Here is a 104,081-nt window from a genome sequence, read left to right as displayed (position 1 = left end):
TAGGATAATATCTCAGCAACTATTTGGTGCATTGCATTGAGACTTTATGCAATAGTAATCAACCACCCAACTAAAAACTAGACTAAAAAATGCTGGTTCAAATGTTCCATGTAAATACATTTATGTTAATATCTCAGCACATCATGTATTGCATTGAAATCTAATCTAACAGTGATCCATGCATGTTACGCCAAAACCTTTCAATCCTTACACTGAAAAGCGGCGGAATAGTCGATCGCGCTGTCTCTGTGACAGCTCTTGTTTTTACAATTATGATATCAAAACGTAACGCATTCTATAAAATAATTGTTCTGAGATTCGTTACAGAAAAAAACTTTTTTGGGTGCAGATCTGGTGTACAGTCCGTTAAATACGTTGTGAAGATTTAAAAAATATACATATTATAATATTTGCTTTACTTTTTTAACTAATTCCAAGAATGAAAGTTCTTTTACTTTTAGACGATCGAAAACACAGTTAGTGAAAACCTGTATAATGTACTTTTAATAAGTGTGTCATATGTATAATATTTGAATTTCAGATGCCGGATGAGCCCATATTATTTTGATATCATTTGAAAGAATTGGATGTGTAGAGAACAAATGTTTACATTTACCGAAAAGACTGTTTGTACTTAAAAGAGTACACAAGTCTATTAATTTGTTGTATATTTTGGTCAATTATTGTATGTGCTATAAGGCACATTGACTTATGCATGAATACATATTACAATGATTAAATATGTACATTGCACAGCCTTGCTATATAACTGATGCATAGAACCATACTTCATTTGTTTAATTTAATAATGCTTTATTTCCTTTAACCCTCTCAAATTATTCACAAAAGAAAATGGGATCAAATGGCATCCGAATTTAGCATGATGGTAAACAAGGTTTGGATAACCTTTTGATAACAGATAAACAAATTGTTGTCGTTTTTCAGATCAACCCAACAAACCAAAATAATTCATGGTTGTTGTTAAAAAAAGCTGCATTGCCCCTAGCAGTCGCCGGGACCGGAGTTGTTGCCGCCCCACTAATTTTGTCCGCTGCAGGATTTGGCGCTAGCGGTATCGTTGCGGGATCCTTGGCCGCAAAAGGGATGTCCTTTATTGCAGCATGGAATGGCGTTGGCGTTGTTGCTGGAAGTAAGTATTCTAGAAAATCATCTTCTCTTATATAAACATTGTTTTCGCTTGACATAATATTCACAGACACCATCACATGTATATAGTCTTTTGTAATGACTGGATAATAATTGCTCGGTAGAAACTGACTTTTCATGCAAAGTGAATAATGCAATATAGCTGTTAATATACTTATATCGGCGTATTATGCCCTAACACAATATCAAATTTGTCAATTCATTAAATTACTGCTTAATTTTAAAATATGAGTTTGTTTAATTAGTGATCATTTTATTGCCATAACTAATTCAAAAGGTACATTCGCGGCATGCCAGTCAGCGGGAGTGGTTGGAATAGCCGGAAGTACACTTACGGGGATCGGTGTGACTGCTGGAACAGCCACAGCTGTTGTACAAGAAGGGATACAACGCATAGGAAAGAGTAATTGTTTGAAATCGTAATCCTGTATTAATGTAACAAGTGCCAAAAAGTTGACTGTTTTAGCTCGACTTTTCAAAGAATCTGGTGAGCTATACTGCTAAACCTAGGGTTCGTGTCACACCTTGGTTAAGGTCTTTCATTTAAGCTCCTTTAAGTCATTATCTCATGTATTGCATTTAAACTATCTAATAACGAAATTTAGGTAACACTATTTTTCATATAATTCAACTTAGTGCCCTTTCTTATTCAACTTAAAAACACTGGTTAAGGTTTCGCATGTAAGCATTCATATGTTAATATGTCAGCAATTACTTGATGCAGTATCGTATTGGGACTTTTAACAAAAGTACTCAATGATAAATCGTACTAAATTAAATAAGTAAGATAACATTTTGAAAATAATATACCTGTATTATTTGATTTAGAAATTGTTAAATGTTCGTGAGTAACTAATTTAAGTCAATATTTTAACAATGATTTCATTTATTGAATTTAAACTAAAGACTGGTGTTGCCAATTACCAACCATACTTAATTAATCAAGTAAGATAACTCTGTTTTGTATGTAATGTAATTATGACCCTGTATTTATCTGATTAATCTAAGCGTGGATATGTGAACATTCCATTAAGTGCTTGATATATTGCATTGAATCTTAAAATAAGTCCCACCATACAATCAATTTCATTAATGAATTTATATAGCGTTTACTTGCTTATATTTTAAAGTTAGGATCGTAATAAATATTATTTGAGTTAGAAATTCTTGTTAGGTTTTTGCATGTTAGCACATATAAGTCAATCCTTACAGTAACTTGATGTATCGCATTGAATGTTTATCAAATGGTTCTCAACCGTCCATCGTACTTTATTGGTCAAGTTAAATAACTCTGTTTTGCATGTAAAAGAAAGTTTTGCCGTTAATTTTTCGACTTAAAAATTCTGGTTAAAGCATGTAATCACTTATACGGTGATCCCTGCATGTTTCACCAATATTATGCAATCCTTAAACTTAAAAGCGGCAGAATAGTCGAGCGCTCTGGCCCTGTGACAGCTCTTCATGTCATAATTAACTCTTTGCTTTTAGTTTTAGTACTGAAGAAAGTTCAATCTTCAAAAATATAAACTAATATGCAAGATAACAAAAGAAAAGCATGTATATTGAAGACTGTGATCTTCCTTGTGACGGGTCCCTGTGCCAAATCAATTTATGTGCAAAATCGTTTGTTTCTTTATTACAATCCACTAAATGAATTCTCTATATCAATATTGATAGATGTTAAAAGGATAGAAGTAATAGATACAGTACGAGTTTTTCTTCAAAAGTGTCTTCTTATAGACCGTAAGACGTAAGAAGCAGTTTCGGTACGACGAACACCAATTTTGTCCGAGGCAAGATATAATTAAGTGAGCAAATAATTGCATTAATAAATGAATAAATACGTACAGATTTATCAATAGATTAATTCAATTATTTTTCCGAAAGATAAACATTAGATTATTAGCATGGCCTTTCTAAATACATCGGCTCGTGGGGTTACTCGAAATTCTCGTGCACGGCTCCCCTACAATATATATCACCAAATGTAGAGACAAGAGACGGATTTTATTAAGTCTACATTCTTTTCTTCTTATTTCAGAAAGCAAAAATGAGGAAAACATTGATGGCTCTGAAGAAGACGAGCAATCAGAAAATGAGGACGAGAAAGGAAGTGACGAATTACATATTTAAGATATGTAAATTACTAACTTATGTCAACATCTGGTGCATTTTATGGCGCATTCCAGTTATTATGGTGATCACATGACGTTGCTTTTTCAAGTGTGTTAAAACCATACAGTTTTTTGCCTATCAAACATTAATTAAATATATCTTAACGTCTATTTCATTTTGCTGTTCTAATGAAACCTCAATTATTTGACTGAAAAATTTAAATAATCTTCATTTTAAAGACGAATGAATCATTTGAAAAAAAATATCTGACATGAGTTGCTATTTTATACTAAAACTATGGATATTCATTAAGGCAAAATAATAAAGCGAGCCTTTGACCTCATGTAAAATTCTATATGTACAACATGTTGATAGCAAGATAACTTTGGATAGGTGTATGAATATGCTTGCGTAATTATAAAAAATATATATTTGACGTCATCTTTTCTCTGTTCGAATAAAAAGTAGACCTTACCGGTTAATTTGTTTTTTTCATACATGAATCCCATGCCAATTTAGTCAAGTGTAAGTTTGCTCGACTTCGTCCCGCCACAGTTCGGCTATTATTTGTAAACTGTTAATATCTTCAACAGCTATTTACCCCTATCACAGTCATTTAGTTCTTATTAAAGTATGCGAACTCTGGTTTATACTTGAAGTAAGATATGCTATTTAATTTGCATCCAGTGAAAAATACGTTTATAATGGGCTTAGGAAATGAGAAGTATCTTCATGAAATACGGGCTACATACGTAGTGAACAATGTAATGTTGTCAGTGTAATGTATATAACAGACCCAAAACGGGATGGTTTAATATAGCTTTATTACATTCATACTCATACGCACACGATCTTGAATCTAATCAATAACTGAACTATCGACATACATGCAACTGTTTGCCAGAGGCGGGCTTATCATACACAGAGGCGGGTTTACCAATAATGGGCTCTGATTGGCCACTACAAACAACAACCTGATAAAACCAAAGATCGAGGAAACAAACAAAGCTGTATAGTAGGAAATGATACTTCCTTCGTATTTGCTATGCTTTCAATGGCAATTAACCGAATTTCACCTGAGTTAGGCCTCTCTTTGTACAAATATTTACTCAAAGTAAGATGACATGTCTTTTTATGCTGAAGGTGATTGATACAAATATTTCTGAGCCGTTAGTAGTGTTTTCTTGTTATTTTCTGAACGTTCGACAGTAGCAGATAACCAAACAAAGGTTGGCACATATTCACAAAAGGAACATGATTATTCGGGTACACCATATCCAAGGTCAGCAGCCTAGGTTTATTGCTTCTCTAAAGACGCACACCTTGACTTGTTTCAATAATTCGAAGGTAATTCAAGGCCAAGTGGTATGCAAACTTTTTCCACACGGTATATTGTGTTCATATTAGACCATTATAGTTCAGTGGTAGGTTGCTGAATTTGACCAGACGATAACCCCTTTAGGTTGGTGGTCAATACTTCAAAGGAAAGGTTATAAGTGTTTTGTAATCTTCCTTCGCACAATAACAATAATGTATTTATTTAAGATCGTGTAATTCTAGAGTTATGTTGATTTTAAGCTGTAGCTGATTATTGTTATTGTGTAGGTCTGTACGATAAAGATCAATGTAAAATTCAGGGCATCATAGTTTTCTGAACCTTTGTCGAAACAAAAGCTTGTAAATGGTTTCACCTAAACCTGTAGTGGTCGATTCTACTCTTCTTGAGCATTTCTCCCATTGTTCTCAAGGTCAAAAGGCCTTCGGTATTATGCAAATTAGGTGTAATTTTTCCGACACTTCATACATCAATGAAACGCAAAAAATAATGTTCAATTCTTAGGTAAGCCACCTTCATATGATGTGCTTATGTTAAACAAGTGTTTGGAAAAATAAAGTATATATCACTTTACCGGATGCACGGATAAACTGAATACAACAGTTAACTAGTGGTGGGTATATAAGAAAAGCTCGCTTGTTTCAATTTTGGCATACGGGTTTGGTTTTCTGTACCGATTTTAAAGCTTACAGAAAAAACTCGTTTTAGTAAAACAATAAAAACTAGTTCATTATATAGTCCATTGAACAGACCATCTTTTCAAGGTTGAAATATCGAAAATGTCAGTATATTTCGGCCCAAATACAAAACATGGTACTGATTCTTGCACTACCTGAATCAAAACCTGACATTTATGGGGTTTTTATTTTCACACTAAATGTCGTTGGCTCAAGACGCCCAGCGTGTCAAGGCTTTTCAAGGCTGTCACTCAACTCATATCGTAGAATAAATACAATATTTCAGACATTTATGCATATAAACAATTAATTCATAATTCGTTTGAAATATTAGTATCACTAAAGTAAGGGATAAGAAGTAGAATATATACGGATTCACACATGCGTTAAGATCCCAATTGAATTCCACCCAACATAATAATAGATGGATGTTCGGGGTCAGGGGTTTACAGCGAAAACTTGTTAGCTTTCGTTAACGTTATTTTTATTATCAATCAGTTTAAACAATGAAATAGATAATAATAGCGAGTGCACACTTTAACACATATATATTTACAAATTCCTTGCCGCTAAAATGTCTCAAAAAACATCCCCGTAATGTAACCTTTTCTTTTTCCATTTATGAAATTGTAAATGGTTAACAAAGGCACTGAATGATTCTAAATGCGATGAGGCAAACCAAATCACAGTTAGGAAGTGGCTTCGCTGTTACGTTTACTACTGAGCCCATTCCAGTCCGTTACCTAATTCAAGGCAGACGTTTTGCTTGTACTCCAATATTTTCACGAATAATCTATGTTCTAAGGTGTGATGTGCAAGAGCGCCTCATGGGAATTGCCATATTCAACCTTCAAATAAATGTCAATCCTTAACTCTGTCACTGTATTGTTAGGAAAGTATAGTTTTTGTCTATTATTTTATTATAGTAAACGTATTTCTGTCGAGAAAAGGTGTGTTGATTGGATAGAACAGATGAAGGTTAATAAACGGTCAACACAAAGCTCCATTATCCATAAAAACTTGGCGAAAGCTGATGATTAAAGGCTGCCTTTTTTTATTAAAATACGAAAATTAATCCTATAAAAAAACATCAAAAAGTAATATCGAAAACCGCACAGCAGCTTTACAATTAATACTACATGTCTGTCCGGCCTACTTAAAACGCTTTCCAGACGAGTTCTGAAGTGAGTCGGATTAATATTTCGTGTAAGTAAGCACTATTTTATCTCTTTATTATTAAATTTCTTCGATGTGTATTTTAATAGAAATGTTCCCTTTTATAATAAACCCCTTTACCTCTTAAAACAACAAATTATTGAAAAGATGCTTAATTAAGAATAATTCCACCGTCTATGATTGGCATACTCATTTGTGTTGCTAATTTAATGTATAGCACGTGTAAATCCATGTCATCTATTAAAATGATTTGTATTGGTTTGTCTGTTTGTGGGTTGAGAGTCTGGCTGTTCGTTGACTGCAACTCCTTTAGAACCGGTTATATATTCAGCCAAACTTTGGTACACATATTGCACGATAAAGTATACACATGTCCAACAACAACATTTTTACTTCTACATTGTTTTATTTACGTTCAGTTTTCGACTTTGAAACAACATACGAGGGTTATCGTTCGATCTTGTTTAGTAAAATGATGCATAGGCGTACAATGCTTTGCATTTTATTTCAGAATGCGACAGAAGAAGTCCACACTTTCGCTCCATAGACCCAAACAAAAACGAACTGGAAGAAATACCACTAAACGAGGCATGCAAAATGATTTAAACCGTGAAACAAAAAAGCGGAAAACATTTTTCCCCAGCAAAATTGTTTTCTTCAACAAAATGCCATACACAAGTAATTCTCCAAGGAATGACACCAGTTCTACCTCCTTTGAAATCACCATTCCGTTCCCCTCTCTACAAGGTTTCGCCACCAAAATACAATTGAAATTGCCTGAACTGTAATAGTGAGAATTAGAATCAATGTATAATATGTTAGTTTGACAATTTTATTGAAGTTATCGTTGTCGCTGTGTTGTCACGTGTATGTAAGCCATTCGAAACCGTCAAATAGTTTACGCGTGATGTCTTCTTTTTTCACCACAAGCATAATAGTACATTGCTTTTTGATATATTCAGTTTGTGTTAACCGACGAATAGGTGAATAAAAAGAAACTATTATGTATTTATTTTGATTTTATTCATTACATACTATTTATCACTATTTTGTAAATTTATAGATGCACATTAACAGTTCATGGCACAACACTTTTCTAGTGGTGTTGTAAAGTGGGATCAAATAACTATGTGAACAATAAACTATATGCATAAATATGATCCTGTAAAATTATATGGCAAATATATGGCATTGCATGGCACCACATGAATAAACGTTAAATTTACTACATCTAGATTAATATGCTCTTTAAAGTGCAAACCAATGTCTCTGCATTTTGATTTGCTGGAGAACGGCTTTCCACAGCAATGGTATGGCGCCTTTTCATCATGGACGTGCTCGTGTTCGTTTAGCCACGATCTGCTTTGAAATACCTTCCCACAATGCCGGCACATCAATTCTTTTCTAGAATCCTGAAATTAATTTCAATTGGTTTATTAAACATTTGCATGTTTATGATAGATGGTGGCAATGAATTTAAAAACACACCAAAAATACGTTGGATTAACAAAAAATGATCAGGCTTAGGCGAACCCCTCTTGTCTCCTTTCGCATATTGTGTCGATATTGCATGTGTCGTATTCTTGCATACCTGACGTGTGTTTCCGGTCAAGTGACCAGTGCTGGAAAATCCCATCTTTCATACCTCATATAAAATAAGTAACGCGCAACAACGCGCAACTTCTTTTCCCATTTGTTGTATGGTTTATGAAAGATATATTACGCCATTCCAATAAAGCACAATCAAATAATTATATATGTTTGCTAGACTTCTAATTAAAATTGACATAAATAATCGTTAAAAAAGGCTAGATTAAGTTATTTAAAAGCACTCGCTCTGTGACGTCAGTAAACAATGTCGCACGCGCTTTTGTGTAACAGTACAAAAGTTCGTTTTCAACGTCATTTTCTCCACAAATTGATAAATTAACTTATATGCAAGAAAAAGATAAAATCATGTTTTTCCGGTCCAGATTAAAAAATCAGACCCTCGGACACTCGGCAAGCCTCGTTACCGGCTAACGCAGGTGCCCTCGGGTCGCATTTTTCTGTCCGTACCGGAAACGCATGATAGATACTTATAATATAAATATCTTTTAGGCGTTTCCAGTGTAAAAAAAACCGACCCGACCGGAAAAACACGATTGCTATTTTTTCTTGCGACATTGTTTACTGACGTCATAGAGCGCAATAATTTTGAATAACTAAAAAAAGCGTTTTTAACGATTATTTATGTTCAATTTTTATTAAAAGTCCTGCAAACATATATATTTGATTGCGCTTTATTGAAATGGCAAAATATAATTATATTTCATAAACCATACAATAAATGAAATAAGAAGTGGCGCGTTGTTGCGCGTGACTCATCCTACATGGGGTATGTAATGGGGTCTTTCTGATATAAACTTATCTTAAGAAATTAATTCCGACAATGAAAGCCTTTTTAATTTTTAGCCAGGCATACGTATACGATGACATGTATATTTGAAACATTTACGTACCATTGTGGTGAATGAATAGTGATCAGATCGTGAAATAATAAAGAACACATTTAAATCTGATTATCAAACTTATTTGTTTTAAAGAAATCATTTCATAATAAAGAAAAAGTAATGTAAATGTCACTTATAGGTTAATTAAAAAATCGTCCGGACAATGTACTCATATATATTTTGTACGGACAATGTACTCGCTTTGAAAATTGTCCTGAACTTTTGTTTAACACGGAACTATCACTTGAAACTTACAACGAAGTAAATATTTGCAAATTGAATCAATATTTTGTAAACTTTTGTTTCATATTCCTGCTTTTTGCCCTAAAACACACGGAAATCAGACTGATACGGACAATGTACTCACAGAAATAAAATCTGTATCGAGTTTCAGGCTTAAACTAAGCAAACCTTCGAAAAACAAATCACACGCGAGTGAACTGTGTTACAATGCGGGTACTCTGCGCCTATTCCAAAGATCTTACCTTAACATTTACCATCCGTAAACGCCGAATTTATGTGTTGATGCGGTCGAATTATTCGCCATCTTGTACGGCCAATGTACTATAGTGATCACGTGATACTCCCCTGTGTTTTGGCTACTGGGCTTGTTTCTGTAGTTTTTCACATAAGTATTGATACTATCTAAACAAAAGATCAATAATTTAAAAGCAAATTATTTTTAAATGTCATATTTTAAGCAAATAGTCTAGAAAAGGGATGGTGAATGGTTTGAAATAGATAAACATGACCATGGAAGGTTTTACGATTTAAAATATCCCCTCCCTTGTTTAAACAAAATATGTTCACGAAATATTTGTTATATATAAAACAAGTCAAAAAAATGCGTTTCTTGATGCACAGGGTGTGGGAGAGGGTGGATAATATATATTATTTTATAAAAACAAACTCATGTATTACATATTTGATATATAAATATCGTATGGTTATTCAATTCTTTAGGGGTTTTATGTTTAAAAACATAAGGATTACTTGATTAGTCAACATATATGATTAACGCGATGTATACAATTTTGAAAGTCCATTTTTCATTTTATGCTTGGCAAATTTAATGTACAGAAAGTGATGAATGTGCTTTCAGCTAACTAACCGGCGCAGGAATATAGAACATTGAACAGGCCATCTATTCAACCTTCAAATATTAAAAATGAAAATATTTTAAACCGTAAGACAAAACTTGGTGCTGATTCTTGCAATACCTGCATCAAAGCCTGACATATTATGGATTTCATATTCATACAATTTATCGGTGGTTCAAGACGCCCGGCGTTGTCAAGGCTGTCAGAGCTGTCAAGCTCAATACGTTGAATAAAACGAAACTTTTAGACATGTATGCATATAAACAATTGATTTATAAGTCGTTTGAGAAATAAGTTTTACTTATGTAAGAGATATGTAACAATATATAGACGGTTTAGCACCAGTGTTAATATACAACATGAATTCCAGCAAACAGATCAATAGATGGATGTTCGTTTCGGTCATATGTCGCCTCGATATAACAGTAAAAACTTGTCAGCTTTCGTTAACGCCATGTTTATTGTAAATACAATTACACAATGAAGTTAATAAGAATAGCGATTAATATTTACCACCGAATATACATGTTAACAAATCCTTTGCCGCTTTAATGACTCAAAACGCTTAACTGTAATATAGCTTATCTTTTTTAATTCATGAAAATGTAATCAATTCAGAAAAAAGGCACCTTATGATTTTGTTATGCGAAGAGGCAGTAAAATATAACATTAAGATCGTGGCTTGGCTGTTCCATTCAAAATAATGTGTGATGAAGATTTACAAAAAAATATTCATCACAGCATGTTAAGTCGTGCACCTGAAGTTTTGTGTGTAAAAGCCCAGAAGTCCTTGACGTAAATCAAAAAAGTATGCGATTGTGCGTTGCGACTATATGCAAAAATTATATTAGCTATGGTGATATCACTTTATATGCGTTTTAAACACGTGTGAAGTTATGCGTATTGGGTTTTGTATGGATGCATTCAGAAAAAAGTTATTTCTTTTACTAATTAGTAGCCTACAATAAACCTTAAGTCGTAGTATCTTCAAACGTATACGAGCAAGAGTCCGAATCTTTACAGAAATATTAACAAGCAGTTCCAATTGAGCCATTACGTTTAAGTGGGATGCCGTCTCTGGTAAATGGTCAACGGCATACAGAAAAGTTATAACCTTTGAACGAATGGCAATTTGACATACAGAGCATGTATACTAGTGGTTTTTGTATTTGAGTTAAAGTAAAAAGCCGTTACAAAGATATAAGTATGCAAGCCATGCAAACATCTTTTTTTGAAAGTTTGCTTATTGATCAAGGTCAATTTCAATGATACAAAATATAAAAATACTTTTTTACTTCATACCTGTAGTCCAAATTATTTTTAGTTATAAGATATTGTACGGATGTGGGCATGGCATTTTATGGCCATATAATACCATTGTTTGCAACAAAAACACAGGATAACAATTTACATATTTCAATACGTTAACATTAGCATTCTGATTACTAATCAGTTTGTTGAAGTGTTATTGCTAATACGCATTTCTTCTTAAGCAAAAATCGAAAAAGATAAATGTGATAAATAAAGTTGTTAATATAGCGAACAGATGGAGAGGACATAAGATTGTCAAATTCATTAAGATTCGGCCACGAATTGTAATAAGGTTAGAGATATTGCTGTCGGAGGTCTTTGTATTTATTAAACATGAGTAAGAAGTGATATTCAATTACCAGAGTGATATGTCCTAGCACCGTTAAGCGAGAAAAAGGCGTTGATTGCATAGTACAAACAGCTGTGGTTGAATTCATGCACTCTGATACAAAAAGTGTAAATAAAACACTTTTACAATAAATCGACATCATGAAGGCTTCATTCGCTACCGCCTTCGGAATTTATTATTAAAGTTTTCGAGTGTAGTGGTTCGCCTAACTTGATATTTTACGATTTCCTTCATTTCGCCAATTTAGATTACATTTTAATTTTTAATATATATACAAGGTAAAATCAGGGCGGCGTGCGGGGGGATATTAATCTCATTCAGTGAACGTTCAAGTGGTTTTTAAAAAAACTGATAGTGTTTTAATTGATAGGCACATTATATTAAAACAACAAGCAAACAAAACAGAATTAACACAATTTATTTACGATAGTTAAACATATTATAAAACATATTTTTGGCATAGTTCATAGACAAAAGTCACAATGTTCACGTATACGTTGACAATATGTTTCGCATCCTTTCTTTGTTCAGAAAATAGATCATTAATAGACGGAATACCTGTCTAACATTCGGATAGCACTATCACTTAATGAATATATAATATATCGGCTTCGCCGCTGTCGACCGTATTCTTTTCAGTTAATGAATTTACTATCATTTTATCAGTTATTTTATATTTGTTTTACTATTCTAAATGAAAAATATCTATTTATCATATTTTACAAAAATAATCAACAAATACAATATTTAAACATAAACACATAAAAACAATGAAACATATCAATGAGAAATTCTTAACTTAAACATAACGAAATGCAGTTGCATTATCATAGTTTCATGGAAATATCTACAATAGTTTCCACAGGTTGTCTTTTCTAATTGTCACCCTTTGGTCTTAAATGAATTAGGGATTTGTTCACGTTCTAAAATATCATGCATTGAAGACTCAATGAGCGCTCTGTTCTTTTTCACTGAAAAGCGTCAATCTGAATTCCTTTTCCATTTTCCATCAAAACAACCTCGGATGTTTATTGACAGTTTACAATACCAGAAGTATTTACATCTTACTCCGCAGCAAGTACATCGTGTACTTATTTAAATTCAGCAGGTAAACCTTAGGCCTTTTGTTTTCTTTGCGTTCAAATCGATTTATGATGGCAGACGGTCAGGGGGGGGGGGGGAGGGGGGCATCGATCTCAAAATAGTTGATTACCCTGCTAATCTGTCGTCCAGGTGCTGCAAAAGTGCAATTTTTTTAATGTCATTCCATATCCGTTTTAGGCATATAATAAAATAAAATAAATGTTTAAATCGCATATTTCACCGCGGGAGAGACTGTTGCCTTTTCCGCGGCACGGTGCGATTTGTAAACAACATTTTATTTTAGTCCTTTTACCTTCACTTTACCTCTAATTTAACTGATTTGTATGAGAATAACATCACAAAAACAACAGTAATCGCAAATCAAATACACTGTACCATGACAGGCGGACTTGTGGCAGCCAAATGGAAACCCGACTTATGTGGATGAGTATTCAGACGGAATGATTTCGGATGAAAAATCGACAAACCGACAAATAACCTTACAGATTTGTATAAATTTTCTTTTTCCATACTCGTGAAACATAGCTTTATGTGCTCACTTTGTGGAATTTATAACGATATTACACTATATATATATATATATATATATATATATATATTCCTACATGTTCGGACAACCGTTATTGAAAAAAATGTTCTCAAGGATTAAGTTTATACTCAACCTCGACAATAATTTTACCATTGCACAGCCACACACGAAAACGTCCCAAGCAAACACCACAAACAAAATATAAATGCACGAGCTTAACATGAACATGTATTCGATGTTTGGTTCTTTCTTGGAACGGTCAATGCAAACATAAGGAACATTCACCAGGTCATTTTAATCTCGCGATTGTCCAAACATTTACCAAAACTAGCACATTTTAACTGTGAATTAAGTGTGTATACCTTTAAATTGTTTTCGACAAGACATGCCATCCTAAATGTATCTTCATTACAGGCATTTGTCTGGAATTGTTCGACCTCCTCGAGTGACAAAAAGACGGAGAAGCTTGACCAAACTGATTTTTGAAATGAGTTTTTGAGCGACGAGCATTGTTCGACACCAAATAGGGGATTTCCCATACATACATAACAAAATACATTTTGTTATATTCTGTAATGAAAGTCTACAAAAGGCGAGAAATAGTTACTTTTGCACATTTTTTCCGCAACATCAAAAGTCATATTTGTTGATGCAAGTACGGATGTTGATAGTGTCCGGTATGACGAGCATAATGAAGAAATGACCATTTGCTCAAGACAAAGTTTACTTGAAATTCTGCTCCGAATAACTTCAGGAGCGTTTACTGTTATAGTGCACTCAGAGGTCCTATATTTAATGAACGATACTATATCATTAACAAACCTTCCTAATTCTAATTTAACAGGAAAGTGACAGTCAACTTAAAGTTTGAATTGGTATAACTTTTCAAATGTCCTGACCCCATTACACATGGCGCACAAATGATTTAAATATATTGTATTCGTTTGATCAGAATACACGGGATTCAGAGCCCCCCAGGGAGAACTTTCACGAAATTCTGCACAATCAAAATGATCTCCATCTATCATAGTATCGTTGGATCCCGGCCTGCATGTCGTCACCATGTAAAACGCCGGGGTGAGGAAGTTTGTTTCGAGTAGCGCCGTCTCTACGCACGTTTCGGACTCTGCTCCTCTCCACTCCCGGAAACAACAGTTATTGTTCGCCTCATTGTCCTCGCTACAGCTACAATCTGGTACCCAGCCATGGAATGTAATATAGGCATTTTTTTGTTGATATAAAAGGTTTTAAATGAAAGTCTGGCGCAGCCGAACTAATGACTTCTTTATATGATTGCTAACTTATGACTGAGTTGCCCTGATGTTTGTTTGCTGTCAAACTGAACCATGATTAATTACCATTGAAGGATTGATCACACTTTGTATGTTCATGCATTATGAACACAGGAGGGTACGTGGACGAATTGCATGAAACGTGAACAATTATTATGTTTACATCTAAAATAAATATTAATTACGATTAAAATAAATCAAGTAAATTTTCGGCAGCTGAGTACGATTTGCTTAAAAGGATCATATAATATCAAAGTCTTAATGAACGAATAGCCGATGATAATAATAACGTCGTAAAGCATTTGTTGAATGGCGTCGCACTAATTGAACCAGAGCAAAATATCGAAATTAACATCGACGCCATTAACCCGTGTAAAAGTGAGGTTCACTCTATACAAAACACTAAACGAATGTAAATATTGACACAAAGACGCCTATTGCTATATTCGTCAAATGTAAGGGCCGGCCACTATGCAAAAATGGGTGGGGAATGTCAAAAACTAAAACGTTTCAAAGGTTAATGTTTTATTTAGTTTTGAGGAACGATCTTTTTGGGGTGTGAAACATACAGTCTTGGTGACATGTTTTGGGGTAGTAGGGAGTTAAAAAGTTTTAAAAACGAAGATTTGATCAGATTTTGGATCAAAAAGCATTCACATATTTTGGAAAAGTCTGTCTACATTATTACTTTGTTTTTGTTTTAAAATGCCACAGATTACCTATTTAACAATGTCTTGAGAGTTCTTGATGATATATTGTCAATTAAGAAAGTTATTCAAGATAATAATGAAAAATAGTGGATGAAATTCATTTCCTGGTTTCAAAAAATAAAGAATCTTTTTTTTAAAATAGCTGCAATCGACACAAAGCCTCAATACATTGTTGATTGGGTATTTCCGATAACATATTCATTTTGTATTAAGACATTTCAGAGAAAACGTAAATGCATTTTGATTGGAAATCTTATAATATCTTCTTTCGTAAAAACTGTTCAACTCCTAATCTTTACAGCTTTAGATGTTGCAACGGATATATGAATTATGCTTGCTAAATATTGAACTTTAGAACTAATTAAAAAATGATTTTTTTTTTAATTTAAATTTTGGTTCTTCAATCGACGTTTGCATCGCGAGCGGTCCTTAAGACAAATAGGAAAATGAAGAAGAAAATAGAGACATAAATTGCAGTTACAAATAAAACAATACGAAAATAAATCGATTTCTCTACTGTCATTAAACTTAGTCAGCGTCCAAATATGATACATGTTACAGTTATTTCAAGTAACTCCCTGTTTTGTATATGAAGACGTGACAATAATTCTATCAATATGATCGATTCATTTTATGTAGTGATATGTACTTAAAAATATTCTTCGACATTTAAAATAAAAATTAAAAAGACAATCAAATATTAAACCAATGTGTATTGCTATAAATGTCGAATCATTCTAAAAAGAAATGGCAATTAAAGCAATCACAGGATGAGATAAGGGCCCCGAGTGATAGCATCTTTGACATTGTGAGCAATTTGAAGGCTTATCAGTCAGCATAACTATGCAAATATTGGGCATGCAGTAAAGAAGTTGCTATTAGGTAATAGCCATTTTCAACTAGATATTTCCATTTGTTTTGTATTTTATAAGTTCTCATTTACTATAGGCTTACCATAAGTATGTGAAAAATAATGAAAGCGCTTGCGTGAACTGCAAACATCCACGATTAAAAAAATAATAATTTTGCATTGCGTATTAGTTCACATTGCAATTGATTCCTAGCAAAAGTGACATCAATATATTTTTAAAACAAAATAAATATCAAAGGGTGTTACTTAACGAAATATGCAATTGAACAAATTTACGAAACATGATTTATTTCAATACAAATGTTGGAGTTACATACATTGCCACAAAAGAACGTATTGTTACAGTGAGAAAATTTCAAATGTTTTTGAAATTGGTATTTTTATTTTACCTAAACTGTTTTTGAAAGTTATTAGGAAAGCAAATAAAAACGGACGGTCTGATGGACGGGTGATTGCACTTTTTGATGAGGCCTACTGTTCATCTTTTATAATAAGCATTACTGGCCTTACTAAAAATGTATCTGTTCATCTTTGGCAGCGACCGATCCACATAACAAGAATAACATTGATTTTATCAATCAGGGTGACTTAACAATGCACATACATGTCCTAGCTACGGTACAAAGAGATGCATTTTACCTTGGACATACGTATCCTGCCTATCATAACTCCGTAGCATTGTTAGATCGATTTTAAATAAATTAATATGTGTGGTCACCAAGCCAGAGCTGTAGTTTTGAAATATGTAACTTCAGAAGAATTCATGCATATACTGTAGTGTGCATTGGAGACAAAACAACACCATGATATTACGTTCATTATTCTTTTTTTTCTTAGCAAAAACTAATATCACAACGTAATCAACATAATATACAGATGCCATTTTACATATTCAGGTCTGTCTAAAATAATGTGGCATACCTGCAACATTTCGTACAATAAAATAAAGCGAAAACATAAGTGTACTTTTGCAGCAAATATTTTGAGGCAACTGACATTCGGCATTGTCATTGGCATTGTCTTTTATATCCCGTTATCACTTTATTGATCCACACACGGAACCAGTAAAGATCTAATTTCTTGAAAAAGAATATAATTATCCTCTTTAAATAACGGTAAATAAGGTGATAATGGAAGCTGTTTGAAACCCAAACATGGTGGCATTAATCAAACACGAATGGCTATGTCTAACAGTGAATCAAGCTATAACGGAAGTCTTTCACGTATGCTAGTTCGGGGTTAAAAAGAGTTCACGTTTTAATGAAGTTGATGGAAAAGGGAGCAAGATTTCTTCAGATGGTACATATATACGTGGAGTGCAATAAATTAAATCTTAAAATATATCAACCTAAGGAGGTTGTTGTATTGTAGTTTTAAACTTATAGTTCGATCTCAGGACAATGACCTTAATACACCCCTTTTATATTTTGGGGTATAATCTGTTTATATCTAATTTGAGAGATCCAAAACTGTTGATAACAATATGCAGATACAAAGACCAAAAGGTACGGTGGCATAGAGGTGACATGTGTATGTTTTTATTTATCTCGTGCGCAAGACATACTAAGTCGTGTGCACGAGATATTAGGTCGTGCGCACGAGATACTAATCCGTGCGCACGAGATACTAAGTCGTGTGCACGAGATACTAAGTCGTGTGCACGAGATACTAAGTCATAAAAACATTAATTTTCGAACGGAAAAATGAAAATCTGCGATTTGATCTTCTGTCAGCAATCTTTTATGATTGGTTTACAGATATTTACGCAAACATTTGCACATTCCAAGACAAAAAGTTGTAAAAAAGTATATCTGTGGGAGTGCAGCTTTAAACGAAAGTTGTACATATAGTTACAATGGACAGTCAAATATCCAAATGATTAATGTAAAGAAAATAATCCGTATCGACCTAGACCAGAAAAACACAACAATTAATAAAAAAAATACACAGGGCATATCTTAGCGGTGTGCATGGTTTCTAAATAAAGGTCAACAAATCTATTTCATGGGTGGCATCTAATATGCAACTTAAGGTAACCTTAGGGTCATATATCATTGATTTCATTCACTCTGTTGGTCAGTTATTAATAACGAATAATCCGATTAGTTACATCGTTATTAGATCTAATTAAGACCAAAATTGAATACCAGCCCTTAATATGTTGAGTGATTGGCCTGTTCATCGCATATGTATGTATGTATGTATGTATGTATGTATGTATGTATGTATGCATGCATGCATGCATGCATGCATGCATGCATGCATGCATGCATGCATGCATGCATGCATGCATGTATGTATGTATGTATGTATGTATGTATGTATGTATGTATGTATGTATGTATGTATGTCTTTAGACCTTGCGGTCAAGGATAACCCGTGAAAGTGCAAGCATTTATTTCCAACGGGGTCCTTTGTTTTTGCTGAATGGACAGCACGCTGAAGAGACAGTGGTGGGATACAAGGAAGTCCGAGTGCGATACCCTAGCTCTTTTTCGAAGAGATCCCTTGGTTCTTTTACGTGCTCGGTGTAAAGCACCGATACACGGGTTACAACTTTCCTGGGTTAAACCATTACTGAGTACACCACTTTTCCAAGCACTACCCTTTAAATGCCGAGCCTGACCAGGCAAGGGAGCTACTTGTACCAATTTTTAACTTCTTTTGGTATGACGCGGCCAGGGATCAAACTCACGACCTCCCGCTCCGTAGGCGGACGCTTAACCACTAGGCCACGGAGACGGTTAACAATATACATGAAACATATTGATCTTGTTATTGTTTGTTTTGTGTCAGCAGGTCCCGTAAAATATAAATCAACATTTTAGAAAGAGTTAAGTTATTATATGTTAAATGTATTTTGCCAGAGTGTCAATTTTACGTGTAAAAGTGATTTCAAGCGGTTGATCTTTTCCCGTGTTATTGTGACGGCATTTGATAAAATGTTTCCGGTAACAGTCGGTTCGTTCTATTTACAGAATGGGTACGAAAATATTACTGGAGGTTTTCTTAAATGAAGTGAAGTATTTTTTAACAATTCTTGAATGAGATAATGAACTATTGGTGTCAATATAAGTAATGAATTGCGGGATTGATGTCACTATCCTTCGGACTCCACACACATTTACAAGCCCAATTGCGTTCATACCCGGATAATGACATCACTCCCGCAATTCATTCCTTAAAATACCACCGAGATAACGATGTATTTGTTGTATTTGGTAACAGTAATTTAAGCGTTGGCAAACGTACTTACTTCAAAACTGTTTAACATGACTATGAAATTTGACTCGCAACTCTGCTCGACACGTTCTCCCTTGCCAGGCAGCACGGCAATGACTAATAGGTTCTAAATCCGTTAAAGAAATATCCTGTTTTAACAGAACATAACAAACTATTTATTTTACATAAGAATATTAAGCGTATTCATCGTTATAAACTCAAAATAAATATTACATTCATGAAAAATATTTGAATATTTTTGTAATCAAATATTTACAAACATGTTTTATAACTTTATGAAAACTGAAGATAACACTCATGTATGTGAGGATTTTTAAAAGGTGAAAAGTATCTTATAATAATAGCCTTTTTACATATAATAACTTATCTTTTTAACAGGGCATTTTTATCAGAAGTAGGAAACGATATGAATTTTATTCTATCACAAGGATGTCTAGAAATATAAGTCGTACATAAAACACTGAACAAACTTAACCAGGTTCAAGGTCCAATATACCAAATGAAATCGTTTACATTATCGTTAAAATTACACAATGTTCATATCCATACATGTCTAGGGATATCACAATGTATACCTAGTTCAATATAGAAATATCATTGGATAATCTAAGTTTAGCTTAATGATTTCGATTGTTTTATATTTTCTAGTTAGACATTGTAAATTAAACACTTCTTTAACTTCCTTATTAAAGTACAAAAATATCCAGCATTAGAAGATACAACACCTATACTACGACCATCGTCTATGAATTATGATGTTATCTGTCTGTAAACAGAATTTACCAATATGACTTAAATAAGTCATATTTTCTTCAAATTATCTACAATTGACAACATTGTACATGCTATGAATGGGTGAAACATTTGGTACTATATATGTATCGCCCTAGTAAATACCATAGTCTGTTCTAATGAAATATAGAACAAACTTTAACCATACAAAGCAATCGATATATTTTAAAGGCTCTAGGAATGCAGACTTTTATTACCGTAAATTTGAATCTACAAGCGGCAGATCGACGAAACGTTTTTAGCATTTAAATAATAATGCGCCAACGGGCTTATCAACCCCAGCATTGTTAGAACTGCCGTGATCAGCAACCTAATTTACATTATCAGTCGGCGCTAAAAGCTACAAAGCTCCGTTATGCATGCATAACTGCTAAAAAACGCTTTAATTAATATCAGATAATTGTGTTATAATACAAATATCACTTTATAAAGCCAATATTATATATAAAGACAATTATCTTTTCCACCAGTGAGATTATCACGGCAAGGTAGGGCGACTATAGATCACGGCATAGTTGCCCAATGAAAATGTGCACCTGCTCCACTTGCGTCATTTTGAGGAAAATTTAAACGGGCGACGGAAGGTCACAAACAGTGAAAAGCAAGTCTTTTGGGTGTTTTTGTTTCTATTATTCTTTAGAGATATAAAAACTATTCCAGGGAAACGGGTAGGGTCATTCAAGCATAGATTCTTATGAAACTGTTCACCAAGATTGACCCTTTATAAGCCGTGCATACATCCAGATTGATATTAATTATTAATGACACAATTATCCGAAATCGACAATAAATGTTTGCAAGTTAAAATATTGATGTCTTAATGCGAAAACTTGAATAATTTCCTATTACTAAAGCTTACGTTATTCTCAACCAATTTCTTGTTTCACACTTTTTGTACTTTTCAGATTTCCTCCTAGTGCTAATCGATTCCAATCTACTCTAATATGTATGCATTTAATAAAAACAGTTTCAAAAAGGAAACATACATTTTATATAAGGTAAGATGGCGGTGACCCTAGTTTTTTTTTATTAAAATTGCCAAAAGAGAAAAAAAAATACCGTTTAGCAATACCCTTGTAATGAATCTATATGGGCTTGTCTCTGTAATTACCATTGGTAACGACACCAAAGTAACATATTAAATGAAATGAAAAACCATCAACAAATTGTAAACAATAACAAAATTTCATAACGGACAGTTTTATAAATGTAGTTCCAATAAGTAATGCGAAAATACCTAGAATAAATAAAAAATTCTCGACAGATCCATATTACAATATTCATAACTTAAAATCGTACTAATGGAAACACATAATTTACCAAAATAAAACTAGATCAATAAGTTATCATAAAAATGGTATTGAATACAGTGATCACGAAGCTTAAATTATTTGTATTACTTTATTCAGCCAATCTAGAGGCGATTATTTATGCCATGTTAAAAAAGTAACTACCTGTATTGATTAAGATAGTTGTAAGTCTATGAGGTCTTTCCGTTAAATGTGTTGCTATGTGCCTGTAGTACCCATCAGTTTGTTACATGTGTTGCTATGGGCATGTAGTTTCCATCAGTTTGTTAAATGTGTTGCTATGTGCCTGTAGTTGCCTGTAGTTTCCATCAGTTTGTTAAATGTGTTGCTATGTGCCTGTAGTGTCCGTCAGTTTGTTAAATGTGTTGCTATGTGCCTGTAGTTGTCTGTAGTTTCCATCAGTTTGTTAAATGTGTTGCTATGTGCCTGTAGTGTCCGTCAGTTTTTAAATGTGTTGCTATGTGCCTGTAGTTGTCTGTAGTTTCCATCAGTTTGTTAAATGTGTTGCTATGTGCCTGTAGTGTCCATCAGTTTGTTAAATGTGTTGCTATGTGCCTGTAGTTCGCATCAGTTTGTTAAATGTGTTGCTATGTGCCTGTAGTTTTCATCAGTTTGTTAAATGTGTTGCTATGTGCCTGTAGTGCCCATCGGTTTGTTAAGTTTGTTGACCACAATAACATCAAGACAATACCTCAACTGTATTTCTCCGAACAAATAAGCAGGAATTTCAACGAAGAGCTTACATTAACAATCGAATTGGCAGTTAACTAACCATAATCTTGTGTATTTTTGCCCGACAATCAAATGCCAAATACCAAACAAATATAAACGCTTGGCTCCTAGTATTGGTAAAAGCTTGTCAATGTAAAATATAAATGTATTAGAATAACGAAGCTAGCGATTGCAGGGGGTACAACGTGTTTGCCAAATTTTAAGTAAGGGAATTGTGTGAAGCGGAATAAAATGGCGGTGTTCGAAGATATTTTGTGGTTTGGGGAGGATATTTTCACCTGGCAAGTAAGTGTTTTCACTGCCCAAATACAAAACACGTTAGAACCCCTGGATTGTACATTGATAGTTAAACTAAATACGTTCTGATATCAAAATACATTTTAAGAAATTAGTCAAAGAATTGAGTGTCGACCGGTTCGAAAACTGTTAAAAGGTTGAGGTTAATAAACGGTCACAAATCTAACCACATGATGAATATTATAAACATACATATATCAAAAGACCTGCGCCAAGAACACATTAGTTTAGAGAAATATCAAAGGCTGTTTTTGTTTAACATATCACAGCATAAAGAACAAACGACGATAATTACTTTGATAAAAACAACATCAGCATGGCAGCTCCCAGTATAAGACTACTTGGCCATTTGACACCGGTAAACAACCTGATAATGGATGTTGTTTGAAATCAAATCATTGTCTAATTAGTCATATACGAGTCTTTAGTCAAAACTGTGTGAGAACGGACTCTTATTTAATTGCTTTTCTTGTTCGGAAGTTCGGGTTGAACAGACGTTCAATGAAATAAATGGTGTTGCTTGATGAAATTCATGATCGAAAAAGCAAGATACTACTGGTCAAGTGCTATTTCCGGACTCTTTTTGAGTTTTTACCCTATATAAACCATAACCCTTGTCAAAATGAATGCATAGCCTTTAGACAGAGTACGATTTTAGTTTTTATGAATCGATGAATGAATAAAAGAAAGTTCAATCGTTTCACCACAAATATTGACATAATCTTTAAGTGTAACCGTGTTCCAGACTTTAACTATTTATAACATATCACAACTCAAGAACACTGAGGCAATGACAAGGATTTTTGGCGTTCAGCAATTCCATTACTATAAATAGCGGTTGCTGAACCTGTTAATCTTTCACAGTCCCATGATCTTGATATACTGCATATTTGCTAAATCAGAAACAAAAAAATATCTACCTACCATGCCTAGTAATTTTGGGAATGTTTCCCAAACATTTCATTTTGTTAGGCATTACTCTCTCTCTAAGACAGTGGATGCATATCCGAATTTAAATGGCAATGTTATTCAAAGAACCAGCTACCAGGTCATTTCACTCAAGTTTTCCAGACTTTCCTTTCCGATTATAGAGGCGTTGCATAAAAAAGCATCCTGCCCCTGTGTTTATACAATACACAGATGCTTTCAAATTGATACTTGTGTAACGATTTCTGTTCAACTATGGAAGGAATCCTGAAGGTTCAGTAAAACATGTAACGATCACTGTTTTAATAATTAGATGTAAATTAAATTAATTAACTACAACAAAGTATATTAATCGTTCTTCAGAGCATTTCTTAAAATGTATAATCGAATTATCTATTGTTTTAAATATTTTCTGAGCGATCTTGTATTAAATACATCGCATGACATATATTTTGTACATACTATTATATCGGGTTTGTACTCAAACGAAGATATGTAGGCATGCTACTATTTGTCTTTGTTATTCGAACAAAAGCGCCTATTTAACATGTTTCAATATAAAATTGCCTTCAATTCTACTATAACCAGGGGGTCCAACGTGTTTTGTGTTTGCCGAATTTTAAGAGAGGGAAATGTGTGATGTGGAATATAATGGCGGTTTTCGAAGAGATTTTGGTGTCTTTAGAGGATATTTTCACCTGGTAAGTAAGTTTATTACTATGATAATTATATATTATATGTATTGATATAAATACGCCTACCCGGTGGCCACACGTATAAGCTTCTCTCAGTTTAAATGTATTTGTATATCGTCACACTTGGTTCATAACTAAGAATAAATGTCTATTATCATTATCCGAAGTCGAACTAATTAGAGTGCTGTTTCAAATTTGCAAAACGAAGCACACACCCTTTAACAGTTTCAAACATGAAAACGTTTTATTACTAATTCAGGTTACAATATATGCAACAACATGAAGAAGGATATATATATATAACGCATGTTAATTATTGGTAATCGGGTACAGGATTTCGAAGTGTTTCATGGTAAGTAAACAATAACCATCTATACATGAACGTGTACAAAAGCTTAGCAGGGCCTCTGTTGTTTTACCCCGTTTACAAATAAGAGCAGTACACACGGTATCTACTACATTATTCAGACAACGGTATAAAACACCAAGTACTCTGTTTGGTTATGTATTTTATTTTATAATAAATTGAGAACTGCTTTAATATTACTTTTATATAATATAAAAATAAATATATAATGAAAGTATATGGGGAAAATAATAATTTAACTCATAAATATAATTAAGTCAGAATTGTGTTGTATTGTATATATTTTTCCGTAAGGATGAAATGCCGAAAACGCGGTGCCGAGGTAGTTTTTTGGCGGACATAATGGACAGTTTGGGCCGAATTCAAAACAATCACTCTCACTCACACTCAATGAGTTATCCTCTGTCGAGATATTTTCGAGTAAAAGGTATGTCCGTATTCACAGGTGTGAGTGAGACTCAAGTGTTTTGCGTGAGTGGGACATTTGTGAGTGCTCGGCTAGGCCATTTGAACGACCCTCGAGGATAGGTTGTGAATACGAATTGAATAAGTGTGAGTGATAAAAGTACACGACAAGCAGAAAAACTGAAATATATCAGATATTTGGAACAAATAAGTGACATCCTCGTTCCCAGTTATTTTTTTAAGAGACCGGGGTAATCCATTGAAGTGCATAAACTTCAATAATGTGGCCATCTATATAAAAATAAAGTTTTCAAAAGGACGCGCCAATCATATATTTGTTTTGTTTCGTAATGATTTTAATGATAATTTAGTGTTTTTTATTTGTACATTAACATAGCGGCCTTAAATTGTTTTCTACTTCAAAGCATTTTTATACGATTTTTTTCTTAAACAATTCTAAAATAATTGTTTTCCTATGCAAAATTAATCAATCACGCTGGAACATTTTTTCAAAGAGTCGATCAAGCAGTCCAGCGGCCTAGGGGCGTGCAATTATACAGCAGCCCTGAAAAAGGGGAAAATGCTGATATTCGCAAAAGGATGTTGATGTATGAATAAAAACATTTAATCTATCATGTTTTACAAAAGAAAGCATATAAAATGCTTTGGAATATGAAACAATTTTAGGCCGCTAGTAACATGAGGCAGCTGTGCCGCCAGTCCGCTAACTTAACGTCGCTTGGACATTTCAGAGCATGGTCAGGGAATTGATATGTATTTTCCAGCCTACATTCAGTTGGATTTTTATTATTATCATCATTATTATCATTATTATTATTATTATTATTATTATTATTATTATTATTATTATTATTATTATTATTATTATTATTATTAACATCATCAACATCATCACCAGCACAACCACCATCATCATAAGCAGCAACAGCAGCAGCACCACCACCTACACCACCATATCATCATCATCATTTTTATCATTGTTTTTATTATTATTATAATTATTATAATTAATTTTATTTTTATTATTATCATTATTTATTTTTTATTATTTTTATTATTTTTATTATTATTATTATTATTATTATTATTATTATTATTATTATTATTATTATTATTATTATTATCATTATTTAAACGCCAGAGACCACTTCATGCAGAATTCAAAAGCAAGATTTTATATGAATACATATTTAAATCGGGTTATACAATGAAAAACTACAAATTAAACAACAACAACAAAACAACAACATGCATTCAAACGCATTTTGCAACAGTTATTTAACATCTAAAACGTTCATTTTTATTAATCACTTGTTTTAAAATGTGACCAAAAGGTCAGTTTCAGAATAAAGATATGTTTACAATGTATAACACCACCATAGTCAAACAGATAATCCGATATGATCATGTAAACATACATGTATATATATATATATATACTGTAATGGTCACTTGATGAAGTTGAGTGCTACCGAGGCGTGTGAATACGAGCAGATGGTTGGAGTGTGAGTGAGAGTGAATGTTCTGAATTCGGCCCTTTGAGGCGTTTCACTTACTTAAAACATGAAAACAACGAGGTCAAAATCATGACTTTCAGGGCGCTATTGTCAACTTTTTGTACACTGGCACATCAGTTGAAAACATACTAATCATGCAAATCTTAGAGGCAAAGCAAAACAATTGTGCTCTTATTTACGTGTACATATAAAGTGTAAATAGTATGTTGGTTATAATTTCAAATAATTATTTTTAGAATACATATATTTACAGCCAATGAAATTGCAGATAGGCAATCATTAAGTACAAGGCTTATGAGGCTTAACCATTAAGAATTTCAACTTTCGGCCCACTGTCACTCATTCGAAACACATTTCTGCATCAGATGTGTCAGCCTATGAGGTTCGGCCAGTCTTAATAATAAATATTTTAATGTCATCTAACTTTTACTTAAAATCCAACTTCTACGGATAAATAACAAGTGCAAACTATATTTTCATTGTGCATTATTCGCGTTATACGGAAACTTTTTAAGTTTAACATTTTTTTTGTTTTCTTCTCTTTAAGGGATATACAACTAATAAACATCTTCATTGGTCATTGAGGTGTTAAAACCTAAAAATCGGATTTTTATGAAAATCAACATTTCATTATTATTTATTATACCTAAAAAATAAGAGAGCTTTTAAAACATTTTTTCTTCAAATAAGTGCATATATAGTTTTCCACAATTCAAGTAAAACAAGTTTGTCAACACGCGTTATGATACCACCATACTACTATTTGTACCGAATGTTCATGATTAGAACAATGACTGTTCATTATTTGATCAATGACTGTCCGTTATTTGAACAATGACTGTCCATTTTTTTAACAATGAATGTCCATTGTTTGAACAATGACTGTCCATTATTTGAACAATCACTGTCCATTATTTGAACAATACCTGTCCATTACCAGAACAATGACTGTCCACTATTAGGACAATGACTGTCCATTATTTAAACAATGACTGTCCATTACCAGAACAATGACTGTCCATTATTTTAACAATGACTGCCCATTATTTGAACAATGACTGTCCATTATTAGAACAATGACTGCCCATTATTAGAAAAATGACTGTCCATTATTTGAACAATGACTGTCCATTATTAGAACAATGACTGTCCATTATTTGAATAGTGATTGTCCATTATTTGAACAATGACTGTCCATTATTAGAACAATGACTGTCCATTATTTGAACAATGATTCTCCATTATTAGATAAATGATTGCCCATTATTTGAACAGTGATTGTCCAATATTTGAACAATAACTGGTAATGATAAGAACAATAACTGTCCATTTTTTGAACAATGACTGTCCATTCTTAAAATATTGACAGTCCATTCTTATAAAATATCGGAAGTCCATTCTTAAAATATTGGACTGTCCATTCTTTAAATATTGGACAGTATATTGTAGGACATAAAGTACAGAACGCAATCCAATAACTCATATAGAGTACAAAAAGATCAACTGATGACGTCACAAACATGTCTTGAATAAATGAGAAAGCTTAACAAAATTCTTCCTTATTCCTTGTTTCTTTGAACATTATTGTTCAGTGAACCTATTAAGTTATTTACTTTGTTTAAAGCCAATTTCGATAAATTGGTTTAAAAATTAACCTGTGAAACCCGAGGCATATGAAGTTAACATTTGGGTTATAGTTTTACGGATTACCTCTATTAGCCGAGCTGAAAAAAGAACGACCTGAGTAATAGCGTATTTATTTTTATTTTTTATTATTCAAATTTATATTACAGTAATATGTTGTGCAGAAGAACATCAATATGTACATTTCTTGAAGAAAATGATAATTGATTAGGTTGATATTCGAAAACTTATTAGCTATACATTTATCAAAAAAGGGCATTTGAGCGTTTCACAATAAATTTTTCATAATCATGGATAACTAAAATATATGAAAAAATATGAAATATGTAGAACATAGTTTATCCTAGTTTATTCTATGGGTTTTTATATAAGAAAAGAGAATTATGAACACAAATCCATTTGGATTTGGGCAGGTGATGATTAAGACTGATTAATATTAGAACGGATGTAAAACCATTTATTATCATGCTGCTTCATTTTATCATTTATCAAGGTAATTTCTTTCTCTATATTATGTCTAATTATCATGTAGTTCCTGTATTGAGTGAATTGAGGCGTTGTTTGTCTATACTTTGAACCAAAGATGTAGAATTTCATCAGCACAATTAAGAAATTAGTAATCGCTGTGTGTTTTTCATTGCTGACTATTCAGAAGCTGATATTTTTTAATGTTGATATGATTATCGAATTGGTTAAGTGTACTCCATAGCGGTTGTATTTTCGGGCACTCCCAGAAGAGATGTTCCAGTGTTTCAATATTGGATTGACAAAAGTCACACACACTTGTTTCATTTATTTTGCATATATAAAGGAATTCATTACAAGGAACGATTCTGTGTAAATACTTATATTGAAAACTTCTTATGTTTGTGCCATTGGAACATCTGTACGTGTTCATATTTATATTTTCCCACTCTCTATCTGTTGTTGTTTTTTTTTCATCTAAATCTAGTTTTTTGTACCCACTTTTGTTTAATTAATATACATGTGTCAGTTGATGGGATAGTCTTTGCATATAGAAACTTATTAGGTATTTTACAACACTTTAATTTGTGCAATATTCATTTTGAGTCATTGGGAGGGATTTGATAAGGGACAGAATTGTTAGATAGTCGTGTTGATTTACTTGATATATTGATTGAAATGTTTCAAAATCATACCATGTTTTTGACCGAAAATCAAATAGATGCGATATAAATTTCATCCCTCTATCATACCAAGCTTCATAAAATAGGCTTTCGTTATTAAGTTTAATGGACTCGTTATTCCAGATTATGACACTTCTTTCTATAGACTCCTGATCAGTTTTTGTAATTTGCTTCCATGCATTTAATATATCGAATAAAAAGTGTTATTTTTTGAAATTCTTTTTATTAAAGTGTTGTCCAAGTTGCATTAAAAAATTAAACTCCCTCCATTTTTATGAACCTTTTTCTATAGAATTCTTTCCAAAGACTTGTGTTTGATTCGTCAATATAACGCCTTATCAACCAAGCTTTTAGTGAGTAGGACAAACTCTCTATGTTTGGAACTTTTATATCGCCTTTTATTATAGGTTGAATTAATGTATCTCTTTTGATTTTGTCTGTTTTTTTTTATCCCATATAAAATTAAATATTTCCTTTTTAATTTCTTGTAATATTTCATTTGGTGGATTTGGCAGAACAGATAAAGGCATAGTCAGTTTTGGTAGTGCAAATGTTTTATTACAGTCACTTTTCCTAGGAGTGTTAGTTTTCTATGTTCCCATTGCTTTAGACAGGTTTTTAAATGATTGTAACTTTTGTAGGAAATTGAGGTTAAACATATCTGTGTTGTAGTTAAAGAATACTGTTCCTAAAGTTTTTGCATTTGCAAATATCCATTGGAAACGAAGTTCGTCGCAGTATGTCAAAGTTGTGCTTTTTAGACTGCCAACTCTTAGAACAATGGATTTAGCAATATTAAGATAGACCTGATATTTCTGAAAAACGTATTAAAGAACTGACTAAATATGTAAATGATTCCTTTGACCCATTCTGTATGTATGTTGCGTCATCAGCAAACAGTGTCTGCTTTATCTCTTCGCCGTTGATTGTTAGTCCCTTGATGTCTGGATTATGATCAATATAGTTTGCTTATAATTGTATGCATACTATGAAGAGATACGACGATAAAGGACAGCCCTGTCTTACTCGTTGAATAATAACAGGTGGTGATAGGTAACCGTCGTTTAGTATCAAACTTGTTACATCAAAATAAAAAAGTTGTAACCCATTTTATAACAGCTGGACATTCAAGTGTTTTAAACAGTGTACCATGAACTCATGATTAATACTATCAAACGCCTTTTCGAAATCGGCAAAAAATAACAAGCCTAGGTTATTTTTTACGTTCAAGAAATTTATGACCTCATGGATAAGTCTGATATTTTCACCAATATATCTTCTTTTTTTAAAAACCGGATTGAGTGTTTGGTATTATGTTTGGGAGAACTATTTTAAGTCTGTTTGCAATTGCCTTTGTGGCTATTTTGTAATCAACGTTTAATAAACTTAAAGGTCTCCAGTTCGATAGACTTTCTATATCTTTACCTTGTTTTGGTATCAATGAAATTATTGTTCTTGAAGAGTTGTAATGTTTCCTGTTTCAAAAGAAAAATTAATACTTTAAGATAGTGTTCTTTCAGATCTTACCAAAATGCTTGTACAATTCTACCGTAAAGTCATCCGAACCAAGGCTTTTTTTATTTTTCATTTCATTTAAAGCTTGTTCACATTCAGAATGTATAAGCATGCCTTCACAAAACTGTTTTTTATGTTCGTCAATTTTATTATTGGTATGTTAAAAAACAAATTTTCACTTTCATTTTGTGTAGGTTTATCCTTAAAGAGATTACTAAAAAGCGATGCTTAATGATATCATAAATGTTAGTAACAATTCTGTTGTCAACTTTAAATCTTTTTATAGTTTTCATTTCTGTATGCCGTTTTTCTTAGTTTGAGAAAAAAATTGTATTTTTTTCGTTTTGATCGACAAGCAATGCTTCTGATCTCAATATTATTCCGTTAACTTTTTCACATGTGATAGATTCAAGTTTTTCTTTCATTTCATGTAATTCTCTTATTATTTGCTCGTCATTATCGTTTGAAAGCAGATTTTGAAGTTTTTCTATATTTTCATTTAGCATGCTTTCTTCCATATTCATATTTTTCTTTCTTTTCGTCGCATATTTTATTGTTAAATTTCGTAGGTTACCTTTTAAAACTTCCCAAAATGTGTTAGGGTTGCAATTAGTATTTTACACACGAGTAAATTGAATTGTGGACTTTATAAGATCAACATAATTTTCTTCTATTAAAAGCTTATTGTTGAATTTGAAATAGCCAGGTCCCTTTTGTTGTTTGTTAAAATGTCCGTACATCACAACTGCTGAATGGTCGGTTCTAAAACCAGAGGTAACTGTACATTTACTTACACTATTAACAATACTTTCTGAAATCAAATAATAGTCCAGCCTGCTACAAATTTTAGTTTTAGTATTTGAATACCATGTGAACTGTTTCTATGTTGAATTAAGTTGTCGCCAAATATCGTGGATGTTGCAGGTTTCAAGCATACTTATTATTTTGTTTCTTATGTTATTATGTGAATTAATTTTGCCATTGACCTTGTCTAGCTTTGGATTAACAATAGTATTGAAATCTCCTCCTATGATAGTATTTTTATCATTATTTTTTTAAGAGAATTGTTTCTAACTTTTCAAAGACTGAAATATTAGGTCCATAAATATTGAGTAAAAATAACTCTGTGTCATCAATAACTATTTTTATACCAATGAGAGACCCCTATACTATTTCTATCTGAGAAGAAATGGACGCATTGACCTCTGGATTAATTAATATTGCTACTCCCTTTGAATTTGTTGATTTTTCACTAAAAAAGCATTTACCACCCCATTCTATTTTCCACTTCTTGTATTCTTTTGACTGTAGATGGGTTTCTTGTAAAAAGTATATATCAAACTTTTTCATTTTAAGCCAATGAACAATTTCTAATCGTTTTAATTTGTTGCCTAGACCTCTTACATTTAGGGTGCATATTGTTCTATCCATAGTCAAAAACTAGTACTAAAATGAGTTTCATAACCAGCCCAAATATCTTGCATAAGAAAAAATAAGGTGGAGTTTTGCCAGAAAAAATATAGTTATTCCAGTGTAAGAAATACATAACCATAATGTAAAGTATAACTTTAACAAAGTTTATAAGAGAGAGAAAACAAACGACTTTGAAAAACATTATCATATGCAGAACTAAATTATCAAAAACATTTTTCCTAATAGTAAAAAACAACAAAAAAGCAACAAAAAATCAGCGAACAGAAACAATGATGGAGTCAAAAAAATTAACCTGATAGTCAACACTCTTGTTTATTTTTGACAAGTCTATCAATGATGATTTTTAACCATTTCTAACTAACATATGTGTAGTTTCAGCCATCATTAATGTTTATCGAAAAATGAAGCATTTCACATAATCTGTCTATATCATATAGTGTTGTAGTAGGAAAAATTATTTTGGAGAGCAGAAAAACAACAGCTTGCATTTATGCTTGGCATCAACAAAAAGTAAATTAACATTCAACAATAATCGATCCGATATAATTTCATAATGCAACTAATGAAAAAATTAATTGTATTACCTATTAATATAATTATTAATATTATTGCTTTAACTTGTAAAGATAAAAAAGCTCACTTATGCAAATGGACATTTTTAAAGTTTATAAACCAGGTTTTAGTGTTCCTTTTTATATATATAAAAAGAAAGATTTAAAACCTGCTCTATGACAACTATTACACTATGTTCGATATTTTAAAAACGAAACAAAAAGAGAGAAAATGCTACATTTGATAGCAATAAAGAAAATTTGAACCTGCTCCATAAAAGTATAACCGTTTGATAAATGCTTTATCAATTAACTTGCTATATAAAATGACTTTATGGCTATTAAGTAACAGCAGCTTGTTTAAAAACAATATAATACTGACAGTTAATTAGTACTACAGAAATTAAGCAGTATATAAGACTAAGTGTCATTGATGACCGATATAATTCAGTAGTGCTTTCACTAAACATGCATTGTGTTTTGTTAAGCTTTTATCAATTGATGTTTCTTGACTAGTAAAAACCAGATGTGTTCACTCATGCAAACCTGATTTGCAGGTCATACAGTTTACATTCAACAGTATAATTTACATAGCGTATTTATATAAGCCTTCACTGCTATTTATTTATATATCGCTCAAAGTGCATGACATGTATGACATGCTATCTCATTTTCAGAAAACGTGCGATGGAGAAGGCTTGTGATTCAATTAAATAAAAACAAGGATTAGGATACAAAGAGGTAAGCTGCACGTATCAAACTTGGGTATATCTATGTAAATGTTTTGTTTATACCAAGATAGATACATTGCAGTTTGAATTTACGTTTTAAATAAGCAAAATAGGTCGTTTTAAGTTCATGCTAAATCATCGGCTGAACTATCGATTTCATACTTTTCGGACTGTTGATATAACAACAGTGGCTGGAATTTGGGGAATTTAATATTAATATTGACAATAAATGTTATGTCTGATGTCACTGTTCATCATTCCATGCACACAAAGAAAATTCATAGTGATAAATTATGCAAAATAAAATGTGTACTGATACTAGAAGAGATACGGTTTTGCATGTAAGCACACAGAAGTCAATATCTCAGCAACTATTTGATGTATTATAGTGCATTAAAACTTTTTACAATCCAGCAACAGGGGCAAGGTGCGTTGTTATAACACACCCCTGTAACCACACTCCTGCCCCCACCCATTTTTTTGGCTTATTAATAATGATGGGGAACTGTAAATAGTGATAACTTAAAAAAAAAAATTCTTAATTCTTTTAAAAGGATGACGACTCGCCCCTGTATTTCCCTATATTTAGCGATATCACCATGTTCAAGAGGCCATAAATCTCAAATAAACTCGACTATGTTGTGCTTTCCTTTTAACGTTCCTATCAAACTCTTTAAGGAAAGCCAAAACGAAATCCCAAAGATTATAGAATAAAAAATAAAATATAAATAGTAAGTTACCACTAGTTACAGTTCCCCCATCATCATTTATAAGCTTCTATTTTTTTAATTGGGGAGGGGCGTGGTCATAGGGGTGTGTCACTAACAAGCTTTCTGCCCCTTTGAATCAGTCATGCTAACTTTTAAATAATGCATTGTATTGCCGTTTAATTTTCGACTTTTGGTTTAGGTTGTACATGTATATGTAAGTTCACATTGGTCAAATACTTTATACAAGGGTTCTTATAAAAATAGTATTTAACTAATCAAGTAAGATAATTATTTTGCATAGAATAAAATGCAAATTATGGCCGTTTATTATACGACTTAGAACTTCTGGTGAAGATTTTGAATGAAATCTAACTTGACAGTTGTACATGCATGCTTCATCGAAATTATGCAATCCTTAAACTTAAACTTGCACAATTAATATCTATTTTGTGGATTGAATGTTGAACGATGCCTTCAATCATTGTAAAAACACATTAATTGTCATAACTTACATTTCATTTTCAAAATTCAAGTTACTTTTACCGGAAGGGGTGGGTTCGTCGTTCTGTCAGACCCCTGTAGCAACGCCCCTCTCCTCTCACATTTAAATGTACCCATGTTCATAACAATTAAGAGGGCAATAACTATTACTTAATCAATATAAGTAATATAAAAACCAATTTAATAACAGTTTGCTCCTATGACAGGCTGCAGAACTACGTTGACAAGACCAACCTTTTGATCACTTCCCCCCCCCCCAAAAAACACCCATGTTTCAATAACTGTTTTGCCAAAATGGGGAGGGGCGTTTATAAGATTTTAGCGACTTAAAAATGAACAAGCAATCACTAACAAAGTCACTACACAACAGACACTCAATGAGTGACAAACAATGTTACAATACAACACACACACATGGAGAGACAAACAACGTCACAAAACAGCAGACACTCAAATAGGATAGAATAAAAGAATTCAGAGTTCAATTACGTGTAGTTAAGAAATGTGCGTTCGACGATGTGTCAAAGAAGTGTGTGTTCAACTACGTGTAATAAATAAGTTTGTGTTCAACAACTTGAATAAAGAAGTGTGTGATCAATTACTTGTTATAAATAAGTTTGTGTTTAACTACGTGTAATAAAGAAGTGTGGGTTCAACTACTTGTAATAAATAAGTTTGTGTTTAACTACGTGTAAAAAGAAGTGTTGGTTCAACTACTTGAAATGAATAAGTTTGTGTTCAAATACGTGTATTAAAGAAGTGTGTGTTCAACTACGTTTAGTAAAGAAGAGTGAGTTCAACTACAGCTGTAGTCATAGCCATTCATTTGAATTAAATGCTTAATTGGACGAGTTAAACATTCAAAAGAAAATTTAGGATGTAGAAAGGACTCGATTTAAGGTTTCTCATTGTAGTTTAATTGATATAAAATAAGTAGAGAGCAATGAATTGCCAATAAAGATAACCTATTTATGAAATGTCGTTAAAAAATGAAACAAAAAAGTAACAGAGAAGTGGATCGCTCGGACATATTAATTAAAGCAACACTGTTCAATTTAAAACTAATTAAAAATCATAGTTAGTATCATACAAATCTATGATCTATAAAGTTAAATTACAAGTGAATCCTAAGTTTCAGAGGGGTAATGAGACAGTCTATGGTACATCAGACAAACATACAGACAACACATATTCAACTTAAACATCTTATCCATAACATGTGGTGAGGGAGGCATAATAAGTCCTTGCTTTAAAATTGTGATCTCCTTTTAGTATGTGATGGTTAAATATATTGTTACTTATAAAGGTTTCATTATAAAGAAGCAAATTATATATCGTCACCCTAGGTGTGTGTATCAAGTCTACTTGACATTCTTACGTGTACCAAGTCTCGATGTCGTTAGTGCGGGAACCTTGTCCTTATTTGATTATTTTGTGTACCGTGTAGTATTGACCTTACTGCATCTGCCATGTCTTTTTGCCCTAAGTGTCCCAAGCATGTGTGTGCCTAAATGTCATGAACCATGTATGGCTTGTCCCTAGGGCGTTCCAATGTTTCGAAATTCCTTGTGTGTAAGCCATGTATTGATGTCCCAGATGCATGTACCTCGTATCGTTGTCCTAATAGCGTGTACCACGTCTAGTTGTCCTTTGGGCGAATGTCAGGTCTCGTTGTCCATATAGCATGTACCTCGTTCCGTTGCCCAAAGTGCAAACACCTTTGTTGTCCTAAGTGCGTGTACCTCGTCTCGTTGTGTTTATTGTGTCTTCCATGTTTCCTTGTCCATAGTGGGTGTACCATGTGTCCTTGTCAGTAGTGCATATCATATGTATCGCTTGTCCCTAGGGCGTTTACTGCTTGTCGTTGTCCCTTGAGCGAGTACCACGTCTGCTGGCCATTAGTGTGCAAAACACGTCTCGATGTCCCTAGGGCGTATACCATGACTAGGACGTATACCTTACTCGTTTTTGTTGATGATTGTGTTGGTGGCAACAGTTTCGGTGAGGCAAATTTCTTAGCCTGCCAACCTTTTCGGCCTTGACGGCCGCCACCAGGGCAAAACAAAAAATAGGAAATGACGTCGACGTCAAAATAATTAAGAAGCCATCAACAAGGTTAATATTTGACATCTAAATGATAATAGCAATACAATATATAATATTTATAATATGGGGACAATATTTGTCTAAAAAAATGGGGCATGATCACATTTTAAAGTGTCTGAGCTTTGTGCTTGAACAAGTGGTGTAATTAGTACTGGTTCAACCCAGGAAAGGTGTATCCCGTGTATCGGTGCTTTACACCGAGAACGTTAAAAGAACCAAGAGGTCTCTTCGCAAAGAGCTGCTAGGGTATCGCACCCGGATCTCTTTTATCTCACTCTGTGTCTTCAATTATTCAAATGTCTGGATTTGACTGCGAATTGCTGTCACTTCTATCTCATGTCACTTATGGCATTTAAAACACAATTTAAGTCGTGATGGCGATACGGCGGGGTCAGGCCATAATGCAGCCAATGGGCGCGGGCATACCTTGATCAACTCAAATAAACAAACAAGCAAAGTGCTCATAGATCCATTCCTCCTTCGACTCCCATTTCCAAACTCCCTCCACTTCCCTTTCGCTAGCTCCGATCCAGAGAGTACCAATTTTTCCATTTGTTCCATTAATATAAGTCGTCTTCCTCCTTACTTGTTATCGAAACAAGCGAAGCGTTGGACTATTCGCATGCACTCTTTGCATCGTCCCATATTGTGTTGATGCTGAACAGCAGATAACATGACGGTTCAAACATGGTCAAACCCATCTCACACTGTAAGTAACAAGAACATGTGTACCAGGTTTGTTTGAGATATCGCGAAACTTCATTATGACACGTATAGCCTATATTTCGTGTTTTATACATTAAACGAGTTTGTTTGGAAGAAGACACCGCAATGTACGTACGTTAGTTTTGATTTTAAAATATAACCAACTTAACCGCTTTTTTTCATGGAATAAAAAAACTGGGGGCGGGGGGGGGGGGTACATCAGTCAAACCCCCTCAAAACGTTTAGTTTGTTGAGTTGTTGAAATGACACATATATCAGCGTTTTTATTGTTGAACTTCATATCTCAATTTAACGTTAAAATTATGAGTTTGAGGGTACACTTACCGACCAGTTGGGGGTGGGGGAGGGTACGGACCCTTGTCGATTCCTAAGAACGTGACGTCCTACGTATTGAGCTACTTACTTGGTTGGCACCAAGAGACCATGGAATCAAACACTCTCTCGTACTCCCATTAGTGGCGATCTACCGGGGGCAAATAGGGCCCGTGCCCCCCAGCGGGCCGGCAAGTAATGTTTTGGTGGGCACATCTTTATTGATTTAACTGTACAAATTAGTTGTTTGTAACCATTAAAATTTTATGTCAGCATATGAGCAAATAAACAACCTGATTATCGAGTATAATATAGTATTCGAAAGTCATTTTACACAGACAGCTGATCAAAAGTAGACAAATATGGCTGCAGTTATACGCATAAATTTACTGTTTATAAAATATATCATATTCCAGAAATATAAGTTGTTTTAAACTGTTTACATGTGCACATTATATGTTTATATAATTCTGTGCCAACAAGATATGAATGTGCATGATGTGCATTAAACAAAAGTTTTATTTTTTAAAGGTTTATCTTAGTTAATCATATCCTTTCAATTCAATTGATCTGCCAAACATTATTGACAGTGAAGACAAATGTTCATTCCATGTCATTATATGATTAAAATAATGCAATAAAAAAAGTTTGATATGTTTATAATTAGTTGTGCTCCTCCATTTAGATAGAAAGTCCTGGATCCGCCGCTGCCCATGGTGACTTCTGTTATCCATGCATGTTACCAGCTTTAAAAAAAACACACATATAAGTACTGGTTGACGATACAAATCCAAACACTTTTTGAGGTGTTTCACAATTATCTTGGAGAGCTTTTGTTATAGTAAGTTAAAATTGCGTATGAAACATCTTTGGTTAATGTGACAACATCTGTCAAAGTACAGATTCACGATCTCATCAATTTTATGTCGATAATCGTTCATTTTATAGACAGTAAATCATCCTTAAATTTATGCTATGCAGGGCACAAATACCGAACACTTGAAAAGCGAAAATACATGGTCATACAATTATCATTAATAAGTATGCTATTTTAAATAAACACTTAGCTGCAAATTTATTTATTGTTTCCGATGTTTCAAAACAAGAAATTCAAATTTAAAGCGTGATTTATATTTATAAATATCTTAAATGTAGGTCAGCATAACTGCACAACCTAAACATGCTCGTGCTCCTTCTGACGTCAGTTCCCCCGTGTGCTACATTTTGATCTTCAAGCGTATAAACATTGAATGGCATTTTTTTAGAAAAATACTCAATAAAGCAAGATGAAACTTCGCAAGTGTGACCAAGGCAAGCCTTTGTATTGATTTAGATCATCGAATAATCGATCATGGTAAACAAAAAAAACGCGTGTTTTAGCTTGTGTTCGGGATTTGTACCCTGTTCGGAAATGTACCGTCAACCATATATGGAAAGAGGCTAAGAAAATGTTATGGAACTGCCATTTCGATTTAAATGCACAATCTGCTGATGTCGTGATACTGCATGACAAAATTTAATCAATGCAGCTGAATGAAAAATGAGCATGCCAATACATTCCTAACCTTAGACAAACACAAAAGACAACAAATGCAAATCAATACTTATCATCAGAACATCCGATTCCAAGTGAAACAATCATTTTTTCTAAAACAAGTAAAACCAATGTCTGTAGAATTCAACTGTGCACGACAATCAATCAAGCTTGAGATTTTGCGCTTCTTTTACAAAGACAAGGGAGAGAAATCTGATAAACTAGCTGCATTATCTGATTACAGAATTATCTCTCTTACACTGTAATTTCACTTGGCTACATAAACGGTACTTATTTTAAGAGTTTAGACAAATTTCCTGAGGACGTAACGCGGCCATTTGAAAAAAAGTGAAAGTTCGAAGGATTTGTTTTTATTTTTTGACTTTTGTTATATGCAGAACTGAGGAGAGTTTGTGAGTTCGAATTGGCGAACAACTAGTTGGCTAGATAGAACGGAAGTGTTTCCTGCTTCGCGATTATCCTCATGCTTCTTTGAATACCATGTTCCCGACTATTAACATGCTATTGGTGGCGTGATTAAAATCAAGTAATGTAATGTATCTAAAATTTGACTGATTTTAGCAGGTATTTCTGTTGCGTCGCGAAGGTAGATCCTAAAGATTACACATCGTACTAGAATGATACCGAATCAAATAATTAATATATGTATTTATTAAAAATGCACAGCAATATTTCATTTATATCAGAAGGTTTACAAACTGTACTTTATATTATACAAATGCAACATCACAATTTTTTTTCATTTAATTTCATTCATTCACCGACAAAAGCCACATCAATTTCATCATATACAGCACAGTCACGTTTTGAAGCCGACATGAGTGAATAGTGTTCTTTGTTTACAAAAAGAAGCATCTCTGTAAAGTTACAAGGGGCCAAGCAATTACGCGTTTTAGTCTAACCATTGAATTTCTCGCAATAAACCATTGGATTGCGATCACTGGGGTTGTATAAGAAATATTTTTGCAATCCTTCTTTGCATGGTCTTAACTTTATGTAAGTCACAATGATTATTTACACCACAAATATGGCAACAAAAGTCAACTAATATGAACTAAAGCGCTGCCTCTACGGGCTTGAACTATTTTTGCCGGACACGTAAAAGTTAAAGTTTTCTTAATAACTAAGTGAAACATACTAGGAGTGAAGGGAAAATGTTTTCCATATATATGCTAGTGAAATTTGGGAGTATTTCACCCAATTTTAAATATGATGCAATTCTGCTCTTGTTGGTAGTTTACTTAATATACAAAAATATCTACAACAATATTGTGTACAATATATATAATGCATTTATATACTATATATCAAAGTTGTCCTACTCATTCAACTTAAATAGAGCTTCTATGCATTTCAGATAAAGTACACAAACGCATTTGAAGAATATGTAACAGACAGAAAAAAAAATGATCACATAATAATGATTGCACAGCAGAATGTTACAATCAAGAGTAATTGTATTTTTTACTATAATTGAATGGGCAAAATCCTATTAAAAATGATGGTTAATCATGGCCAAACATTTACTCAATTACTGATAATAATAAAAACAAAAATCCCTAACTGTTAACATTGTAGAAATTGTTGATTGAAAATGAACTATCTGTAACCAAGCAACTCAAACACAACATCACTACATTTCAGTGAGATTACAGAAATGCTTATCTGTTTGTAATTTAAAAAAACAACAACATAACAACAAAAAAGTAAAATTTAAGTGAATTTTAAGAGCGAAAACAAATACTGCTTTCATAACAGAATAATCTCAACAATGATTGTTATAAACTTTTAAAATACCTTTAAGTGTTGGAAATGATCAATGAATTTGACAAACGCTATGTTTAATAATTAACTATTTACTTAACCAGCAATTTCAACTCATTTATATTTTAAACAACCTCAGTTCATGTTAAAAAATCAAGACTTTTAAAGGCAAACTATGTTTAAGTAATGTTAACTTTTAACCCCCTGGTATGATTTGTTATATCTATCGCATTAACAAATATGCAACACAACTAAAAGCATATTCTGAATTTAGCCCGGAAAAAGTTAAAACCAAATTTCGATATCACTTGAATTTCTTAAAGGCCCAGTAGAGTTTGAAGTTTTAACTTATCAACGCGTGTTTATGCACAAATGACGTCTCCTCACAAAATATTTTAACCAACAGGATGATAAACGAAATGATAAGATTATTAGAAATGTATTGCAATTACAATGAACATTCAACAGTTTGTGAGTGCTGAAAATTTCTAAATTTAGCACCTTTACATCATATACAAATAAGTAATCAAGTCAGTGATACTGTTGGACATGTATAGATGATAACATTTCTGTTTAATAAAAGCACTGTGTATACATTAGGTTCTATCCAACATTATCTGAAACTGTTTTATACGCATTTTTTGAAACCCGTTACGTATAAAATTTTAGTGTTATCAATATTTGAATATTCGTTCATTGTCGATGAAATACCCTGCTTGTTGGTTGTTGGGACATCAACACTGTGTTTATTTCATTATTTAACTTAATGTTAAGATGATAAATATTAATGATTGGCATAACATGAAATGAAATAGAAAACATACGATTAAATTTTAAGGGGATTATAATATTTAAACTATAACATATATAACTAAACTAGAACTGCAATTATGGTATGCGCTTTCTTTTTTCATAAATGATGAAGCAAAGCAAAATGTCCCTTATTAACTGTTTCTTTAAACGTTATTTTCAGTGACCTATTTAAAAGATAAACTGGATGAAATATTCATCTTGAATCTCTGATTACCTGTATAAACCTCACTGAAATTGAAATATCACAACCGTGCATGCGCCTTTACTATTGTTATTTGTAGTATCGCTTCAAAGCACTGCGTGTCGTAATATTTTACAGGCAACACACATTCTAAAAATAGCTCATTTTCAGAAACAAGCGACCTACATGAATGTACTATTTCTTAGAAACGCTGAAAAGATTCCTTTGCTTTCGTTTTATAAAATACGTTCGTGCTTAGGTCAACTCAAAACAAAAAAGGATACTTAACGGTAAGTTTTAATTTCGTCTGTATTTAATATCACTCTACATCTCTACTGAAGTATGCATGAGCGTAAATAGGTTGTTTATTAAAGTTGATGCTAATACACCGGATTAAGAACCGATTTCACTTAATTCGTACTGTTGTTGTGTTGATGTAACCACAGACTCGATTTTTGGAAATATAAGTGTTATTAGCATTGCAACATTACTTCTTTTTAATATTCTGGCATTCCAAAACCTATCATTTCTGTTAATATACATCTATTGTGAGTATAAACATGCAGGAATTATAAAAATATCTCATTTTAAAGTGAAGATACATGTATAGCAATTTATATGCACCCACCCTTCACCGCCATTAAAATGCACTAACTGAAATGTCACGAAATCCTGACCCAAGTATTTATTTTCATTGTAAGGCATGTAGAACTGCTCAAAAGGCCTTTTTTCTACACGCAAACATGATAACTGAATAAAACACAGCAAATAAACTGTACTTACAAGTCACAGCTGGGGGGGGGGGGTCCTGTCTAGTATCCCTTCGGCCGAGCAGTTTTTCGTACAAACTAATGGACAAACACCTTCAAGAAGATTTGACTCTAACGATACACAAAATATATTATTACAAAAAGCTTTAAACTACATCAAACGTCTATGCTGAAATTTTACAAGGTTAATATTTAGCACAACCACCAAAACATGACATTCTGTTAATAAATAAGTGTTGTGCAATTTAGTGACAATTGTCTTTTTGTGCAATTCACAATATAAAGATCCTGCTCTTGGACTTAAACCATCCAAAATATTCATTTATCATTTAAGTGTTAGTGAAATAAACATTCTTCTACTTAACAAAATATCGAAAAAGATGTTACAATTTTACTTACAGACGAAAATATGAACTTTAATTTGCCGTCAACCAGGACAGAAAATCTGAAATGACACCATACAATGCATAGTCAAAGCAAAAGTTGTAAAAATAACATATATAAAAGAAGTGCTTTTACATATGCTAAAGAGAACTTACTTATTTATCAATCTTATAACAAAGGTCATATTGGTATAAATGGGAAATATCTGATTAAAAACACTGACTTATAGGTATCAAAAGTACATACTTATATACAAACTGACACGAGTATTACGTTAATTACAATTACAGTTTTTATTTATTACACTGCTATTTAATAATGTGATATTGATCAAACCAATTATAATATTACTATTAGATTACACCAAAACAACGTTTTAGTTCAAAAACTACTGGTGTCACCTAAATCTAGCATTTTTCTCAGGCTTTATTTGATACAAACACGTCTTTATTACATAAATATATTTGGGAACGAAACGGTTAGAAACTGGGGATAAACACAAACTTTTGTGAAAAACATTGTTGTTTTTTTGCAAATATTTGAAGAATAAACATAAAATGTATTCACTCTTAATGTTTAGACCTATTTACACAAGGTGTTCTTCTAGTTAGAAGCTGTCAGCAACTGTTTCATGCATTAATCATCAATCATCTGACTAAGAGAAAACTGTAGTTTCACTTCGCGGCCGCCATTTTGGATTTTTGTTTGCATTTTGGCAAAGACTATAAATGGTCTAAGAACGTTGTGTTCGTATCAAAAGTGATAAAAGACTATGAGAGACCTCTCCCATAATTTAAAACAAACCAAATAATCCTTTGTACTTGTCTTAAAACATGAAAAAAAACGTTTAATCATGTTTCAACTTTCGTTTTTCTTTCAGAAAAACCACCTTTTCAGTGAACTCTGACTGGTTTCCAGAATATTTCATCATCTAATTAACTATAAATAGCCACATGGTACCCCGAAATGTTGATATTTATGATTAAAAGAGTGTATAAAACCGGTACAAACATTGGGTCGCCTTCCGTGATAATATTCATGAGATGCATAAGGGAAGATAACTTCAATCGCCTTTGCATCGCTAGGGTTATTATGTCATTTTTTTAAGAAATGTGTTGTGACCATGTTCCTAAATTATGCAATATAAAATCGTTTACCTGATACAGGTAGCTATGAACTGACTATCGAGCATACACACATTTTATGTTGCATCATTTGGCCTAATGCCATTAAGTTCTTTCCCCACGGTTCCGTCTGTGTCCCATATATTCTCATTTATTTATTAAACGGTACATGGACAACAGGCCATTCATTGTCAAAAGTATGCCACAAGGGTTATTATAATGGCAAAACATATATCACGATACACATAATTTCGAATACCTGGTGGCCTCATTAAAATTTGATAAAATTTGAAATGGCTGAAGCCTATTATAAACCAGTGTACATGAAATAATGATGCAAAATAAAATGTGTTTATACTCGACAGTCTGTTTCATAGCTACCTGTATAAGGTTAACGATTTTACATTACATATTTTAGGAGCATGATCACATCTTTTCTAGCATAACTTAAATTATTTTTTTTTTGTAAAAAGAAATACATATAAAAGCGCATGTTTGTACATTTCCCCAACAATGGTGATATTTACTGACTCCATGACGCGAAGTAATTTTTATTCACTGTATACTTCAAGAAATTCTTCAGTATCACGTCTTTAAAGGATTATTTTGTTTTGTTTTGAATGTATATTTTGTAAAGTTTATGTTTATGGAACTCATCTATTGAAATCTCCTAGTTGTGGTTACATAAAGTGTTTAATAAAAGAAATAAAAAAGTATACCGTCACAGCGCAGGCATGCCCATGGGGGGAATGGAATTTTCCAGCACGGCTGAATCACCGGAAATGCCTATCCGGTGTGCTTGAAATGCCACGTGTGCTAGAAATCACATTTTGGCAACACCGAAATATAAATTGTTATTTTGTATTACCTTAGTGTGATATCGATTGACTGCAATAATTATTGTGTGTAATTATAGCAGCCCAGCTAATGATGAGAACTATCAACAGGGGGTCTTTGAAAATAACTTATTGATGTATAATGATGAGTAAACATCGAACTTGAAAAAAAGTTTTCTATATGTTACCCATGCCCCGTCTCATAGCATTTACAAGGAAAGTTTTGGGGTTCAGATTCATACTTTATTTAGACTCCAAAGGTTTGACTTTGAATAAATCCTAAAATGTACAAAATAATCCAATAAGTTCTTAATACAAGTAAACGTAATACATTACACAATTCAAATAATATAAATGATTATCTAATACATCAAGCACAAGATAAATTTAAAATGCAATTACAACACATTTCCAATCATACAAAGTACAGTAAAACAAAAACTTTCCGGGCAGTGGAATAAAATATGAAAAACTGATATTTGCGATCACCTCCAAACCTGACTTGAAAGTGATTTGTACAAATAAGAGCGGGAAATATGCAATAAAAATATTATCTATTAATAAAAATAAATTAGTTGAAAACCCAGTTCTTGTACACACATAATGATCACCCATGAGGACAGTGGACAACGCAAAACATGTACAACACAACTGACCATTTAGTCACACTTGAGTTCACATGTTAAATAAACCTGCTCTTTTCCTTAAGGGATTAACTTAATATTAAAACATGACTACGAAACCTGGGTAACATTTACATTAATACTAACATCATTATACAATATGGTCAATTAATTACAATATGTTGCAAGTTGTAGACTGGCACATTTCAAACTATGGAGCTGTACAGACCACATGGCAAAGTAAGTTTGACTCCGATTTCATAAATCTTTTGCATGATTAGAAGGCCCATCAATATGTGCTCATTTTGCCTGAAAAACTACAGATGTTTTAAAGTGTGGACCAATGGGAAATATTATTAATTATTATTTATTATTGTTAATGGTAGAAGTAATATTATTATTATTATTATTATTATTATTATTATTATTATTATTATTATTATTATTATTATTATTATTATTATTAGCTCGACTATTCGAAGAGTATGAAGAGGTATACTACTCACCCAAGCGTCGGCGTGGGCGTCGGCGTCGGCGTCAGCGTCACCCTTTGGTTAAGGTTTTGCGTGCAAGTACACATAGGATAATATCTCAGCAACTACCTGAGGTATTGCATTGAGACTTTACACAATGGTACTCAACCATCCAACCTACTTAATTAACCAAGTTTGATAACTCTACTTTGCATTTATTGCAAATAATAGGCCTTTATTATTTGACTTAGAAATTCTGGTTAAGGTTTAGCGTGCAAGCACACATAGGTTAATATCTCAGCAACGAGTTGATGTATTTGCATTGAGACTTGATACAATGGTACTCAACCATCCAACCTACTTAATTAACCAAGTTAGATAACTCTACTTTGCATTTAATGCAAATAACAGGCCTTTATTATTCGACTTAGAAATTCTGGTTAAGGTTTTGCGTGCAAGCACACATAGGTTAATATATCAGCAAGTACTTGAGTTATTGCATTGAGATTTAACACATTGGTACTCAACCATCCAACCTACTTAATTAACCAAGTTAGATAACTCTAGTTTCATTTAATTCAAATAATAGGCCTTTATTATTCGACTTAGAAATTCTGGTTAAGGTTTTGTGTGCAAGCACACATAGGTTAATATCTCTGCAACTACTTGTGGTATTGCATTGAGACTTGATACAATGGTACTCAACCATCCAACCTACTTAATTAACCAAGTTAGATAATCTACTTTGCATTTAATGCAAATAATTGCCCTTTATTATTCGACTTAGAAATTCTGGTTAAGCTTTTGTGTGCAAGCACACATTATTTTATTATCAAAGCAACTACTTGATGTATTGCATTGAGACTCGATACAATGGTACTTAACCATCCAACCTACTTAATTAACCATGTAAGATAACTCTAGTTTCATTTAATGCAAATAATTGCCCTTTATTATTCGATATAGAAATTCTGGTTAAGGTTTTGCGTGTAAGCACACAATTGGTTAATTTCTAAGAAACTTCTCGATGTATTGAATTGAGACTTTATAGAATGGTATTCAACCACTCAACGTAATTGAATAACCAAGATATATAACTGTACTTTCCAAATAATTGCTCTTTATTATTAGACTTAAAAATCTGGTTGAAATTTTCCATGTAACCACATTTATGTTACTATCTCAGCACATCATGAATTGCATTGAAATCTAATCTAACAGTGATCCATGCATGTTTGGCCAAAACTTTTCAATCCTTACACTGAAAAGCGGCGGAATAGTCGAGCGCGCTGTCTCTGTGACAGCTCTTGTTACTATTATTAATATTATTATTACTATTATTATTATTGGTATACACATTGACATACGCACTATTTACATGTATAATTTTATAAATTATATTTCTATGAACGAATAAATTACACTGACTAGCTTATATAATATATATATATCAATACTTAATTTGTATTTATTCATATTTTATTTCTTTAAAACATCTGACAAAACATTTTAAAATCGAAATGACATCCGAATTAAACATGATTGTAAACATGGTTTCGAAAGCTTACTTCAGATAAACAAATTGTATTTCCAGAACCATTTAACAAACGATGATGCATGGTCGTGGTTAAAAAAAGCTGCCCTGCCGTTAGTAGTTGCTGGAGCCTCGGTTGTTGCTGCCCCTCTCGTTCTGTCGGCTGCAGGATTTGGTGCTGGGGGCATTGTAGCGGGATCCTTGGCAGCAAAAGGGATGTCCGCAATTGCAATGTCGAATGGCGTTGGCGTCGCTGCCGGAGGTAAGTTTTGTAACATTTCTCTCTTACATAGTTTGCCTCTCGTTTAATATGCACAAACACCATGTTTGGTACGAACGTTCTAATAGGTGTATAATAGTCTGGTCAAACTTTGACTATTGAATCATCGGCAGTAATGCCATCCGGAAAGAATATGCTAAAAGTCTCATTATATATTTTTATCTCCATACTATGCCCATATTTAATATCAAAGAAATGGTAAAGTGTTCATAAAAATAGTGCTCAATTAAGGTAATTTTGTTCAATATTCAAGATTTATATAATTTACGTCCATAACTGAAGTAATGGTTAATTTTCAAAGGTTTTTTTCGCGGCATGCCAGTCAGCGGGAGCGGTTGGAATAGCCGGAAGTACACTTGCGGGAATCGGGGTGGCAACTGGAACAGCCACATTTGCTGTACAGGAAGGAATCCTTCGCAATGAAAAGAGTATTTATTTATCATTTGTATTAATGTAAAAATGTGGATTTTTTATTTATTTTTATGTTCATTTTTGATTTTTGACTAAAGTCCGATCCGTACAAATTTGTAGCACAATAACAAAAATGTTTTCAAAATTTGGCAATATCTCTTAATATGCAAAATTGTGTGCCTTTTGTTTATGATCCAAATGAATTCCCAATATCAAATATTGTGAAAAAATGATATATAAAAAACTAGATGTTCACGATCCCCAGCACAAAATCATATGACGAAAAAGATATATATGTGTTCGAAATTAAAACTTTAATTTATATCAACAAACTTAGAGGTAAAAAATCAGGTCAAATGTAGAGGCAAAACGTTTTTTTCATAATAAAGAGCTAAATTTTATTATCAGTCCGCCATCTTTTTTTCACTTTTAGAGCTCAACACAATTCATGGAAACAATGGTGGCACAGATGATGACGAGGAATCAGAAAATGAGGACGAAAAAGGAAGTGACGCTTTCTATTTAATTAATAAGTAAACAAGAAAGATATTGAATAATGTCACAGGATCTGGCGCATATTTTGTTTATTTCGGTTATATACAACAATAACAGTTTTATCACATGACGTTGCCTGTTTCGAGTGTAATATTATCACTTTTCCCTACTAGTCACGCTTTGTTCTGAATGATTACTTTATCTTTGGCGACAAATATGCTATGTGATAAATATAATCTCACATGAGTTTAAAGCAAAATACATGTTAAAGAAACTTGTAACAGTAAAGATGTACAGCGAGCCTTAAGTGTCATGTAAGGTTCTATATGAGGACGTAAGCAATGTTGCTTTGTATCCGCGTGTAAACGTTTGGCTTCTCATTGTATTAAATGCCTTATATGTTAAAAGATTTATTTCTGTTACAATAAAATTAAACATTTCAATACGTTCGTTTTCATAAGTAACTTCTCTGTATCTTCAACATCAATTAACCCAGCAATGTCATTAAATCCAAGTTCCGGTAAAGACACTTTGGTCTAAACTTGTGGTAGAATAAGTTACTTTTTACGTATCCGGTGACGAGTAGGTTTTGAATTATATTGAGAAATTACCCAAATATGTTCGTGAAATAGGATATCATTGTTCATGCACATCACAACTGACCAGCACAGTACATTCATCCCACCCAACTTAACCTCACATGCCTTGATACAATAGATGGCAAGTCGCGTATGCTGAAGGTCAATCATTCAAACGTATATTACCACTTAGTAGCTGTGCTACTTGACTTGTGCCCCCTCTGAGCACCCAGCAGAAGCACGCAATCAAATAAAAATAGCACATCTATTTAGAATAAAAACTTCATCATTCGGGTACATTGTGTCCAAGGTCAAAAACCTACGTAGACAAAATTATTTTGATTAGATGTGTTAATTATTTTCATTTTTGTTTTACTTTTTAAACGGTGAAATGACCCACTTTGAACAAATGGCGTATTTTAAGCTTATAAAGGTCGGACGGTCAGTTGGACCTCAGATCGTGAGATGTCATTTGTATGTTTCAAAAGTTCATTCCAAGTGTTCTGAAAATCTCGTTCACACAATATCACAATATTTCATGAACTTTTTTACACTGGACCATTTTAATTAAGGTGGTAGGTTGTTGTATTCAACCAGAAGATGACCCAGATTCTTTTGATGTCAGTAGGTCAATGGAACAGTCGATAGTGGTTTGAAAACCTTCTCTGCACAATAACAAGAGTGTTTAGTTCGTAGAGGTATTTTGTGTCTAGCTCTACTAGCTCGTGATGTACGGTTTGTAATATTCACCACGTAAATTATTTATTATCGAGATTTTTAAATATGAACATTATTGACTTAGATAGGACAAACTCAATAAAGAAGCGAATGTAAAGATTTTTTAGTATATATCATGTGTTTCCGGTACGGATAGAAAAATCCGACCCGCGTATGCCGGACCGGAAAATCATGATTGATATTTTTTCTTGTATACCCAAAATTATGAATTTGTGGAAAAATTGACGTACAAAACGCACTTTTGTACATTTCATCAAAAAGCGCGTGCGACGTTGCGTAATGTCATAAAGCGCAGTAAATTTAAATCACTATCAACGTCAAAATAGTTCCTTTAAATACCGCGCTTTTACGATTATTTATTTCAAATTTAAATAAATTATTGCTTTATTGAAATTGCATATTATACTTTTCACAAACCATACAATAAAAGAAATAAGAAGTGGGGCGTTGTTGCGCGTGACTCATTTTACATGGGGGTGTAAGAGTAGTTTTTCCAGCACCGGTCACATGACCGGAAACACACGTCCGGTATGCAAGAATGAATCAGGCGAGTTAGCTAATTTATTTGTAATGCTGCAACTTTTGTACGTACTGTACTTAACTTTAGGCACATCAGGAAAATTTAAAAAAAATAAGTATAATTATGCAACACTAAGCAAAAACTAATTATATTAAGTATTCAGTGTGTTTTTCGGAACAAAATTCGGCCCATTCCCCTCCTGGAAAAGAATATATTTTTCCCTACCCAGGTAAAAAAAGTTCCCATATTTTAGGAGCATTGACCTCTTCACAAGTGTTCCGCCTGGATTTATTTAAGGGCATTCAGAACTCCTCGGCCATATTTGTCGGTTTACAATGTCAGAACTTGACACTTTAACAACGCTGCAAGTAGTTCGCGTAGTAATATCAATTAAGCGGTTAAACGTAATGATTTCACCCTTAGGTTTATAATATTTATGCAATAATACACCCTAATAATAATCAATGAAGACATTGTAATACACAATACACGTTAAAACATTTCAATTAATTATTTAAACTTTTACGAACTACTTCTACAGATGTACCGGCATACATCCTAGGTTATTTTCCGGGGAGTTCCGAATGATTTAAGGGATATTGGACTCAACGGGGTGGACTAGGGAGTTTAGTCCCCTCCTTCATTAGTATTTCATTCACCGATGATGCAGTTGGACGTTTATAATAAGATAGTTTAAGGTACCAAATGTTAATCGCAATCAACGTGATACGAAAAAAGAATGATTGCAAAGTAAGTACAATTTAATGTCTTTAATTTATAGTACTATAGTTGCTTTATTCGTACATAATAATAATTTATTATTGTAAACATATCCAGGTGAAACAAAGTCAATATATTAATAAAGACATGTCATGGTTACACAGAAAGTCGCCGACTCTTGCCCAAAGCGTCGCCGTAGCACGTCATACATGTAGTCGTATTGCTCCACGTGAGCACCTTCCAAAGAAGCAAATAAGGAGAAAGTTCAGGGTGTCGTTACCAAGCCGACTCCACTGGCTTGTCTTCAACCGCTTCAACGTCGAGAAGCCGCGCCCTCCATTCCCACCTTGAGCGGACCAAAGACTCCTAAACACCTGTCACTGTTAGTCTCCTCAAGGTTTTGTCGTTCACCACGATGTCCTTGAAGAGCGTGTACTGGTCCAACACTGCTTTGAATTAAAAAAACAACTTCTGATTCCAGCTGTCGTCTGTCCCAGTTCTCCGTTGCAAGGATAAAGTCACCGGAAATGTTTGGACCGACGTACGTTTGAGGTTGCTGACTTCCGTTCATATTTTCTTTAAGTAATACGAACCTAAAGGACTCGAGTCCATTGCATTTGTTTCGACATTTTAAAGACGAATAGCCAGTCTTTGCAAATCGAACGTTGCTCATTTTTTTTGCTGTTTTATTTATCAAAATGTTCTTTAAATAGTTAAAATATATATAAACGCTATTTCGTTCATTGTAATGATATGTATGTTGTACAAGTACCCGTTCATTTACTGTCGACAAAATACTCTGCTACTTGGTTGTTGAAACATCTACACTGTGTTTATATGATCATTTAACTTAGGTTTAAGATAATAAATATAAATGTTTGGCATCAACTGAAATAGAAAACATAAGATTAAATTCTATGGGGATTATAATATTTAAACTATGACATATTTAACTAAAATCTGACTGTAATTATGGTATGCGCTTTCTTTTTCATAAATAATGAAGCAAAGCAAATTGTCCCTTATTAACTGTTTCTTTAAACCTTATTGTCAGTGAACCTAAGGGCCGAATTCAGAACAATCACTCTCACTCACACTCAATGAGTTAATCCTCTGTAATCATATAACGGTCGAGACATTTTCGAGTGAAAGGTTGTCCGTATTCACAGGTGTGAGTGAGACTCAAGTGTTCGTGAGTGGGACATTTGTGAGTGCTCGGCTAGGCCACTTGAACCGCCCTCGAGGATTGCTTGCGAGTACGAATTGAATGAGTGTGAGTGAAAATAGTACATGACAAGTAGAAAAGATGAAATATATGAAATATTTGGAACAAATAATGCACATCCTCGATCCCAGACAATATTTAAGAGACCGGGATAATCCATTGAAATACAAATCCATTCAATAACGTGGCGATATATTTTTCTTCAAAAACAATTGTCGCGTAATGCCAACGCTCACTTAACTTTCGTGATAGTTCGTTCAGTAAACAACCAACAACTGTTTAAGTGTTCTAAGTCTTTATTTTGTTATGTACCTTCTTAAGTATCATACGGGCTATATGTCCAGTTCATGCCCAAAACCTAACCCTAACTGAGTAACATGCTTTCATATATAATGCTGATTTCGTCTAGTTTGTGACAGGTATGCATATCTAATTTCTTGTTATATACAAAAAGATGTATTCTACAGTCATGAACTGTCACGCTAATTGGTCTAATAGCCAGCGGCTATCACGAACTGTCAGCATCTAAGTGAATCTACATTTGATCACCATGATGAAGTATTTACTTTTTGATACAAATAAACTTTGAATTCTATTATTGATTTTTGTTATTACTTTAAAGTGTTTCATACGTAACTTTTATGTTACGTGACACTTTAAAGTTTATACGTAACGACGTTACGTGACATTCGTCCGATTTTTCTTAAAAGAAATATTTCATCATGGGAATTATTTCATCTTACTTAATATATTTTAATTTCATTTCATTTCGATATCTGAAACCAGAGAAAAAAAATAATGTTTTGTTTTGCCACCAATAACCCTTGCGTTATACCTTTTATCCCCATAATTTTTTTCCAATATTTTTTTATCAATTTAACAAGCGCCAATTTAAATCTAACAAGCGTTGAAGTTCAACGCGTTTCCGCCGAATCCTTCTTATGTTTTTTGACGTTAAGTGGTGGAGCTGAAACAGCCTCAATATTCATTGCTTCATTGTCGCTAGACTCAGGGGTTATCAAATTATCAGAAACAATATGATTTGTATCGGCGGGTGGGTTATTTTGATTGATGCCGCTCATAAGAGATTCAGAATCAGAACTGCTTAGAGTATCATTCGTCACCTCTGTTGGCATCTTTGTGACTTTAGATTTATTTCGTAGAATCTTTTGGAGTTCTGCGAGGGGTATTTCATTTTCACTATCAGACTCGGTGCCAAGTTCTTGCTTAACTCTTTTTGTTATAGGAGGTAAATTAACTTGATGGGGTTCTGAATCAATGGGCTCAGAATCATTTGAATCAGAACTTGATAAATCACTTGGTGGGACAACATAGTTTGCTCTTCGTATAGGTCGTTTATTAGATGTTTTGGGAATTGGCCATTCGTCAATTTTTGCATGTCGTATTTGTTCAGCGTGCACTTTAACAATAGAGTAATCAAGTTGGTTTTTTATTAGGTAGGTTAGTGGTGATTTCTGTTCGATTATCCGATAATACGGTTTCCATTTAGCATCCAATTTATTATGTCTTTGAAAGTTCTTATAATAGACAGGGTCATTTAAATTGAAGCGTATGTCTTTGGCATTCCTATTTGCATACTCTACTCGTTTTCGTTTAGATTTTTTAAGCTGTCTGCGGACTTCTACAAATGCTTTATGTTGTGCATTAAGCATAATTTGATAGTACTGTTCGCCATGGTATTTCATTCTGGGCTTAAGTAAATTATCGATTGGAAGAACCGGGTCTCGATTAAAAAGAAGGAAATAGGGTGAATATTTAGAGCTCTCTGATGTTGAAAATCTCATTGCGGCCAAGGTCATGTTAAGATGTACATCCCATTGTCGGACATTACCCTCTACTAGTTGTGATAAAATGTTATTGATAGTTGCATGAGATCTTTCATTTTGACCGTTGGCCTGAGGATGATAGGTGGAAGTTTTTACATGATCTATGTTTAATTCTTTCAGAACGGCCTGGAAAGCACCGCTAGTTACTTCGCTACCATTGTCGGAGATTAAACGAAGGGGAGTTGAGTATCTACAACAGATTTCTTCTACCAGTAAGTGTATTAAGGTATCTGAACTTTTGTCAGGTGCTGGAAAAGCCTCTACGAAGCCTGAATACATATCTAAGAAGCAAATAATATAACAATTCCTGGAACTGGTTAGGGGTAGAGGCCTCTGGACATCCACAGACACTACTGAGAATGGGTATGGTGCCATGTTCAGGCGGTCTTGCATGGGAGCTTTTATTTTGGTTAAATTCCGACTTTGACAGGTAACGCATTTTTCAACATATGCGTGTAATTCTTAAAACAGTCCAGGCCAAAAATATTTTTGTTTAATGGTTGAAAATAACCTTTGACTACCCGGGTGCCCATTATTATCATGATATTGCGTAATGACTAAAGGTGTTAAATGGCTGGGAATTACTAATCTTAAATTTGGCTCCTCATCGGCGTTTGACAAATAATACAGAATGCGGTCTATTTCAATATATTTATTCTGTTCCGTTTTGCTAGGCTGACCATGTCGCAGTTTTATCTTTAATTGTAAAAGATTGGCATCAAGATCTTGTTCATTAGCCATTGACATACTTTCAAATTGTTTTACCGGTTCTACGAAAGAATCTTGTTCTTCATATTCTTTATCAACAACCTGTTTTTTATTTAGATAATGGGAATTAATGGCGTTGACTTGCTTAATATTCTCTGGAACATAATTTTCGGAAATTTGAGGTGTTATCACTTATATCCGGTTCGTAATCAGTGGGTGGGTCAATTTGGATAGTATCGGACGATGGGGGGCGACTCAAGAAATCTGCTATGATATTAGTTTTTCCGGGTATTTATTCGATTTTACAATTATAACCAGCTATGCCTAACGCCCAAAGTTGAATTTTCTTGTTTTGCATGGGAGACTCTAAAAGATATTTTAAGGGTTTATGATCGGTCCTAATAACAAACTCAGCATTGTGCAAATAATGGTCTAATTTTTGTAATGCTTAATGTATGGCAAATGCTCCCTTTTCCACGGTACTCCACCGAGTTTGTGTATCGGACAATTTATGTGAAAGCAGAAAAATTGGTTTTTCATTAGCATAATCCCCAATCTCATTTTCTTCACATTTTTGTGTGAGGCATGCTCCGATATTTTTATCTGAAGCGTCTGTATATAAAATGTAAGGCTTGTTTAGGTCCGGATAAGATAAATAGGGAATTTTCGTCAGATTGTCTTTAAGTAGTTGAAAACTTCGTTCACAGTCTGGTGACCAAAAGAATTTGACTGTTTTCCTAGTTAAGTTAATCAATGGCTCAACCATTTCGGAATACTTTGGACAAAATCGGCGGTAGAAGCCGGCAGCTCCCAAGACTGACCGTACATCTCTTACACATTTAGGAGTTGGAATTTGTCTAATTGCTTCTACTTTCTTAGGGTCTGGTCTGATTCCTAATTTATCAATAACAAAACCTAAGTACTGTGTTTCTTCTGGCATGAATTGACATTTTTTCAGTTTTAATTTGAGTTTATGTTTTTCAAGTTGTTTGAATACTTTTTGGAGATGTACCAAATGTTCTTCCTTTGTTTTTGAAAATATTAAGATATCGTCTAAATACGCAATGGCAAAACTTTCACAGCCTTCTAATACTTGGTTAAGTAATTCTTGGAACCGTCCAGGAGTTCCACAGAGGCCGAACGGAGAAGTATTAAACTCATAAAGACCTCGGAATCCGGTCGTAAAAGCAGTCTTTTCTTTATCTTGTTCTGCAAGTTTCATTTGGAAATATCCTGATTTAAGATCAAGCGAACTAAACCATGAACTTTTACCTAAAATAGCCAATATGTCATCTATGAGAGGTAAAGGATAAGATGTGGGTTTTGTAATTTTGTTTAATTGTCTGAAATATACGCAAAATCGTTTAGTGCCATCTTTTTTATCTACTATTACAATGGGAAAACTCCAAGGACTATGTGACTTCCTAATTACATTTGCCTCAAGCATTTCGTCAATTGCATTGTCAATAATTTTCCTATTATTCAAAGGTGTGCGGTGTGGTCGTAATTTAATTGGGGGGGGGGGTGATCTCCTGTCTCGATTGTCATGGTAACGGTGTCAGTTTGAGTAAGATCGGAGTCATTTTTAGCGAAAAGTTTTCGATTTTGCATTATAATTGGTAAGATCGTTTCAGCATGATCTTTGGGTACTCGTAAGTCTGTCAAAATTTCATCATCAGTCATTGGATTACCTTTAACCGAAGTATTTTGAACAGAAGCAATCTCTTGAGCCTCTAATTTTTCAATTTTGCCTATAGCACTGCCTTTCCTTAACTTAATTGTTTTATGAGTGTTATTTATAATTGCAATTGGGAATGTACGTTTGCTTTGAAATTTAACCACGGAATTAACAATTACAAGGCCTGGTTCAGAATCTAAAAATGAATTGTTTATGTTTTTAATCTCATAACATTTTTTTGTATCTATATTGGGATTTGATTTTACCTTACCATTTAATAAGTACTTTGTTTGTGGTTTCAAGACAGTACATTTTTGAAGTCTCACAATTGATGCAATATGTAAATCTTCTTCCAAAGGTACATAACTATCATCGATGCGCATACATTCTAAATCAAAATAGAGTCTTACCCCATTTTTTGATAAAAAATCCCTGCCTAAAATGATATTTCTATTTATATTTGGGACAACATAGAATTCGTGTACTTTGTGAACTCGGCCGATTTTAAATTTTAATTGTACTGAGCCATCAACTTGTAGCGAATTACCGTTAACTGATTGTAAATGAGCGCGTTTATTTGAGAGTTTAGGTTTGTTTTGCAATAACCTAAGAGCCTTTCGACTAATTAAACTAACTTCAGCACCTGTGTCTACTAAACTTCTAAAAGAAATGTTTCCTATTTTTATCAGACATGAATTTGGATTCCCACAAATTGCTATAGTGAATGTTGACATATGTTTTCTCCTATCACCGACTTCTTTATGATAAGAGACGCCTAGTTTTTTTTGATTACGTGAGGGGTAATATGGTCTCCTGCCATTTCGACATTCCCTTTGAAAATGACCCATTTTTCCACAATTCCAACATTCAATCTTTGATTTCCAATCGTTATTTGGCTTATCACTAATTTGGTTATTTTGAACTTGAAATTCTTTACCTACGGCATTTATTTCGCGTTTTCTTGATTTACAATCTTTTATGTTATGACCGGGCCGTCTACAGTATATGCAGTATTTATTTGGTCTTAAATGATCAATTTCCATAGGTTCATGCCTATCATTGATGCTAATATCATGCCTGCTATTTTGACTCGGCGCATTACCTATTCGAAGATTAAATCTAGTTCTAAGATTTTGTTCATTTGTTGCACTACGCACCGCGGCTTGAAGAGTATCTGGATTTTCTCGCATTACTTTCATTTTTAGGAAATCATGGGCCAAACCATCAATAAAGAACCCTATTAGTTGCCTTTCAATAACTATTAGGTCGCCGTTATGACCTACGAAAGCTTCTTCCGCCATAGTTAAAAGTCGTTCTGCATATATTTGAACATTTTCCCCTGGTGTCTGTTTTATTGCCCTTAATAGACAGAAAGCATGTTGTGGATCTTGTACTTTCGAAAATCTTGATTTTAATTCCCCTTTTAGTGTATCCCAGTTATCATCAGGGTTACTTTTTAGATACCTTTGTATAAAATCACTAACTGCATTTTTGCTAGATTGATAAGCTACCATTTTTAATCTTTCGCTATCTAGACCCGTAAGAACGCCGTATTTTTCAATATTTTTTATCCAATATTTGAATTGTTTGGTATCCCCGTCAAAATATGGTACTACTTGTGATATACTCTGAGTGCCTACTACAGCCGATACATTTTGTAATTGTTCCCCTAAATTTTGAAAAATTCTACTAATATCTGGTTCTGCCATTTCTCTATGTTATCCAATAAAACCGAAATTGTCACTCACCCCTTTTTCGTTTCAGGTGGTCGTTAGTACTTCGCCGTTGTGTTCCACGTCAACCTTGCTCTTATCCTTGGTCAGCAGGCGCCAAACTTTTACGTGTCGCGTAATGCCAACGCTCACTTAACTTTCGTGATAGTTCGTTCAGTAAACAACCAACAACTGTTTAAGTGTTCTAAGTCTTTATTTTGCTATGTACCTTCTTAAGTATCATACGGGCTATATGTCCAGTTCATGCCCAAAACCTAACCCTAGCTAACTGAGTAACATGCTTTCATATACACTGCTGATTTCGTCTAGTTTGTGACAGGTATGCATATCTAATTTCTTGTTATATACAAAAAGATGTATTCTACAGTCATGAACTGTCACGCTAATTGGTCTAATAGCCAGCGGCTATCACGAACTGTCAGCATCTAAGTGAATCTACATTTGATCACCATGATGAAGTATTTACTTTTTGATACAAATAAACTTTGAATTCTATTATTGATTTTTGTTATTACTTTAAAGTGTTTCATACGTAACTTTCATGTTACGTGACACTTTAAAGTTTATACGTAACGACGTTACGTGACACAATGCTAAGGCCTAAAGAAATATATTTGGTTCGGGTTACCCGACCCTACCTACGGAATAGGCGCCGACCCTAACGTTTTTATAGTCAGTTTGAAAAAAAAAATGAAAAACTAAAAAAAAAAAAATATTTTTATTTTTTTTTGCTTTTCAATATGTAGTTTAAAACCTAAAAAAAAAAAAAGCCTACCTACCCTACCTATTTTTGAAAAGGATGTAACCCTAACCAAACAATTTTTTTTAGGCCTAAAATATAATCTAATTTATTTCCTATGCAAAATTCATCACGCTGGAGCGATTTCCGCGGCCTAGCGGAGTGAACTTAGCGGCCTGGTGGCCTAGCGGCCTAGAATCCCCAAAACTCAATCCAACAGCCCAGGAAAAGGGTGAAATGCTGATATTCGCTAAAGGATGTTGATTAATGAACATAAAAATTTAATTTATCATTCTTTTAGAAAAGAACGCATATAAAATGCTTTGAAATAGGAAACAATTTTAGGCCGCTAGTCACATTAGGCAGCTAGGCCTTGAGGCCGCTAACTTTAGGCCATTTCAGATAGTGGTTAGGGAATTAAAATGTATTTTTCCGCTTACATTCAGCTGGATTATTATTATTTTTATTATCATTATTATTATAATATTATTATTATTATTAGTATTATTATTATTATTATTATTATTATTATTATTATTATTATTATTATTATTATTATCATTATTTTAATCGTCATCTTCATCCATTTTCCCTTACATTTCTTGAGTTGTTTTTCACTCCGAGGTGTAATTTCCCCTATAAGAAGTAGATTTATTTGCTAATTCTATCCATCTGCTATTTTTTATTTAGCGTTTTCAACTTTCATTTTTATTTTCGAACGCCAAAGACCACTTTATGCAAAACACAAAAGCAAGATTATATATAATACATATTTAAAGCACGTGATACAACGGAAAACGGCTACATATTTAAAACAGCAACAACAACAAAAGAACATGCATATAAATGCATTTTGCAACATTTATTTACAACCCAAAACGCTTATTTTTATAAATCAGTTGTTTTAAATTGTAAATTTCAGTTTCAGAATAACAATTATTATCTTCTGTTTGTCGCCATAACTAACACTAGTATACTCAAATCTCAAGTAACATATGTTTAAAATGTATAATGTAAACATCACAATAGTCCAACAGATAATCAGATATGATCAAGTAAACATACATGTATATATACTGTATTTCTCACTTGTTGAAGTGGAGTGTTAGCGAGGCGTGTGAATACGAACAAATCACTTGAGTGTCACTCCCCTTATTTCACTCAAGTGACCACATCAGTGTCCCTTACGGGATTGTGGTTGGAGTGTGAGTGAGAGTGGATGTTCTGAATTCGGCCCTAAGTAAGACCACGCTCACTCTAAATCAATCAATTGCCATTCGCCTTTTCATTACTCCATTTCACATATACACGTTGTATTATCAGAAGTATATATACAACTCCTAAAACACGATTTCCTCGAGGCAACATTTGATAAAACAGTTAAGCATGAAACTGTATTCATAGACCTAAAAAAAATAAACAACAGTTAATAATACTAAAAACACGTAACATGTTTTCACACAAACTTTAAGTGCATTTTCGGTAAGATTTATTCAAACATCTGAATATCTTTGAAAGCGTGAATGAAATAAACAAAAATGTTTCATCGATGGCTACAAAGACAGGCAGCTAAATGTACGCGAAGTTAGCAGCCTAGCGGAGTGAAGTTGGCGGACTAGCGGTCTAAATTTGTGATCAAGTGATCACTTGTGTGTCCCTTACGGGAATGTGGTTGGAGTGTGAGTGGATGTTCTGAATTTGGCCCCATGCCCTTTAAGTATACGACTTGAGTAAGGGTTTAGATAACTATACTTGTGTGATAATACTTTTCATATTCAACTTTTAGACGGAATTCACTTCGATCAATATAATCAATTTGCAATTGGCGCTGGATCATTTTTTCATTGATCTTTATCTTATAAACCCGCTTTACAGTATTAAGGTTTCATTGAGACGAAACAAATACCTACAACCACAACATGCGTTTAAATTATATTCAATGATTATTAAACGATGAAAGACGTTTTAAAATAGGTGCCTGATAAATTACAGATTATTTTTCTTGGCCTATGAAAACAGTTTCATGCTTAACTGTACATCAAATGTGATCCATTTTGCCTCGAGGAAGTACAGTTTATATGCATGAGCGAAAATAGGTTGTTTATGAAAGTTGTATGCTAATACACCGGATTAATATAATATACGAACCGCTTTCACAGAATTCGGACTGTTGTAGTGTTGATCTTACCACAGAGTCTCGATTTTTGGAAATGTAAGTGTTATTTATGTCATTACTTAAAATAAGTGTTGTGATCATCCTCCTAAATTATGCAATATAAAATCGTTTACCTGATACAGGAACCTATGAAACAGTCTATCGAGCATACACACATTTTATATTGTATCATTAGGCCTAATGCCATTAAGGTCATTCCAACGATTATGTATGTGTCCCATATGTTTTCATTTATTTATTCAACGGTCCATGGACAACGGCCATTAATTTGACAAATATAACACAAACTAAAAGAATGAGCTTACCTTTTTTAGTTCGTTTGATATTTGACACATTAATATCCTTTTGTCCATGGTCCATAGATAAATGAAAATATGTGGGACACAGACATTTTTGTACATTGCACCAAAAAGCGTGTGAGATGATGTTAATGCACAAGTCAATTGTAACCACGCCCCCCCCCTCCCCCGGTCCGGGGAATAGCGGGGACTTTGACTTTTGGTCCAGCCAAATCCCCGCCAAATGACCCGTACCCCAGGGAGCCTAGGTCAGGCCCATTGGCCGCTATATGTTGCACGGAGACAAAACCACTGCATTTACCCCGCACTGCGGAGCCACCTGAAAGATTTCCACCGGTATACCCCCGGATCTTGGGGGGGGGGGATTACAATTGACGTCATGACGCGCATTAACTTTTATTCACTGCTTACGTAAAGAAATTCCTTCAGTACCACGTCTTTTGGGGATTATTTTGTTTTGTTTTAAAGGTATATTTTTGTGAAGTTGATTTTTATGGAACTCATCTATTGAAATCTCCTAATTATGGTTATATACATTGTATATTAAAAGAAACAAAAAGACTTACGTCACAGCGCATGGGGGTGCCAGAATTTTCCAGCGCGACTGAATTAAACGGAAATGCCTATCTGGTGAACTAGAAATGACCTTTTGACAGCACAGAAATATATTCTTGTTTTGTATTCATCTTATTTAGATATCGGATGACTGCAATTGTGTGTAATTAAAACAGACCACGGTGATATCAGCCCAGCTACTGATGAGAAATATTAACGGGGTATTTGAAAATAAAATATTGTTGTATAATGTTGAGTAAACGTCGAACTTGGAAAGTAGTTTTCTTTACATTAATACTAACATCATTATATATTATGGTCAATTAATTACAATGTGTTGCTTGTTGTAGACTATCACATTTCAAACTAAGGAGATGTACAGAGCACATGGCAAAGTAAGTTTGACTCCGGTTATATAATCTTTACATGATATTATTTTCTTTTATTTTTTTCTGGAAATACCTTTTCATATTAAGAACCAGTCAGTCATATGCCCGCATATTTTTTGAAGAAAGAAGTCGAAGTAAATTGAGCAATTGCGTCGTTGTTTGCTTCGTTGTCCCGCAAAACTTGAAACCTTGGCCATAAATAATAAAACTGTTCAAGACCCGAAACGCACACGTTCTAGAAGACCAATAACTCTATGCCCATTATGCAGTATTTAAAGTGTGTACCGATGAGAAATAGTATAAATTATTATTCATAATTGTTCACGGTAGGTCTATAACAAAGTAAATAGAATTGGGAAGTGGACATTATGAAGTTACGTTGTCATTGTAAAAAAGAACACTTGGTTATTGACTATATTATTAATTTTTCTGTACAAGTTAGTTTTTCACAAATTAAAGTTTATATCATTATTTGAGCAAGTAAACAATTGGACCTGATTCTCGTGTTCCAGTATTTATGGTATGCCAATCTCAAAGTATAATACTGTATAGTATACGAAACGTAAAAGTCTTTTGAAAATGACATCGGGGCCAAACATTCGATAATGATAAAATGGCGCCGCATTTTACACAGACAGGTGATCAAAAGTAAACAAATATGGCTGCAGTTATACGGGTTATTTACTGTTTTCAGAATATATCCTATACCAGAAATATATGTTGTTTTAAACTGTTAACATGTGCACAGTTTATGTTCGTCATTGCTTTTAATAATGTCATTGTGTGTCAACAAGGTATGTGTGTGCATGACGTACATTTAACAAAAGTTTAAATTCAAAACGTTGCCGCCTTGAAACGTTCCATTTCGGCCTTTATTAACATCCAGTTCTTGGAATCATGCCTTTGTAAAATAATACAGAATAATTTATTTGAAACTCTTTCTTGAATTTGTTGTCAAGTTGTTTTTACTTCAGTTAATTCAAATGACAACGACATCCGAAGTACAGTATCGTTGAGTGCAATCAATATATACTTAACTGTAGGTTTATATAGTATTTATTATATTTCACACATGTTTATCTCGGGTGGCCGAGAGGTTAACGACTTAAATTTGGTTTCCGGCGACCCCGGTTCGATTCTTCTCATCATCATGATATTATTTATGTATTGTGAAAGGTTTATCTTATATCAGTTAATGCTATCGTTTTCATTCAATTGAACTACCAAACATCATTGACAGCGACAACAAATGTTAATGCCATGTCATTATATGATTAAAATAATGCATTCCAAAAACGTTTTATATGTTAATAATTAGTTGTGCCCCCCCTCTTAGAAAGTCTTTGAGCCGCCACTGCATATATTATGCCCTGTTCAATTTAAATGTACGTTCGTGCATTATTGCATAAAATGTGTTTTCGGTCCGTTATCACGGTGTGTAAAAACGCAAAAATCCAGGCGTTATCGGTAGAAAACGTGCATTATTCAGTAAAAGATTCACGTGCCGTAAATGACCAGCTTTTTGTTTTACATAAGCGCTTTCAGGGCTCGCATCATAACAGTGGCAGCTGAGCGACCTGGTTTCTGACCGAAAGTGGGTCAACGATGCCAACTTTTGCATAAAAACAAATTTCAGCATGTAATATAAATGTATACAAATATCAACAACTTAAATAAACCGCATCTAACTTACATATTTTCTTCTGAGTTGTATTTTCCTGTCAAGCTGATGTGTGTTTACTTTCTGCAGTGGTCTTGACTATTTGTTTGCTTTAAAAGCACTAAATTAAGTCTAAAACGTTCAACTCCTCCGAACTTTAGTTATTTCTGTCGATTTTATTCAGAACAAACGACTTATATGGACATGATTCCGTTACGTCGTATGCAATGAACAAAGAAATTTCAAATATTGTTTTCTCTGATGCTGAAAATGCTGTACTATACAAAAGTCAAAACAGTACATTTTATCAAGAACATGTTAACAAAATCTTCAGGCTTAAATTACTTGTCGAAACAAATAATGGTTAAAGTAGGACTATATCGGTAATACATCGATTACCCAATGGGTATTGTGTGTAAATAATCCCAGTAATCCAGTCAATTTCCAAAACAAAAACACTTTCCAAACGAATGAACACTGCAAAAAAATGGAGTCGAAACAAAAATGCAACTGCCGAGTTTTGTTGCGGCCCGAATCGAGCTTAATGTAAAACTTTTTCAATGACATCACTCATGACGTCACACAAGCACATGTTATGGAGTTTATTCTTAACTAACTGTTTTTGCATTTTCGTTACATTTAACAGCCTTTTTAACACAAACGTTTCTCAATGGTGCAGTGGCGGTTCAAGGACTTTCTAAATGGGTGAAATTAAATACGATCATACACTGAAATCAACAAATTGCCTCTATATAGTCCTGTTCAATAACTGTTGTTATCTCCCTTGAAATATTACCTCCCCTGAACGCTCTTCCGTGTGGAGAACTTATCTTGACTTCCGGTGGAGAGCAAAGTAAACTTGTGCGAAAATGAGCGAATCTACACCAAAATCGACAGTTCAAAAGCGTTTGCAGTAACTACAGAGGGAAAGTTGTGAATGAACTTTGTGTAACGTTGCACAGATTCCCAACGGACGATAAGCTCAGAAAACTCTGGATTAAACGTCTGAAAGCTGTCAGTCCAAACTTTGTGTCAAGTTTGAAAAACGATCGCCTTTGTTCTGTTCACTTCGCCAACGGCAAATACACAAAGGAAAACCCCGTTCCGTGTGTGTTTATCATAAACAACAAGGAAAAGATATTTAAATTATCAAAGGTAAGCTGAGTTTGTCGTTGTGAAACTAGTTTCATCTTGTTTATCATTCTTTGTGAATCACTAGCTACTTATTTTAAATATATTGAACAACATCATGAACATGTTTATCTAAATTTTATATGAATGTATTTCACTGTTTACCAACACTATTGGAAATTGTCAAACAAAAGATTTGGTTCTGTTATGTTACATGTTTATAGTTTGCTAAAACAAGGGGGACTTTTTACCTGCATAATCAGTAAACGTACAATATATTGTTCTGGATCTGGATGGTATGTTGCAGGGCCTTTCAGCATATAAGCAACGTAGCATCATGAATATCATATCAAGGATTTTTATTCGTTTCTGTGAAATATTGAAAATAATACTCACAAAATAAGAACCATAAGAAATACTAAAATTCCTGTTTATTTATGTATTTTCAGGTGGAAAGTTCAGAACCGGCATACAAATGTAATGACGAAGACCAAGAGGCGGAGAATGAAGAGTATGATGGGCCAGACTGTACGTTAACTACAAGCAGTGTATCCGAGTATGCTTCAATCAAGTTCCCTGACTATGCTGGCCAGATTGAATTTACTGTACAGAAAACGCTGAATAAAGACACACAGGCTGACAAAGTAGGAGTGTCCTTTTCTTCTCAGATGAAAGGGACTAGTTCAGTTTCAGTTACTAAGTGTAGTGTTTCAACACAAACAGACTTTGAAACTCCATTATGTAAATGTATGTCAAAAACAACTTCTAAAGTTGGAGTACAAGTTAACAAACCTGACCTGACTGTGGAAGACATTAAAAGTAATAAGATGTGTATGTTTTACACAGGTCTACCTAATGTGGAAACTTTTCATTTACTTTTTGATGAAATGGATGATGTAGAGAGTCACACAAATAGATGCGGAAATGGAGAAAACAAGGGCCGGCCAAGAGCGCTACGACTTATTGATGAATTTTTTTTAGTGTTGATGCGTTTAAGATTAGGGCTTCTTCTTGAGGACTTAGCAAGGAGATTCCATGTGTCGAAATCAACATGTTCAAACATAACAAACCAGTGGATTTCATACATGAGTGTGAAACTGTCAACATTAGTTGCTTGGCCATCCAGAAAGACATTAAAAGTTACAATTCCACAGAAGTTCAAACGGAAATACCCGAACTGCCGCATAATAATTGACTGCACTGAGTTCTACACAGAAACACCACAATCACTTGCTAACAAATCAATGATGTACTCACACTACAAGTCACATATGACTTGGAAGGCACTTTTAGGAATAAGTCCATCTGGAATTATAACTTTCGTTTCGGACCTATGGAGTGGAAGCATTAGCGATAAACAGTTGACAATTAAGTCAGGACTCCTTGATTTGTGTGAAGCTGGTGATGGGATAATGGCTGATAAGGGTTTTCTAATATCGGATTTGACAACACCACGCGGCATGCATCTGATTATTCCACCATTGAAATTACAAAAGTTTAACCGCCGACAAGTTGAAGAAACAAGGAGAATCGCAAACTTGCGAATTGACGTAGAACGTGCTATGGAAAGAGTGAAAAACTTCAGGATTTTGCAAGGTGTAATGCCTATAACATTGTCTAAGCAAGCATCAAAAATCCTGAAAATTTGTGTTGCTCTGTCAAATTTGTTGCCACCATTAGTACATGATGATGAAGATTGAATATGATCATTATTAAAAGACAGTACTGGGGAATATACTTTTATTAACATTGCTTCAGGCTCCTTTCTTGATATGTTCTTAAACTTGTTTAATAAAAGTTTACATTTTATGACATGAAAGATCATAAACATACTATTTAAAGCTGCGCTCTCACAGATTTACCATTTTTACAACTTTCTTGCCAATTGATGTTGCCTAGTTAAGAGCACAATTGCATGTTGTTTGCTTTGGTTTAATCACCAATATAATTGTAACTTTACTTCTGAAAATAAACTGTTACACACTTAATGTACTTTTTTATGATTTGTTGTTCAGTCTCCTTTGAGCTGGAATTGGCATTGCAGAGTTTAGTGCTCTGGCTTGATTAAACTGATTGAATCTAACCTCCACCGACTTACACTCATTATTCATTAAGACAAAACAACCACTCTCGTTAAAGACTTTATCATAGCATTTGTCATTCCAGTTAAATGAAGTTATGTAATACCAGTTAACAATCAAAGAACTGGTTCAACACTCTAAAAACCATAGCCGGCAAGTGACATCTGTACATTTAGATTTACTTGGTTACCCACTTGACTCTTGCGTCTGAACACAAACACTGTTTTTCAATAAAAGAAGAAAAAGAAACTAATTATTTTCATTCCAAGCATTTTATTCAATTCAAGTATTGTTGTCAATGAAAAAGAGCAGTTCATGATGATACATTTAATAACATCATAAAAACATAGGTATAAATCAAAGAATTAATCAACGACACAAAAATGTTCATGTGATATATAGTATCGGTGGCCGTGTGGACTAGCTGGTTGTTTTCAATTTTTTTATATACTTGAGAAGTGTGGGTCTGAATCCAAAATCCACAAAATCAAAATACTTTTTATGCTATAAACTGTATTTTTTGTGCAATTTATATATCATACAGTAAACTAATGATCAATAAGTGCTTTCAGTTGCTTTACTGGGAAAACTGTTTTTGTTCAAAACATAAGCGAGTCATTTTAAGTATGAGTTTAAGACTCGCACTAAAAAAACTGAATCTTTAAAGCAAACTATTAAACGTAACAACAACATGCGAGCACCAATTCTGTTTAACAAACTCTTGTTTTGTCTATTTACACATAATGAACAAGAACTGTTTGATTTTTCTATTTACACTTTAAACACATTAAGTTTCTTTACATTAGTTCTTTACCCCGTTTGACACGCTCTGTGAACAATTCTGGTATAACAGCCTTTACATAAAAACTGTTCAGTTTACCTAGCATGTCAACCCAAAAATCATTATCAAAGGGTATTCTCTCCACACTATGACCCTTCAAAGTCCACACAAAAAAATCACACCATTTTCTTTCTGTTAAGGCCATTTGACCTTGAACTTGGAAATAGTAGCTGTGTTTTTTTTTCAAGGTTACTTTGCCATTCACTATTGAACAACAAAATGTTTTGTCTACAAAGGCCTCTTCTGGTGAACAGTTTCTAAATTTATATGGGCATTTTATCTCTAAGACCCCCTTGGTGTGAGCACATTTCTTACAACAGTCTACTATTCCATCTGGGCTTGATCCCAAGTGTGGTAGACTTGGCTTTACCACAAGGCCAGATGAAAAGAGTTTCAGCCCGGGGTGAGTTATTTGAATACGCCTTTGGTACACACGCTTGGCAGCTGGTTCATGACTTCTGCCCCATCTAGAAGCTGCAGTATCAAATTCGTCATTGTACCCCATAATGGATCGCAACAATATATCAGGTTTTGTTTCAGGTTTTTTCTGACAAATAGTTCCAAAACTGGAACTTGTTAACCTGCCAACCCTTGCATTTTCCAATGGTAACTTTTATGTTGTCCTTTTGTTGAGTTTTCAATAAGAAAAAAGTCATCCTGCTTACAGTTCAATGATTTAAAATATGTTTCGAAATTATTTTCACACATTGAACTTTTTATGTCAACACTGTCTTTGTAAAAGAAATCCACAGAATGAAGTTTGTGAAGCACTGGTATTGGCTCTTCTGTTGCAACAAGTTCAGAATCACTCAACAAAAAAAGCAGCATGTGGAGCACATTTTTTAAGTTTTTCCCCAAATGCTAATGAATTCAGAGGTTTAACATTGTGCAGGTTGTCAACTTTACATTTAGTAGATGGGCTAACTTTCTGTAAAGTGTCATTTTCAAATTTCAGCTTTTTGAATACAAGATGCTGATACCTTTGAGGGCTTATTTTTCTTTTCCTCGGCTGCTTCCATTTACATTTTGTTGAAGTTGGCGCATTCAAACCATCCTTCTGTTTGGAACCGATATCAACAAGGGCGTACAGCAACGCAGCAACATGGTTGCAGGATTCCCCCTCCCTGAAACATGAAAAGAAAAGTTGTACGAGTATGATAAAAAATTCTGCATTATTCATTGCAATTTAAAATTATTCAGAAACCTGTAATCTGACAAAACAGTGAACGGACGCACAACAGGGAGCTAGGAACACTTTTGGATAACAATGATTTAAATAAATTTATTGACCAACACCTCCTTCAAACAACTAGGCACGTAGCTACTGCTACTTTGGGATGACGCTGATTGAAATGAGTTCATTGAACGACACCCCCTTCCCCTCCTTCGGTTTGCATTTAAAATTCAGGGTATTTTCAAACAACCAGGCACGTAGCTAGGGCTATTTTGGAATGACGCAGATCCAAGTTATTTTTTGATGGACTCCTCCTAGCCCCTTCGTTTTGTATTTCAAGTTCAGGCTTTTTTTATTACAAAAACTTTGACCAGTCTAAATGGCATTGCACAGCTGCGTAGTCAACTATGCCCCTGTCAATTTTTTTTTATAATCACTGGCAATTTTGGTGCATCTTAAGCTTTTATTAGAACACCAACATTATTGCCAGATGGGGTATCATTATAATGATGCATCATAAAATAACGAGTATGTCAACACCCTGCATCAAAAGGAGATGTTATTATCTAAAAGTGCATGTATACATCTTATTCTAAATGTGAATAGTAAATTTACCCAGCAGCACAGTTGCATCCAGCAGCATGAACCTTTCCCGATACTTTAGACAGACAGGCCCATGGTTCATAATCCTTTTTTTGAACATCAGACCCTGGTAAGGACGGAATGACCTTTGCTCTTACGTAGCAGTGGGAACATTAATGTGATATCTGATTGTATTTCACACTATGGACATGTCCATCTTCGTAGAACACTTTGGCTTTTAATTGTTTTCTTGCATTCATGTTCTGATTGTCAAACGTGCGTGAACGGTTTAACACAAGGTAATTGTATAAATCCTGCGTCCTGAAGAAGGGAATTTTTAACACATCGTCCTCCCAACAACCCTTTAAACTGCCTGGCTCTGGCAATTTTTCACCTAGCGGCGTGGTAAATAATTCCTCCTGTCGTTCAAGTTTGTTGTTATTGTCCTGAATATTAATATCTTTCAATGTCCGTTTTCCGATTTGTACAAGGCCTCGGGCACGTTTTATTAACTCCGGTCTATTTCCTGACACATGTGCTCCTCTATCTCGTAAATATATCTTAAGTTCACGCACTGATAATTTGTCAAATTGACACGGATCACCGACCTCTTTATTCGACGCCATTATCCTGTCAATTGTTACTCACCGGAAGTTGAGGTCAACTACGAACGATAATTTGCTAAGGGAGGTAACAACGGTTATTGAACAGGACTATAGTTAACATCATGGACACAAAAAGTATGTAGGGTATATATTTCACTTGTAGTTAGTACGCATTTTATAGTTTTTTGGTGCTCTTGAAATCGGTGAAATATATTGTAATCTAACACTGAAACAGACAATAATCCTCTATATGTTGGCATACAGTTTGTTACATAAACATAGTCTTCATTGTTTAGATGTTAGTACATTCGGGTAGGGGTTTGAGCGTGGATATGGGGTGTGGCATAACCACGCTCCCTGTCCCTATGATGTTTACATGTTTGTATACAGCATATACATTGTTGAAATTGATACCACATGTAACGTTTACTTACCTTCTATTTAAATAACTGAAAAACGATATGTCATTTCGGTATTTGTAAAATTTAGGTTTATATTTAGATTTATTATACCTCACTTTTGTCTACAATGGTAAAAACCCATTACCCGAAAAAGAGATATTTTTGACTACCAGAAACGTTTTCAACCTTTTTGGCACGTAACCAAGCGAAAATTCATTGTCAGATCATTTGACCGCAGTGATATTTTGATTGTCATAGAAGGGCAAATAACTGCTTCAATAGTTTAGCTAAATCATGACGTGATTGCCTCCCTTATACACATACAGCAGTGACGTCACTATTCAATGAGTACACACAAAAAATAGACGACACGAACTGTCAGTAAGCTGCTTTGGCAGATGAAATAGATAGCTTATGTATTAGTAAGCAGTATACTGTTGATGTTGTTAATCATTTGACAAATAGTGTTTCTAATATTTTAACTAATGCTGCTGATTAATCTCAATTGTTGTTAGAAAAGAAAATTGTTAATAAAACACCTGTTCGTAAACACTTTAGAAAGAATGGTATGATAATGATTGTAAAGTTGCTAGAGCTAATTATATTAAAAGTAAAAATAAGCACAGATTTAATAGAACAAATGAAAATTTTGCTTCCTTAGCTAAGAAAAGTAAGTCTTATAAGAAATTAATGAATAAGAAAATTAATACTTTCAAAGGGAATGTAAATAAAAAGTTAAAAAATCTTCGTAATTCTGATCCCAAAGCTTTTTGGGGATTATTAAATAAATAATTGCGATGAAAAGAAGAAAACCTTGTCTAGCATTTCTAAAGATGTATTTTATGAACACTTTGTCAAGTTAAATCAAACTTCGTCAACCAATGATGTGGATATGTATTCAGAAATTGATTTTGATTCTATCCCGGGCAATAATGAGGAATTAAATATGGTATTTAGTATTGATGAAATTAGAAAAACGGTAATCAGCTTGAAAAACAATAAATGTCCACCTTCATTTGATAATATTTTAAACGAATATCTTAAGTATAATGGAAGTGAGTCTTTCTTATTACTTGTTTGCAAACTATTTAATTTCATTTTTGATTCTGGAGTTTTTCCAGAGGTTTGGAGTAGAGGCATCATTTTCCCAATTTATAAAAACAAGGGTAGCATCAATGACCCGGATAATTATAGAGGCATTACAATTTTAAGTTGCATGGGAAAATTATTTACGACTGTCCTAAATAACAGATTTAACTCTTTCCTGATTAACCACAATTTACTATGTGAGGAGCAAGCTGGCTTTAGGAAAAACTATAGTACCATTGATTATGTTTTTTCTTTGAAAATCTTGATTGATTTTTATTTAATGAAAGGTAGTAAACTTTACTGTGCCTTTATTAATTATAAGAAAGCATTTGATAGTGTTAATAGAAAAGCTTTGTGGCATAAACTCTTAGAAAATAATATAGATGTTTAATGTATTAAGATAATTAATAGTATGTATGATATTGATAAGTCATGTGTTAAAGTTGGTAATTCATTATCAGAGTTTTTTAGTAGTCAAGCTGGTGTTAGGCAAGGTGAGAACCTTTCCCCGATACTATTTTCTCTGTTTCTTAATGATTTGACTCAGTTTATGTCAAGTAGGTTTGAAGGGCTTGAAACCTTTTCTAAAAGTACCTTTGAATGTTTAAGTGATGATGATGTAGATGTTTACCTACGTCTTTATATATTACTTTATGCTGATGACACAGTTATTCTCGCCGAATCTCACGCCGACTTGCAAGCGGCATTGAATGCCATGCTAGAATATTGTAATATGTGGGATTTAAAAGTTAATCCTAGTAAATCTAAAGTTATTGTTTTTTGTAAGTCTAAAAGAACATTACTGAAATAACAGGATTTTTACTATGATGGCGCTAAAGTAGATATTGTTGATGAGTTTGTGTATCTTGGTGTTATGTTTAGCTACAATGGTAAATTTACTAAAACTAAAAAACTTTTGATAGATCAAGCTCGTAAAGCATATTTGCACTTATAAAGAAATCTCGTAAACTTAACTTAGCTTACTCTTTACAATTGTATTTGTTTAATTCAATGATTGTACCAATATTATTATATGGTTCAGAGGTATGGGCTATGGAGGATCTTAAGATATTAGACCAATTTCAGTTAAAATATTGTAAACTCATTTTAAATTTAAAACAGTGTACCCCTAATTGTATGATTTATGGTGAACTTGGTTTAAAACCAATTTCTATACAAGCTAAAACTAGGCTTTTGACCTTTTGGAGTAAAATAGTGAATTCTGCTGATGTGAGCAGCAGCAAAATTAGTCACTTATTGTATAATACTGCATATTCTTTGCACAATGATGTTACCTCTGGCTTGAAGTTCCCATGGATTTCCTTTGTTAAGAATTCTTTAAATGATTTAGGATTAAGTATGTACTTTGATTTACAACAGGTTAATAGTGTTATTGTTTTTAAAAATATGGTTAAAAACAGATTATCTGACCAATTTATTCAAAATTGGTATAGTACGGTTTCAAATTCACCAAAATGTCAAATGTATAAAGTATACAAAAAAGATTTTGGGTTTGAAAGCTATATTGATATACTACCCAAGAATCTTTTATTGCATTTGCTTAATTTTAGAATTATGAATCACAAATTTCCTATTGAAGTAGGGCGTGGTCAAAATGTTGAGAGATTTCGTAGAACATGTCATTTGTGTAGTAGTAATAGTTAAGGTGATGAATTTCATTATTTGTTTGAATGTCAACATTTTTCAGACGATGGAAAGAAAAATATTAAATTGTACTTTTGTCGTAACTGTAATTGTATTAAGTTAGATCAATTAATGAACAGTAAAAACAAAAAAGAACTTATTAAACTGGCTATATTTTGTAAATCCCTTTTATCTAATGTCAAATAGTCATTCTCCTTTAAAAACAATACGACTTATTTGTCTTAGTATTTCCTATTATAGGAAACTGTATGTAATATATGTCAACTTTGTTTATATATGTTTAATTATTTGTTTGTTAAAGCGTTATTGTTCTGATCACATGGTTGTAATAACCCATGATCTAAATAAATCTTGAAATCTTTAAATCTTGAGTAAACATGTCTCGTTTACCTTGTAAATTTTAAAGTAGAACTGAACTGATATTTGACATTTAATTATTAGACTGACTTCATATAAAACACTTCGTATCGCTATTCAAACCAACTTCGTAGATTTTATAGATATAATTCTTATTTCAATATGTTGGCGATATCAGAAACCCAGAAATATCTAACATTTTCCGGGAAATTAAAGCAATGCATTGTGGTAAATGGTGCAGTGCATTGTGGTACTCGCTGGGCATGCGCACTTAAAACAAAGGGAGACAACACAGTATCCACTCATTTCAAGGGCATTAATTCATCTAGCAACCATAGAATGGGCAGAACAGAGGCCGGATTCCGTGGTAACGGTAGACCTTAGAAGCAAAATTTACGCTTTGAATATTAAATTGTAGCGCGTTTAATAGAAAGAATGAATAAAATTAAGAAGTAGAAATTACAGTTCAGTTCACCTTTAAATGTTTAATTAAATGAACTAAAACAATTTACAAACTTTATGTACTTTATATTTTGTTCGGTATAATAAAATAAATATCATATGGCAGCATGTGTGACTTTGATATTGTCAACCCTCGCTAACGTTTCGGGTGACATTTTGCTCTCGGGTTGACACTATCAATGTCACATATATATGCTGCTATATGAAATTTATATATTAGCTGTTGAACGACATTACGTCAATATTTATGAACTGCCTTTCGGCAACTGCCTTCATCAATCGATGAACGCAACATCTTTGGATATGTTCGAATCGCAATTCATCGCATACCAATATAGATGAAAGCTACTGATCTTGTTATTGTTTGTTTTGTGCCCGTAAAATATCAATTTAAACGTTTTGTTGTCAAATGTGTTTCAATTTTACGTTTAAACGTGATTTCGAGTGATTGATCTTTCCCCGCGTTATTGTGACGTCATTTGAAAAAAAAAATGTTTCCGGTAACAGTCAGGTCAACCTATTTACAGAATGGGTAAAAAGGATTACTGAAAGGTAATCCGAAATGAAATGAAGTATTTTTTAACGTTTCTTGAATAAAATAATGAACTATTGGTGTAAATGGTGTTATGTAAATTATTTAAGAAATGAATTGCGGGGATGATGTCATTATCGGTGATATGAACTCAATTGGGCTGGTCAAAGTACGCGTGGAGTCCTTCGGACTCCACACACTTAGACCAGCCCAATTGCGTTCATACCCCGATAATGACATCAACCCCGCAATTCATTCCTTAAATAATTTACGGCGCGAAGAGTTACGTCGCCGCCATTTATGTTTGACGTCAATTTTGTGTCGTTATTGTATTGCCGCATAAGATTTGAACATCATTACGAATTAACAAACAATCACCACAGATTTACAAAGGCTGTATGGCATTTGACAACGCGAACTCGGTAAGCCTTGTAAGCCTTGTTTTGTATTCTATTTTCATACCGGTGTTGAAGTGCCCGGGCTGATATCGACCGAGAGGAACAATACCAGCCCGAGACTTTTAAAACAGCTGATATATCGTTTTGTATACGTTTAGTAAACGTCGAGACTTGAAAGTATATTTCTGACATTGATACTAAAAAATTTCCAGACCTATAGTAGGCACAATTAATTACAGTATATAACATGTTGTAGAGCGGCACAGATCACGCTATGGAGCTGTACAGAACACATTCGAACCAAAGTAAGTTTGTTTTCGGTTTAACGACGAATATTACACGGTAATTTGTCACAACTTTATTTCATGATATTTTGTTGCTGGAAATACCTTGAGAGGTATTATATTGATATTTTAAAACCAGTAAATATTAAGCTCGTCCGTTTTTCAAAGAAAAAGTCGAGTTATTGTTAGCATTGGCGTCGTTGTCGGTTGCTTTAATATTATAAGTATCTATCATTTGTTTCCGGTTCGGTTAGAAAATCCTACCCGAGGGCACGTGCGTAAGCCGGTAATGAGGCTTGCCGAGTTACCGGCCACGCAGCGTGCCCGAGGTTCGGATTTTCTATCCGTACCGGAAACACATGATTGATATTTTTTCTTGCATACCTTAATTTATCGTTTGTGGAAAAAAATGACGTAGAAAACGAACTTTTGTACAATGACACCATAAAGCGCGTGCGACGTTGTTTACTGACGTCATAGAGCGCAGTAATTTTAAATAACTATAAATAGCGTTTTTTTTACGATTATTTATTTTCATTTTAATTAAAAGTCTTACAAACATATATATTTGATTGCGCTTTATTGAAATGGCATACTATATTTTTTATAAACCATTAAAAAAAAGAAATAAGAAGTGGCGCGTTGTTGCGCGTGACTCATCTTACATGAGGTTTGTAAGATGGGTTTTTCCAGCACTGGTCACATGACCGGAAACACACGTCCGGTATGCAAGAATATCATTTCCGGCGAATTCAGCCGTGCAGGGAAAATTCCATCTGGCACCGCCCCCCCCCCCCCCGGTAATAATTTTAACAATAATTAAACATCTGCCAATACCATTCCAAATGTTCCACAAAAGAATATGGGATCACATGGCATACCAATTAAGCATGATGGTAAATGGTTCGAGTAAGGACAAGCTTCAGATATCTTAATACAGATAAACATATTGTGTTTCCAGAAAGATCAGATGAAAAAAAACGCATGGTCGGTCTATAAAAAGGTCGCCCCGCCCTTAGCAGCCGCTGGAGCCGCGGTTGTCGCCGCCCCCCTCGTTCTGTCCGCAGCAGGATTTGGCCCTGAGGGTATCAAACGGGAATCCTTTGCGGCGAATATAATGTCCGCAACTGCACGGAGTAATGGCAAAGGCGTCCCAGCTGGAAGTAAGTAGACATTGGTTGCCTATTATACAATATTCACAAGCACCATAAACTGCTTCGTAAGAAAGTTCTGATAGGGACATATGAATCTGGTCAATCTTTGACTAATCCAGTGTGAATTGTTCCATAAAGCCTGCATATTTTCATATCCGTATAATGCCTCTTAATATCACCCAAAATGGTATAATAATATTTATGAAAACATATTATCCATTTACATAGTGGAAAAGAGTAATATGGTCAATTCATGTTCAAATAAGAGCCATAACTTCAATTTCCAAAGGTTTTTTCTCGGCATGCCAGTCAGCAGGGGTGGTTGGAATAAGCAAAAGTATACTTGTGGGGATCGGGTTGGTAGCTGGAATATTCACAGCTCTTGTACAGAAAGGTATGAGTCGCAAAACAAAGAGAATTCACTCTCACAGATATACCATTTTTACAACTTTTTTTATTTTTTGTCTTCGAAGTAGCAATTTTTGCGTAAATATCTGTAAACCACTGATAAAAGATTGCTGACAAAAGATCAGATCGCAGATTTTCATATTTCTGTTCGAAAATTAACGTTTTATGGACTAACGGTTTAAGAAAAATGCATATAAACATCATTTTTGTTCTTAAATATAAAAATCACCGATCTATTTCTTTGTCAGCAGTCTTATATAACTGGCTTCCATATATTTTCACAAAAAATGGCTCGTTCCAAGACAAATTATTTTTTTAAATGTCATAACGTTCAATCTGTGAGAGTGCAGCTTTATATATATTTATCAAAAAATGTTAAAATGTTAAAAGCTTTTAGGTCGACTATTCGAAGATTATGGAGATCTTTACTACCCTGTCTGTCGTGGGCGTCACACCTTGGTTAAGATTTTGCATGTAAGCACCCATTATTTCAGCAAATACATCACGCATTGCTTTAAAACTTTAGGTGTGTGTTCTCAAATATTCAACTTAACTTAAATGATAAAGTAAAATAACACTATCTATTTTGAAGCTAATACATATAAAGCTTTTATTATTCGACTTGGAAATTCTGGTAAAAGTTTTGCAAATTAGCGAATATTTAATGTATTGAATTTAAACTTTATACATCGCGTACTTAGTATTTTATATTTTCGGCGATATGCAAAATACAAAGAACAAATTTGATTTGCCAAGAAGTAATAAGGATATCGGGCATAATAAATATGTCAAGGTTTTGGCCGAGCTGTGTTGCATGTTTGGGGCACACATCTTTAATGACTTTTCGACGATTCATTGGGGATTATAACTTGTATCGGCGGGGAAGGAGCATCCTTGGTTGACTAAAATATTGGATCGACAAAGCTTTTTTACTATCTTTGTAGAAAGGTACGAATCTGACCATTTCCTGGTTCATTGTACATTTATTTATTACATTTGTATTTCCATGTGCTCATAACGTAGTTAATAATGTTGATTTGAGTGAACATAGGGCATCAAATATGTTCTCGGTGCCCGAAAAGTTCGCGTAGGATAGTACTTAAGCGGAAAGATATTTTGCAAAATTTCTTTGTGCTCATTACATAACAAGTATTATTGATTGTTAAGCTATAAATAACATTACAAAGGGGAAAAAGAATTGAGCTTATTAAAAACCGAATAAGCCTCAGGAGTTTTGGTTAATACTGAAATGCTCTACATAGCGCAATATAACGATAAAATGTCTCCTGGTGCTTGGTTTGAGCACTTTTCACAACTTTTGGGCGTTGTAAAATGAAAAGTTAACGATAGTGAGATAGAAAAGGAGTTGGGAAATCGGGAGAAGTTTGAATATATTATACATTAAATACATCGTTTACCGAAGAATTTCTTCCATCTATTAATGTCTTTGCCGTAGACAAAGCTCCATGGCCAGATGGAATACTTGCCCAGTATATCACAATTACTAAGCATTTGACATTATATAAATACCATATGGTAGCATGTGTGGCATTGATATTGTCAACCGGAGAGAAGAATGTCACCCGAGGCGTCAGCCGGTGGGACGTTGTAGAGCAAAGCTCTAGAGCAAAGAACTGTTTAAGGTTTTGCATGTAATCTAATTTACAGTGATCCATGCATGTTTCACCAAAACTTTACGATCCCTAAACTTAAAAGCGACAAAATTGTCGAGCACACTGTTACTAAGACAGCTCTTGTAATTTTATACACTTTGTTTTCAATTTTGATACTCAGTCATGGTTAATCTGCACAAATATGTAGCAAACTAACGAAAATATGGCATTTTTAAAGACTGTTACCTTAACCAAGACGGTTCCCTGGACAATATCACTTAAAATATATGCAAAACCGTTTGCTCTACCAAATGAATTGTCATTTTCATTCCCATACACGGCGAAAAAGATGTATGTCTGTACTAAATTAAGACATTTATTTGAATAACCAAATTTAGAAAAGAAAAATAGAAAAAAACGTGCAGCAGCGAAACGTTTGTTCATATCGCATGCCTCAATTTTATCATCAGTCTGTTTTCACTTTTAGTATTCAATGATGACACAGATGAAGACGACGAATCAGGAAATGGGGCTTAAAACGGAATTACGCATACAAATACTTTACTAAGCATACTCTAGTGCATTTTTGTTTTATTTCAGTTATTTAGTTCTATAGTTTCGAGTGTCATATTAGCACTATGTCCAATTAATCAAACATAAATTTAAATAAAATCTTCATCTTTGTGGACGAATGTGTGTGTTATTTGAAAAAAGGATCTTACATAAAATTCTATTTTTGAACAAAAATAACGAAACTTGTTACAGAAGGGGTCATATACAGGTCAGAGGCAGCCCCAAGTCAAGTATGAGGGCCATGGGTGAAGGCATTGTTGTGTTATCAACCTTGAACAACCTTTTATCATTCAAGGTCACTGTGACCTTGACCTTTGGCACAATGACCCATAAAATCAATAGGGGTCATCCTCTGGTCAGGCCCCACCTCCAAGTCAAGTTTGAGGGCCATGGATGCAGGTATTGTCGAGGAATCACTAGGACAAACTTTAACCAATCAAGGTCACTGTGACCTTGACCTTTGGCCTGATGACCCCCCCCCCCCAAAAAAAAGGGGTCATCTACTGGTCAGGTCTAACTTCCATATCTAGTTTGCTGACCATAGGTCTAGGCATTGTTGAGTAATCACTCGGACAAGCTTTAAAATTCTTTTATCTTTAAAGGTCACTGTGACCTTGACTTTTGACCCGATGAGCCCTAAAATCATCGTTATAACGCAAAATATAACTATAAGTAACGGGTCGGATTTTTTTATCCGTAACGGAAACACATGATCGATGGTTATATGAAAGGGACTTGTAATGTTTTTGGACCGAAAATAGTTTTCACGGTAATGCATCTGAAAACACTTATTTAATCATTATTTTACTCAATGGTACCGAAATTGCAGAAAAAAATACAAATTATAAAAAAAAATATTTTGGTTTTTAATAGTGGGGTGTGAACACATGCTGGTTAAGTCTAGAAAAAAAATGAAAACCGACGCCTTAACCACTAGGTCACAAGCACATATACAACAGTCGATGGATAATTTGAACTTTTAATAATAAAATGATAACATCACGTGATGATGTCAATCAACCAATCATGCTACATGGAATCGTTGAAGCTCAAAAATAAGAAAATAGGTCAAAAGGTCATAATCAAGGTCATCCATGCTCAACATTGATATTTGTTATCAGAACTGTACACATGATCCAAAAATAAGAAAGTATGTCAAAGGTCACAGTCAATGTCATCCGAGGACAACATTGTTACTTGTTTGCAAAACTGTACAAATGGTCCGAATTTAATTGCTATAGCTTCAAAATTAAGAAAGTAGGTCAAAAGGTCACAGTCAATGTCATCCAAGTACAACATTATTATTTGTTTTCAAAACTGTAAACATGGTCCAAATTTCATTTCTGTAGCTTCAAAATAAGAGAGTATTTCTTAAGGTCACAGTCAGGTATTTAGTATTACACATTTCACAGGTCTTGGGAAATTCATGCCACATGTTAAATAATGTATTACACATTTATAATACTGATACTGTTATATAATGTATTACACATGTAATAATACTGATACTGTGAAATAATGCATTACACATTTGATAGTACTGATACTTTTACATCATGTATACACATTGGATAATACTGATACTGTCACATAATGTATACACATTGGATAATACTGATACTGTCACATAATGTATTACACATTGGATAATACTGATACTGTCACATAATGTATACACATTGGATAATACTGATACTGTCACATAATGTATACACATTGGATAATACTGATACTGTCACATAAAGTATACACATTCCATAATACTGATACTGTCACATAAAGTATTACACATTCCATAATACTGATACTGTCACATAATGTATACACATTCGATAATACTGATACTGTCACATAATGTATTACACATTGGATAATACTGATACTGTCACATAATGTATACACATTGGATAATACTGATACTGTCACATAAAGTATTACACATTTGATAATACTGATACTGTCACATAATGTATTACACATTGGATAATACTGACACTGTCACATAATGTATACACATTGGATAATACTGATACTGTCACATAAAGTATTACACATTTGCTAATACTGATACTGTCACATAATGTATACACATTGGATAATACTGATACTGTCACATAAAGTATTACACATTGGATAATACTGATACTGTCACATAATGCATTACACATTTGATAATACTGATACTGTCGCATAAAGTATTACACATTGGATAATACTGATACTGTCACATAATGTATACACATTGGATAATACTGATACTGTCACATAAAGTATTACACATTGGATAATACTGATACTGTCACATAATGTATACACATTGGATAATACTGATACTGTCACATAAAGTATTACACATTGGATAATACTGATACTGTCACATAATGTATACACATTTGATAATACTGATATTATTACATAATGTATACACATTCGATAATACTGATACTGTCACATAAAGTATTACACATTTGATAATACTGATACTGTCACATAATGTATACACATTGGATAATACTGATACTGTCACATAAAGTATTACACATTGGATAATACTGATACTGTCACATAATGTATACACATTTGATAATACTGATACTGTCACATAAAGTATTACACATTTGATAATACTGATACTGTCACATAATGTATACACATTGGATAATACTGATACTGTCACATTAAGTATTACACATTGGATAATACTGATACTGTCACATTAAGTATTACACATTTGATAATACTGATACTGTCACATTAAGTATTACACATTTGATAATACTGATACTGTCACATTAAGTATTACACATTGGATAATACTGATACTGTCACATTAAGTATTACACATTGGATAATACTGATACTGTCACATTATGTTTTACACATTGGATAATTCAAGGCAAACACTACTTTTTATAGCTATTAAAGTTTTCTGCATGTTACCATGATCTCTGCGTATTACCATGAGCGCTAGGTAGTAAGCGCCAACGCTTGTCTTTTTTCTTTGGTTGAACAAGATGCATGACCGAACAATTAATGGAGCCAGAGTTATGGTCCTTGTCAGACATGTTTGTACTAACTGTCTCTGGAAATGCATGTATCCATTAAGGTCATGGTCAACGTTTCAAGCTGCACTCTTAAAGATTTACCATTATTAAAACTCTTTATTTTTTAGAGAGGGCAAATTTTTCTGTATCTGCAAACCAATGAAATAAGACTGCTGACAAAAAATTAGATCGTAGAATTTCATATTTCTGTATGAAAATTAATCTTTTATGGCTTACATAAACATTATTTTTTGTACTTAAATATAAAAACCTGCTATCTGATTTTTTGTCAGCAGTCTTGTATAACTGGTTTCTAAGGATTTTCAAAAAAATTGGCTCGTTCCAATACAAAAAAAGTTGTCAAAACGTTCAATCTGTGAGAGTGCAGTTTTAAGTTTCGGTATTACGACAATGATACTAAGGCTTTCGCAACATGACAAAAACTGACTTGCCAAAAATTATCATTAAAAAAAATTCTGCCAATAAAACAAAGCCCAAGTTGTTCCTCAAAATCCAATTTGAAGCATGTTTATTCAAAAAAATTAACATTTTAACAAGAAAGTATTTATACAAACATTTACAAGTAACATTAAAAACATGCAGACAAGAAAGACATTATATTTTTCATCATAAAAAGATTACAAAAAAACATAAAAGCAATAAAAGAATTATTATGTAGCACACACAAAGCACTGAAAGAGCACATTTGTATATATATAAAATACTTTGAAAAGAACCCACCATGATAAAGTAAAGTTACACAAGTATGATTTTCCTGCAATATCCAATAATGGGTATTAAGGTTTCAAATATAAAAATGGTTTTCTATTAATTTAAGTATCTATCATGTGTTTCCGGTCAATAGAAAATCCAGCAAGCCTTTTTAGCGGGCACACAGCGTACCCGAGGGTCAGATTTTTCAATCTGGACCGGACAAACATGATTGATATTTTTTCTTGCATATCTAAAATTATCAATTTGTGAGAAAATTGACGTAAAAACCACACTTTTGTACATTTCACCAAAATGCGTGTGCGACGTTGTTTACTGACATCATAAGGCGTTTTTTTTCCCAACAATGCCAGCGCACTGGTCACATGATCAGGAACACTTCCGGAATGCAAGAAAATCCTATGTCACAGTTTAAAGATATGCACATTTCTTTTTTAATACAGGAAATTCTTTTTCATTTCTATTTCAATATCAAATATATATGTAAAGATTATACTAATTATGTTTAAGCTGATGCAGTATTAAAATCACGCATAATTCAAATTTTGTGAGTTGATTTTTACATTATATGTTATGATCCATAAAACTGGAGTTGATAAATCTTAGATGTTTTGTAAGCAAAGGAGGAACTTTCATGTGAGTAGGGCCAGCACCCTTATGATTGTTAAAATAGAAAAAAACACTAAAATTGTGAAATTTACAGATGCTAGTGCCTGTGATTTAGAAACCAAAATAACTGGCATTATCTGATTAAATCCAACTTTGTCCCTGGAATAAAACTTTATTTAGCAAACAGTTGATTTAACTATGTCAATAATATACACTCTACCTACATTTTAAAAATAAGCGTTGATTCTTAAAAATATAGACTACACAGTATATAATAAGGAACATTAAATTGAAACAAAAACTTCGAACAAAATTGAAATTTATACAAAAAAGTTTCAAAATTCTACAAAATGATATTCATGATGAATAAAATAATAACAAAATGCAGTTTATTCTCAAAATATGTCCAACATTCTTTTTTTAATTTAAAAAAAAAACTTGAAAAAAGGAATTTGAGAAATAAAGGTAACTTTGAGGCTTGATAATTCTTATGTGTATCATGGACTAGACATTTCACCAAATTCAAAAAAATACACTTCATGCTAAAAATCACAAAAAAGCAACAAATAGCCCACAAGGCCCATAAAACATTATCACCATTTTTATAATCACAAACGCTAACCACATTATTGGCTGTTAGTTCAACTTAAAACATAATTTTATCTAATGTTTAATGAAGAACAAGTTTTATTTCAGTTCTGAAAAACTAATGAAGTACAATCTCAAGTTCAGAACAAAATGGCTGCACAGGGAACACCAACACTCATCTGTGTTGTTTTTTTCTCTCTCAGTCAAACAAGGGGTATAACTCAATAAGTATTACAGCAAGAGTTACAAGCCTTGCTGTAAGTATGTGTATTGTCTCTGGCAACATGAGTTACAATTTTTATTTTAACACTAAAGCAGTTGTTGAGTAAAGGTCAAGATTACTCAAATTGCACTCCAACGTAGTCAATGCTGACAAAAAAACCAAAGACACAGAGGCTAAAACAATACCCTGACTTTTATTTTTTGAAAAATAAAACAGACAAGCTAACAATTTCTTTCAATATCTATCTCAAGTTATAAAAAAGTTCTATTTCATATTTACAAAACTTCTATCTCAAATTTATTACATAAAAAAATCATCTGTCTCCAGTTTTTTTCACAAGCTTTTAAAAGTTCTGAAAACTTTTCTTCCACAAGTTTTTCTCTCTCAGTAATTCAAGCTTGAAACTGTTCTGTAAGTTCTGAGCACATTTATACACCATTTATCTTGAATTTGAGACACTGGCTCAGAAAAGAAACTTTTGTTAATGTTACAAATATATTATATACAGTAAATGTTGACAAAAAAAATGTGTAAATACTTATTAAACATGTCATCTGTAACATGAAGCAATGTTTATAACTGTTCCTCACCAAATACCAATTTAAGATTTGCAACTTTGAGTCTTGAGTTAAAAATTGATTTTAAGATCTGAAAATCTTTAAATTCTATGTAAAGTTCTTAAAAATCTTCAAATTCTATCTCAATTTCCTTAAACTATACTCATTCTATCTCAACTTCTTAAAACTCTTCAAATTCTATCAACTATTCTTTTCAAGACTATCCCAGGTTCTTACAAATTCTATCTCAAGTTCTTAAAACTATTCTGATTGTTTCAAAAGTTCTTAAACTCTTCTATCCCTTCATTGTTTCGTACCTCCTTGTGAGACACTTTGTAATCTCCTCGGACAAAACCTTCCACTTCTGCCCTTCTAACTTCTCATCAATGCTATCTGGATGGTAATGAACAACTGCTTTTTGAAGCGTCTTTTTTATTTTTGTGAGCCTATCACTTTCCGTCTGTTTCGGAAGAACCAGTTTTTTGGATTTGTCCTTTGGTGGGAATTTATTGTACACAAACTTCAGGAATTCGTCATGACTTACATCCACCTTTGAGTCCAGTAGTTTTATTTCTTTCTCCAGAGTTTTCAGGACCTCTTTCTTTTCAGCAGCTTTTCTTTCTTCTTCAGCTTGAACCGTTTCAGACTGGTACTCAGCAAGGCTAGTGGTGGCCTCTTGGAACCAGTCTGAAAAAAAACAAATGTAAGTAAAAAACATATCAGGAGAACAAGTTTTGATCAGCAGGAGCACCTCAAGAGCAAATAATAAGGCTTTGCCTTCTGAGGTTTTTTTTACATTTGACAAAGGGCATAATGTGCCACTATTTAAGACATACTTAAGGGCCTTGCTGTGCATGAGCATATTTTCTTGTATACCGGACGAGCGTTTCCGGTCATGTGACCAGTGCTGGAAAAACCTGTCTTACATACCCCATGTTAGATGAGTCACGCACAACAATGCGCCACTTCTTATTTCTTTTATTGTAAGGTTTATGAAAAGTATATTATGCCATTTCAATAAAACGCAATCAAATATATATGTATGCAAGACTTTTAAATTGAAAATAAATAATCGTAAAAAATGTGATTTCAGTAAACAACGTCGCACTCATGTTTTGGTGAAATGTATCAAAGTGCGTTTTCTACGTCATTTTTTCCACAATTTGATACTTTTAGATATGCAAGAAAAAATATCAATCAGGTTTTTCCGGTCCTGATCGATAAATCCGACCCTCAGGCAAGCTGCAAAGCCGGTTACTCGGCAAGCCTCTTTACCAGCTTATGCACGCGCCCAAGGGTCGGATTTTTCTATCCGTACCGGATACATACACATGATAGATACTTATACTCTTTGAAAACATTTGTTCAGAGTTTTATTTATTTTAAATATGTTGCCTGTATAGTAATGGCCAATATTTATGCAAAAAGCTACAGAAACAAGCTCAGTAGAATTTTTTTTTAAATAAACCCAGTTTAGTGGCACTGGGTAAACGCCAAAGACATAGAACATAAAATCACAAACAAGAAACATAACAGAACAGCACAAAACTCCACAAACAGCACAATGCATACATACTATATATAAAAAATAGGTATGTTTATCAAGAATTGTTAGGTACCACCTTGTAGATTAAGGTTTTTCCACAATGCCGCAGACAATAACGACAGTTAAGCTTTAGGTTGACAATACCTCCAATTTATTATAACAAGAGGGCCATAATGGCCCTAAATCCGATGGCCCTAAATCCCTCAACTGAGTGAAAGTTTTTAACCCTGGTTTTTTTATGAGAATGAATTACATAATATGGTTCCAGTTGGATGGCAAATACTGTATTTGTCAGTCTTCTTTTTATTTATATTATTCTTTGTTTGAAGAACTCAAAAACTACATGAGGGAATTGAATTAAACTTGGAACATTATTACAAAGATCTTCAGACACAAGATGTGAAGTTGTGCATCTGCCAGAATTATAATTCTGGGGCACTTAAATGCAGAGTTGTTCATTTTTCATAATGCTAATGCAATAGCAGTTCATGTCCCTGAAGTGAATTAAACAATATAATATCATAAATGATGTTCTGTTTTCTAAAATTGACAAAAATCTTGGTAAATAGTACTTGAATTACCACCTTTGCAATATACTAACATTGTGAGGGAGCATAGAAATTACATGACCAAAAATGTGAAGAACCACAGAAATTGACGCAACAAAACACATGTGTTTGATTCTTTCTCTCTTAACATTCAAATTAAAAAGAGTATTATAAGAATATTTTTCTCTTAATCTGGGTACAAGTCACCGACATAACCCTGTCCCCCATTTTATCATTTTTACCTACTACCACAAAATTGCGGGTTAAATTGAATGATCCTACCTTCTGCTACAACAAAAGTGTTTGGTACATGGAATGATCCTACCTTCTGCTACAACAAAAGTGTGGGGTACATGGGACCTTCTACTACAAAATGCAGGGGTACATGGAATGATCCTACCTTCTACTACAAATATGTGGGGGTACATGAAATGAGCCTACCTTCTACTACAAAAGTAAGGGGGTACATGGAATGATCACACCTTCTACTACAAATATGCGGGGGTACATGGAATGATCCTACCTTCTACTACAAAAGTAAGGGGGTACATGGAATGATCCTACATTCTACTACAAAAGTAAGGGGGTACATGGAATGATCCTACTTTCTACTACAAATATGTGGGGGTACATGGAATGAGCCTACCTTCTACTACAAAAGTAAGGGGGTACATGGAATGATCCTACTTTCTACTACAAAAGTAAGGGGGTAAATGGAATGATCACACCTTCTACTACAAATATGTGGGGGTACATGGAATGAGCCTACCTTCTACTACAAAAGTAAGGGGGTACATGGAATGATCACACCTTCTACTACAAATATGTGGGGGTACATGGAATGATCCTACTTTCTACTACAAAAGTAAGGGGGGTACATGGAATGATCCTACTTTCTACTACAAATATGTGGGAGTACATGGAATGAGCCTACCTTCTACTACAAAAGTAAGGGGGTACATGGAATGATCACACCTTCTACTACAAATATGTGGGGGTACATGGAATGATCCTACTTTCTACTACAAAAGTAAGGGGGTACATGGAATGATCCTACTTTCTACTACAAATATGTGGGGGTACATGGAATGAGCCTACCTTCTACTACAAAAGTAAGGGGGTACATGGAATGATCCTACTTTCTACTACAAAAGGATGAGGGTACAAGGAATGAGCCTACCTTCTACCAGCGCCGTAGCCACACTGAGGCACACCAAGCTGCCTAGGTTAAAATTTTCAGAGCAAAAATAAAAAAAAATACATAAAAAGGCAATGAAAAATATTAAAATTTGCATCTGAATTCGAGACACCACTACAATATAACAGAACTATGTACAAATAATTATGCAAAATGTTGTAGCTGAGGCAAGTTGAGGCACCATCCTCGCTATTGTTCAATAGATTCCGCATGAAATTTAGCCTACAATGGTAGACATTGCTACGTACAGGGCAAGAATTGGTTGTTTCTCAATCGCTTCTGGGTTTTTTTTATTGACCTGGACACATTTTTAGTGGTATGCTTCTCTTCATTGCGAAGATTGACGGTCGATGTACGTAAGGGCTACAAAATCATTACATTATGACTTACATTGTGAAGAACTGTATTAAACTAGTACTACCTATAAATAAAACGTCTTTATTATAAAAACTATTTGTTGTGATGCAAAATTAGAAAGCAGACAGCAGCGATATTTATCACTTCATGTCGTAACTACTTTGCATGCTCCAGTGTTTTATTCCATACTCTTTACAGGTGTTTGTCTGGATTAAGCAATTTTGGTTTAATTGTTCTAACTGTTCTAAAACACATTGATGCGGTAACCGCTGATGTGATGTTTATAAACAGTTTGTACAGGAAAAACGGAATAAAAAAATGTGTCGTTGAGCACAGATTATTCCGATAAAATAATCGAAATCAAACATGTTCTTATGGCCATAATTGAAGTTATAAAACTTTCATCACGAGGATTTCCTCTTAGGGCTATTCCAGTAAAACATAACCCACGGGGGGGAAGGCAATTATTTAAATAGTATATGGGTGGGTGTCTTTTTCCGCAAATTTGGATCCCTAAAGAGTAAATTTGCTTCTGTAGGGGGGTGGTATATTTTAAAAGTGCCTTACCCCCGGGGTCATATGTTTAAATGGAATAGCCCTTAGAGAACGGTGGTTAAAAGATCAAAAATGTGAGGATAGCAATTTTAACTTCTTTATGGACTGGATTAAAGCACATATGATGAAAAACTTCCCAACCAAATAAATATTGTAGTGCCAGGGAAACCACGGATTGTTGGTAGATGAAACCACAGGACAAATTCCGGTAAAAAAATCAGTGTTGGACCATTATAAGCATAATCACTTCTATCTAATTTTATACCACGTAATTCAACACCTTACTTCTGGTTTTCCTGAACAGTTGGATGACGTTTAATATGGAAACCATGACCACCTTACATGTAGCATTGAAGACAAAAGCAAACAAACAATTTCAAATGATCTTCCTATGACAAGCAAATTTGCAAGTAAATTTATTAGATGCGAACACTCAAATGAAAACATTAAAAAAAACCTGTGTCTTAACATCAATGCAATTTTTCAGTTAATTTTACCTGTGGGTTCCTGTTTGAACGCAGTTTCAGTACTTTAAGAAGACTCATATAATGGACACGATCAACCATGAAAGACACTTGACTAGATGGGTTGGCTTTAATGTTTATTCATAAAAACATTCCAATAGACCGCACAGATATTTTGTGATTGTGGGATTCTCCCTAACATAGAAGTATTTTCAAAGTGCCAATAAAATTATTTGGTTTTTAGCCGAAAGTGTCGCCCAGGACCACGGGCCTATTAACCATAAGTCCTTGCCAGGACGCACTATACAGCATACCTATCAAGACTGGCTACAGCACTGTCAAACATACAATATTCATACAATATAATAACATTTTGGTAAATTAATTGACTGAAACTGAACAGAAAACATCCCAGAGCACACCACAGATGATCTAGTAACCAACACATTTTTGGACCTAACTACCCCTAGTGTTAGGGGTACATGGTATGCGCCTACCTTCTACCACAAAAGTGTAGGGGTACCTGAATTGAGCCTACCTTTTTCTACAAAAGAGTGGGGGTACATGGAATGAGCCTACCTTCTTCTACACAAGTGTGAGGGTAAATGGAGAGAGCCTACCTTCTACTACAAAAGTGCAGGGGTACATGGAATGAGCCTACCTTCTACTACAAAAGTGCAGGGGTACATGAAATGAGCCTACCTTCTACTACAAAAGTGCAGGAGAACATGGAATGAGCCTACCTTCTACTACAAAAGTGCAGGGGTAAATGGAATGAGCCTACCTTCTACTACAAAAGTGCAGGGGTACATGGAATGAGCATACCTTCTACTACAAAAGTGCTGGGGTACATGTTATGAGCCTACCTTCTACTACAAAAGTGCAGGAAAACATGGAATGAGCCTACCTTCTACTACAAAAGTGTGGGGTACATGGAATGAGCCTACCTTATACTACAAAAGTGCAGGAGTACATGGAATGAGCCTAACTTCTACTACAAAAGTGCAGGAGGACATGGAATGAGCCTACCTTCTACTACAAAAGTGCAGGGTTACATGGAATGAGCCTACCTACTGCTTAAAAGAGTGGGGTAAATGGAATGAGCCTACCTTCTTCTATAAAAGTGTGAGGGTAACTGGAATGAGGGAAACATCTAATGAGCTTACCTTCTAGAACAAAAGTGCGGGGGTACATGGAATGAGCCAGTTGAATGGCAAGCTTGTAGTACTCCTTGGCTTTGTACTTCAGCTTAAGGACGCGGCCATACACGCGGCCTAGACGGCTTAGGCTTATTGCCTCCAGTTCAACCTCTGTGATGTCCCTGGAGAATGATAAATAATACAGAAATTTATATCATAAATAAAATAATGAAATAACGCCATTATATATGTTTGATATATAACTATTTAAATACTAATAACTAAAAAGTTTGATGTTACATAGAGGATATTTGTTTATTTCAGTGTAAGATCGTATTTTATTTCACGAGTGTCATAGAAAAACATATTTTCACGAGTGGCGAAGCCTGGAGTGAAAATGTAGTTTTTTTATGATCACTAGTGAAATTAAATATGATCTTACACTGAAATAAACAAATTTTCTGTTTCTTTTATGCTTATTTTCGGAGTTTTATTTGTTTTTTTATTTATTTCTGAATTACCCCCTTTTTTGAAAAGGGTGGGCTTTACGCCGCTACCCGTGGGGCGCCCCTCATGCATAATTATAGCTGTCAACTTTTTTACTTTTACTTACTAATGTTCCAAAAAATAATGAAAACACTTTTTATTTTAACCAAATTACTACGCCGCTATTTATAGAATGAAAATTTGGAAGGTCAAATGTGTTAGCAAAACAAATGTGGATACTCATTGGATTTTAACCATTCTTCTTAGTTTAAGACTGCATATACGCGTGTTTTTATAGTAAGTTAATATACAGTCATCTTACTGTCAGAGACCAGTCTGTTTCACTTTAAAATGTTTGTTTTCCAGAAGAGTAAATGCCACGCTAGTTTGTTGACACATTTTGAGATGTGGGTGGGGTAAAAAATATCGGATCTATCTGTAAATTGTTGTGTGAATTCTCCAGGAAGCTCATTTTACGTACTACAACGGTTAACAGTTCAAAATACATTTGATCGATGCTATAAAATTTTATTTATGTTCGAACAGTTGTTTTTGTCTGTAATTTGTTTGGAATGAAAGCAAATGTTCGAACATTCAGCTTCAAAGATCAGTAAAATGTTTGATAAACGGGATAACCGGTAATAAACGGTAAGTTGTTAATTTCCAATTATATATTTATTTAAATTTATAAAATATTTATTTATTTTTTTTTAACCTTTTTTAACATAATTTACTGAAGTCCAGTGTTCTGTTTTGACCAAGGCAAGTACATGTAACAACAAAGGATTTTAAAAGTAGTTCTGAAAATTGATATTTTCACTCCTTATTTTGCAGTGAAAATATCAAATTGATATTTTCACTGTTGTTATTTCACTGTTAAAACCCCATATTTCATCGTAAAGCATGAAAGAAACAATTATCTTCATGCACATGTCTATCTTTCTGACCCTTTATCTACCAGAAGTATTGAGTTTTTGACTCAAATGGTATTCCATTGTCTACCTTGGTCTGTATTACAGAAGCACCTTTTGAAACTTTTTTTTATTTTTTTGTCTCGGTTACAGCCAATTTTAGTGTTATTATCTAAACACTGGTGATATAAAACTGCTGACAAAAAAGCAGATCACAGTTTTCATATTTACATTCAAAAATTAATGGTTAATGACTATTGTTTCAGGTTCTGGGTTCTAAAAAGTTGTCACCACTTTTTCACCAGGGTTTAAGGGGGTCGGGAAAGGGCCCCTTACAAGTCCAGGGCAGTGCCCCTGTGGAAGCGCATGGGGTATTAGCACTTCAAGAGCCTTAGATTGGCATTTAATTAACACATTGTCGTGCAAAAAACATAATATTTTATTGTACATGAAGTTATTAGCAAATTTTTATTCCATTGACAAAATATATGGGCAAGTATAAATAAAAAAACATGGAAATATTGCAAAAAAATGGACATACATCAATATTTGATTTCTGTCTCATGCCTGCATACAAAAGTGCCATAAAATTAAAAAATACTATTATGAAATTATGAGATAAACTTAAAATAAATGGAAAATCAAAATAATATACAATGTCAAACGTAGGCCATACTATCCTAATAGAAATTGTCTACTGTACTCTACTCCAGCCATCTTATCAGACCCCTTATTAAATGGGATGTTATTTTATTTATTTGTAATCATATCCAAATGACTTCTGTTAATCGTTTTGATACTTTTTAACCCCTTAGAATGCTGCATTTATAGCAATTACAAATTGCAACAAAACCGAAAGCAAATCTATTTTAGCGCAAACGTCATTACGAAATTTGCATAACATGTGACTTTCCGACCTTAGAGGTAGGGACATGGGTCTTGCACGCGACACTTCGTCTTGGTATGTCGACCACATGTGGCAAGTTATTCTAAAATCTGTCCATACAAGATAAAGTTACAGCCTGGACATGACAAGCTATAGTCTATGTACTCATTGTACTTATATGCAGCATTCCATTGTGAATAAACACTAAATATGACCTTGCCATGGGTCTTGCATGCGACACTTCGTAATGGTATGTTGAACCAATGTGGCCAGTTGTTTTAAAATCAGTCCATACACGAGAAAGTTACAGCCCCGACACGATTTAATGAGTCAGACGCACGGACAGATGGTGCAATTTTAATATGCCCACCTCCGGGGGCATTAAAGTTATCAAAACAGTGAATCTGTGAGAGTGCAGCTTTAAGATGATTCTGTAATATTGCCCCTGGTAATCCATAGTTTACCTGGTCCTGATACAGGCCTGTTTGTACCAATCAATAACTTCCCACACCATGTCAATGTTAAGAGATTCCTCGTCCCTCAGGACCTTCTCAAATAGGGCGTCACCTGAAATGAGAACCATGGAAGGAGTAAGGAATGTTTTGCTGTGACAGAAAAGGAGGGTGAATATATATATATATGTACACGTCCTAGACACACTTTCGTTTTCGACCAGTGGCTAGGTCTGCCCCTACATGGTTAGGTATGTTAATAGACTTGGACTTTTAATGTATAAACATATGCAACCAATATCTATTTATAAATCATTTAATTGTTATAATTCTAAGCATGCAAGCATCATAATATCTTATTCCATTACGTAAACATCTTTTAAATGGTTTTGTTATCAATTCAAGTCTGACTTATTCTATAATAATACAACTGTATACAGTTATTGCAATGTTAGATAACTTTCTATTACAAGTATCATTATTTATTTCAGAGTATTGTTTAAACAATTATAGTGTGCCTTGTCCTTATCATGTATGTGTATGTACGATTGTAAATATTTGTTAATAGTGTTTGTCCTCATAAGCCGTATGGCTTATTGGATGTGTAATAAATCTTCTTCTTCTGTAGATGAATGTACATGTGTATATAAAATAATATACTGAAAAACAAAATACTGAAATTACACAAAGGGACATTTGGTCATAGGGCTGTGTGACTAGCTAGGTTACTCGTCAAAATCCTGCCTGTTTTAAGCCAACCCCTCCATATGTCCCTGCAGTTGTTTTTTTCCACTTTTTAGAGAATGGTGGCAGGGCCTGGGAATATTAGTGCTTTAGCCAAAAAAATGGGGGGAAAATACTAACATGATTCATATATAACTTCATATTCATGAATGGCACTTTATTGCTAAATGTTTATAGAACAATGCTGACCTCCAAAAAGGAAGATGAAAAAAATCACCTCATTTGGGGGAAAATATATACTTTTTCAAGAGGGAAATGGGGGCCAAATTTCAATCTCTACAACAGGCGGAAAAAAAACCCTGCCATCCTGACCTCAGGATAAAATATTAGAAAATGCATTTACTTAATAGTGATTTGATTGATTACCAGCCTAAAACTAAATCAAGACATTAAGTCAACCAAAAATCAATTATAATGTATACTTAGTCCAGCTAACACAACATATGTAATCCAGTCAATGCAGAGAATTTTCAAAAGGCATGAAAAGACAAAAATTAAAATGCGATATCACCTATATCTCTGGCCTGCATTGACTCAGCCATGCACGTGTGCATTAGGACATCCTGCTCAAGGACTCGAACCTCTGTTTGAATCTGCTCTTCTGGGCTGATCCTCCCTGCCTCATTGATCGGCATATAGCACTCCCTCATGGCATTCAGGCATTTCTTGTAATCCTTGTCCTAGAAGAATATGGTAAGGTGGTACTCTTGTTGTTAATAATGTGTAGAATAACTAATATCCCACTGTTCTTTAAACACAAAATAACATTTGAATAAAAACAAAACGTGGTAAGTCAGTTTTAAAAATTTAAATTCTGCAGTCCTAATCAAACATCAGTGCACACACGGCTGGGCAAAAATATAAATGCTGTCATTTCCTTTTTAATTTAACATGACTTTATAACAATAGATTTTGGAAAAAAATATTTTTGTTCAGTACTATTTTATGTCATTTTAAATGAATTTTTCAGCAAAAGATCAATTACATATCGTCTTGTGATTCCTTAAAGATGCACTTTTACTCCCAGATAAGATTTACCACAATTAATAATGTTTTACTATTCCAAAAAAGATGAATAAATGTCGAAAACAATGTTTCTTATGAAAGATACAGAGTTTAACTTGAAAGAAATGAGCATAAACAACAGTACTTCTACCTTATGAGACTATAGTAGACCACAATAAATCTTTTAGCATTCACCAATCATTTAATATTTTTGCGCTTTCTGCTATAAAAATACACGGTTACAATCTTGTTATCAGTAATTAATATTTTCCATAAATGCATTATTTAGGAAGTAGTTAAAGGTTTATCAGTCAATAACGATGTTTGTTATACATGTGTATGTATTGATTTTGAATAAGAGTGCAACTTTAAAAAGTTGTTTTTTTAAATAATGTTATGTCGCAAATAGATATAGTATAAACTCTGAAATGAATATTTTATTCCTGAAAAGTGAAAGTGTCATACAATACCTAAATTACCTGTATTGCCACGATTCCTCTGTGGAATTGGCACTCTGCCAGTTTTAGGAAGGCTTCACTCTTGACCTCCTTCACCTCTATAGCCATGGCAATGTCATATATCGCCTGGCAACGCAGCTCTATGTCAAAAACATCAAGAACATTGGTCGCCACATCTTCCCAGCATGCTCTACAGGATGTGAGAACACCTTAAAATATATAAGGAAACACATGTGAGTGCCTTTTCACCTGTATTGTTATGCAATAATGGTCTACATTAAGCATTTGCCATTTTAACAAAAAATAAATCTTGAGTTGGAATCTTGCAGAAAACATGGAAGGAAGGTAGGCTTCTTTTACTTTTATTTTTTTATGAGGCTTTTTGTAAGAACATTATTGTCATCATTAAAGAATTGTGTAAAAGTAATCTTAATAAAGCCTTCAAGGTTTTAAACTACATATTAAACACACACTTTACTTTTTTCTTTTTTTTTAACTGAGTACTATATAAAATGGTAGGGTCAATGCCTATTTCGTAGGTTTAGTCGGATAACCGGAACAGAATGTTGTTGCTTTTAGGCCTAAGAGGGCATATTTCACAATTATTTAAGCCAGAGTTATAGGCATTGGTGTACCTGTACCAACATATGTCTGACTACAAGTGTAACTAAAACTGTCTTAGTTGTGATAAATATGCCCCCTCGATGAAACTCTTTCTTTGAAAAGGGCAATAACATTGGCCAAACATTATAACCAACGTCAAACTTGACCAGTTTTTCATACTTCTTAACTTGTGTACAAAAAAACTGTTTAAATTCATTTTATCTGTTGACCCTTTCATGAGAAACCATCCATAAACCTTGGTTTAAAAAAAACAAGACTAACAGACAAACATGCTTACTCCTATATTATATCATTAAATTATCTTGGAGCTAGTTTTTGAGTCACGGCCAAGCTTCTAGTTTTTACAAGAAAACGCCAAAAATGACAACAACACCAAGGATAGACAATATTTGACTATTTTCTTTGAACTACAGACAAGCTAAAAACAGGACAAGGAACTGTCTGATTGTTAAACAGATAAAATAACTAATACATGCCTTTTTGATTTGAGGGATACATGAGGTTTCACATTGAAGCCATTTCAGGAGGCAGATTAGAAAGAAATGACTAACCTGTGACCCAAGAGAGGGGTTTTACATTGAAGCCGTGCTGGTAGGCAAAGGAGAAGAACTTGAAAGCTTCTTTGATGTGATAGAACAGGGTGTATCTGTACTGTGGAGAGTAACAGTCACTCTCTGAATGAACTTTCATCAGTCGCCAACTTGCCATACCTTAAATTAATTCATAATAATATTACTCTGGTAAGCAACTTAAACAAGACCCATTGTACCCCATGAGTGCCACTTTGTCAGAAACATAAAGCCATTACTAATGGCTACACATTTTTTTTATAAAAGTGCAGAAAAATGTTAATAAATTTGAACTGTAGATAATTTGTCCATGAGACTGTTAACTGTGACCTTGACCACAGAACTTTATTGTTGAACTATCCTAGGTCAAACTGTTCAGAATTATTGTAACTACTGTCTGTTTTTGTAAGTCTGTTGATCCTGATCTGAATTGACCTAGGCTACTGACCTCAAAATGATCAGTCTGTTAAATGATTTTTTGTAAGCTGGGGCAAATGTCAGTCGCAATAGTAAAATTTCACTCGCACCTTACAAGTATGGGAGTTATATTTGATGCTCTGTATAATTACAACACATAACAAACCTTACAGATATATTTTTTCAAGCATTAAATGATGATTTTCAGGTAAGGAGAACAAGAAACACCGAGAAGTACCAATGTTTTTCGCTGCTGATGTTTTATCATCTTCCGTCTTTCCCATATCAAAGGCCCGATTGTAACATTGAATGGCTTGCTTGTACCTTTCTGTCTTCACTGTGGGAGCAAGGCCTTCCTTTACACTTACATATAGCTCATTTCCCTTTTTTCGCCAATGTTCGGACGATGCCATGTTGACTATTGACTGAAATAACACAATTTTTAGTTTTAATAATGATTGCAAGATTATCAGATAATAATTAAAGAAACAAGCAAATTCGTTGAATTGATATCCCCCGCCTGATTTGGCTAAGTCAAGTCATGAAAATCAATTGTTGATTAAATATCTGGGGCCCTGGGGGGGGGGGGGGGGGGGGGGGGGGGCTGTGGTTACAATTGACTGTAGTCTAACATAATAGACATGTTTTACGGGAATCTTCCAATCACGAACTGCTAAGAGGGTTTGGGCAAAAACTGGGTGGGTTTGAAAAATATTGAAATTGTTTTTAGTGAAGTACTTAATGTTTGAAATGGATAAAAAAGGTTTATATTCAAATTTTTACATGTTAATACAAAACTATATGCACAAAAGAAGCATAAATAAAACGAAACTTGACTGACACAGACAACAATTATGCCGAGCGGAACAACTCGACCCAATTGTCATAACTGGGCCACCTCGGACAAGCTTCATGATAGACCTCATAAATACAATCGTAACAACTCGGCCATGGCCGAAATGTTTCGATTGTTGAAAACTGTGAACTGCAGCCTATTGTTATGTTTTGACAGAATGAAATGAAGAAAACCCCATCAAACTCATAATTATTCGTTGGATATTTATTTTTTGTGTACGGAACTAAATTATAAAATAACATTATTTAGTAATATTTCTTGTTTTTATGATATTTTATCAGGGCTTTTTCTATAGTACCCACGGGTCCGACTATCGGACCCATTCCCAAAGCAAAATATAAGATATTTTTCCCAATCTTCAGGAAAAAATCCCAATCAATTCTTTTTACCTGTACTGGTTCATTTTCAACATCCTAATAAATTATGTGATTGTAAGGTTTTTTTTGGTAATTGAACTCAGAAATCATTGATTTTCATTACATTTAGACATATGAACTATTATATGTCATGATTTATTGCAATAGATATTTACACCCCAAGGATTGATATTTCAGCCATTGTGGGTCTTTTAAAGGGAAAATAAACTAATATTAAATCATTTCCTTATTCACAGGAGACTAGACAGCTTTTTCTTTTCACTGTAAATTTCCCAATTTCCGCATTTTCACGACGCAAAATTTCCCAAAATGTCTAGGGTCTTTTTCCCAAAATGGGCAGAAAAAGCCCTGTTTATACATGCAATATGCTTTAACCCTGAATCCCTCCATATCAGAACAACAACCCACTTTAGGTACAAAACAATTTGTACATAAAGGATTTGCCATATCAAAAATCGTAAAAAAATCCGTCAACGTACAATTATTTGGACTACAATTGACTGGTGCATAGTGTGTGGGGGTTAGAACCAGCCTCCCGGTTAGCTCAGTCGGTTAAAGCCCTGTGCTAGTGTTCTAGCAGTCATGGGTTTGTGCTCTGTGATAGCTACAATAATGAGCGATCAGGGATACTTTTTTTATCATTTTGTCATTTCTTATGTATCCCTGTAACGCTACAACTCTCTACCATTTAACAACGGGCGAAATGATATACTGTAATAATATGCATTGATGTTGAATAATAATGACAAAGTTTTTCAATTTTTATCCGACAGTGATCTGAACTGGATTTAATTTGTCATTAGAGTTGTTATTTTCACATTAATATATTATGGGTCACGAATACTGTTATACATGTACACAACCAGTCAGATTTGTCCCAGATTTACCGATATCGAGATACTTGATAAATGATCAACACTTGTGTTTTATGATAACATAACATGTTTTTGGGGCATACTGACATAACTTAATATGTGTTTAATAGTAGGCAATAATATTTGCGTAGAAATTTGAATTTATAACGAATAATTTCAAAATTGTGGCCGCGAGGATTCTCTGCGCAAGGACTGCTTGCTACTTTTTGCTAGGATGGTGACGTCACAAGTCTGCCATATTAAAAAAAATCGTCAAAAGACTAGTTGACGGCCATTTAGGTGGACTACACTCTGTGAGCACTTATCATCCTAAGTTGTCAACATATCAATAAAACCAGAAATTAATTTTAACCTGACGTTCAAACAATAAAAATATAACCCTGATGTCGATACATCATAACATAAACTAGCCACAATTATGGGCGTATAGGGAACTTTTTTTGGCGTAGAGTCGCCTACACAAAAATCGTCGAAGACTTTGAGCGGCTGTTTACATGGACTAAACATATGTATAATATCATATTGAATTTTCGGAAATCTTCCTAAACCTGTAAAAACGGCTGGACACAGCTCCGTTATCAGTAACTCAATATATACCAAACAAATGCCAAGTTCTAATTATCTATTATGGTGTTGACAAATGGCGGGAAATAATGACCAATTTTCACGACGTATTATTTTATCAACCTATGATAAAAAATGACCGAGGAGTTCCGAATGTTATTTTGCGGTTGCATTAAATTATAAAGCAATTGTTTGTTTCGTGTAGCAGTTACTTCCCTTTAAATCGACGACCCTACTGAAACTATGAAATGGTTTGTGAACGTTGTAATCTCCAGCAGCCAAAATTATTGTAAACACTTAGATAAATTGTCCAATGCCAATGGTTATCTTTTGACTAGTTTGCACATTCAAATGATTTGATTGACTAGTAGTAATTTATAAGATAAAATTGACCAATCAATAAACATTATGGCTAACGAACCAAACAAAGAATTAACAATAGAGTTTTAAACATGTGACTGCAGAGAACCATACTAAACATAATTGACAGATTCAACTAGAACCCCACGAATTGAGTAAGTAAAGCAAAAATAAAGCGTGTGTTTATTATAGTGTCACCTCTCTAAATTAAATGCCGCCAATACGCTGGAATTGATTGATAAATACCTTTACTTCCGATGTATATTCTATATACAGGGCACCTGACAGGAAGGTGTGTAAGCTTATTTATACTCGCACTCGGGCAAGGCCCGTTCAGCAAGTGTTCCGATAACATTGTTAGTCACTTTATGTTTTTTGTAGGAAATTGCACAGACAGAATGTACTACAGCTACTCTGGTTCTTTAACGTGCACCAGTGTTAAGCACTGTCGCAAGGGACCCCAATTTAACGCCCTCTCAGATTATATTTTTAGTGGTGCGGCAAAGAATCGATCGTGTGACCCCTCGATTGACATTCAATAATGATACCACGGATCATAAAAGAGTAAGACCCTTCATAATGCTATAACTCGGGTGGTTGGACTCTATCATACACTTAAGTGACAATATTTAAAATGAACTTTCCCGTCGTGTGAAAGTCACGACGACCAACCCCGATACAGAATGTTCATTTAACTAATTTAACCTACAAGATGTTTAATTATCCAACGAAAAAGCTAGAATATAATACTAAAAAAGCAATATACACCGTGTACGAATGTTTTATATAAATGACATATTGATTCGAATGTTCAGAGCCTTTTTAACGTCATCGTTGTAAACTTTTAAATCTTTACTGATGTGGAACTAAAATGGACATACTTGTGAACTGCAGTATTGCTAACAACATGCAAGACACCTGTTTCAGCTGTATGACACCTGTTTTAGCTGTATGTGTTTAATCTTTTTATATGGACATGTTACGAAGCTGCACTCCAAAGATTTACCGTTTTGACGACTTTTTTGTCTTGGAATGAGCGTTTTGTGTAAATATATGCAAACCAGTGATAAAAGACCCCTGAAAAAATCAGATCGCAAATTTTCGTATTTAAGTTCAAACATTGATGTTTTATGCATTTTTCTTAAACCGTTAGTAACCTTTTTAGCCATAAAACATTAATTTTCGAACGGAAATATGAAAAACTGCCATCTAATCTTTTGTCAGCAGTCTGATCAATATCACTGGTTTGCAGATAGTTACACAAAAAATGCTCATTCCAAGACAAAAATAAATAATTGTCAAAACATTAAATCTGTGAGAGTGCAGCTTAAACAAAGTTGTTAGCTTTCGCGAAATTCTGAACAGTCGGCATATTGATTTCGGCTTTTATGGCGCTTTTTGTGTCTGAAACGTACCTTTTACATCAAATGAGGATGTAAATTAACCAGAAATTGTGAAATATAATGCCGCCGGGATGTTCAGCATCATTTAAAACATTATTTGTATACGTTATATGTTATATCTATGCTGTGTTTTTATCAGTATTATCATGTACTTCAAACTTGTACATTATAATAAGTCAGTTATTGTAAAAACGAAACACTCTTACCTCCATTCACAAATCAAACATCAATCGATCGAATTATAAACACAATGGAAAAGGTATGTACACGTACTCGCGTATAGCGGAATTAATGTGTAATAGCTATTTATAGATCGATATTTCGAAATCCGTTTGCAGAAAATTTCGCCTGATAATTTAGTCTGACATTCTATTTCATAATTGTAACCGTCAAAAAACGAAAAAGAACTATTATGTGCATCTAGTTCGAAACGAATGTTAACATTTAATAAAATGCTTACTATTTGGTCAATTAACTGCAGATTTTATACAAATGTTAACTTGTTCAAATACTGCGTAAACAAAGAGGCATACTCATATCAGCATACACATATACACTGGTTGGATTCGTCAACAAAACCATTTCAACGACAGAAATACAGCATAACACTCTAGAGCATCTTTCAGAGGCACAATACAGGTTTCAGCATCGGCGGCAGTTACGTTGACAGGACGCATCTTATTGAACGCCCCACCCCCACCACCCGCCAAAAAAAAAACAGCAATAAAAACAATAAAACTAAACATTCTCAAGACAAAAACTGATTGGAACATAATACTTAATCACCAAAAACTAAATACCAACCAAAAATCAACGAAAGAAATAGTCCACATATATATACACTATTATTTCTTTTAGTAATAACAGTATATATATTGGAGGAGAAATCGTGGAAGTTTTGGTTGATATTTAGATATTTTTGGGGGGTTTATGCTTTGAATTTATCGTTAGCATCATGAACTACAAGCTTGCAGCTTTTAAATTATTAATTCAGTTATTGGTAAAATGAAACAACCTTACCTCCATTCCTTAATCAAACACCAAAAGATTAAATTGTTAACATACCGATACGAGTGTGTCATGTATTAGGTACGATTAAACCAAAACTAAAGCGCATGTGAGTTTGGAATGCGATCACCAAGCCGGACATGCGGGTTTTCTCCGGGTTGTCCGGGTCCCACCACAACACAAGACCACACTCTCGCGTAAAATGGTGCCAACGAGAGTGATTTATATAATGGTGTAATAACTTGTTGCACAATCGTTGTAATTTAAAAATAAATATGTTTTAACTAAACCGAAACTACATGAAATAACTATTTATAGATCGCTTTTTCGAAATCCGTTTGCAGAAAATCAAGGAACCGATAATTTTGTTCGACATGCTGTTCCATGATATTATGTTGAGTTAAAAACCTACACGATTGAACTAAAATCCTTGGTTGTCCACGGTGTAAAAATAT

General features: G+C 33.7%; 5 protein-coding genes and 1 pseudogene across 14 annotated transcripts in view; 4 read left to right on the top strand and 2 right to left on the bottom strand.

The window, feature by feature from the left end:
• Nucleotides 1–3,756, top strand: part of LOC128211328 (interferon alpha-inducible protein 27-like protein 2B) — a 14,267-nt gene extending 10,511 nt beyond the window's left edge. For both annotated transcript variants that reach the window (XM_052916133.1, XM_052916044.1), the window contains exons 5-7: nucleotides 946–1,150; nucleotides 1,445–1,570; nucleotides 3,209–3,756. In XM_052916133.1, coding sequence (XP_052772093.1) covers nucleotides 946–1,150; nucleotides 1,445–1,570; nucleotides 3,209–3,300 — 423 coding nt within the window. In that variant the 3' untranslated portion in view covers nucleotides 3,301–3,756. The remainder of the gene's footprint in view (nucleotides 1–945; nucleotides 1,151–1,444; nucleotides 1,571–3,208) is intronic.
• Nucleotides 3,757–33,465: 29,709 nt separating this feature from the next.
• LOC128245625 (interferon alpha-inducible protein 27, mitochondrial-like) lies at nucleotides 33,466–49,599 on the top strand. 5 transcript variants are annotated; one of them, XM_052964000.1, is made up of 5 exons: nucleotides 33,466–33,568; nucleotides 46,159–46,203; nucleotides 48,031–48,234; nucleotides 48,555–48,678; nucleotides 49,095–49,599. In XM_052964000.1, the coding sequence occupies exons 2-5, from the start codon at nucleotides 46,177–46,179 to the stop codon at nucleotides 49,196–49,198; spliced, it is 459 nt and encodes a 152-aa protein (XP_052819960.1). In that variant the 5' UTR covers nucleotides 33,466–33,568; nucleotides 46,159–46,176; the 3' UTR covers nucleotides 49,199–49,599. The 5 variants fall into 5 exon arrangements, with proteins under 5 accessions (XP_052819960.1, XP_052820024.1, XP_052820093.1 ...); XM_052964064.1 differs by having other exon boundaries at nucleotides 33,467–33,568; nucleotides 46,153–46,203; XM_052964133.1 differs by lacking the exon at nucleotides 33,466–33,568 and adding an exon at nucleotides 42,369–42,516 and having other exon boundaries at nucleotides 48,031–48,232; nucleotides 48,552–48,678.
• A 12,106-nt stretch (nucleotides 49,600–61,705) lies between these two features.
• LOC128238675 (interferon alpha-inducible protein 27-like protein 2A) lies at nucleotides 61,706–80,180 on the top strand. The gene is made up of 4 exons (XM_052954816.1): nucleotides 61,706–61,854; nucleotides 77,285–77,486; nucleotides 77,767–77,871; nucleotides 79,986–80,180. Exons 2-4 carry the CDS (start codon nucleotides 77,294–77,296, stop codon nucleotides 80,033–80,035), a joined length of 348 nt encoding a protein of 115 aa, XP_052810776.1. The 5' UTR covers nucleotides 61,706–61,854; nucleotides 77,285–77,293; the 3' UTR covers nucleotides 80,036–80,180.
• On the top strand, nucleotides 63,060–67,552 carry LOC128226748 (uncharacterized). Its single transcript, XM_052936781.1, has 3 exons — nucleotides 63,060–63,067; nucleotides 65,684–65,876; nucleotides 66,302–67,552. Exons 1-3 carry the CDS (start codon nucleotides 63,060–63,062, stop codon nucleotides 67,550–67,552), a joined length of 1,452 nt encoding a protein of 483 aa, XP_052792741.1.
• LOC128226742 (uncharacterized) lies at nucleotides 68,731–71,156 on the bottom strand (annotated as a pseudogene).
• A 3,429-nt stretch (nucleotides 80,181–83,609) lies between the features above and the next one.
• On the bottom strand, nucleotides 83,610–103,823 carry LOC128240560 (uncharacterized). Of its 5 annotated transcripts, none has more exons than XM_052957402.1 (8): nucleotides 103,684–103,823; nucleotides 98,422–98,608; nucleotides 97,749–97,907; nucleotides 96,595–96,782; nucleotides 95,622–95,790; nucleotides 94,379–94,481; nucleotides 91,659–91,813; nucleotides 83,610–86,511 (listed from the first exon to the last, which is right to left on the bottom strand). In XM_052957402.1, exons 2-8 carry the CDS (start codon nucleotides 98,594–98,596, stop codon nucleotides 86,120–86,122), a joined length of 1,341 nt encoding a protein of 446 aa, XP_052813362.1. In that variant the 5' UTR covers nucleotides 98,597–98,608; nucleotides 103,684–103,823; the 3' UTR covers nucleotides 83,610–86,119. The 5 variants fall into 5 exon arrangements, with proteins under 5 accessions (XP_052813362.1, XP_052813231.1, XP_052813304.1 ...); XM_052957271.1 differs by having other exon boundaries at nucleotides 103,639–103,795; XM_052957344.1 differs by lacking the exon at nucleotides 103,684–103,823 and adding an exon at nucleotides 102,825–102,904.
• Nucleotides 103,824–104,081: the final 258 nt, after the last annotated feature.

The sequence above is a fragment of the Mya arenaria genome, chromosome 1 (genome assembly GCF_026914265.1).
Source record: "Mya arenaria isolate MELC-2E11 chromosome 1, ASM2691426v1".
Lineage (NCBI taxonomy): Eukaryota > Metazoa > Mollusca > Bivalvia > Myida > Myidae > Mya > Mya arenaria.
Note: the sequence above shows the minus strand (reverse complement) of the source record. Positions and strands in the feature narration are given on the sequence as shown.

Excerpts from the sequence above, each read along its gene's own strand:
- LOC128240560 (XM_052957271.1), bottom strand. Across the intron at positions 94,482-95,621 it reads AATGCAGGCCAGAGATATAG|GTGACGCCCTATTTGAGAAG; the intron begins GTGATATCGCAT and ends TTCTCATTTCAG. Across the intron at positions 86,512-91,658 it reads CCGCACTTTTGTTCTAGAAG|ACTGGTTCCAAGAGGCCACC; the intron begins GTAAGCTCATTA and ends GTTTTTTTTCAG.
- LOC128226748 (XM_052936781.1), top strand. Across the intron at positions 65,877-66,301 it reads AGATATTTAAATTATCAAAG|GTGGAAAGTTCAGAACCGGC; the intron begins GTAAGCTGAGTT and ends ATGTATTTTCAG.
- LOC128238675 (XM_052954816.1), top strand. The coding sequence starts at position 77,294 with ATGAAAAAAAACGCATGGTCGGTCTATAAAAAGGTCGCCCCGCCCTTA. Across the intron at positions 77,487-77,766 it reads CAAAGGCGTCCCAGCTGGAA|GTTTTTTCTCGGCATGCCAG; the intron begins GTAAGTAGACAT and ends CAATTTCCAAAG. Across the intron at positions 77,872-79,985 it reads CACAGCTCTTGTACAGAAAG|TATTCAATGATGACACAGAT; the intron begins GTATGAGTCGCA and ends TTTCACTTTTAG.
- LOC128245625 (XM_052964000.1), top strand. The coding sequence starts at position 46,177 with ATGGAGCTGTACAGACCACATGGCAAA. Across the intron at positions 46,204-48,030 it reads TGTACAGACCACATGGCAAA|AACCATTTAACAAACGATGA; the intron begins GTAAGTTTGACT and ends TTGTATTTCCAG. Across the intron at positions 48,235-48,554 it reads TTGGCGTCGCTGCCGGAGGT|TTTTTCGCGGCATGCCAGTC; the intron begins AAGTTTTGTAAC and ends TTTTCAAAGGTT.